Source organism: Vigna unguiculata, chromosome 8 (genome assembly GCF_037176805.1).
Source record: "Vigna unguiculata cultivar grain cowpea cultivar isolate G323 ecotype 2 chromosome 8, ASM3717680v1, whole genome shotgun sequence".
NCBI lineage: Eukaryota > Viridiplantae > Streptophyta > Magnoliopsida > Fabales > Fabaceae > Vigna > Vigna unguiculata.
The window spans coordinates 39,690,313-39,818,986 of NC_140799.1; the positions used below are offsets into that span (position 1 = coordinate 39,690,313).

The 128,674-nt window shown below is 31.7% G+C and overlaps 15 protein-coding genes across 20 annotated transcripts; 10 read left to right on the plus strand and 5 right to left on the minus strand.

Moving 5' to 3' along the window:
• Window positions 1-254: 254 nt before the first annotated feature.
• LOC114194020 (transcription factor PIF4-like) lies at window positions 255-5,183 on the minus strand. The gene is made up of 9 exons (XM_028084049.2): window positions 4,814-5,183; window positions 4,369-4,478; window positions 3,463-4,282; window positions 3,053-3,145; window positions 2,882-2,947; window positions 2,545-2,610; window positions 2,189-2,440; window positions 1,883-2,012; window positions 255-559 (listed from the first exon to the last, which is right to left on the minus strand). The coding sequence occupies exons 2-9, from the start codon at window positions 4,437-4,439 to the stop codon at window positions 540-542; spliced, it is 1,518 nt and encodes a 505-aa protein (XP_027939850.1). The 5' UTR covers window positions 4,440-4,478; window positions 4,814-5,183; the 3' UTR covers window positions 255-539.
• A 5,654-nt stretch (window positions 5,184-10,837) lies between these two features.
• On the minus strand, window positions 10,838-14,320 carry LOC114193527 (Reticulon family protein). Of its 2 annotated transcripts, none has more exons than XM_028083360.2 (6): window positions 14,197-14,320; window positions 12,961-13,143; window positions 12,691-12,871; window positions 12,446-12,587; window positions 11,620-11,689; window positions 10,838-11,199 (listed from the first exon to the last, which is right to left on the minus strand). In XM_028083360.2, exons 2-6 carry the CDS (start codon window positions 13,136-13,138, stop codon window positions 11,030-11,032), a joined length of 741 nt encoding a protein of 246 aa, XP_027939161.1. In that variant the 5' UTR covers window positions 13,139-13,143; window positions 14,197-14,320; the 3' UTR covers window positions 10,838-11,029. The 2 variants fall into 2 exon arrangements, with proteins under 2 accessions (XP_027939161.1, XP_027939162.1); XM_028083361.2 differs by having other exon boundaries at window positions 12,961-13,148.
• Window positions 14,321-18,287: 3,967 nt separating this feature from the next.
• Window positions 18,288-19,910, plus strand: LOC114195246 (oxygen-evolving enhancer protein 2, chloroplastic-like). Its single transcript, XM_028085647.2, has 4 exons — window positions 18,288-18,647; window positions 19,036-19,268; window positions 19,365-19,415; window positions 19,506-19,910. The coding sequence occupies exons 1-4, from the start codon at window positions 18,410-18,412 to the stop codon at window positions 19,764-19,766; spliced, it is 783 nt and encodes a 260-aa protein (XP_027941448.1). The 5' UTR covers window positions 18,288-18,409; the 3' UTR covers window positions 19,767-19,910.
• Window positions 19,911-21,967: 2,057 nt separating this feature from the next.
• Window positions 21,968-26,974, plus strand: LOC114194152 (WD repeat-containing protein 26 homolog). Of its 3 annotated transcripts, XM_028084241.2 has the most exons (6): window positions 21,984-22,226; window positions 22,674-22,733; window positions 22,867-23,722; window positions 24,997-25,098; window positions 25,354-25,983; window positions 26,583-26,974. In XM_028084241.2, the coding sequence occupies exons 3-6, from the start codon at window positions 22,946-22,948 to the stop codon at window positions 26,799-26,801; spliced, it is 1,728 nt and encodes a 575-aa protein (XP_027940042.1). In that variant the 5' UTR covers window positions 21,984-22,226; window positions 22,674-22,733; window positions 22,867-22,945; the 3' UTR covers window positions 26,802-26,974. The 3 variants fall into 3 exon arrangements, with proteins under 3 accessions (XP_027940040.1, XP_027940042.1, XP_027940041.1); XM_028084239.2 differs by lacking the exon at window positions 22,674-22,733 and having other exon boundaries at window positions 21,968-22,226; XM_028084240.2 differs by lacking the exon at window positions 22,674-22,733 and having other exon boundaries at window positions 22,841-23,722.
• Window positions 26,975-28,309: 1,335 nt separating this feature from the next.
• Window positions 28,310-37,500, plus strand: LOC114194434 (DExH-box ATP-dependent RNA helicase DExH6). Of its 2 annotated transcripts, XM_028084630.2 has the most exons (14): window positions 28,310-28,588; window positions 28,876-28,966; window positions 29,124-29,436; window positions 30,628-30,702; window positions 30,944-30,988; window positions 31,379-31,469; window positions 31,563-31,621; window positions 32,061-32,210; window positions 33,195-33,247; window positions 33,584-33,617; window positions 33,742-33,831; window positions 33,914-34,918; window positions 35,642-36,724; window positions 36,814-37,500. In XM_028084630.2, the coding sequence occupies exons 1-14, from the start codon at window positions 28,468-28,470 to the stop codon at window positions 37,063-37,065; spliced, it is 3,462 nt and encodes a 1,153-aa protein (XP_027940431.2). In that variant the 5' UTR covers window positions 28,310-28,467; the 3' UTR covers window positions 37,066-37,500. The 2 variants fall into 2 exon arrangements, with proteins under 2 accessions (XP_027940431.2, XP_027940432.1); XM_028084631.2 differs by lacking the exons at window positions 28,310-28,588; window positions 28,876-28,966; window positions 29,124-29,436 and having other exon boundaries at window positions 30,632-30,702; window positions 30,944-31,019.
• Window positions 37,501-45,037: 7,537 nt separating this feature from the next.
• Window positions 45,038-48,383, plus strand: LOC114193110 (uncharacterized). The gene is made up of 5 exons (XM_028082811.2): window positions 45,038-45,264; window positions 45,689-45,765; window positions 46,617-46,717; window positions 47,557-47,644; window positions 47,992-48,383. The coding sequence occupies exons 1-5, from the start codon at window positions 45,144-45,146 to the stop codon at window positions 48,223-48,225; spliced, it is 621 nt and encodes a 206-aa protein (XP_027938612.2). The 5' UTR covers window positions 45,038-45,143; the 3' UTR covers window positions 48,226-48,383.
• Window positions 48,384-49,059: 676 nt separating this feature from the next.
• On the minus strand, window positions 49,060-59,315 carry LOC114193298 (TRAM, LAG1 and CLN8 (TLC) lipid-sensing domain containing protein). Of its 2 annotated transcripts, none has more exons than XM_085665819.1 (9): window positions 59,176-59,315; window positions 52,319-52,522; window positions 52,110-52,198; window positions 51,881-52,019; window positions 51,000-51,074; window positions 50,687-50,808; window positions 50,536-50,611; window positions 50,331-50,390; window positions 49,060-49,336 (listed from the first exon to the last, which is right to left on the minus strand). In XM_085665819.1, exons 2-9 carry the CDS (start codon window positions 52,451-52,453, stop codon window positions 49,208-49,210), a joined length of 825 nt encoding a protein of 274 aa, XP_085521945.1. In that variant the 5' UTR covers window positions 52,454-52,522; window positions 59,176-59,315; the 3' UTR covers window positions 49,060-49,207. The 2 variants fall into 2 exon arrangements, with proteins under 2 accessions (XP_085521945.1, XP_027938832.1); XM_028083031.2 differs by lacking the exon at window positions 59,176-59,315 and adding an exon at window positions 53,711-53,981.
• LOC146884481 (uncharacterized) lies at window positions 59,246-60,041 on the plus strand. Its single transcript, XM_085665820.1, has one exon. It carries the CDS (start codon window positions 59,246-59,248, stop codon window positions 59,822-59,824), a length of 579 nt encoding a protein of 192 aa, XP_085521946.1. The 3' UTR covers window positions 59,825-60,041.
• Window positions 60,042-63,160: 3,119 nt separating this feature from the next.
• On the plus strand, window positions 63,161-67,061 carry LOC114194390 (BTB/POZ domain and ankyrin repeat-containing protein NPR1-like). Its single transcript, XM_028084575.2, has 4 exons — window positions 63,161-64,351; window positions 64,836-65,589; window positions 65,991-66,188; window positions 66,455-67,061. Exons 1-4 carry the CDS (start codon window positions 63,791-63,793, stop codon window positions 66,724-66,726), a joined length of 1,785 nt encoding a protein of 594 aa, XP_027940376.1. The 5' UTR covers window positions 63,161-63,790; the 3' UTR covers window positions 66,727-67,061.
• Window positions 67,062-68,879: 1,818 nt separating this feature from the next.
• Window positions 68,880-70,954, minus strand: LOC114193518 (phytoene synthase 2, chloroplastic-like). Its single transcript, XM_028083348.2, has 5 exons — window positions 70,448-70,954; window positions 70,279-70,329; window positions 70,014-70,186; window positions 69,542-69,777; window positions 68,880-69,345 (listed from the first exon to the last, which is right to left on the minus strand). Exons 1-5 carry the CDS (start codon window positions 70,812-70,814, stop codon window positions 69,003-69,005), a joined length of 1,170 nt encoding a protein of 389 aa, XP_027939149.1. The 5' UTR covers window positions 70,815-70,954; the 3' UTR covers window positions 68,880-69,002.
• A 13,444-nt stretch (window positions 70,955-84,398) lies between these two features.
• On the plus strand, window positions 84,399-87,613 carry LOC114193913 (protein JASON-like). The gene is made up of 7 exons (XM_028083899.2): window positions 84,399-84,659; window positions 84,766-84,811; window positions 84,897-84,967; window positions 85,576-85,823; window positions 86,204-86,828; window positions 86,902-86,981; window positions 87,378-87,613. Exons 1-7 carry the CDS (start codon window positions 84,513-84,515, stop codon window positions 87,451-87,453), a joined length of 1,293 nt encoding a protein of 430 aa, XP_027939700.1. The 5' UTR covers window positions 84,399-84,512; the 3' UTR covers window positions 87,454-87,613.
• Window positions 87,614-91,480: 3,867 nt separating this feature from the next.
• On the plus strand, window positions 91,481-92,664 carry LOC114193101 (glutathione S-transferase F9-like). Its single transcript, XM_028082800.2, has 3 exons — window positions 91,481-91,788; window positions 91,867-91,915; window positions 92,032-92,664. The coding sequence occupies exons 1-3, from the start codon at window positions 91,645-91,647 to the stop codon at window positions 92,484-92,486; spliced, it is 648 nt and encodes a 215-aa protein (XP_027938601.1). The 5' UTR covers window positions 91,481-91,644; the 3' UTR covers window positions 92,487-92,664.
• A 2,989-nt stretch (window positions 92,665-95,653) lies between these two features.
• On the plus strand, window positions 95,654-102,171 carry LOC114193909 (TMV resistance protein N-like). The gene is made up of 5 exons (XM_028083896.2): window positions 95,654-96,393; window positions 97,235-98,342; window positions 98,450-98,722; window positions 98,864-99,727; window positions 100,201-102,171. The coding sequence occupies exons 1-5, from the start codon at window positions 95,897-95,899 to the stop codon at window positions 101,956-101,958; spliced, it is 4,500 nt and encodes a 1,499-aa protein (XP_027939697.1). The 5' UTR covers window positions 95,654-95,896; the 3' UTR covers window positions 101,959-102,171.
• A 4,708-nt stretch (window positions 102,172-106,879) lies between these two features.
• LOC114193910 (TMV resistance protein N-like) lies at window positions 106,880-113,142 on the plus strand. The gene is made up of 5 exons (XM_028083897.2): window positions 106,880-107,528; window positions 108,863-109,970; window positions 110,077-110,349; window positions 110,444-111,307; window positions 111,555-113,142. The coding sequence occupies exons 1-5, from the start codon at window positions 107,068-107,070 to the stop codon at window positions 112,953-112,955; spliced, it is 4,107 nt and encodes a 1,368-aa protein (XP_027939698.2). The 5' UTR covers window positions 106,880-107,067; the 3' UTR covers window positions 112,956-113,142.
• A 3,248-nt stretch (window positions 113,143-116,390) lies between these two features.
• On the minus strand, window positions 116,391-124,063 carry LOC114194626 (TMV resistance protein N-like). Its single transcript, XM_028084971.2, has 5 exons — window positions 123,536-124,063; window positions 120,268-121,363; window positions 119,888-120,160; window positions 118,883-119,746; window positions 116,391-118,443 (listed from the first exon to the last, which is right to left on the minus strand). The coding sequence occupies exons 1-5, from the start codon at window positions 124,018-124,020 to the stop codon at window positions 116,686-116,688; spliced, it is 4,476 nt and encodes a 1,491-aa protein (XP_027940772.1). The 5' UTR covers window positions 124,021-124,063; the 3' UTR covers window positions 116,391-116,685.
• Between the last annotated feature and the right edge of the window lie 4,611 nt (window positions 124,064-128,674).

Below are 128,674 nucleotides of genomic sequence, written 5' to 3' on the forward strand. Positions count from 1 at the left end.
ATATTTTCATATGCATTTTTTTTTTTAATTTTCAGACACATTCTATAAAATTATAATAATGCATTGATGTTTAAAACTTTAAAAAACTATTGTAATTAATAAAATTATGTTTTAATAATGATTAGCAAACTTTCTAACATATTTAATGTTGATTAAAAAAAGAAAATATTTACTAATGAATATAAATTAACAATATTATATCATTGATATATTATAAACTAATAATTGTTAAGGTAAAAGTTGAGATAGAAGTATTAGCACACTAATTTAAATAATTTACTTTAATCTCAATCTTCAAACAATAGAAAATTACAGAAGCTGATGGATCCTAACCCTAGGAGCTAATTTCATACCTAGCTAGCCCACAATAAAATGATATAATTTATCAGAATTTAAACATGGCTAATTAATTAACTTTAAATTCCTGCATCATCTTCAAACTACATAAAATGGGAACACATTTTGGTGCTTCTAGGATTCATGTACTCCATTAGTTAATTCCCCCAATTGGGTAATTTTTAGGTATTGTTCTTCACTATTCAGTTAAAGGTGGAAGAACCTGGAAAGTGATAAAAAAATAAGTAACGAGGAATGGGAAAGGAAAACAACACAAAGACAATAATTAAATTTGAATTAACTATGAAATGTAATAAGAATATGTTTAAATGAAATTTCCATAATTTTTTATAAAAAAATATTAAAAAAGCATTTTACTATTAAAATTAACTTTGCACTATGTTTTTATAATTTTTTATTTAATTTTTTAAAATTTATAAGAAATATAATTAATTTTAGTGTATATGAAATATGTTAAGGCATTTTATTTAATTGAAAATAATACTAAATTCGGTGTTAGTTTTACATTTTTAATTTTAGTTTTCGTGAATTTTAAAAATGATTTGTCATTGTGCATCAATAGTGATTTGTCATGTATTTTGATTATGTCAAGACAATGACTACCATGAGATGTCATGTAACATGACATTTTATTTGAGATAAAGATATTTCACAATATTATAACTAAACTTATGAAAAATAAAGTTTTTTTTTTATGTTAAAAAAGGTTTTAGAAAGTATGAAGAATAAATATTTTCTAAAATACTAAAATTAAATTTAACTTCATGCGTTTGGTCCATTAATTTTTAAATTCATTAAGCTTAAAATAGGAAATCTAAACTGAATCATAAGGCATTCATTTTTTTTTCTTTTTAATTTAAATGAAAGGAAAACCAACCAACAAAATAAATCATAAAGTAGAAAAAAAACTACTTTTCATATAAAGATTTAATAAATTTTTAATAATATTTGTCGTACGATGATGAATATAGATGTGAAATGTGAGCATAATTAATATTTTAAAAGACATACGTTATAACATCATATTTTTGATAAAAGAAACGTTTCTTCAGGGTTAAATATATTTTTATTCTTCAATTTTAAATGAAAATTAGAATTGATCTTTGTTAGTAATAAAAAAATTATTTTCTTTTCTGAAAATATTAAATCAATTTAGTTTGTCAATTCTGTAAATGCGTGAATTTAGTTATTCTAATCAAATTTTATTAAATTTATTTAAAATTTCAAACAAATATTATAATAAAATTTGTTTGGGATGTCAAATAAATTTAAAAAAATTAGTTTAAAAGACTAAATTCTCGCATTTTGATAGATAAGAAACTTAATTAGTTTAAGGTTTTCAAGACGACTAATTTCAATTTTCATTAAAAGATTAAAGAATCAAAAATATATTTAACCTTGTTATTTATTTTTTAAAAATTAATTTACATAATTTTGTAAGAATTGATAAAATAAAATTTATTAAATTTGTTTGAAGAAGGAATGTGCAAAGATCCAAAAAAGTTAGGTGCATGTAGTGCCTTACCAGTTTTGCCACTAACAGCATCATCGACATTAGCTGTTCCACTCATGGGTCCGCTGCTATTATTGCTTCCTGCAATCATTGTTTCACTGTGTTGCATTGCTTCAGAACCATGTCTCAACGCGTTCATTGGCTGCAATAAAAACCCATAAAAAAATAACTACAACCACGAAAACATGTGCAGAAATAGTCTTAAACTGCTATGAATTTATGCAGTTTTGACAAGACATCACGTAGTATATGTATGTATTAAAAAACCAGATGATGACTTTTACAACGAACCAAGTAAAAAATGGAATTTTGATTCACCTGAGAGGCACTGTGCATGAGATGGTAGCCCATGTAACGTGCATATTGTTCTGAAAGGCATGGCTTTTGCATCAGATTTTGGTAATTGAAGGCACCCAGAAGTGGATTTTGGCACAGTAAATGATTCTGGTTTGGCATCTGAGGTTGAGTCAGAGACATGGCTTCACCCACTTTTGGTAATTGCATCTGTGACATATAGTGCTGAATTCCTGGAAACATAACTGGTGTCATTCCAGCCCCCATGCACATTACCTGTCACCAACAACAACTTTTGTTACACATTAATATTCTACACACAGTAACATCACTAACTTTAATCTTAGATAACATGTTTTAAATGGTTCTTTATGTTATACCTGAAGCTGAAACTGAAGTGATTTCAAGTATTCGATTGCCTCTTCTAACATTGATGCTTTGTCTGTCTGCAGGTACAACCGTTACTTGTTTCACCATCCATCATTGAATCTTATATGAAAAGTATAATTATTCGAAGCAAACAGTGTGTGCAGTGTGTACTGTAGTGTGCCTTGTTGTATTTATTGTTTTCTTTATTACATTTTCTTTGTGCTGACTATCTTTTTCAGGTGTCTGGTTGCACATCAATGATCGTGTATCATTTCTCGAGGAGATGCATGCATCTCTACAAAAAGTTAAAATAGTGACAAGTCAATAACAAGCATTATGATAACGAACCTTGTTACTGTTTGGTATCAGTTGCTGCAATGCTTTCATCTTGTCGTTAATCCTATCTCTTCTTCTCTGTATAAAGACATAAAAAAGCTGTGTTAATAATAAGAGTTAAGTTGACACAACACAAGTTTCAACTTCGAAAATTAGAAGAAAAATATTCATGCTCTCACTCACCCTTTCGGATAGATTATGCACTTCAGCTGCACGGTTTCTTCTGGAACGCTGAGATGATATCTTGTTTCCATCTGCTGATTTAAGTTCTGTGGCCTATTGCACACGGAGACACAACATAACTCATCAATTTTCTTAGTAATAAAGTCAGTTATATGAATCACACACGTCGTTTAGTTCAATTATGGACTAAGTGTGTGTTTTACATGCTAATCAGTGATTTACGTTTCACCAAATATTTACGTCAAAACGTAGTAAAAGCAACCAAGTAACAGTTGTTTCTGATATGCATGTGTGTGTGGATCATAATCAAACACAGAATCAAAAGGAAAAAAAAATATTAAGGAAGAAAGCAAGCATGCATTATGAAGGAAAATATGGAAAGAGAAAGAGGAAGAGGAAGAGTATATGACCTCACTTTGCTCCTCTAGTGCTTCTTCTTCTGTCCCTTTTCTCTTTCGGCCATGTTCTCTTGTTGATAAAGAACAAGTTCTTCCAATACCAGTATTGCCACAGCCACCGGAAGATGAAGTCACAGTTGGTTCAATCATCTCTGATTTTCCTCTCTCATTTCTAGGAGCTGGTCTCTGGATACAATCTACAGCATCAGGCTCAGCAGATAAAGTAGTGTTATTAGTGGTGGTGGCCCAAACACCACTGCTTGAAACCCTGTTTACACCTTGGTCCTGAGGGATGTGGTTGCTGCTACAGTGACTTGAACCAACCGTGATCACCGAGTGTTCTCTAGCTACACTTTGTGAGAGGTTAACCGCAGTTTTTTGAGATGGTGAAGAAACATTGCGGGGTGCTGAAAAGTGAGGAAAATTTAGCACCTTCCGTGATGCACCAAAGTCATTGATTTTCTGAGATGAATCAGGAACATGTAATCCTGGAGCAGACATAAGATTCTCTTGTGAAGGTGAAGGGGAGAAAATATTGGCAAACTTTTCCTCTTCCAGTTCCCTGATTGGCTTGTAATAAGATTCAACTTCACAAGGTGGTGGTAGCTCAGATAAAAGGTTTGAACAAAGTCCTTGTTCTAAAGGGTCATCAAGAGGGTATTGGATCCATGGAGCTGCCTCTTCTTGATCCAAGTTCGGCTCACTGGTTCTTAAAGTAGTTTTCTGCATCTGTCTCAAGTTAGATGAATTCCCTGGTAGCTTCCTATTTGCTTGGCTGTGCATAACTACTTGGCCATTTTGCCATAGGAGTTCTACAAGTTCATGGTCCAGCCTGTGTAAATTGACCAAATAGAGAATAATAATCAAGGAAAAGTTAACAGGGACAGTATCATGGTTTGACAGAGATAGGTAACACACCCTGTGGGTTTTCTCTGGTTGGTGAAACATGTATCACTCTCAAAATCCCAACCTGGAATAGTGTTGTTCATGGTTCACCAAACTTTACAAGAAAGGTAAAATGAGATGATCTGCATAGTTCAGCCAACTCAGTAATCAAAACTCTAAAGTGAAAGAAAATAAAACAATACTAAAAAGGAAAGAAAGCCAAAGTGTGGAACTTGACATGCCAAGAGGAGAAAAACCAATGAAATGGAAAAATTACTTTCCCATTACAGTTGAAAGTACACGCACACAAGAACAGAAAAAAGAACAAAACAATCAAATACAGTCAAGAACTAGAAAAATTTCACCAAAATGGGAAAAACCTGAGACTGTCAGTTAGAAAGGTACTAGATTATTTAAGCACATACACGTAAACAAAGAGACACAGATTACAGAAACTAAGAAAAGGGAAGAACCCCACCTGAGCTAAGGTAAAAAGACTTGTTTTTTTTTGTCTTTTGGTTAAGGCAAAAGCTGGTTTTTGTAACTGGTTGAATATATAGAAGCTATAAGTAGATGGTAGTTGGAAAGTGATGAAACTCCGTGTTGTGCTTAAGAAATTTGGCCACAGAGGTTGTAACTTGTAGCACAGTTTCTAGCAAGAAGAGGGACAGTGACATGTGGAAGTAGAAAGAGAGAAAGCAAATAACCGATGAGAAAAACATGGTTGCATATCTGTCATGGAGTGAATGAAAACGGGACCAGTTGAAGAGGGTGTGGAAGTTAAGGTTGTTTTTGGTGTTGAATATGTGAAACTGGAACAAGGAAATCCAATACTCCATGCACACGGTGGATGCTATCAGAGAGATGATTGTGGTGGCGACACGTGGCAGGGACAAGGTGTATATAATTGGAGACTGATAAGGCTCTGCATTGTCCCGAAAAGAAAGGAAAAAGATGTGGCACTGGTTTCATGCTCATCTTGACAGCTACTCATGAAAGCCATCACTTCTCTTACTTCATTTTTATTTTTTCACTTACTTTTTGGTTGCAAATTTGGTCCATGAACAATACCTCCCAACTCATAAATTTTCATGACTTGAGACGAGTGAAAGGATAATGTAGAATCTGAGTCTCTCACTTCATCTTGGCCGACATGAAATAGTCAGAGAAGGAGTTCTGAAATTATTATCACTTCATGAATCTGTTAATCACACATTCATGAATTTGTATTTTGTAAAATGAACTCAGGTGTACTTATTTGGGTTTTTCTCTTAACATTTTGAAAGTACTGAAACTCATTTAAAGTATTAGTTCATCTAAACATATACTCAGTTTTTATGACTTATTATATGTACAATAATTTTATTTTATGTGAGAATAGGTTTACATCTATATTATTATATTGGATTTTCTCTTTTATTTACCCATTTTATAAACACATTTTTAAATTAAAGTAATAACTTTACTGAATTTTTTTTTAAATTGATTATAATTTTATCTCATTATTTTTGTTGTAGATCTCGTATCAAATAGAAATAAGATAATTTTATAATAATATATAAATAAAATGTAAATCTCACTTTATTATTTTGTAAAATTGAATTATGTTTAAAATTCACTTTTTAATATTTTTTTAAAATTTATCTTTTATTTATTTTTTAAAATTAAAAACTATTTATAATAAAGTTATTTATATTTATTTATATAATTAATAATAATAATTTTATTATTTTTTATTATCATAAAAAAAAGTGGACATATCAGACAAGTTTGCACTGGTAAAAATAGAATGTATCGGTCTTTAGAAATTTTGAGTCCAATATTAAGTATTTCTAAAAAATGATTTGGTATGCTAGAAATTACTCCAACCCACAAAATAACCGTATATTCAACTTATAATCATAATCAACTTATAAAGAATTTGAACTTCTTATTTTTCAATATAATTGTTTCATATCTTTAAATTATATATATATATATATATATATATATATATATATATATTATTTAAAATTTTATATCAACTAAAAATAAAGTTAATTTACGATATTTATTAATTTAGGATATCGGTGTAACTTGATCCTCCATCTATTAATATATGTTAATTTATGACATGTCATTTCAAATTTATCACTTAGTTGTCTTGGTTTACAGTAGAAGAGATTTTTAAAAGGGGGAATATGATGATTTGATCCTCATATTAACAAAAACATTGGAGTTGTGTTGTTAAGTTTGAGTTATTTGAGAGTAAAAATTTGACTTCATTTAGGTATTATCATTTCTTGTTGAGACAATGTTAAGAAAAATAATAAGCGCTCATACAATAAAATATTTAAATGACTCGTTTATTTATTCAATTATTTTTTTATTGAATATGTCATTAATCTGTAATATTGTTTTATAACCAAATTTTGAGATTCTCAATGATAAAGAATAGGAAGAAATTGAAACAATAATAAAAAAAATCTTCTATTAAAGAAAGAACGGAAACATAACTGAAGTCTAAAGTCTACATTTTTTTACCTCGTCTAAATGTATTACGGTTAAACTGTAGATTTCAGTTATTTAAAGAACTAGTGGAAGAGTGATATAGTGGTGCAAATGGAAAATCATTGGTGGGGATGTAAAATATTAACCCAAGTAGAAGATCAGGTCTCAATTATTTAAATAATTGAATCATATATCAATATAGGCTCCGGTTATTCTAGAACCGAAGCCTATAGTTATGCAATTTCGAAAATGTTTTTTTACCGGTGAAGCTGGAGCTAATGTTGATGATTAAGTGTTTAGTTTTTTTTTTTTTAATTTGATTATACTCAAAATAATTATAAAAATAAATAGATAATTTAGTTTCTTAATGTGTATTTTGTTGACAATTTCATCATTAAATAAAGAAAAAAAAGTTAACAAATTCATTGTTTGTATAAGTTAAATTTGGGATGTTGAGACAAAGATGTAATAAAGTTTGAAACCTAAATTGAAATTGGTATGGGAAGATGTGTGTGAAACCTTGAGGTCCCAATAATGGTAAAGATACATCATAACAAAGCCCACCAACCAACTTCTTCACCTAACCAAATCCAAATTGGATAGAAATTTCTCATTACCCACTTGTGTTTGCAAATCACACACCAATTTAATGCTCACATTTAATGCTTTTTCTCCATACTTGCAAATCACTCCCTTAATCCTTCACACTTATACTAACTAGTAATCATTCAATTTTTAGATAAATGTTCATTTATACACTTTTTTTTTTAAAAATATTAGCAAAAATAAAGTATCACTTATTATATAAATTTGATTAAATAGATTGAACTGTGTACAATCATTGACCAGCTTCGATCAAATCTCAAAACTTTGATTTTTTGTTGAGTAACTGAGCTGAGATTGCTGTAGACACTTGGCCCAAAATTGGGCAGAACCAATTGGGCTGGTTTAGAAGTTATTTTCTTTTAAGTATATATATATATATATATATATATATATATATATATATATATATATATATATATATATATATATATATATATATATATATTCTAACTTCTTTATGAATTGAGAAAAGTTCAGTAAAAATATACATAAAAAGAACATTATATATCAGTGCTTATTTTATGCTTTCTAAACACTGTTTTGCTTCTGCTATATATAATTCTTTCAGTCCTTTTCTGAAACGCAGGATTTATATATACACCAAATAAATCTGTAATGTCTCTTTGACTTTTTCTCTTATCAGAACATTTTTAAACAATAAAAAGCTTTTGGTGTATGTGCTGAGAAGTAAAGCAGAAAACAATGAAAAAAAAATCATATTTTTACACAATTAAAAAGGAATAAAAGATGAGGATTTGAAAATGTTCTTCATTGGAGATAAGGAAGCTAAAGCAATTCTCATAAACCTGATCAGTTTCTTCTTCACTTAAAAACCTTGATTTATGTTTCCTGAATATGAATCTGTAAGCCATAGTACTAAAAAAGAGAACTTGAAGAAGGTATATTCATAGAACATTTTGTGTGTGTGTGTGTGTTTACTCACTCATGATCATATATAAAGTGAAAGACATGAAAAAATTAGATATAACTAAAATTGAATCAGAGAAAGATAGAGAGAGAGGAACTGAATGAATACAAATGAAACATATATATATATATATTATATCAGTTGCAAGCATAAACACTACCTAGTACTTCCAACACAAATTCTCAGCAAAAACAAACTAAGTACATAAAGCTATATCTGCATTATTCCTCAGTACCTCCTACTCATCTACTGATATATATCATCATGCAGCTGGAGCCACATCAATGACACCATTATCATCATCATCATCACCCTCATTGTGGAAGTCATGAGTTGCAGGCCAGTCATTGCTCAAAGCCTTGCCATATTCATTAGAAACAAAGAACACCATTGTTGCAGAGATGACAGATATTTCACAGTGAAATAAAGACTACCTCGGTTGTGACCTAGGTTGTTGTTGACTCAATGAGCTAACGAGTCTTCACATATTTATACAGTAGAAAATTGCGTTTTAAAAATAAAAAAAAAAAAGAAGAAAAAGTAATTAATATGTGGGGTGGCTTTTAACATATTCCAAAATGGATAGTGCTACACTTACAGCACATTTTCAAAACACCCCCTTACGATATACTTTGTTTTTTCTTATCTTTTTTCTGTCACATTGTTCATTTTATGCCAGAAACAGTCAATGAACATTTCTGTGTTCTTACTTTTCTTATCTCTCTTTTTATCACATTATGCAGTTTAATATATTATATTTAGGGCTCTTTTTCTTTATTGTATCATTTAAAAGTAATTACTTTTTGTTTTATTCTTAAATGGTGAGAGTTGTTTTGAAAAGAATGTGTGAGGAACTGTAGCATTTTTCTTTCTCTGCCAGATTTTCTGATAGATAAGTTTGCTTTCTTTGTTCTTTCTCTTGTACCAACAAGGCACTTTTGGTTTTGTTTTGTTGTTGGAATGCAACGTTGTTAAAGAGATGAAGGTGAGGTGGTGAAGCTTGTGACCATAGAAATTTCCATGGTGGACAGTGAGGGCCCAAAACACGAGCCAAGCTCATGGCTAATGCTGCAGAACGCATTCAACATGTGTGGAGTGAAGAGCTTCACACACGCTTCAGCTTCATGGTCACGTGCATTTGGATGACTTGGATATGCCAAAAACATCTCACAAAAAAAAAAAAATGAATGCAAATGCCAAAGGGTTAAAAACCTTTACAACATTGAATTAGGTAAAAAAAAAAAAGATTGGAACTTTTCACATACATGTGTGCTGCATTATTTGTCCAGTAGGTCACTTTTCAAATGTATCACTTTTGTGGTTTAATAGAATGATTATAGACAGGGTTTTTTAATAATTATGCTTGAAATAAGTTTTCTTTTTTTTGGAAAAATAATTTATTTATCTAAAAATGGATTCAACTTATTTATTAAATTAAATGTAATTTAGTTATTTTATAAAATAAGCTGATTAAATAAATACATAGGAAAATATAACTTATTCTATCAAATGAGTATTATTTTTTAATTAAACACAAAGAGATTTGTCCCATATTTAATAGGGTTAAGATGATTAGAAATCTATGAAAATATACAACAATTTTTGAAAAAAATACTTTTTATTATTTTTCCTATATTTTTTTAAATTACATTTTGATTCTCAAATATCTGAAAACATATGATTTTAGTCCTTTGTACTTAAATTTAATGCTTAGTAACGATTTTTATCAATACAAAATTAATATAAAGACTAAATTCATGTATTTAGTAAGTGATTTTAGTTCTTTGTACTTAAATTTAAAGTTTTGTTATTATTATAATGTTGATATATATATTCAATTTTGAATTGCTTGGGTTTAAAGAATTGAAATTAAGTTGAGTTATTGTTTGAAAGAACCTAGGTTTCGAAACCCATTTTATGAGTTTCCATGTTTTCCTCATTCTGTGGATCGAATAAAATATTCCGACTTCATTTTCTTTTATCAGATTTGTATTTTTTGTATCTGGTTTTAAACTGGGCTTGAATCAAAGCCCTTGTGAGTGTCTTGTCCAATAGTTCTTAGTGAATTTCTTGTTACACCTCCAGAATTTCAACCTGCACTTCATTGGTGGTGAAATGAATAGTTTGTCCTTATCTTTTTTTACTTACACCCATGCACCCCCTTTTCAAGTTCCTGAACGGAGTTTTATTACCTGCAGTGGTTTTTACAAGTTCTTGAACGGAATTTTATTACGTATAGTGGTTTTTTCTTCAGTAAATGTTAATTCCTCTCAGGCCAACAAATCCTTCCTTCAAACACTACTCTTTCAAAATTGTATAATTTAAAATATATCTTTTGTTTTGTATTTCAAAATATACAATTTAAAATACAAATTTGATTACAGATTATACGTTTCATAATACAAATTTGCATCAAAATGCAAATGTATCATATTCTATAACATAGATCAGATCGTCTTCAAATTACACAATTTAGAATTAAAATGAAAATCCTAAATCATAAGATAAATTCGAAATCAAGTCTTAATCTCAGGTCAAATATTAAGCAGACCAAATTTAAAGACCCCCCCAACATAGAACTGTTCCCTAGTTACATTATCCAGTCTTTTCCAATTCCAACACAAGTGAGAAAAGGATATTTAAAATCAAACCATTTACATAAGGAAAAACCTATTCATACTTCTTTCCTTTGAGCTTTCCCTTAGGGATTTTGCTTAGCAAACCAGAATCCAGCTTCTGGTAGTGATTTTGCATCTGATCAAAGACCTTGTACATGAAGTTATCAACTTGATCCTCATACCTTTCATAAAGAACTGGGAGTGTATGTGCAGCAACAAAACCTTAGACATAACACAGCATAAATTTTAGCAACAAAACCTTAGAAATTGAACAACTTATACGAGTTATTTGTCAAAGAAAATAATTCTTAACATATGCATTTGAACTTCAAGCATCCCACAAAACAATACACATTCATCATAGACTTAAATTACACTTGCTTCCAAATAAGATTGGGTAACATTTGCGTGTGTGGATTGTTTTTACACCATCCAAACTCCTTATTCTAGCATCTTAGCAGTCAAAAAATTGCGGAAAAATAAAAGAAATTTGAATATATTTTAGGAATCATTCAAAAGAAACAATTTGGATTAGTTGAAATTAGTTCTTTTTTCAAACATTGTCCAACTATTAAATTCAAGCAGATGCTTTATCAGAATATTCTAATCTATATCAATAGAGGGAAAGAAAGCAGGACTCACCAATATACATGACAGTCAAAAAATTGCACCAGCTCCCAATCACAGCACCAGCCCATAAGCTTAATACAGCCTGAGGATGTAATAACCATTATTACAAATTCCACACAAAACCCATACATTTTCCTTTGCACTAAAAATAAATATAATTTATAATATATAAATAGTTAAAAACAAGTTATAAAATAATGGATGGCAAAGTAGAAAGTGCATCATCATGGCTGTGCACTTAAAGATACTAAATACAACCATCCATATTGATTATTTTGTCATACAATACTACTCCAAATCTTGTAAAACAGCCTATATTGACCCATGAAGTTTCCCAATTCAATTATATCATACGAACTCCTTATACTCTTTGCACAGTAATATGCAAATCTTTAGCAACAACAAAGTAATAAAAATCAAGCATAACCACACAATTGACTAATTATGTCATACCAAACAGCTTAAGACCAAAACACTCTTTAGAAGATACTATCACATACAGCAAAGTTGATTTGACAAGCTTCCACTAAAGGAAACTTATCCCTGTCAGCATAATACCAATTTAATATAGAATCTATCATATTGGCAGACATTTGAGTGGAAAAACAAACAGTTGATCATTTTTATGTAAATATCAATAACATGTCACAGGCAGAAGATGCTGCAGCAAACAAAAATAGATGGCATTGATCAATTGATTGAATAACAAGTGTTATAGAAAATACTGATGCATAAAAGTGAAGAACTGTTTAACCTGGAAACTATGTTCTAACTTCTAATCATGAACCTGGACTGTAAATAACAACTACAAAGAAAACAAAGGTAAGAGTATACTTACAATTAAAAATTGTTTTAGGTTTCCTCCACATGAAACATCTTGGAGAAACCTCAGTCCACGGTTAACCTCTGCACCAACTGCAGTTGCAATATTCACGAAGAAATCATCTGGGAGGACAAAACGGGGAACTTTAGACGGCTTCCTGTCACCCCACATAGAAAAAACAAGTTTAAGATGTAAAGTAGCATAATATATTTACATAAAGTCAGAGATCAAAAGAAGGGAAGAAAGGATGCTTGGATAACCTGCTAAACAAGCCAGAAGCGTTTGTCCAAAGAAACTGTCCAAGCATGCCGAGTGCCAGGACAAAGAATAGAAGACTTAGGAAATTGTAATTAAGCCATTCAAAAAGCACCCATATGGCTGTTGCTGCAGATAAAACACTAGCAGAAATCTTCTTGTTCCTCCATAACAACACATCAGCAGCTACATCATTCAATGGAAAACCCAAGAAGAAATTTAAAAGTCAAGGTAACATGATAGATTTTATAGCAAATTAACCACAACTACCATACATTTTCCACCCCCTAAAATATGGTGCACAGGTTTCTGGCGTCCAAAGAGTCTATTGAATTGGGAGCTCACTGAGCTTGACTTGTCTTCTTCAAAAAATGATCCAGATTTTTGCTTCTCAGCAGCAATTGTTTCCACAAGGGTGTTTAAAAGGTTTTCCGCCGTCATTTTCTCAGACATTGTTCCTGCACTTTTGTACGAACATAAAGAAAATCAGAAAATGTAGTATGAAATAGCTATCATGCCAAACACTGCAGCATCAATCAGGCAATCACCGTTTATAAGAAACCAACACACATGAAAACAATATATGATACAGTTCTCTTTTTTCCTGAATCATGAACAAAAGAGAAGAACATACTACCGACACCAAGTCACATATTCAAAAGGACAAAAATGTTATCTGACCTACAATAAAATAAATCCTGTTGGTCTAAAGCCACAAAAGAAACATCTCTAACAAGTAATTAACTTAGCCTCTCCGTAATTAAGCTTCATCAAGTTTACTACTTCAACAGTATTAAGTCTTTTTAAGTGTGTGTTGTTGTAATTGTTGCAACTTGATAGTGTCTTAAGTGAGCTACAAGCTTTCTCAATCCTTTTAATTATTTTTCTACGCTCTCTTCCATAAGTGTCACACATTAAGTCGTTCCCAGGCTGAACAGAGGGTTTATTTGTTTCTTGAAATGAAAAGGATCAAATGCAAAAGTGAAATGGAGAGCAGAGCGAGTGAATGCAGCATAAATTTGTTCTTCTGCCAAGACTGAGTAATCGTGACACAAAAAGTAGACTAACATCTCCATTCACTGCAATGCTATGTTTGGTAGAGGAAAAAAACTACCTAAGACAGAGCTATTTTAATTCTTAATCAAAGAGAAAAGAAAAAGGGAAAAAATATTATTTTTTCACCAAAATTCAACTTTTCTTTAAAAAATATAAACTGGGAAAGCAGAAAAGAAAAAGAAGTACCAAGTTTTTTCATCTACCCGAAGCATTAAAAAGACCCACATTTTGACCCACAACAAACAAAGCAAACCATGAACGTTCAATAAAATTCAAACTTTAAACATACGTGCAAATCCCTAACCAGAGAATTGATGGGTGAATTGAACAAGACAGTAGGAAAAAAAAAAAGCACAAGAAAATAGAAAAAAGGCAGCAGCATCAAGCAAGAAACATGAACTAGTAAATTGCATCATCCAAAACAGAAAAAAGAAAAATTGGTTTTTCGCACAAACCAGAGAGAAATGCAGTGTAGAAGAAACCAAGTAGCGAACACAGAGTGTGAGAAGAGAGAGAGAGAGAGAAAGAGATGCTTAATGAGTGAATTGCAGAAAGAGAAGGGACAAAGCTATGCAAAAGTTAGCAACATATAAATAAAGAATATTATTGGAAAGAGTTTAATTTCGTTTATTAATTAATTAATTAATAATGAAATGTTATGAGAAAAGAAATAAAGAAAGTATGATTTAAGATGATAATAAATAATCATGAGTGTCAGTGGCAGGAATAAAGACAAGATATTTATTGAATACTTTATGCTAATTAATAAATAGTAGTACTTTTTTATTTATTGAGAAGAAACGATTTTTGTGTGCATGAAGATGAAATGTACTATGGTATTTTAATATAATAAATAAGCAGTGATAATTGAGGAGAAAGAAATAAAGTGAAAATGAAAACAAAAAACACGTGAAAATCCACGTCATCTTCCAATTTGGATTATTGGAAGCCGAGCCTGGCGTAAACAACAATGTAGTAGTTGCTATCTCTGACACTAATTCGTATGTATTAATTACACTAATCTCTAAATAACGTTTTGTTTATAAACTAAAAAAAAAGGAAAATACAGTATTAATTTAAGGTAGGTTAAAAAAACATTATTAAATAAAATAAGAGTAATTTAAAAAGAACTTTATACTTTAAAAATGCATTTTGCATTGCTTACAATCATAAAGATGACTACATTAAAGATTTTTCTTTTAGGTTTTTAAGCTATTTTTTCAATAATACTCCTTCGTGTAATTATTAAAAGTAATTAATGTAGTGTTTCTTAAGAAAATAATAGAAGAGTTAAGATTAAAAAATGATCAAATTCAGTATAACCAGTTTTATTATATTTTATTTTTAATTTTATCAAATAAATTTATAATTTTAAATTTGTTTAAATATTTACATCTTTATTAATAATTAATAAAGATGGAAGTTGTTTCTCTAATAATTATTTTTTCTATAAATTTATGAATACGACCTACTTTGGAATAACTTTTGGTATGCCGCAAAGATTGTGCTAAAAATATTGTTAACATTTATTTAGTTTGACTCATTGAGTGGGTTTTATAAAAAGAAAAAGTGAAATTAGTATACAGTTTGTTTTATGGAAAAACTCGTATAATTTCTTTCAAAAAATTAATTTGCGCATGGATTAATTATAACTTTTAAAAGTATCCTTAAATTTTTAGTTTTCTAAACAAACTATAAAGAAGTTGGCCAAACAATACTTTTATTGTTTGATTAAAATACACATTTAATATTTTAAAAGATATTTTTGTTAGGATTTATGTATATAAACATAAAAGTGTTTAAAAGATGTTTTTGTCAGGATTTATATATATAAAAATAAAAGTGCGATCTTTTGTAAGGCTAGAATTTATAGGGAATATATAATACAAAAAATGAGACCTAAGTTTATTTTATAGGAGGATCGACACAATTTAAAAAAAAAAAATAAGACCTAAATTTATATATTTTTTACTTTATAAGGTGTTTAATTTTCTTATATCAAAATTTTTATTCAAAAATTAGTATTGTAAGGAGATAATTCATTGAGATACACATTACTTCCAACCCAAACATTTTAAGATAATAAATTACAAATATTTAATTTTATAAAGTATTTAATTAATAAAATGTTTGTTCAAATACTACTTTTTTTCTAAAAATGATACAAACCATATTTAAAATTATAGTTTCAATTTAACTTTAACTTTAACAAATGCTTAAAGACGTTATTTAAATTATAAATTCAACTTTTTTTTTTCTTTTCATTCCAAGTTAATATTTGAACAAGAACTTCGGCCACTTTTGTCTAGAAGTTAAAAATTATTTTGAACATGATTTTTACCATCTTAAAAATAAAAAATTTAAATCATGTTTTAAAATATGATATTTTTTGTTGAAGATCTATTTAATTGAAATTTAAAAGAAAAAATATTTATATTAAGAAAGTAATGTAGATAACGTGTGAAAGAGTGATGATATATGTTAATTCATTTATTATTTTCATCACAAGTAAAATAAAAAAAAAAAAAACTATGGGTTGTTATACACATGAATTTATATCAAATTGTGATAGGTGCTTTAAAAAAATTTATTGCAAAGATACATTAATAATAAAATACGAGCTTAATTCGCATAAATAATTGATTATCTTTATTTGAAAAATTTAAAATAATAGATTTAGGATTTTTTTTTATTTTTCATTTAATATACAATTTTGGTTCACATTTAAATTTCAACATTATGATACATTCTCCTTGTTATGTATCACATTTTTTTTTTTTAATTTAGAATGTCTATTAGGTCATAAATCTTTTTACACATGTGTGTATATGTCACAATTTATTATGAAAATTTTATACTGATGCACTTGTTTTTTTATTACCTATACCAAGAATATATCACGAAGAATTTTAAAGTAATAGATATTCTCACCCAATCTACAACATTTAAAAGTTATCGTATCAAAAGACACTAAGGAATTTTTTTTATGTGAAATATGTTATTAGTTATTCAAATTTAAAATAAAATTAAAATTTATTTATATTCAAAATTTTAATACTTCTTGTTCTTAAATTTTAAATATTAATAAATACAATTTTTCAATCCAATCAAATTAAACAATTTTTAAATAATATATAATATTTTAAATTAATATTTAAACTATTTATATTATTTGACATATTTCGTTTGAAATGTGAGTTTAAAATATTATTTAACATACAAAAAATGATACGAAGTTAAAATGATTATATTTTTTTGTTTTTTAAATATTAAAACTATAATGCATTAAAATTTAAAATATGAAAAAAATTTAGATCTAAATTTAAGCACTGCATATTTAGTTTTTTTTTTTATTACAAACATGGAATAGTAATAAAGAAGAAACATAGGAATTTATAATTTATAATTTATATTAAAAATAATGGGTCAAAAAACTAGTAACTCTACAAAGAAACCACATACACAACAATTAGTGTTAAAAGGACAGAAAACCAAAAAGTTTTTTACATTGTAGTTTTTTAAGGTTTATTATTTTATTCAATTTCCAAATTACATTAATGAATATTAATTTTATTATTTTAAAATGTATTAAAATCTTTTTTAATGTATTAACATCATTATATTTAAAGACTCAATATAGAAATAATACAAAAAATTGAATAAAAAGTTTGAATTATCAAAAATTGAGTTTTTATGATTAAAAAGTCCATAATATATATATATATATATATATATATATATATATTTTAAATATTGAGAATCAAAATGATAAAAATGAGAAAGTTAAATATATAAAGTGAAAATTTATAAATGAAAATTTATATTTGAAAATTATATAATTTATTGTGTGTTGTTTAGATCTTTAGTTAGTATTGTTAGTTTATTCATGATACCTTAATCCACTTAATTAAAAAAAAACTATAAATATTGCGAACAAAAAAAAATTATTTTAAAGTATATTTTAAAATATATTTTAAAATATACAAATATTTTCCTACAAACCCTAAATATTTAGGCATTCTATTAGATATAAAAGAAACAGTTTATTACAGCAATAATAAAAAAAATCAATTTTTACATGAACACATTTTAAGTTTTTTGAAATTTTTAACCTCAGGCAAGTTTGGGAAAAATGGTCTAGAATAAATAATAAGAAAGAATTACAGAGATAAATCCTTTAAACTAAAGAAGGATCAGCTAAAGTAATTGTTCAGATATTACAAAAAGTAAACATTAGAAATCAAATTCGCGTTGAGAGAGAGTAATATTCCAATATTTTAAATTTGATTTTATGTATGAGTGATCACAATTTTAATTTAAATTGAGATTACTTGAATTTAAATAATAATAATAATATTGGAAGAGAAGTAGTATAAATATCCAAAATAATGATTTGCAGATAAATTTTAAGAAAAACATGAAAAAAAAAAATAGTACATGAGTATATCTGCAGACATAAAATGAGAATGACGTGGCACCAATCGGAGCCTCTATTACCTTATCCCACATCGAAAATCTAATCCATTAGTCCCAATCATCCTCTTCCAAATCCAGTATCCATTGCCACATAACAAACTCCAAAGTTCAAACTCAACCATCTCCACAAGTTCCTACCACCATAGTCTCATCACAGAGCCAGAAACAGTAAGAGAAAAAGATCAGAGCTCAATGGCTTCTACCCAATGTTTCTTGCACCACCATGCCCTCACCACCCCAGCCAGATCCCCATCACAACGCACCATGGTTAGCACCAAGCCCAACCATCTCGTGTGCAAGGCTCAGAAACAGACACCCCAAGAGGATGATGCTGCTCCTATCTCTCGCCGTTTAGCTCTCACTGTGCTCATTGGTGCTGCTGCTGTTGGCTCCAAAGTCCAACCTGCAGATGCAGCCTATGGTGAAGCTGGTATATCACTTTCTCTTTTTCTCATCGTGCAATTAGTCGAATTTGAATTGGATTTTCTATGTCATGTTCTTCTGTTCCGAAAAACTCAATAGAAAATCTGAACTCTGGTCAGATAGAGTTTCTACTAGAATTGAAGTTTCATGTCCATAGTTTGCTGAAGAAATATTTGAATTAAAGATTAGTACAGATTATTACTGATGTAGAACTCTGATTCTGATTGATTGAAGAATACCAAGACTAGACTCTTAGTTAAATTATGCATTTGGCCATAAAGTCTCTAATACCATTGAGTTGAAGTTGTTAGGGTGGGCACATAAATGGATTTGATCCCTGTAGTAATGGGGATTCCATGATTTATTTGAGCAACTTTTGGTTGTTTTTCTTGCAGCCAATGTGTTTGGAAAGCCAAAGTCAAACACAGATTTCTTGCCATACAATGGAAATGGATTCAAACTATCGATTCCCTCAAAATGGAACCCTAGCAAAGAGGTTGAGTACACAGGCCAGGTTCTTAGATACGAGGATAACTTTGACACAACCAGCAATGTCGTTGTCACAGTGACTCCAACTGATAAGAAGTCCATCACTGACTATGGTTCACCCGAAGAATTCCTCTCAAAGGTAAAAAGAAAGATTTCATTCTTAAATTTGTTTCAGGTGTCTCAAACCTTTGAACTGCTGATATTCAATTCAAAAGTTGGTTTTTTGTAATTGCAGGTGGATTATTTACTAGGAAAACAGGCCTTCTTTGGTGAAACTCAAGCTGAGGTAAGTGATTGATGATGATGAAAAACAAATGCACTGAATAATAATGGCATAGCATGTTCTAACTGAGTTTGAACATGAAATGTTGCACAGGGTGGTTTTGATCCAAATGCTGTGGCCACAGCTAACATCTTAGAGAGTGCTACACCAGTGGTTGATGGGAAGCAGTACTATGTTTTGACTGTGTTGACAAGAACAGCTGATGGAGATGAAGGTGGGAAGCACCAACTGATCAGAGCAACTGTAAAGGATGGAAAACTGTACATTTGCAAGGCTCAAGCTGGAGACAAGAGGTGGTTTAAGGGAGCAAGAAAATTTGTGGAGAGCACAGCAAGTTCTTTCAGTGTTGCTTGAAAAACTTGAATAGCAGGTTATATATATAAATGCTATGTGTAAATGAACCTTAAGTGCATGCTATCTATGTTTTTGAGTTGTCTAACCTCCCTTTTGTCCAAGAGTTTCATAATTTAAGGGACTTGGTTGGATTAAGTATCTCAATACTTCTTTTTTCTTGCCCTTGTAAAGACACCCACCATCCCCTTTTTCTTTTTGTGTTTAAGCATTTTAATTTGCAGCACCCATCGTATTAAAGCTAATACACTGCAAACATGAAACTAGATATCAAATATGAGATTGGATATAAGTGGTGGTTCAATAAGAATCTAATGTCGAATGACACGATACATTCAACAGATAAAAAATCTCAATAAATTATGCAAAACCAGAGAGATTTATATCCAATTGTCGATCTTGATCAATAAAATAAGTTTAAGAGTACAAAATAAACTATCAAATCTAATTAAATATTGATTGACATAATTTTTAAAATCAAGTCGCAATTTAAAAATGAATTATGATAAAAAGTTAAATTTTCCTTTTATGTTAATAAAATAATTACTATAAAAAAAATTTATGAGACAAATATTTCATTATCAATCATGACAAGAGAGTTAATTTTTTATCTTTTAAAATAAAATAGAGCATGTGAAAAAGACCGAAATAAACACAAGCAATAAATAACTTAAAAAAATAAGAAAAGATAAAATAGATAAAATATTTTTTTTCCATATTTTAATTTTATATTTTACTATTTACTAACGACATACTTTATAAAATAAATATCTAACTTAATTATCATAAATTCTTATTATATACTGATAATTTATTTTAATCTAAATGATATGAAATCTTCCGCGATAACTATTCCATAAAATTTTAATAAAGTTATCGTCGTAAATTTTAATATTGTTTTAAAAGAAGAAAATTGATATGTTCTTTTTTTTTTTAAATACACGAATAAAGTTTAAATAATGATTTTGTACAAATGGTTCAAAGCCACCACCCCTATAAAATCTACACAGAACCACAATGTATGATTGTTATCTATAAACATAATTTTAGAAAAAGAATTAAACCTAGTTACATGTATCTTAAAAATGTTCAAATCACAACTTAATTGAAACATGAGTTTAATATTGTTTTTCCAAGCATTCCCTGTTTCTTTTTTCTTATAGATCCTGTATGTCGGTAGGTACATGTATTATATAATCTTAGAACATTTGTTTTGAAAATTAACAAAAAGAAAAAAGTGAATGAAAGTTAAATGATCTAGTTATCCATTTTATTATATTTGGAGTGAGTGGAAATCTCTGACACGAACATGACTCAATAATTTAAAATGTCCACGCTTCTCATCCTCTCTATCCAATGTGCACACATACATCTACCACCAAACGTGCCTTACTTAATTAATGTACCATTATTTATTAATATTTTTATGAAAATTACTAATTTTTATTTTCATTTAATAAATGATAAAATGGTAATATTATAAAGGTTAAATATATTTTTATTCTTAAATTTATAGGAAAAATTGTGATTAGTCATTTTTTAATCTTTGATAAATTTAATCTTTTAAACTTTTTAAGTTGTGTTAATTTAATATTTTTAGTTAAATTTTGTTAAATTTAGTTGATATTTCAAACGCATCTTATGATAATTTTTTATTTAATATTAAAGCAACAATATATCAAACGGTATAAATAGCTGAAAGACTATCGTAAAATATGTTTTAAACATTATATAAACTTAACAAAATTTGGTTGAAAGACTAAATTCACACAATTATGACTAAATTAAAACAAAACTTTAAGAAAAATTAAATTTTATTTTTATTTAAATTGAGGTACTAATATATTTAATCATATTATAAAAAAGTGTAACATTTATATAATATAAATGTTTGAAAACCATTGAAGTTTCGTGTGAAATCATGAAAGTAATGGCGTGATGGTTTAAGAAACAAGGAAGGCATATACCAAACCAAAGAAAGTGTTTGTTTGTAGTTAAGGGTGCTCGTTGTCATTTCACAACTTCACAGAAAAAGTTATATGGAAGAAAATACTAGAAAGATAAAATAAGAACAGATAGCAATTAAAATTTATCTAATAATTTATTCATATGAAATTTAAACGTTATTAATTATTTTTAATAAAGTTTTTATTTCGTTTCATGATTCAAACCGTTTATATATAGTTGCACCTTTTTGATAATTTACCATATACTACAGAATTCATAAATTAGAAATACAAAAAATTCATCGTTATAATTGAAGATATATTATATTACACGTATATATATGTTATCATTGTTTGCAGGCATAAGCAGAAAGAAGGTTTGGGATTTTCAGCGTGTGTGTGGTTTTGGTAACTGAAGAGTGTGTGAAGCAGCAGCAGCAGAAGAAGAAGGAATCGGCGGTTTTCAACTCACGATCGCGTCTCAGACTTTGATTCCGATCGTTGCTTTGCTTGTTCGGTAAGTCGGTGGATCATCACCGTCGTAATCTTCTTCTCATGTTATTGGATCTGCGACTTCTGATGCCGATTCTTCTACCTTATCCTGTTTCTGTTACTCTTCCGATTTGCTCGACGTGTCTCTGTTTATTTCATAGGGAAATGCATATTATAATTTGTTTATTTATTATATATTATTTATTTATTTTGCAATTTTTGAGTTCGGTTTCGCTTTCGAGATGATATTTTTGAGTTTGCCAGGCATCGTGGGGTCTTATTGATTTGGTAGATGAAAATAAAATTGGTTTAAACATTGTGCTTTGAAGTAACTAAGCTCGGATTCTTGCATTATTCTTTTTTATTGTTGTTGATGATGTTTGAATTTGAGGAATCAGTTTGCTGTTTTAGCTTGTTTTTCTATGGACTCGGTTCTATTGTGCTTACTGTTGTTGTTTGTGTTTCTGTGCAGACATTTTTTTTTTTGGAGTTTGCTCGTGTTAATTTCTACGTGGACATTTTCGAAATTTTTGTTAGTTTGCCGTTTCAGTTTGAGGATTTTGTTTACTGGTTTAGCTTCTGTTATTTCAGGACTTGGTTTTATTGCACTTACTGTTGTCATTGCTGTTTTTCATGCAGACATTTTTTTCCTTGTGGTTTTTCAGTGGCATTTTGTAGGTGTATGGTCGTATGCGTTCTTTTCTCGCGCTGCTGAAATTATATATGGGCTGAGGGGCACTTTTCATGGGAGGTGTGGAAGATGAAGAACCAGCCTTGAAGCGGATGAAGTTATCCTCAAAAGGATTAGTTGCCTTGTCTAACGGTTCTTCTTCTAAAGAGCCTGTTGGAGGCTTGTCCAGGGACTTCATGGCTCGGGCCCTACCGTCTAAAGGGGACGAACAAGTTGTTGGTTCCAAAGGGGTTATAAAGAAAGAGGAATTTGTCAGGATAATTGCAAAGGCTTTATATTCTCTTGGTTACGGAAAGAGTGGGGCACATCTAGAGGAGGAGTCTGGAATAGCTTTACACTCTCCTGGGGTGAATCTATTTATGCAGCAAATACTTGATGGGAATTGGGATGACAGTGTAGCCACATTACGTAAAATTGCTCTGGCAGATGAAAGCGTGGTCAGGTCAGCCTCATTTTTAATATGGGAGCAGAAATTCTTTGAGCTTCTAAATGGTGAAAAGGTCATGGAAGCATTGAAGACCTTGAGGACGGAGATTACTCCACTTTGCATTAATAGTAGTAGAATTCGAGAACTTTCCTCCTGCATAGTTTCACCTTCTCCTAGACTAGATATTGTAAGGGTGAGGTCTCGGTCAAAGCTTCTGGAGGAATTGCAGAAACTGCTTCCCCCTACAGTAATGATACCTGAAAAAAGGTTGGAGCATCTAGTTGAACAAGCGCTCATCTTACAACGAGAGACATGCCCATTTCATAATTCATTGGATAAGGAGATGTCATTATATTCAGATCATCATTGTGGGAAAGATCAGATTCCTTCCAGTACATTACAGGTTAGAAAATGATATGTTTAGTAGATATTTTTGACTTGTTAATTAGTAGTGATAGCAGAAGCAGCTTCCTCTATGTTGTTTGCCTGTTCCTAATTAGATCTCTGTTTGTTAGTCTTTCTTTTGTCTGTATTATTTCATGATTACAAATAAATGTTCTCTACATTTGTGAAAATTTGAATGCTAAATGGTGGCATCTTGTTAATGGATATGGCGATTGTTGAGGTCCTGTGAATTTTCTTTTTAATTTTCTCAGTGCGTACAAGTAAAAGAAAGGTTAATGGGTAGAAAGTGATAAGGACTTGGGTATTATGGGGTGTTGAGTCCTATATTGTATTGTGATACTCAGTGGAGTACTTAAGTGTTTGATTATCGTCCTAACAAATTACTTTTTAAGGGAGGGTTCCTAAGTGCTTATTAGAACAGTTTGATAAACAATTAAATACATGTTGGCGATGTCCAATTATCATAGCTTTTGAAAAGACTTAGTCATGTTAGTTTGTCGTTTGAGTTGAGAAAATAATGTCCTGGATGAAATTTTGCATCTTTTTTTCCTACAAGCATATTTTTCAGTCAAAACAAGGTCATATGTTGTTAATGCCTTGGCTTGGTAGTTTGCTTTTGCCCTTTACCTTTCGATAATCCTGCTTCCTACTCTGAGAGTACCAAGTTGTTTCCAATTAGAAGACATTAATCTTAAAGTAGAATGTCTTTTTGATGTAAACCCATCCATCCCCATTTTTACATGTGCATGCCCTTTATATTTCATATAGAAGTCCATGGTCAGTGCTTCTAATAATATTGAAAAATCTAAATTAAAATATCCTGACAACTGATGCACAGCTTGTAGGAACTTAATGACCAAATTTACATAATTACAGCTATCTGGGCAAGGCACCATTTCTATGGGTGTCATGCATTTCTCTATATATATGCAATTACACTATTTAGAACTGCAATATCTACCTAAGATGCCTTCATCACTTTTTACTTATTAAAATACTCTTCATGTCTTGTAAATGAGATGCATGAATAATCTAATTTATTTCAAAAAACAATCCCCAATTTTTTACATAGGTTTGATATTTATAATCTAATTTCCTTAAAAGGCCAATCCCCAAAACCAGGGAGGAGAAATGAGACAAGGTACAGAATTTGTCTTGTGGTTTCATCCTTTTGTCATCTATTTACAATGATCGTCCTGTCTTCACTTTGTATATTGCATGGATAGTATCTACCTTCTAATACTATTTTCTTTCTTGCTAATATTGCAACAGATATTAGAGGCACATGATGATGAAGTCTGGTTTGTACAATTTTCACATAATGGGAAATATTTAGCTTCAGCATCAAATGATCGAACTGCAATAATTTGGGAGGTAATATTTGATATTGATCTCATAATTTACACTTTCTGTTTTCTGCTCTTCCATTCTTTTTTTTACTTTCTGCTAAATTTGTCTTCAATACTTGTGTTTGATTTAGCCATCATACTGCAAATTCAAATCCCAGTTATAATGTTTTCCATCATATTTCAGACCCCCTGTGGATCAAGACACAAAAATTGCATTCTAACACGTAAAATAGTTTAATGCTATGAAATCAGGTGTCACTTTTTAAATTTTTTTAAATAGGTTGGCATAAATGGTGGACTGACTGTAAAGCATAGATTGACTGGTCACCAGAAACCTGTTTCTTCAGTTTCATGGAGTCCTAATGACCAAGAGCTCCTCACATGTGGAGTGGAGGAGGCTATTAGGCGTTGGGATGTTTCCACTGGCAAATGCATCCAAATTTATGAAAAAGCTGGTACTGGCCTAGTTTCCTGTACGTGGTTCCCGTGTGGGAAATATATACTTTGTGGTTTCAGTGACAAGAGCATTTGCATGTGGGAATTGGATGGGAGAGAAGTGGAGTCTTGGAAAGGACAAAAAACCCTTAAGATATCTGATTTGGAAATCATGGATAACGGGGAAGAGATTCTAAGTATTTGTAAACCCAATTCTGTACTGTTGTTCAATAGAGAAACAAAGAATGAGAGGTTTATTGAAGAGTATCAACCAATAACGGCTTTTTCCTTATCGAAGGATAACAAATTCTTGTTGGTTAATCTTTTGAATCAAGAAATACATCTATGGAACATTGAAGGCGATCCTAGGCTTGTTGGCAAGTACAAAGGTCATAGACGTGCCCGATTTATTATCAGGTCTTGCTTTGGTGGCCTTAAGCAAGCTTTCATTGCTAGTGGAAGTGAGGATTCACAGGTATGAATCCTTGATCATTTATCAAAACTAACGTATACTTCTCCCATTTGCAAATTGAAAGGCTTTGATGCTTGTATGTTTCTTATATAGTCAAAGATAATTGTTTTTAAATTTTAATTCTGTGTTTTATTATAAGAATTTGGTGCATGTCTAGTGTAACTTAAATTCTAGGAAATAATCACATAGTTTTCAAAAGTGCACTAAAAGAATTGTTAAAATAAATCGTTGTTTCTTCAGATCAAGTTTAAGATGCACTTGGTGTGCCTGGAAAGACTCATTAAAATATTGGCATAAAAGACCCATGGAATGGTGCTTTTTGTTCGATTGATATACTGAACATCTTTATAATATTAGTTGAAGAATGAATTCAACTACTATTATTGTAATGATCAGGAACTGCTGTCTTGGCCTTCTTGGTTTTCAGTTTGTCATATTTACTAGTTTTTAGCTGCGGTGTTTATTCAGTTTGTGTTTCTTTTTGGATGTGAAACAATTTTATGCAGCATATAGGATCCCTGCAATGTTATTAAACCTCTTATGATAGTGAGTTGTATTGGATAAATTTGGACAAGCATTAAAGTTGAAGTGTATGTTTGTAGGTTTACATATGGCACAGAAGCTCAGGGGAGCTAATAGAAGCATTGGCTGGTCATTCAGGATCTGTAAATTGTGTGAGCTGGAACCCAGCAAACCCCCACATGTTAGCCTCAGCTAGTGATGACCGGACAATTCGGATATGGGGCCTAAATTCTCTGCACAACAACTACCAAAATGTTCCCACCAATGGCGTCCACCATTACTGCAATGGGGGATCTTAGATCACCAACTCATTCCAATTGATTTCTCTCTCTCTCTCTCTCTCTCTTTCTCATCATTGCAATCGTGTAAATACCAATTTCTATTACCACAAGTGGACCATTCATGTTAAAAAATGCATGTTACTTCTCATTATCTCATAATTTCTATTCATTGCACACTTATACCTTCACAATGATTCTTATATCTAATGTTTGAGGTTTTAAGTTTGTTGATGAAAATGTAAAATTTGTTTCCTGAATTTCGTTACGATTTTATGTTTATTTAAAGAAATTAAAAGGGAATATTAAATAATGCTAGACGATCAAATATACTAAAATTTAATTAATGTAAATTCAGTCAACGTTCAACTTTCCAAGTCTCTTTTATATCAAATAATTTTAACCATATGTAAAAATATTGTTGAATAAAAATAGCTTAAAATATTTTTGTTATTTTTTCCATATATGATTTATTTTCACATAGTGTAATTAATTTTAGAATAACTTAAAAGGAAAAAAAATTGTATTAAAAAAATGAGATTGTCATTAATTCTTTTGTGCTTATTCACTTCATCTTCTTCTCGCTTACCCCTGGCTAACACAGATTTTCTGCTTCTAAATCGAGAGGATGGTAGATTACATTTTTTGAGTGTTTTTAACTGATCGGTGTTAATACCTTTTGACTGTAATAAAGTAGAAGCCTATGATATAATTTTGGGAATAAAATGAATATGTTTTTGCCCATAAGAGCGATTTCAAGACTATAAATGATACTTGCAATATCAGTATATCTTTATTTTTCTTATATATGCTTATATGAATCTGACTTGTTGCATTGTTGTTTTTTTATATCAATAATTATACTGTGCTCACTGGTTATGTTTATAAGTTCTTTTTTAAAAAAAAAAAAACTACATGCCAAAGAAAGTAATATTAGACATTGGTATGTCTCAGCAGTAATCAAATACTAACAAGAAATTTTTATATATATAAAACAGTTAAAAGTAAATTGATTCTTTTGGAAGGATTTTAGGATTGGGTCATTATAAATGAAAAATTAATTTATAAGAGATTTATTTTCATATGCAAATCCACAGAAACGAATTTCAATGAATTGAAACTAAGGGATAAAGGAACATAGTTAAGAAACTTTAAAATATAATTTCTTGTCAATCGTCAAAATCAAAATCTGAAATTACCTTTTCGTAATACCATAGGTTAAGTAAAGCAGTTCTGTCAATTTAAAACATTTTACTCGATTATTTCCGATAAAGAATAAAATAGTTGAGAAATGAACAAATATAAAATATTTACCTAAATGGAACAACATAAAACGAAACAATAGACGTAGGAGGTAATGTTCTGAATGCTAAGATTTTGAATCTAGGGCACCGGGCACATTATTTGAAAATTAAATATTAATCTATCGAAATATTACAATTTCTTTTAAAAGATAATATCCCTTTAACATAGAATATTCTATTTATACGACCTAAAAATAAAATTCGTAAACATTGTTTATTTTATACAAATAGGTTTAGAGATCGAACCCTCGCATGCAAGACATTTAAGCCGTAACAATTTAAATTTTGAGAAAATCAGCAACAGAAACTGAGACACAAAACGCATATACAATAGGAGCTGCGCTTGCGACAACTTCTTCACTTGGATTCTTTCGTCGGAAACGATGGCCAAAAACAGAGAGAAGAAAGGAGAGGCACTTCACCGCCAAACCCCCAAAGTTGATGAAGTCACCAGGATTCGCATTTCCCAGATTCTGGAACAGTTCCGAGCTTCCAAAGATGAAGGTTACCCTCCAACATTCAATGCTTCCCCTTTATTTTTCTGCCACTGTTTCACCCTTTGATGCAGAGGAATGTCACGCCACCGTTGTCTTGTTCATTTCTCTTTCGGGAATGTTGCTTCTGAGTGATTGGGTGTTTTGTTTGGATTGGATATTTGCACGTTTTTGTTGTTGTGAAGTTTGAGTTGGGTAGTTCGTGACCCACTTGAAATCTGTGTTGGAAGGATGATGATTGCATGGGTGTGTCCACTGATGAAATCCGGGTTTGTTTTTGTTTTTGTTTTTCTGCAGTGTACAAGTTTGATGCTGGTTTGTCCAACCAAGAGCGTGCTTTGGTGCATCAAATGTCCCAGAAAATGGGGTTTAGATCTAAAAGTTCTGGGTGAGTGTTAAAGGCAGCTCACTTCAATTGCAATTTTAAATCTGTAAGACTTACGGTCACAGTTGTTGAATGGAATAGTTGGTAATGGAATGCTTTTTTATTGGGTGTTTGCTGTTTGCATATTGTATTGTTGATATTGGACCTGTGTTTTGCTTAGGCTTGGGAATGACAGGAGAGTGTCCGTTCAGAAAATAAAAAAGAAGTCTGACACTGATAATGGGTTTCGAAATCTTCCTCATTTCACATTTTCTGAAGAGGCAAAATGGGTGCTGGGGGATTTATTTGCCCATTATCCTCCTGGTGATGGAGACTTGTGGGAGATGGTTGGAGAAAATAGTGACAGTACTGCTGAAAAAACAAAACAGAAGCAGGATGATATTTTCAGCAGGCCTTCGATGAGCAAAAATGAAATTGCTAAGAGATTGGAAGCTCTTTCTTCTAGAATTAACAAAGTCCCTAACTTGAAACTGGTTAATTTTCTCTCCGTCTCCTTTCAGCTTCAGAAACCTACATGAATGAATTTTGTTGGAAAACCTATATGAATTTTATTGTTTAGAGTTTACTTTGAGCTATCAGGACTGAATATTATTTCGATAGTAATAAAATGGTGGAACAGGTTGCAATGAGTGGGTTTACATGTTCTTTGGATTTGGACTTAGGAACTGACTTAGTTTTACAAAATTGCATTGTAAGGCGAGAACTACCCAAGCCTTACAAGCATTACTCATGTGATATCTGTAGCCAATGTCAGATTTTAACCCAATAAGAGTCAACATTTTGGTAGCTCTACGCTATGATGCTTCTTTCAGTCATTTTGGGTCAGCTTTATTGTTGGCAGTCCTTTCTGAGACACTGAAAAAAGAAGCGAGCCAATGCAGGTGGCCTAACAATGGATTTATGATAGTCTTTGACATCATCTTAAAATTTGAGCATAGGATCTAACTGAACACATGTAAAGTCGGTGAGAATTTGTCTTAATTAGAGGTATCACCTGTTAAACTTATTTCACGACATAGGATCTAACTGAATACATATCATTCACAATTTGCTAGTAAGATCTTAAATGACTCTGTTGGATAAATATTGGTTAATAGATGAGTCAATAGAAACCCTAAAGGGACTTATGCTATAGCTACAAGACTGCAATCCAGCTTCTTCTTGATTAATGTTGGTCCTTCTCTACGTGTTGTGTCCTGTCATGAAGAATTATGTTGTGTGCCATACTAATGCTGATTTAGTGTCACAAAATGGCTTCATAGGTGTTTCATTTTTTCCTGAGTTCTAATGGTACAAATTTTCATCCATAATAGCTCACAATAAAAAATTTAATGTAAAATAATGATATTTATGAAAAAAATAATATTTACATGTACTTAAATAGGTTGACCTATTCCCATAAAAGACTTTTGAATGACATAAAGTCTGAACTTTTGAACTCAATAGTCTTTTAGGAAAGCCTTGGCCTCAACTTGCCTGATGTCTCAATAGGAACTTGACCTATTTTCTCCCCTTTTTTGAGAAAAAGGTGAAAGAAAATCATTTGTTTATCTTGCAACCCAACAGAATGATGTTTTTCTATTATTCCTCTCGCAATGTATGTATAATATTTGAAAAGGAATAGTCTTGTTATCAATTCATTTGTTTGGTTTCCGTTCTTGCAGATCATTGAAGATAGATCTAAGCTTCCAATTGCATCTTTCAAGGATGCAATTACGTCAACTGTTGAATCTCACCAGGTTAATTTAAAAATTTTCTTTGTAAACTTGCCTTTGGATATGCATCTACTTGGTAGCTTGGGTGCTGATTGCACTATGATTGAGCTTTATGATTCACATTGACATGTTGAATATACCAAATAACATAGTTGAGTTAGATTTTAGTTTTACTGCATTTCTACACATTAATTGAATTTAATTTGGATCTTATATTTTTGCATGTGTTTTGATTTTAATATTCCTTCCATGTGTTTCGAAGCAGGTAGTTCTCATATCTGGTGAAACTGGTTGTGGAAAGACTACGCAGGTTACCAACTCTTTGCCTTGTCTTTATTATGGTACAGCTACATTTACATGTAATTTGTTTGCGCCTGTTCTAGATAATAAATTTTTGGTCATGTATTGATGTTTTTATGATTGGTCCTTTTAGTGTGTATGCTTGTGAATTGTGATACAAATTTGCACCCATATTTCCATTTTTGCACTAATGCAGTTGCTTTTCTATTTTAAATTTCAACTAATTGGCTTTGATAATTGTGGACACACTGATAATTACATGATGCTTTGTGATTTTGGGTTTCACCATCTGTAATTCCATCATTGTATATGGACCAAGGTCTTTTAACAATCTGTGCTTTGTATTTATCGTTCTCTTTTTTTGTTGTCCTGTTTTAACTTTCTATTAAACATTATTCAGGTTCCACAGTTTATTTTGGATCATATGTGGGGTAAGGGAGAGGTATGTAAAATAGTTTGTACTCAGCCTCGGCGAATCTCTGCAACTTCAGGTGTGCAACTCTTCTGGATTTTGGACCTAATTTTTAATATTTATTTTTATGTCTCACTTGAAATTTGTTTCCTTCTGCTGTTTCTATGTATAGTTTCTGAGAGAATCTCCGCTGAGAGAGGAGAGACTATTGGAGAAAATGTGGGATATAAGGTAATTTTATTGATGTATCTTTGGTGTAGTAATGGTACTGTGATCCTTTATTTGGATTTATTTTGTATAGAAATATTTATACGAACGCCTCTGTTATCATAATCAAACCAGTTTTTTGCATTTGTGTATTACACATATGATGCACCTTGTTTTATCGGTACTGAGTAGGAAATCTACAGGATGTCATCAGTAGGGAAGTATGAGTTTTCTTGTTACTGTCTCAATCAACAATCTTTTCTGTTTCCAATACCTCTGTCTTTCTTACATAGAATTATACCTTTTTCCCCATTCAACATTCTCTATCCTATGTTGGTTATGCGAGTCCCTTTTAAAGTTATGGGCTGCCTTCCTTCTTAGCAAACTTTACTAGCTTTTCTAGTGGTTTACACATCTCATGAACATCGAGTTCTATCTTACATTTTCAACAAAAAAAATCCAGATTCGGTTAGAAAGCAGAGGGGGAAGACAATCATCAATTGTGCTATGTACCACTGGAGTGCTACTAAGGGTGTTGGTTTCCAAAGGTTCCCGTTCGTCTAAGATAGGGCACATGAAGGATGACATTTCTGGAATCACTCACATAATTATGGTACTTCCTTTAAATTACTTTCTATCTTCAGCAAGAGCATAAACGTGTGGTACTTAACTTTGGTAAATACTTCACGTTTTTATTCTTCCATATCACTTTTTCATTTACTGAATTATTTGCATGGTCAAAAACTTGGTTATTAGGCATGACAGGTAAGTTCTTAGATAAATGGTTTAATTGAAAATTTGAACTGACTGGGAAAATCTGTTAAAATATGAAAAATTGTTTTTGAAATTGTTGTAAAATTAGCTGTTTGGTTGGAGAAATGTATTTTGTTTTGATTTTCGGTTTTCACTTTTAATGAGAAAAATGTCACATTGTTTTCACTTAGTTTTCTGCTTTTTCATAACTTTGTTTAGGTTGGTCAGGGTGATTGGTTAATTTGGACTGGTTGGTCAAGTCACCTGTTAGGCCACATTGATTTTATAACATCTCCAATCCAATAATTAATATACTTCGGTTATATCACCACTTCCCTGTTGGATTTTGAACGACCTGCCCAAACCCATTTTTATTGAAACATTGGGTGAAAGTATTAAAACTTGATGTTGTTTAATTACTTTAAAACTAGAAAAGTTATCACTGGTTTAATGATTGCATATTGCTAGAAGTTTAATGTGAAAAATTATAAAGCAGTTACTAAATAGTGACTGTAACTACATAAACTAGATCAGACTTAAAATAAATGGTTTTCAGACAGTCTCTTCAGCAATGGGTATCCGCAACTATGCCGTGATAGATATTGTACTCTGAGGGGAAATGAACTTTGAAACTTTCATGTTATTCTCTTATTGACTTTGAGAGGAGTCGGAAGTGAATTCAAATGTCTTCATAGATTATATCTTCTAAATCCCAGCATGCGATTCATGTTCTGCACATACTTTCTTTGGAAAGTATGCCTTGGCATATATATAAAGCATATCCTGTGTATACTATCCTTGCAAAGTAGGCATTGCGAACTAAGTGATTTTCATTTTTGTTCAGGATGAAATTCATGAAAGGGATCGATACTCTGACTTCATGTTGGCAATCATCAGGTATATCATTAAGAAGAACTTATTGCCCTCTACTCTCTAGTGTGATGTGGTTAATACAAATGTATAAATGCATGTTGCATAAGTGAGGGGGAAATTGGGCTGTATGGGTTAAGCTTGTTTTAGATATTTTGCACCTAATAGCATTAGTTTTTTTGGGTAGAGTTGAGTTGGTCCTTAATGAGCAAAAAAGCCTTTTTCTAAAAGGTATGTGGCAAGAACTTCCCTGTTATGTTTAATCTTCCCTCAGAGAAGAAAGATAACGAAGAAGATTACTTGCCTAAGAGGTCTGTCTTGTTTTTGAACTGATACCTCTGATTTTTGTTAACCTAAATGCAGAGACATGCTCCCTTCATATCCTCACCTACGTCTGGTCAGTTCAAATTTATTACATCTAATCATATTTTTATCTCTATTGTTCACCTCCGGTCAAGTACTTATTTAGTTAATAATTATTTATTTTCCATTTTTAACCTTCTGGTGCTCTAATATTACAGATATTAATGAGTGCCACCATTGATGCTGTGAGATTTTCTCAATATTTTGGGGGCTGCCCAGTCATCAGTGTTCCGGGATTCACTTATCCGGTAGTTATATTGTAGCAGGCTGTAATTAACTAATACTTTGTCACATGTTACTTACTACAATGTCTACCCAATCTTTCTTCAGGTCAAAACTTTCTATTTGGAGGATGTACTTTCTATTGTAAAATCTAAGAATGATAATCATCTTGATAGTACTACATCTAGTACTTCAATAAACACCAGGGAGCTAAGTGAAGAAGAGAAGCTTTCTATGGATGAAGCTATTAATTTGGCTTGGTCTAATGATGAATGGGACATGCTGTTAGAGTTGGTTTCTTCTGAAGGAACTCCGGAACTCTTTAATTACCAACATTCTTTAACTGGCATTACTCCACTAATGGTGTTTGCTGGGAAGGGTAGAGTGGGTGATATGTGCATGCTCTTATCTTGTGGGGCAGATTGCAATTTAAAGGCCCAGGATGGAATGACTGCACTGGAGATTGCTGAAAGGCAAAAGCAACCAGAAGCAGCTGAAATATTGAAGAAGCACTTAAACAATGATTTTTCCAACTCCACAGAAGAGAATAAGCTACTTGATAAATACCTGTCAACAGTCAACCCAGAACTTGTTGATATTGTTTTGATAGAGCAGCTGATAAGAAAAATATGCATTGATTCCACAGATGGAGGGATCCTTGTTTTTCTTCCAGGCTGGGATGAAATAAATAGAACACGTGAGAAATTGTTTGCATCATATTTTTTCAAGAATTCCTCAAAGTTTATGCTCATATCTCTACATTCAATGGTTCCAAGCATGGAACAAAAGAAGGTTTTTAGGCGCCCACCTCATGGTTGCCGCAAAATTGTACTATCAACAAATATTGCTGAAACTGCTATCACCATTGATGATATTGTGTATGTCATAGACACCGGACGAATGAAGGAAAAAAGTTATGATCCTTATAACAATGTCTCAACTCTTCAGTCATCTTGGATTTCAAAAGCAAGTGCTAAGCAGCGAGAGGGACGTGCTGGCCGCTGTCAACCTGGAATATGTTATCATCTATACTCAAGGACTCGAGCAGCTTCCTTACCAGATTTTCAGATTCCAGAAATTAGGAGAATACCTATTGAGGAGCTTTGTTTGCAGGTATTCCATCTTTCCTGATTGGTGACTCTAAATCTTGGTTCTTGTTACTGAATGATAAAATGGTAAAAATTTCTCTGATAAACATGAAAATTTAGCAAATGGAAAAAATTAGTCAATTCTTAATGCTAAATTCAAACTTATGTTTTATTTTTATGAATTCATTTGTGCAAAATGTGGTTAATTACTGATTTGAGCGAAGGAAACAACTTTCTTCTAAGGTTTTTGGAAGAGAAAATAGTGAAGGGTCTTGTTGCATTCTTTGATGAAATTGGTGTCTATGATATTCTGTGTCTGAGGTTAAGATTGAAAAGATGTCTCTAGTTTTGAAAGCGTGTTAAGGTTGAAAAGATGCCTCAAGTTTTGAAAGTGTTTTGACGCTACATCGTATATGTGATTTGGTTGTTACTTGTGAGATTAGATAAAGCAGCTACACTCATTTACTGAAGGTCAAGTAGTACACCAACTCATTATTTCTGGTTTGAGTATCAGTTTGAAAAAGTTTTAAACCCAACTGAATTTAATTTTGAACAAGTTATATATGTTTGTGTTACCAGATTCATCTTGTATAAATTTAAATTAGTATTGAAAGTACACCAACACCCTCCTAAGGGTATGTTTTTCTTTTTCTTTTGTGGTACTAGCAAGGTATCAATGGCCATATACAAAAATGTAACTAGAAAAAAAATTTGCCCTCACGTTAGATTTGGTTCTCTCTCGTGACAGGTGAAGTTGCTAGATCCAAATTGCAAAGTAGAAGAATTTCTGGGCAAGACGCTTGATCCTCCAGTTTTTGAGTCCATACGCAACGCTATTATAATTCTTCAAGAGATTGGGGCATTTTCAAGTGATGAAAAACTCACCAAACTAGGGGAGAAGCTTGGTTCTCTTCCTGTTCACCCATCAATCTGCAGGATGCTTTTTTTTGCTATATTGATGAACTGTCTTGATCCAGCTTTAACTCTTGCCTGTGCATCCGAGTACAGAGATCCATTTACACTTCCAATGTTACCCGAAGAGAAAAAGAGAGCCACAGCTGCAAAATCTGAGCTTGCTTCTTTGTATGGGGGTTGCGGTGATCAGTTTGCTGTATTGGCTGCATTCGAATGCTGGAATAACTCAAAAAAAATGGGTCTAGAAGCACGGTTTTGTTCTCAGTATTTTGTGTCTTCAAGTGCCATGCACATGTTATCTGGCATGCGCAGGCAACTTCAAACGGAACTAATTCGAAATGGGTTTATCAATGAAGATGCTTCAAGTTACAGTGTGAATGCATATGACCCTGGTGTGCTCCATGCTGTTTTGGTAGCTGGACTATATCCAATGGTTGGGAGATTTATACCAAATAAAATGGGGAAAAGGTTTATAGTTGAAACAGCAAATGGTGATAAAGTTCGGTTGCACAATCATTCTACAAATTTCAAGTTGTCATTCAGGAAATATTTAGATCACACTTTGATTGTGTACGATGAGATTACTCGTGGTGATGTGGGTATGAACATAAGGAACTGCACAGTTGTTGGACAACTTCCACTTTTGCTGCTTTCAACAGAGATTGCTGTTGCTCCGGCCGACGAAAATGACGACGACGAGGATGATGCCGGAGGGAGTGAAGATGAAGTTGGAAGTGAAGATGGGATGGAAGTTGATGCTAAATCTAGTGGAGGCCGTGAGGATAAGTTGATGTCTTCTCCTGATAACATGGTTAAAGTAATCATGGACCGTTGGCTTTATTTTCGTTCAACAGCCATCGATGTTGCTCAGCTATACTGCTTGAGAGAGAGATTATCAGCAGCAATTTTATACAAAGTAAATAACCAAATCGTTTTTCTCTTCTGTGATTTATCTGTCATTTCTTTTCAAATAACATTCTTGACAAACTAATTTACATTCTTTAGGTGACATATCCAAGGAATGATCTTCCTCCTATCATGGCGGCTTCTATGCATGCTATAGCTTGTATTTTGTCTTGTGATGGTTGCATTGGTATGCCAGCAATTTCAGAAGGTGTGGACACACTAACCACTATGGTAAATGCAGCAACTTTAGGCAAACCAGGATCTAGGCGATTTGGTAAGAGACCAAAAGGATCACTTGCAGAGCTTATTAATTATGAGGGTCGCCAAAACTCTGGGCCTTCTAAAGCCTAGGAAACACACAAGTTGATACAATGTTCAGTGTTGGCAGAAGCTTATATCGAATACAAAATCCTAACTGAAAATTGAAACTACGTTCAGCTTATATAGAGAGCAAATCCTGATGATGAACGTAACGAAAAATCTTGGTTCGCATGTGTTTGTGTTGGGTTCCTGACACAGTTGAGGTGTCATTCAAGGTTGAAGTTTGGGTGGTTCACTAGTTCCATCGTTTTGTATAACCAGTCAAATTTTGTAAATACTAGCCATCCTCAACGCTAGTTAAATTCTAGTGCGAACCTTTAGCATGAGTAGAACCTTTAGTATGAGTAGAATTTAGAAATAGCTGATGAAATTATTTATTACAAAATCAAATGAGGAATGAAATTTGTGTACTGTATGCTTTACAATTGGCAATTCTAGCCCAAATATATAGAGCATCTTTCTGCAGGTCTGTTCAACTTTTCTGCACAATGCATTATGTTGTTACATCTTCTCAATTTCACTGTCAAGCATACATTATAGATTATATGCATTGCAATTTGACTACAAATCTCGTACATCAAAAATCTTGTTTAAAAAATTTGGATCACTCACGTAACGTGCGTCAGCATCACGGCATGCAAATTATTTGCTAATAGTGTGTTTTAGAAACGGAAATGTGAATGAATTTGACGACGTTCATGAAGTTTTTCCAGAGATCGCGTTCGGATTTGGCGGCGATGTCGTTGTTGACGGCAAATGAAAGTCGGAGGAGGACTGCTCCGATTGCTCCACGCGCTCTACGCCGTCGCGTGTCTTCGACAATAGTTTCTTCGCATGTTGGAAAATCTCCGATAACGTTCCTCCGTCTCATTCATTCCGTGGCGGTTGGTGTAGAAAGAAACCGGGATGCCAAAATTTGGAGACGTTAAAGGCTAAAAACCGCAGCAACCCGGAAATAAACCGGGTACGGGTCGGAAAGTTCAGTTGATTGTGGGAATTATTTTGAATTAGTTAACTTCGATTTAAAATTTAAACTAAACTAATTATCATCATTTTATTTATTGGATTTATTTTTCTCTCGATCCAATAATTATTTTTTTCAATTTTACTTCAATATTTGTGTACTTATTATGATCTTATATAACGCCATCAAATCTCTTCCAAGATATATTATGTGAATTTTTTTATAATTGAATTTAATATTTTTTTTGACATCGAATTGATTGAAACGATATTATTAAGATTAATCATCAAATGAATCCGAAATATTATTTTCTTTATACCTTGGAACTCCTTTACCATCTTATCTCTAAAATATGTATTTAAAGATTAGACGAGAAAAATATATTTCTAAATAACTAAAACTATTATACGTACCAAAATAAATATATTATAAGAATTACGTACTATAAATCATCAATTATTAAAATATAAAAAATCATTTTACCAAACATTAATACAGAATTAAATGTTATATTAATAATTAAAATAAAGATAAACTATTTTTTTATTGTTAAAGTGTAACACAATTTTATTTTTCGTCCTTGGATCAAATTTTACTTATGTTAAGTTTCAATTTTTAAGAAATACATGATTCAATCATTTTCGTCAAACAATGTTAACTGTCTTTTATATGACAAACAATAAATTATGTTAGATGCAGTTCATAAATTTCTCTCTTATTAACGTATTTTAATATGTAAGCATCACTCATTTGTCATGAATAAATTGGATGAGAAGGATGATCTTCATACCTATTTTATAAAGGTAACATAACATAATTAAAATTTAAAATAAAAATAAAAACCAAAATCGCATTATAATTTAAAGATAAAAAACATAATTAATCTTAAAATAAAATTTAAATATAATATTTTTTTTAATATGATAATTTGAACCAAACCAATCTTATTAAAGGTAATTCATAAGGAGCTACCTAATTATTAGAGAATTTTGATTTTGTTGAAGAGGATTGAACTTTATGATTAGAATAGGTGTGAGAAATGCTTAACCAAGTCAAATAATTACAACAAATGTGCCTTAGTTGTCCATCAATTTTAAGTGAGCAAAAATGAGTATCATGAAATCATTGGTTTCAGCATCTTCGCTAATAACCAAATTAATATACTTAACATATGTATACATATATTATCGTCGTCGTTAATATAATAAAAAGTAATTATATAATTTAATATAAGCATAATTATAAAAACATCATAAATATTTTAAAATGGTATTCTTTATTTCTTCACATTCTTAAATTTATCAATAGTTGAATTAAAATTAAAATAAAAAAGAAACATAATTATCGAAAAAGAAAACTTATAGTAAATAAATCATAATGAAAAAATGATTAAAAAAATATACCAATTAATATTATTTTTTTACTTTATAAACAGAACTTCGATACAAAAATATTATAAAAATTGAGAACAATTAAATAGTTTTTGCAAGAACTTAAAAGATATAAGACACTTTTCGTATATATAAAATAATTTAATTACTCGAAAAAGAGTAAAAGTTTACCTATTGTGAAAGTAATATTTCAACATAAAATGAGTAAAAAAAATACTTTTTCTTTTACTTCTTTGTTTTCGTTAGAAATGAATGAAACAGAGATGAGAAATGAAAAAAAAAATCATGAACTTATATTTTACCATTAAAAAAAGAATGAACTTAACACTTGAGAAAAGAAATATAAGAAAAAAAATATCAATTTTCTTTTTATATACATTTCACATTTATTTATTTTTTATTATAATTAATATAATAGTTATTTAATTCTCATTGTTATAGTATTATATATATACAAGTAACTCTAAAAAAAATTAGAAGCAACCACACACTACCCTGTAATCCCATGCACTAATTCATAACATATATTATTTATAACTTGATTATGTCTTAACTTTTATTAACTATAAACTATATTTCACTATAAGGAAAACGGATATTATGATGGATAATTTTCGACGGATATAAATTCGTCTTTAAAAAGAATAACCCTATCAAATAACAGATATTGAATGTAAAATGTAATAAAAATAGTTTAAGATAAGCGTGAAGAGTGCATTAAAAAGCTTGAATTAAAAGTTGAGGTAGCTTATTGCTTGCTGGATTGAAAGTGATGGATGGTAGAAATATTATCTGCAATATGCAATGATTCAGTGCATGCCTTCATAAATGTCAAACACTTTATTAATTCACTATCACCCATTATTTCTCTTTACATCTTATACCTATTTCTCATACTAACTAAACATTCCCACAAAATTAATTATTTTTTCTTGTCATCTAGTGAATATATATTCTTCTTTTCTTACATTATAATTTGTCAAAATAGAAAGAATATATAATTTATTATTGAACCCAAGTTGATGCGTGCAAGCTTCGGATATTCAACTAGATGAATAACGATGCACATTTCTAGTCCACAAGGTAAATTAAAAATAGGCAAAGTAAAATTAGTGGAACCCAAAAGTCTTTACAATGTTTACATACCATGCTTTTGGACAATTAACTCGGAAGACATCGTATAAATATCTTCCTGAATGTTATCAGGAATATTATTATGAGATTTCAGATCGATTAAAGATAAAATAATTTGATAGTATATAAGTAAATTAAAACATCACTTTACAAAAGAAAGTAAGTTTATTTAACGTTTCAAACACATTTAATTTTAGTACTGTAGTTGGTTTATACTATTTGACATAAATTCACTTCAATGTTGATAAATAACTAAATTGGTTCAAGATTTTCAAAAGGGATTAATTTCAATTTTCACTAAAAGTTAAAGGATAAAAAACATATTTAACCCTAAAATTTATCAACTACTACTTTACTAGTGAATTTTTTATTATCAATAAACTCAAATTATTAATGAATTTTTGTCATTACTAATGGATAAAATCCATAAATAATTTCAAATTTTCTTGTGTGTCAATAAGTTAATAATATAATTGAATATTAATGAAACAACCATAAAAACATTATATATTTGCATTTATAATATATTAATCAGGAAAATTATACTATGCCTCCCACTTTTTTACTCTCATTCTTTACTCCTTGACGTGGCTTAGTATGACTTATTGATTCTTTCAAAGGAAAAAATAGTAGTATATTAATCAATAAGTTACAGTAAACGTCAGAGAGTCAAAAAATGAGAGTTATAGTATCATTATTCTATATAGAAAGATCTTTATCTTAGCTGATAGTTTTAGGACAATCTTCTTTCTTACTTGTATTTTCTTCTTTTACAAAACTAGAATTCAAAAAGACAAAACCGGATCCAACCTTCAACTTTTTGCTTCACATAATTATTTCATTAATTGATAAAATGAATAATCTTATTTGTTGATGAAAATCAACCGTTAATATTTCTAAGCATACATGATTTCAACGATAAAAATTAGTTATTTTATTCTCTAAAATGTATTGTTGAGTAGATGAGTTAGATCCATATACCATAATGTAGAAGTTGAAAAATGGTTTGGTTGTAGCCCATGTAGGGACCAACAAAATGCATACGCGGAAACACAAAATTCAGTAATAGTTTTTGAAATTTAAGAACTAAAATTCCATTTGACTAAGTTGCAAAGGAAAAAAAAGGTTGTGATGGTACATTACACGCATCAATTATCAACATAGTAGTTTAACAAATTCATACAAAACCATAAATCGATAATATTCCCAAACATTATATTCAACGCAAGTGATGGGAATGAAGAAATTAAAGCTTACTCTTTCTTGCATGCATTCTTTTCTCGATTTACGTGCATGGAATCTTTCAACTCCGATTATTACCTTTTCATTAATCAAAGGCTACCATGGAAATTTACATAACGTGCTTCAAGTTTCTAAATATAATATAACTTTATTGTATTTCTAGTTAATATTGAATTTATAATATATTTATATTATTTATATTGAACAAAATCATATTTTTTGTAAATAAAAATCCCATATCAAATATTGATAAACAAAAAATGTTAATTTATCATACACAAACTAAATATTAGTTATGCAATTAGTGTAATCAATCCGTTTATAAAAGATACACGCAAGGAGTACATAAAATTAAATACAGAAAAAGAGTTATTCTTAATAAAATCATAAGGTTCTGTTATTGTCAAACATTTCAAATATAAAATTGAATATGTATATATAATTTGGAAACAATAACTTGATAAAAAATAACACGATAAAATTAATAATCATTATAACGATAATAATAATAAACATAATTTTTTTTTAATTTTATTATGCAAGATTAACTTATAAAATAACATTCATAGTTTTTTATATACTCTAATATAATCGTATCTTTAATAGGTATGAAATTTAAAACATGGCGGACTGAGATTAAGTGGAACCTAGTTCCACATGGAATGGTTTAATTAACGTAAGTTTTTAAAAAAAGTTGGGAATTTAAAAGTTTTAAGATTCTCTTTCCATGATGTTTGAATTTAGAGGGAATAGTGGTGTTAAACACGGCATATGAAAGGGCAATAGATGGGCCCAAAAGTAGGCACCGTCAATAATTGACATCAAATTCATTGCCTCATGGACAATTCAACACATCTTTTTCTTCCTCTATTAACAACTATAATTTATTTATACTTTCTCTTCTTCAAAAAAAAAAAAAATCTATTTAAAAAATCATTTACATTATATTAATAGACTATAGTAACTATTATACATAAAAAAAAATTATTCCAGTCTCGGATCAAGCCATCTTGGATCGATCATGACCAAAGATCATAAGTCGGGTCAAAAGGTGGAGACGGGACAAATAAGACCCACGACCGAACGTGACAACCCGGACAAATTGGTTCGAACAAACAACTTAAATATGTCCACTCGGTCCGACAACTCAAAGCTAGACCAATGACCTGAATGGGCTGATCAGACATATGATCCAGACGGATAGTCCAGCTCGATGACCTGGACAAACCAACCTAAGTCGACGACCAAACCGATCAGTCCAAATCGATAATCTAAACAAACCAATATAAACCGACAACCTAAACGGACCAATCCAGTCTTACGAGCTGAACATACCGATGACACAAACAGATTACTCAAACTGAAGATCTAAACGGACTAACGACCTAAACATACCGGTCCGCCCGGACGAGCAGACTTGCCTGCCTACTGTTAACGTGAAATAGTGAATAAAGAATATACAATTTGCTTTACATGTAATTGTATTTTGATAAAAACTTGACTGCGACTAACTTGGAAGTGAATAGCAGTCATATGCTTTATTTGTCTGAACACATGCACGACCTATTCATTATTGACGTGAAAAGTTTGTGATGATTTTCATTTCTTCAACACGATAATATATCGAATTATTAGCTGTTTTTTTAGATTTTTGTTTGGCACGTGTTGAAAGTAGAAAGCAAAATGAATGGAAAAGGAATTTTTGAGATTTTTTTATATATATCCATTTTAATTATTAATTTTGATGGAGACAATATATAGAAAAAACATTGTAAATATCCTACACGAACATCACATTTTCCATTTGGGAATAAAATGATGTACCTTTCTTTATTTTATTTGAAGTCTGTTTGTTAGAAAAGAGGATTCAACAAACATAAAAAAAAAAAAGTAAAACAAAAAAAAATTTAATATAATTAATGTCACACGGTATATATCACATATATTGTCAAATTTTAGATACTGAAATAACTAAACATTAACTATAATAAAATATTTGTATGTCATTATTAAAATAAAATTGTTTAATTATATTTTATGTTCCAAACTTTAAAACTATATGTTTATATTTTATTTTATTTTTTTATTGTTAGTCAAGTATTTTTAAAATTTATATTTTCATAAATGAGATACTTAATAATACTTCATTATTCTTTCGGTAAACGATAAAAATACAGAAACAGAGAACATGATAGCATCTAGGGTTTTTTTTCTTTTTCTGTACATATATAGCCTTTAACCCCTACACAAAATCATCAATTTAGATGAAAAAAAAAATAGCAACTCACATTTAAAATTAGGAATTAATATTGAGTTAAGCAAAAAAAATTAGAATTAATTAACAAGTAATTCAACAATGTTAGAGGTATTTCCTAATTTAAATAAAATTTATAAACTAAAATCATTTCAAAATAGAATATATATATATATATATATATATATATATATATATTATAATTTGAGGAAGATTTAAAAATTACTTCTTCATTATATATGAAAACAAGAATATTAGATAAACTTAACTATTATATATTATTAGTTAATGAACAAATAATTTATTTTGCTTATATTGATTGCAAAATGTCTTAACTAATATGTTATATATGTGGATATTTAGATCATAAGATATTCATATGCTTAATTTTATTTTTCTACATAATTGGATTTTTTTTCAAGTCGTGTTTTGAAAAAACTAATAAAGAAAACGTGAAAGGGACAAGTGGTGTCGGTAAATGTTTCTATTTCGAACAATAAATGCATTTCATTTATGTATACCATGTAAAGAAACGTATTAACGCATATTTTGTTGATACTAAAAATATGGAACGAATAAATTTAATTAAAAATAACATAGAGTTAATACATTTTTAGTTTATATTTAATAAATACTATTTTAGGTAAAATTTTAAAGTAATTATATTACAAAATAAAGTCAATATTTTTTTTTACTACTTGACAATTCATTAGATTGTTAGTACATTATATTTAATATTTTCTATTAAAAAAAAACCCACTTGTTAATTCTTCAATGAATGCTTTGAGGAATATTTAGTAGTGAGTTAAATAGGAATGTGAAAGGGTGGTGGAATCTAACAAATATCATCTTCTTAAAACACGTTTCATGAATTCTCTGGTTTTTGTCAATTTGAAATGAATGGAGTGATGCAAAAACGACAAAATTTTATTTGAAAATTAGACAAAAAGAATTTGAGTGCAAATATTGTTATATAGGTTTTAAGAATTCATTTAATTAAATTTCATGAAAAGTCATTGGGCATAGACTTTTGGAGGTTTCTACCTGCAGCATTCATATTGAAATGTTGCAGCATTCTTATTTATAATTATCTCATATATTCAAAAGCCCGAAACACAGAAAAATGAAAAATTGTGAGAGAAGTGTGAGGCAATACAACAAATCTGAACTTCCACGCCTTCGTTGGACTCCTGAACTTCATCAACACTTTGTTCAAGCTATTCAAAGTCTTGGTGGAAAACACAGTTAAGTTCAATTTCCTTCATTAGGGTTTATGTTTAGGGCTTCCAAAACCTGTTGATGAAAAAGCATGAGATTATTGGGATACAAAAATCACCGTTTCATCAAACTTTTTTGTTTATTTTTATTTCTTCTGATCCAACCTTGGAACCTTCCTTCACCCCTTAACTTTTGTGCTTTGTTGACTCACTTTTCTGCATGTCTGATAGTTTCATTTTGCTTTTTCTTCTGATATTATTTTCTCATACTTGGAGAAGATAGTTTGTGACAGAAATATATGTTATTTATCAGAAAATTTTATGTATCAAAATATATATAAGTTCGTTACAGTGAAACATATGAAAATAAATAAAAAAGAAACTATCTTCAAATTGAAATATGCTCAATTAAACTGCAAATAGAAATAACAGAAGCAGCATGGTTTTGCAGAAGCAACTCCAAAGAGAATTCTGCAGCAGATGCGTGTGAGAGGACTGAGGATCGCTCACATCAAAAGCCATCTTCAGGTATCTGTATATACATACATATACATATACATATACATATACATATATACATATATATTATGTATGTATGTTTGTTAACTGAAAAGCAGAATAGTTTGTGGAACGTGAAGAGATATCTATGAAAAACATTAATTCCTGATATGATATATTGTTCTAGGGTTTTTTTTTCTAGTCCTCAATTAATTAGGTCATCACACATCTCTGTCATCTCTTTTCCTTTTACATTAAATGGCTCAATAAATAGCTTAGACCAAATAGTTTGAAAGTTAGTTCAATTATTGCACAAAAACAAAATCAGAAAGCATACAGGGCCTTCTTTCAAATAATGACCATATTTGATGGAAAACTTCATAAGGCACTGCACAGTGTAGCTGTTCATAAATAACTTGAGTTTATCAGAAATTCCCCTTTATGTATAGATAACTCAAATTTTCAGTATCCATCTTTTTACAGTGAAGACTGTTAGTGCAATTTTTAAACTCGTTATGTTATGTGAAAATGATGAAAGATTTAAACAAAGCACAACAATTTGTGTACAATGTGATAAATTTTGCTACTACTTGTTTTCAAACGAATTATGAGAGTTTAGAGTCACTTTATGGTGTAATATTTTCTTGGCTATAGTATTATGTTCTCCATACTTAAGCTAGAATTGATGTTAAAAATTTTAAAAATATTAGTATTTTCTGGAAAAAAAAAATATCAGTACGTTAAACTTTGAAAATCTGGTCATGCTTATTATTTTCTTAACTATGAATTAATAACATATTAAATTTAATAGTCTGATATATATGCCATGTATATTTGAATTACTATAATTGATGATGATGAAGTTTTCTGGGTTTTGTTAGATGTACAGAAACATTAAAGGCTATGCCAAGAATTGTGCAGATGAGATTGTGGAAGGAAATGAAAACGATTTCAAAGTATGTTCCATTTGTCCAACCCAAAGGTAAACGCATCCATAACTCATTTTCAAAACATTTTTTCTTATTAATAATGTCTTTGATTAGCTATGAGTATGTTGAATTTTTCATTTCAAAATTAAGACAAGTTTAATTTCTTCTTGTCAACTACCTTGTAGATATAATTTATATATATCATGTTAATTTATATCCAATCTTAAATATTAGGAGGGATCACTAGTAAACATCTAGAAATATAAATTTTATCTTTTTAGAGAAATTATCGGGCCATTCAATCATATCTTTTACATATTATGTAATTGAGTATTATTAAATTTGTTCCCTAAATTAAAAAAAAAATTGAATATTGATCGAAACCATAATTGAATTACTTAATAATTTCTCGATCCTCTTAACATTGAGAAATAAGAGATTGTAGAGTGTCTTAAACCATAAACAAAAAAATCTACCTATATATAATAAAAATCTAGCAAATGAATTAAAAATTCATAAACATATATGATATTTCAAATGTTATTAATTCTTTATCGTCAATTAAAAAAAGTAAATACATGTCATTTTGAATATTATTGGATCATACATTTAATGTTAAATCATGAATTTTTTTTACACACAAGGAAACACATTTAAATTTAAATGTCACATTAACTACTTATAAAACATAAATAGCAATCTTATACTTCTGGGGAAAAGATTACAACTAAGTCAATAATATATATATATATATATATATATATATATATATATATATATAGTTTATTGATCTTTTAAAAAATGAATTTTATGAAAAAGTTGATTTAATCTTTAATCATATTATGAATTTAATACCATTTTCATATCTTTTTGCAAAAATATGAAAGCACAGAATAATTATGAAGGGGGAACTTCCTCTCTTAGACAACAAAAAGGGGCTTTCACAAAGCAATGAAGAAACTGATTATGATCTAAACCAGGTATTATATCACTTTCCATCTCCCTAATATTTTGCGACTTTTAATTATATGAAGAAAAGAAAAAAAAAAAAAAACATCATGTAATGTTTCGAAAACCTATGTTCTTGTCTTCACAATTAAGTAATCCAACAGGTTCTTCTTCTGCAAGCATTTTTATTTATCGATCGGTATTAAAAGTTTGATTTTAAACATTCCAGCGCCATAATCACTTTTCGTTAGCCTTCTGTTATTAGTGGTTTTATTATTAAATCAATTTTTTTCATGAAAAGAAAAGAAGAGACGTTGATTAAATGAATATCATTCTTATATTTTATATATTTGTAAAAATATATAGTGGAACCTTGCAGGAACCTGAGTCAAGTTCATGGTTGGTTGGAGACGATGATGTTTCAAATGAAGAAGAAAATGTTCCAAATCTATTATTGTCCTTCAGCACACCTCTAATTTCGATGATGAAAAGTGAGAATAAGAAAGACATGATGCATTTTTCCTCATCAACTGCACCTGCTAATCATTCTATTGATTCTACTTCTACATCTTCCTTTGGAAATACTTATATTAACTTAGACCTAGCAATCTGAATATGTCAATTCTAATTTTATTTACTTCATTATACAGATGCAAACACTAGTTAATTACTGTTAACAATTTAGGCACATACTTAGTTGATTATTGTATTCTTTATTATAAGTTAGTTAGTCTTGTTAGCCTTAATAAAAAAAAGTTTATCTTTCTTCTTCTTCTGTATAATAATTATAGTAATGACGGTACACTAATCTAAACCATGATTATTAATTAGCGAAAAAAAATCTAACAGTCTGATTCATCATGCAACTTTCTTCTTCACTTACATCAATCAAGCTTTAGAGTTTAATAAGTTCAAATACTTTATGCATCTTTGTTCTTTAACACCAAGATCATATTACTTAATCAGTGTTCACTCATTTCTTATTCATAGTTCTTTTCTAGGAGTTGCAACACGCAGATTGCGATCAATAAGTACATAAATTTTGAAATCCATTCCATAAAATAAAAATTCATTTGTGAGGAAACATTTCATGAAATCAGGAATTCACCAAAAACAAATTCTTAATGCGTATAAATCCTAATTATGATTATGAAGAAATTAACATGAAACAAAATGTAAAAAATAGTTCACACGGGAAAAGTTTTATAAATTAATTTACACAAATTAATTTTAACTTATTAAAAGATTATTTTATTTTCTTCTTTAAAAATTATAAAAATGTCATCCAAGTACCTGTTTACATAACACGAAAGAATTAATAAAATTTACATGAAGATTGACCGAGATGAGAGAAGTTATAAACACCACATGCTCTCTACCTCCCAAATTAATGGAACGAAATACATTTAACAATATAATTAAAATTAAACCAATAAATGTACATGAATGGGAGAAAAAAGGCAGAATGAACATATTTATACAAGTTCGAATCTCAGGGGACCCAAACACTTTCAACTGTTTCTGTTCTCTTACATCTGTCACTACACATCATTGACCTGTATTCATTTTCCTAAAATATCACTAAGCACAAACTTTCACTGTCTCTTCGCCAAAGTCTTCTTCAATCCTTTGATAATTTTTGAAAACCAAACCAAGTTCATAATTGATAGCACCAGCGGCACAATAATAACTAACACTTGTCCAAACGACTGCATCTGCTCAACCTGTTTTGAATAATTGTATGACGTCAGATCCTAAGCTTTATAAGTAGACTTTGCTTGACCAGAAATTTGAAGGAAAATTTTTTTGATTCCCATGCAAGCAAGACTATAACATTTATTACAAAAAAAAATGAAAAGATTATCCATTCCTCTTGAATATGCAAAGGGGTGTACATAATTAACCAAACTGAACTGTCAACTAACTCTACCATATTATACTAAAAATACTGAACTGAATCATCATTTTGTAGTTTAGTTTTAGAAACTGAATCTCTCAAATTGCAGTTAGTTCAGTGCTCATTAACTAAAAACTATTTTGTTGATGAAACACATATTAGAATATAGGCACATAGGCCAGAGATCGAGACAGACCGTCCCAAACCGAGAATCAAGACAGACCTGTCTGGACCAAAGATTGTGATGGGTTGAGACGGACAGGTCTAGACCGAAGGTTGTGACCGGTCTACTTTTCGGTTCAGTGCAATCTTTAACGGTTCAGTTCGGCAAAGTTCATTTTGCCCACCCCTAACGGTGCATGTAAATGCAAGAGTCATGATTCAGCCTCATCTCACAACAAACCACTCTCTAATCCCTATCTCGTGTAGGTGAATTTCCAACTATCTAATGGGAAGAACATTCATGACTAAGTTGTTCGCATGATGGATCTACAGCCACAAAAATTGGCTTGCCAAACAAGGAGTCAAACTGTAAATTTGCTGGAACAAGTTCTACAAATTCCATCTTATGGAGGTAATGGTATATACGTGCTAGTGTAAACTGAGAGAGACTACCACACTAAATGCTGATCCTTGCACCCAGAAACTCACCTCACCCTCCCAATTAAACACACACGCATACATATTCAGAAAGTGATATTGTAGGGCACCAAAACATTATTAGTCATCTTAAAAGACCAAAAATTCAATATTAAGATCTGATTGCAAAGCAGCACAAATACCAGAAAATTTCTGAAATTCAATACGTCAGTAGTCATTACCTGATCGAAGTGCAAGTAGACATGGTAAAACATGTATACGAACAAAAGTATTCTGGCAACCTGCACAAAGACCATCTCAGCAAGTATGTCCAAGATGCCAGGATGAGATTATATGTACTCAACCTGACAGGCAATTCAGAATGACTCCACAAATACACAAAAAAAGTGACGTAAATATATTTCAAGCTGTAATGACTTGACCCACCATCCAAGCAATGAATATTACAACTCCATTGATGATATAAGCTTTCGACTTCTTCATTCCAGCTGCATCAAGATACCTTCACAAATACAATATGTGCATAATTAAATCAATTACATGACATATATACTGCAACATTTAAGTGGTAGATTACCATCTCAAATTTATCCCAGGAGTTGTTGTCTCAGAGATCAGGACCATGTATGTGTATAGCTGACCCTCTCCACTCAACATTGAATAGGCTACTGCTACTAAAGAAAGCAAATGATGAATCACCTGAATCAATGTCAGTATAAAGTAACGTTAATCCAGACCCACAACCAAAGAAGGTGAAAAAGGAAGGAAACCAAACTCCTGCCATAATCATCTTCAGATGGGTTCCTATCAAGTGGAATATCTTAAAATTGAATAGAGTTCAGAGGAATAAGTTGGTTTAAATCATGCAAGTCAAAGGATATGATCCTTACATACTCATATCCACCAAGAGAAGGAAAAAACCAAAATATCATCCCAAGGTCAGCGATGAAGTAACCAACAGAAACCTGTTACAATAAAATTAAAACAAAAACGCAAATTTCATAACCAGATATAAATAAAAATGTCTTGCAGATCATAATATGATCTATAAACATAATTTTCTGTTTTACCATTGGATGTATCGGGAAAATAAATCCAATAAAAAGTCCAGATTTGATGTAAATTGTTACTAGCAACATATAGAAAGCATTACTAAAAGGGAATTGGCAGAAGATATGTATACTAAAAATATATGGGATGATCTTTCTTTTCTTTATTTAGCAGAAAAATTAATTATGAAAATCAAGCAGCACCTTACATGCAGCAGAAGCAGAAGGCATATATACTTACTCATCAACAATTTACTTAAAATAGTATTTTTCTTTACCCTGGCAGCCTATTCCTCTTGTCTGTCTTGATTTCGTAACAACAACACATGGGTGTCCTCCAAATTTAACTTCCAGTATGTCTAGTGATTCAGACTTAACTTACAGTATGTCTAGGGATTCAGACTCACCTAAAGTATATTATCTCATACTTCTTTTGGAACTCCACTACCACTACATCATGCCATTCATGTTATCAGAAAATGACATTAGGTCACTAAACAAGATGACATAACATGTAACCCTAGTTGGCATGCAATTCAACTCCATAATCCATTCCTTCATCCAATTGATTAGGTGAACTAGATTTGTTGACATGCCCTCAACAGTGAAGTCAGACAATTATAAGTGATTGTTTATCATAGATAATGATGACGGGCAGATATAAATTGCAAAGAGGAAAAGTAAAGGCAAACAAAATTGGTAAGGGTCTACATCATTCTTACCCCCAGAGCAAATGTAGACCATGAAGAGCTTCGAAATGTAACGAGTTCAGAAAACTGGTCGTCAGAATATAGATTGGAGCAAAACACGAAGTACAATGACATAGTTGTTACGAAAATAGCATGAATCGTTGATATAGAACTGCACAGATAATAGGAAAAAAATCGTAAACATATTATCTTCCTCCTAAACTAAATAAGAACATTCCATGAAATGGAAATATCCACTCACCGATTATTCCACTCAACACGTTGGATTCTAGTGAGACTGGAATAGCTCTTAAAGTGAACAGTGCTAAAAAGCTGAGTCAGATCATAGAACTGGAAAAACAGGGAAAATTTAAAGAGAAATGAAAAATAGATAAATAAGTAACCATAAAAGCTCAAGTCAAGTGAAATACTTTAGAAAATAGAATGCGTATATAATTTATTACACCATACCATCTTGCAAGCAAAAATACCACCGATAATAGAAGTATATGGAATCAGAGGGTCTGCTAACAAATATTCCTTCACAAACAAATTAGCCCGGTTCTGATAAGATTTGAATTTCATCATTTCATTAGAAGCCAACATTGCAACACTACTCCTTGAATGGGAAATCTCTTGAAGATCTTATGAGCTTTCTGCCTTTACTCCTATACCCTGTTTTATGGACAAATACAAGTTTGAAGACAAGATGTTACAAAATTTAAAAGCCAATGATGAATCCTAATTTGTTTTGCCTGTGAAAATGACTAGAGAGTTAAGGATAACTATCACATAAGTCACAAATTGAGGGAAAGAGACTTAACAAATTAAGTATTTATATATCGTGTGCCAAAGGGATAACTAATCAAAACTTTCATATGGACAAAAGCTAGAATATAATCACATTAGGAAAGAAGAAATAGGAGGAATGGGCTTCCTCCTTGCAGAAAAGGATAGTCCACATCCAAAATTAAATAAAAGTGTGCTGATATCTCTCGGTGAAAGCAATCTTATACCAAATCAACTCTAACAAGGTAAGCAAATCCAACGTTCAGAATCGGACAGCAAGAAAGTTGTTTGCATATAAAACACATGGCCACAACACTCTTCTTTTACTCCATCCAAAACCTCTGAAATCAATCAAGAAGGCAAGAAATGCTTCATATCATATCCCATGTACATACCCAAATTTCATCCGAAAGACCAAAATGTCAGTTCCAATTTCCAAATGTTTCTATCCAGCAATGTAAATAACAACCAACAACATTATCGCAGATCCACCAACCAAACCAACATGCGTGAAGTTCAATTATTAATATTTACAGGAAATAAATCATCCATCCGGGGAGGGTGGGAGAAAAATGACATATCAGGTATAAACACTCTTCAACCTAAACAACAGTAATAAACTGTTTATTCATTAATACCAAGCCTAACCAGTTACCACTATAAATATCATTCGCAAGAAAATCAAATAAGTTACAATTCTCTGAATGTCAGTAACTTCTAAAATCAATGCAGAGCTGACAGAAGACACTGACAAACAAGAAAAAAGCGAAAAGTCTTAAATCATCCCATAATTGAATTTCAAAAAAACGAAATCCATATAGGGTTCTAATTTCACATAAAAAAACAGCACCCAACGGTTCATATCAATTGTAGGCCACTTGATCAATCAAGTGAGATTTGAAAGCACCAGCTACTGTAAGTTCAACGACGCAAGAAAAAAGAAAAAAAAAAAAAACATTACATAAAACTCCATAGTAAAACCTTTTGAAAAAACTTTAAAAAAACAACGATAACAATAACCGAATCGTTTAAGCTTTAGCAGCATTGGAGAGAGGAGGGAAGGAAGTAAGGTACCGAAGAAGGGGGAACGGGCGTGAATTGGGCGTAGGGGAGAAATGCGATCGGTTGGTTGGTGCGTGCGTTTTGTAGAGGTGAGAGTGGCGAAGGTGGTGGAATCACGTTGCGTGTGCAGTGGTGATTGGAGAAATGGAAGGAAAAATCTGGAACACCGAAAACCCTAACATGTTGAATCGGATTTGGATTGGATTAGATTGCGATTGGAAGAGGTGAGGCCGAGGAAGAAGATGGCAGAGATAGGAAGAAATATTATGGTTGGGTTGGCACCCGCGTCTTTTATACACTTCTCATTTTTTTCTTTTTTTCTATAAGAAATAATTAACAAAAATAAAAAATAAAACACAACAATAGTTTTGACTGGTAACTACTCAGTTTTCAATCCCTTTCATCAATCACTTCAGTTATTACCTGCGTATGCTTCTTCTCTTGTTCTTATAGTTTTATAATAAATCTCATTTATTGTGTTGGGTTCAAATCGCTTCAATAAATAAAAATGTTGATAATATTTAATAATGGTTATTGAAAAGAATTTTGGAAAATATTCCCATTTAAAATTCATTTATTATTTAATTTTGGTACTAAAATGTTTTTTAACTTAAGTGAGATATGTGTGAGTGAGACTAATCAGGAAAACGTGAGTTGTGTTTCTGCATTGGTAACGACATGAGAATATATTGTGTGTTGAGTGCAGAAAACTCATAAAAGGTTGCGGAAAATGAGGAATCTGTTGTTGATGATGTTGGAAGAAAAGTAGGGTTGTGAAGGGACAAAAGTTGTTTCATCGTTCCATGCTTACACAATACGGTGCGCTTAAACAAAGTGTGTGCTATTTTATTGTCTTATATTGTGAATCAAGGAACAGTGGTCGCATTCATTTTATTTTATTTATTTATTTTGTGCACACTAAGTTTTCATGAATAAAGTTTATTCTAAAGTCTCTTCATTCTATATTATATACTGTGTGCCATAAATTAATGTTTTCAAATATGTTACTGCTAACATTGAAATTAATGACATATTTTATGAATTCAGATATGAATACTTCCCGTACAAGAAATTAAACAACACATTTTATTAGCTGGCTGACTTATACCAACAAAAAATTTAAAAAATTATATATGGAATCTGATAAAATATTGGGTAGTAGCACAAAAAAAAAATAAAACTGCATTATATAAACTTAAACGTGTTTTCAAACTATATACGGATGTATACAATTAAATATTTACCTAAAATTAGGTACTAGTTAAATTACACAGAGTTTAGCATCCATCATAGTTATTATATGTTTCTGTTTCTACATGTTATGCAACTTCTGGTATTAACTATTAAGTTATAATAACCTTTTTTTTATTCGGAAAGTATATTTTTTCAAGTAATATGTCTGTTTAATACTACAAGAAACTAGAATGAAGTGATAGCAACTAATCATTTTTAATGACTATTAAATAGAAATCATATAATTTTTTACATATATAGAATTGCACCTGTAAAAGCATAGTTTTTTTTTTTTAGTTTAAGCTTAATAATTAATAAATAGATTGATAGATTGCGTAAGACCAATATTTTAGCATTAACATGATCAAATGTACGTATAATGTGACGGGACGTGAGAGAAGAATGAATCAACACAATTTTAAAACATAATGTCAACTAATTATACATATTTATATTTAATTAAGTTTTCATCCCAAAAAATATCTCAACAAATATTACATTCTTCCATAATATTTATTTTATTAAAGACTATTTAAAAAACAAAATTATTTATACATGGCGTGATTTATTTTATTAATCTAAAATTAAAGAAGCAATTTTATGAAACACGTCTTTCACATAGTTAGACTTGTGAACTTAATTCAGTCTGTAGGATTTGATTCTTAACCTATGAGTTACGATCAAAAAATTCATAAGATAAAAAATACCAAACAAAATATTCATAACTAAAATGCTAACAACAAATTTATGGTAATGGCTAATCATGGATCGGTCTCTATGAATCAATTTAAAATCAAGATAAATAAAATTGGGTCAAATTCAAGTCAAGTACATAGTTTGACTTAAGTCCAACACAGGTCAAGGTTAATAGGGTCTACACTATGTTGAATTTAATTGAGTCCACATTGGAAAGAGACAAGTTGGACCTATGTTTGGTCGAGTCATGTTGGGTGCACCTCAGACCAAAGCGAGTTGAATGCACCTTAGACCGAGTTGGATCGAGTCCATTTGAGCTTTATCAAGTCAAGTTGACCTATATAAGACCAAGTCGAGTTGGGTTATCAGAGTAAGTAAAGTCGGTTTCTTGTTAAATTAAGTCAATTTAAGCTTGGGTCTACATTGATTCAAGTAAGTCAGACCTATCTCGGGTTGAGTTGAGTTAGGCCTTTTTTTAGCTAAGTTAAGTCGAACTCATATTGGACTAAGTTAAGTAGGGCACACCTCGTGTAAAGTTAGATTGGACCCATCTTGGACTAAGTAAGGTCAAACCCATTTTAAGCAAAATCGAGTCACGCCCACCTCGAGCTGAGTCCAATCAAGGCAACCTCAAGGCTAGATAAGTTAGGCCCATGATAAACTTATTAGAGTTATGTTCATGTTAGACAAAGTTGAGTCAGGTCGCGTTGTTAGACCAAACATAGTTAGGCTCACATCATACTAAATTTAGGGGTGGGCATGGATTGGATTTTTAAAGATCCAATCCAAATCCATTTTATATCCAATTAATTTGACCAGATATTGGATCCAAATCATTTGTTCTTTGCATAACTAGTTTGAATTTTTTTTAAACCAAATCTAAATATTTGGATCAAGTTCAAACACCAAAAGTCAAAATTTATTTTTTATAAAAGAAAATAAAATTGAATTTTCTAAAACTTGTGTTGTCGACCCGACCGAACCCGTCTCAATCCTCGACTTGGTCCAACCAGTCTCAACCCTCGGGTTTGACTCGCCCATCTTGACCCGTGACTCTGGCCAACCAATCTTGACCCTTGATAAAGGCCAACCTGTCTCACCTTTCGATCCAAGTCAACCCATCTTGACCTTCGATCTAATCTAACTCATCTTGATCTCATGCCCATGTTAGCTATTATTGACCTTTCAATCGAGGTCGACTCCACCGAATTCGGTTGCGCCATCTTGGCATAATTCAACTAAATTTTGAGTAGGGTCAACTCGGTTGACCTTCAACTTGGACTGACCTTCTCGATCTTCAGCCTGCATAGGTTAGTATCAACCTTCGGCTCAGATAAGCTCATCTCAACCTTCAACCTTGGTCGGTCCGTCTTGACCTTCAACCCAGATCGACTTGGTTTGACCTTGCGTTTGGGTTGATCCGTTTCGACCTTCCGCCCATTTCGACCTTTGAACAAGGTCGGCCTATCTCGATCTTTTGCCTGACCCTGACCATCTCGACCTTCGTTAGGGTTAGTCCGTCTTGACCTTTAGCTCAGGCTGACCCGGCTCGACCTTCAGCCAAAGCGACCTAGTTTGACCTTGCGTCTAGGTTGACTCATCTTGACTTTCGGTTTGGACTGGCCCGTCTTAACCTTCAATTTGGATTGAGTCGTCTTGACTTTCAGTCTGGGCTAACCCATTTCGATCTTCAGCCTTTGGATTGGATATTTAGATTTTTCAAATATTTGAAAATATGGATTCAAAGAATAGATATCCAATCCAAAAAATTTACAAAACATATATTAGATTGAAATCTAGATTTGATAAAATAGATTTTAAATGAATTAAATTTTTAATAAAATAAATTTTAAATTGATTAGATTAAAGAAAAAATTGATCGAATCCTAAAAAGTTGATTTTTGCTCACACTTCTAAACTGATTTGACACCCACCTTGGATTAAGTTGAGTCAGACTAACCTTTGGTTAAATCTAATTGAGCTCACATTTAATCGAGTATAGTCGAATCCCACATTATATAAAGTTAAGTTAAATTGATTGAATTTAAGTCAAATTAGACTTACATCAAGTCGATCCGAATGAAGTTCAAATTATATCATGTTAATTCAAAACGAAATAGAATTATTAAGTTTTGGATCCATGTTGTGTAATGTTGAATTGACCCAAATTCAAATTGAATTAAACTGACCAATCAGGACAAGTTAGTTTAGACCCAAACATACCTATTAAATTAAAAATATTTAAAATTTAATTAAAATTTTATAGTATATATGGTTAGAGATGTCAAAATGGGTTTCAACCCGTGAGCCAACCCGGCTCACCACGGGTTCGAGCCGGGTTGGGTTAAGAAAAATTCAACTTTTTCAAAAGTGGGTTGAACTCAACCCGGCTCACTTAACCCACGGGTTAAATGGGTTCGAGCCGGGTTGAAGGTGGGTTGGCCCACTTAACCCACCAACATTTTTTTACAATTTTTTTTTTAAATTTTCTTTTAATTTTTTAATTATTTACTACTCCAATTATATTTGTTCACAATTTCATATTTTTAAATGCTAAAATGTTGCTTAATTATATTTGAATTATTTGAATGTTTAATTAATTTGATTGTCAAGTTATATATATGTTGATACTTTAATCTTTAACTATAATCTTTATAGTAAATTACTCAAGTAACCGTCTTATAAACAATTTTTTCTAAATTAGCATGAAAAAAATGTATAATTTTTTTTATTTATATTTTGTTGAATAGCATGACAGAAAATTTGTAATATTAGTCATGCTTTCTTAGACTAATGGATACTTTCTTGGAAATAATTCTTCATATATTGGTGATGAGCGTGATCAAAATATTGGTTCTTAATTTTACTATGATTGTCATCTCATGGGTTACTTAAAAATTTATTTAAATATTTGAATAATAAAAAAAAATAATAATTTTTTTAGGTGGATTAGTGAGCCAACCCACTTAACCCACCAACCCGTGGTGGGTTGAGCCGGGTTACAAAATTTCTGGCTCACCAGAAAGTGAGCCGGGTTGGGTTCACTCATTTTGAACCCGGCTCGTGATGAGCCAACCCGTATGAGCCGGGTTGGCTCACTTTGACGTGTCTATATATGGTTAAACCTACTTTACTCTTAACTCTAATCCATTTTAAATAAAAGAAAGACATACAATTTTTCAATCCAACCATTTAATTTTTTTTTTACCAATAAACACCTTATTTGAAAGCGAATTAAAGTTTAGTAATGAATTAAATGGACACTTCCACCCATTACGTTCTGGGCAGCTCTAAGTGAGACAAAAATACTAAGCAAGTAAATCATAGTTATTGACAATTGATAAATTAGATAAATGAACTCTATAGAAGAATAAAAAATGTGTTGAAACAACTAACGTTAGTTGAATGAGTAAATATTACTCAAAACTATATAATTGATGACTTTTCATGAGAATGATGAATGACTTATTATGAATATAACAAATAAATATCTCAAAAAACACCAATATTATTGTTGCCATTTGTGGATATTAAATTGGGAGAGTTACCTGCAAAAAAGCGAAGGTGAAAATAAAAGGATGAGCACTGAATTGAAGAAGTGTGGTTTGGAAGAAGAAAATGGGAAAGTTGAAGTCGAAAGTGATTATAGCGATGAAAGGGCACCCAGGAAGCGGGAAAAGCACGTTAGCGGAATCCATAGCCTCATCGCTCGGAATTCCTGTGTTAGACAAAGATGACGTCAAAGACTGTACCCAACCGTTGCTGCTAACCTCACCCGCCTCACTCCTCAACGACCTCTCATACGACGTCATCTGTCAGATTGCCTCCACGCAGCTCCGCCTCGGCCTCAGCGTCCTCCTCGACTCTCCGCTCTCCCGCCGCGCGCACCTCGACCGCCTCCGCCGCCTTGCCAACGCCCTCTCCGCCCGCCTCCTCATCATCGAGTGCCGCCCCGCCGACCAAAGCGAGTGGCGCCGGAGACTGGAGGCGCGCGGCGGTGGCGCGGGCGGACACAAGCCGGCGACGTGGGAGGAGCTGGAGAAGCTTCTGGAAGGATACGCAGGGTGCACGGAGTATGACGTGGGGGACGTGGCGAGGCTCGTCGTGGATACAACCGCAAATGTCCCTTTCGAAGAGATCTGCGCCACTGCGTTGGAGTTTATCTTCACTCATGCTGCTACGCCACTTGAGATCTAGCCACGTGGCTTTCTAATATCATTCTCACAGTAATATCTTCTCAATACGTACTGTAGGATAGAGCATTGTAAATTATTGTAATAACTAGTTTGCACACAAATATATATATTTATATATACATTCTTTGTTGTATTTATTTGTTTGATTAAGTGTATGTTATTTGATAAAAAAAATCTCTTATTTGGTTATGTAAAAATAAAAGAGAAAATAAAATATGTTGTAATAGTTAAATGTTTTTATTAAAGAATAATAAAAGTAAAACTATTTTAATCATTTGGGTTAAGTTTATCTCTTATTTCTATCCAGAATTGAGGCCATTACAATTTACATAAACGGGCCTCGCATCCTTTACTTCTTCTCACCTAAGGACCAAATAAGAGAGGCCGCTACTTCTTGCACCCTACTTTTATTTTCTTTCTGCACCCCGTAATTAATAAAATATCTGCTCAATCCTTAAGTTAATAGTAAAGTGAACCTAATTTTTCCTCCCTTGCACCCCCTTCTCCAATCCCTTTCCCACCAGCATCGTCACACTTCTATCATACCCGACACTCGATAATATTTGAATTAATATTAAAATAATTCAAATATTTTAATAATAAATAATTTAAATATTATCATGAAATATGCTTCAAACATCAGAAACTTAACAAAATTTGATTAAAAAAATTAAATTCACATATTTTTTAAAAATAAATGATTAAATTGGTCAAAATTTTTGAAAAGATACTAATTTTAAATTTCATTCAAACTTAAAATATTAAAAATATATTTAACTCTATTTTGTAGCAACTTTCCTTTAGCATGAGCAGAAGGCGACGAAAGAGTCACAGTTGATACACTTTCAATTTTATATTCAATATTAGATATTTTAAAAGGTATTTTTAGATTCAAAATGTCAAAAAAAATTCCGTATTTTAAAAGGTATTTCGGAAACTATTTTTGGATCCAGAAAATAACTTTCATAATGCTTGTTCTGAGTTTGGTTTTATATTCTAAAATAACTGTTATGGGAGGTATTTTCAAATCTCAAACTGAAAAAAATATTTTTTGAAATACGAAAAAAAGTTTGTTTCGAAAATTATTTTCATATCCGAAAATTAATTTTGGAATACCCGTTTATCATTTTTGTTTATATTATGCATTGACCGTTCTAGAGGATCTCTTAAATTCAAAAATATCCTACAGAATGATCAAAATATAAAAGGAATTCCAAAACATATATTTCATAATGTATTTTGGGATCCGAAAATATTTTTCAAAACACATATTCCAAATTTTTTTTATATACCTGATTGAGTATTCTGAAATATAAAACATCTAATTTGAATATTCAAGGTACAATATCTTTGAAAATCTAATTTGAATCCACTTCTTATATTGTTTATGGAATTTTCTTTTTACAAATATACAAAATCTAAATAACAAGAAAAAAAAAGGTTATATGTATACTCCTAGATGATATGTATCATTTTGAGTATATGATTTAACATTTTTTATTTTATTTTTAAGTAAAAAATAATATAATAGTCCCTGAAATTATAAGTTATGAGAAAACTTATATTGAAAACACTACTTTTAATAAAAAAATTAAAATAAAAGGCTTTAAAGTTTTTTTTCTCATATATCGCTTTTCTTGTCTATTTTTAGTCATAAAAAAAAATTCATCTCACACTTGATTCCAACAATTTACAAATATAGTGTTCAATACTATGATCAAAATAAAGTCTCTTAGGTGAAGAAAGTCGTGATGATAACAGTACCAAATAAATTAAGAAATTTATAAAGAATTTTCAGTATTGAAAATTGAATGTGATACGACATTGTGCTGTGTAAAGAAAGTGCTGATATATGTACTTATTTAGTAGAGTTATAAAAAAATAAAATTGCTTATAGTAACCACATTAAAATGAACTCTTTTAGGAAAATGATATTAATTTCAAATGATGATTTATGGTTGTTAAGAAAGTAACATCATAGTTACTTCCAACTATCTATAATTTAAGATCTAACGTTGGATCTGGTCAAAAGCATATATGTCTGACACGTGTCTAAATGTCGTAAGATAAGAAATGGTTAAATATTATAATAAAAAAAGATAATGTGAAAACTGAAAGCAGTAGAATCTGATACACCCAAATTCAAACGATTCTATCTGCACAGAATTCGATGTGCTCCTTCTTCATTGGACAATCACAAATCAACATTCTCTTTGAAATTGCTATTTAACACGTTCATTTTTAACATGGTGCACCACTAAAGGACAAATATTTACGTTGGACCACTGTTCCAAGTGATAATAATAATAATAATAAAAAAGTTCAATATGTTTTTTTGATAAAAATTGAAAGTAAAATTAAAATTTGTTTATATTATAAATTTGATATATTTTAATTTTTAAACTTTAAAATAAATAAATATAATAGTTCTAATCGACCGTGTTAATATATATTTTTTAAATAAAAGTTCAAATTAATACTTAATTAAAACGTGTCAGTAACAACTCAATTGTAGTCTAAAATATCAAAATTTAACATAAAAAGAATACGTCAAACTACTTTTGAAAGTTTAAGAATCACACTACAAGACAAAAAATAAATTTTAATTATAAAAAGCCTTCACCACTTTGTCATAAGTAACTCAAATTCTACTTGCCTTTTCTTATAACACTTTCCTTCTTATTTTTGCCAATCCAATATTAAAATATTCTATTGTATCTGTAATTTTGTTTCTATAATTTCACACTCCGTCCGAATATATATATATATACACGCACAGAGAAAGAGCATCAATCACAGAAAAGCGAAAAAGAAAGATAAATGCTGTTAATGTTCTTCCTAATCCTTTGGTTTGTACATTATAACTGAAACTGGTGGAACATACAACTATCATATTTTTTATATTATCAGAGAGAATAAATTTAATTATGACAAAACATATATACACTTTTTAAGATGATTTTTTTCCCCTTAATTGTTCAGGGAAAGTCTGATTAGTATTTTCCTTTTCAATTATAATCTAATTTAATATCCTATGAACTAAAACAGTTATGAAATCTAAATCATCATGTCGTTTGTAGAAGGAACAGAGGCTGTGAGAGATTAACATCAAGAGGAAAAGTCTTTCACTGCTGTGCTTAAATAAACTCCCTAACCACTTTTTCCTTTTCAAATCACATGTTTTACATATGCATTTTGATAAAACACTGTGACAATACTCGGTAATATTTATTTATTGCATTAGGAAAAGAAGAAAAATTGAGAGAGAATAAGAAAAAGAAAAAAAAAAAGAAAGACAGAACAAACCAACGCGGTAGTTCCAGTTTTGTTTCCCTTTGAGGAAAACAGGGATTCTCGGTTACCGAGCATCATCTCTCTCTCTGTTATTTTCCCTATCTTCTCTTTCCATTCATTGGTCAACTTTTTCTTCATTTGTTCACTTTTTCTTTCCCTTCCCAAGTCTTCCCTTCTTAGCTTCAAGGGACTTTTTCAGACCCTTCACTATTCTTCATGTCAAACTAGCCATGTTCTTCACTTTTTGTTTCTTTTCTTCTTTGCAGCGTTTTCAAGCCTCTTCCAACTCTCTCTTGCTCAAGCTTTTTGATTCTGGTTCATTCTCTCAAGCTGCTGTTGTTGAGTTCATCTTCACTCTTAACTCTAAGGGTCACACTCTGTAATGTTTTATCCTTCCTTGCCTCTGGGTTTCTCTTTCCGTACAAGTTAACTGATAAAAGTACAAACTTTATTTGATGGGTCTTCCCCAGATGAAAAATTTATGCTTTCCAGGAATCTGAGTTTTGTTGCTTGACTTGCAAGTGACTTTGGTAACTTTGCTTATAAGAGCTTGGTTTGTTTAGCTGTATAATTTGTTGGGTAGCTTTTCGATTGAGATGGGTACTTGAAGGGGTTTGGTTTCTTCTTCCGGTTCTAAATTAAGTCAACCAGTTGTTTGACTCAATTGGAACCTATGGTGTTTGGGGTCATGGATAACTCAAATGATTCATCGTCATCCTTGAGTTTTGTATCATCTCATCTCTCACATGGTTCTAGTAATCACAACGTGTCTTCCTCTACCAGCAATGAGCATGGGGCAAATATTGAAATTTTGACTCTGAGTAAGCTCAGTGGAAGCCTTGAGAAGTTACTGATTGATGCTGAGTATGATTACAGTGATGCTGAGATTCTCGTTGAAGACATGTGTGTGGGTGTTCATCGCTGTGTATTGGCCTCGCGTAGTCCTTTTTTCCATGAGCTTTTTAAGAAAGGAACGGGTGGATCAGGGAAGGAAGGAAAACCAAGGTATCTCATGTCGGAATTGGTGCCTTATGGCACCGTTGGATATGAAGCTTTCCAAGTTTTCTTGTATTATTTGTACACTGGAAGGTTAAAAGCTTCACCAACAGAAGTAACAACATGTGTTGATGAAACATGTATCCATGATGCATGTCGCCCTGCTATCAATTATGCCTTGGAGCTCATGTATGCTTCTGCAACTTTTCAGATGAAGGAGCTGGTTTTACTTTTTCAGGTATGTTGTGTTTTAGGCTGTGTATTTCCTCATTTCTAGTTCTTTTTCCTTTTCATTGCTAATATTTTCACAGAAGTGTTGAAATGTGACAAATTTGAAGCACTTTCACTAATCATTCTCGGCTGAAAAACTCAAAAAGACCCTGTTAATACCAAGAGTTGGATTCTCTACTGCATTTTTCTATGCTTATCCTCCTCTTCAGTAGAGGACATGACTAGAAAAATCAGTTGAGAATCTGGACTCTATAATACTACTCCCAAAGTTCACCTATTGGCTAAGACGAACAGCATATAAACATTATAGTTTTTGCAGGTTTTGGAAACTGTTTCCAAATTTACATGCTTATCTTTAGGAATTGTTCAACATTTTATCTATTTTTGTAGCAAACATGTTCTGAAACAGATTTACTCCTAGTCTGCATGAAAACACACATGCATACTTTTGATTCCTGCTATATGATGTGAATGTGTCTTAACTGATGCAGCGGCATCTCCTAAACTTTGTTGAGAAGGCTCTTGTGGAGGATGTGATTCCAATTCTTCTGGCTGCTTTCAACTGCCAAATAGACCAGCTTCTCTCTCGGTGCATTCACAGAGTTGCAAGGTCTGATTTTGACATCATATGTTTGGAAAAAGAGCTCCCTCATGAAGTTGTGACTGAAATCAAATCGTGCCGTCTCTCATCTCAGCCAGAATCCGCAGCTGATGCAATGGAAGTGGAGCCTGTGAGTGAGAAGAGTATAAGGAGAATCCATAAAGCATTGGACTCTGATGATGTTGAGCTACTGAAGCTTCTTCTGAATGAGTCTAGGGTCACCCTAGATGATGCATATGCCCTGCACTATGCCTGTGCCTACAGTGATTCCAAGGTTATTCAAGAAGTTCTTGGTCTAGGTATGGCTGATATTCTTCGGAGAAATTCCCGAGGATACACGGTTCTTCATGTGGCTGCAAGGCGAAAGGATCCATCCATTTTGGTGGCACTGCTGAATAAAGGGGCATGTGCAACTGATACCACTCCAGATGGTCAAACTGCTCTTTCGATTTGTCAGAGGTTGACAAGACGCAAGGATTATCATGAGAAGACAGTGCAGTGTAAGGAATCTAACAAGGACAGGCTCTGTGTTGATGTCTTGGAGAGGGAGATGAGAAGAAGTTCTATGACTGTGACTATGTCTGTATCATCACAGTTAACAGCTGATGATTTGCACATGAGACTGGATTACCTTGAAGATAGAGGTATTGCTTTCACTTGTCTAGGTCACTCTGTTTTCATGAATATTGGGTCTGAGTTGGAAGTTTGAAAGGGTAAAACAATCAACTCAACGAACAACAAACTTTGTTCAGTCTGATAGACTATAATCCATGACTTTTATGTTAAGAAGTGAACTTTAAGCTTAACTCAATCTTACAAAATTAGTCTGTAAGATCAAGTTTGTACTCGTTTATATACTGTAAAATGATCTTATTTCTAATTGATTATCTCTGGTTGATATAAGACTTTTAATAATAATAATCAAAAGTTGTCATTGTACTTTAGGTTTATGCATGCATCAGAATCACAGTGAAACAGTATTTTCATGATGCTTTTCGATTTAGAACCATGTGATCATGAAAGTAACATGTTCCATATGTTGCAGTTACATTTGCTCGGTTGTTGTTTCCTGCTGAGGCTAGGGTAGCCATTGAGAATGCTGAGGCAGATTCATCATCACTGTACGCAAACGAATCAGCTTTGAAAGGCACAAATGGAAATCTAAAAGAAGTTGATCTAAATGAATCTCCCTCTGCTCGAACCAGAAAACTTCAGTTAAGACTGCATGCCCTTATGAAAACAGGTATGCCCTTAGACAACTTTGAAATTACATCCTATAATGATTATGCATGATAGTGGAATATGAACAAAACTTGTTATATCAACACCAAATCAAGCTTGCATGACCTTGGTTGAAACCTGATACCGATACGTTAAGAAGTGGACTTTAAACTTAACTCAGTGTTACACTTTATCAGTTCATACCTTGTAGTATTTATGACAAATAACTTTTCTGCAGAATGCCTTTTTCTTTTGTTCTTATGATAAAGTTGAATGAATTTTGTACAGTTGAGAATGGTAGGCGATTCTTTCCCCATTGTTCAGACGTGCTTGATAAGTTTCTGGAAGATGATATGCCAGATGTGTTCTTCCTAGAGAAGGGTAGTGAAGAAGAACAGAGAATGAAGAAAGCACGGTTCATGGAACTTAAAGATGATGTGCAGAAAGCATTTCACAAAGACATGGCTGAAAATAACCACACAGCTTTTTCATCTTCAGTGTCTTCTTCATCATCTTCAACTCGGAGGGAAGGTCTTAACCACAGAGTGAGGAAAAAATGAACTCCATCTTCTGCTAGAGTTGTGCTGCAACTTCCAAGTATCAGAAGAAGCTGTGGAATATTCAGTAAATAAGATGTTGTGTTAAATTAGAGGGTTTTGCTAAAGGAACAAGCACATTTTTTCTAGCTTCATTTTTGTTTCTTACACTTGTTGGACCAAATGAAGAACAAAGGAAGAACTATATTGGCTTGTAGTATATTTTTTATCCTTTTCCAAGAACCAAAACTACTTGTAAAATATCTTACATTGATACCTTATTCAACATCCTAGATTTGACTGAATGTATAAATAGAAATAATTATTTTAAAACTTATATACAAAACTGTTTGATGTCATTTTTTGTTGATTACCTTTTTTAGTTGTAAGATTACTATTTTGAAACTTTGTATTTCTTTTTTTTTTTTATAAGAATTTCTTAATCATTTTCACCAAAACATATTTAATTACTTTATTTCACAAATTGTAGATATTGTGAATTTTCTCTTTCTTGTGAAAATTGAATAGTTTAATTTTATGAACTAAAATTTTACTATTTTGAAAAATAAAATACAAAAATTACAAAAAAAATTTAATGTTAGTAATTAAATTAATATTTTTTTATTGATATGAATTAAAATACTTGTCTTGTATTTAGGTATGGAGAGAAGACTCTTACAATTTTATTTACTAAAAGCATATAAAAACAGAGTAATGGATTTTTCTTAGAAAATAATTAATTTTACAATGATATACCATGAAAAGAGAAATCTAATGTTACATGTCCAATTAGATTTTTGTTTCTTCTTCTTGTGAAGAACACGTGAGAAGAGATTATGTTATGATTGATGTTAGAGACATTTAAACTAATTATATATTAATGGATTCCAGCAAAGCTCACAGTGGATGTCACAAGATTTTTTTTTTTATAAAAAATTCCCCTTATTTTAATCATCTGGGTCAAAGGATCTAAATTTCAAAAGGCCCAACACTTTCTCCATTTTTATTATATTATGGTCCTTTAAAAAAATTGAGTCACACTTTTTCAGAAAGAATGATCGAGAATATAAAAAAAAAAAATACTTTTTTCCAAAATGAAGGGCTTTTATTTATTTATTTTCGTAAAAGGGAATGTCCTTTTATTATTCATATTGCTATTGGGCTATTGAAAGGAATCATGAAGGACTTTTTCTTGTTATACTTCATTATTGTTAACTGCACTCCTATATTAATAAAAGAATAAAATAAACATATATATGAAACAACGTGAAAGAAGAAACACGTATTATATACACTCTGAAAAGCTTTTGAAATTTTGGGTTTGAGATGTATTTCACGTATTCTGAAAAAAATGTTTGAAAATCTTGTTCCAGAAGTTCTATTTCAAAATTTTTATTCTAAAAAAAATTATTTTGGAAATCATGTTTTGAAATTACAGTTTTATAAATTAAGGAAAAAAACTAGTTTTATAAAGCTTGTTTTGAAAAGTATTTGAAAACTTATTTTGAAAAAATAATTTTGACAAGTTTGTTTCAAAAAATTTATGTCCAAAAATATTATATATTTCGGGAAAGTTTGTTCTAGAAATTTTATTTTAAATATCCTATTTAAAAAATTCTGTTCCAAGATTACTGTTTTGAAAATTTCAGAAAACTTATTCTGAATGATTTGGGGAACAAATAATCTAAAAATATTTCAAAATGTAAAATCATCATTTTGTTAATATACAGTTGAAAATTACGAAACTGCACAAAGAAAAAGCCATCATAAAGTTGTTGGTTGAAAGCCCAACATAGCCTAATTGGTGGTAGAAAGCCCAAAAAAAAAAGTGTGTCCGATAATAGAATTGTGGATCGAGCACTCAAAAAACCTTTCATGAAACATCTCTTCTTATCCTAAAAAGAGTATCTCAAATGTAAAATTTAAATTCTAAAGTACCCTTTTCAGAATTAAAAAGAGAAAAGGTGTAACTAACTTTTTCTAAAACTATCTTCTCTGAGAAGTTTTATTGCATATAATAATGTAAAATTATCTCCTGAGAAAAGTAGTTGTGATTTCTATTAAGAAACTATACTTTAATCTCTTCATCAATGAGATTATGAGTCATTTTACTTACCTTGAAATCTTAACATATGTATATAAAAATAACTTCAATGAGAACTTTGAAGAATGGTATCTGATATTTATGATATGGATTTGATTAAATGAATGGATTGCCATTGTTGTTGAATGAACTTCAGATGTATACAATTCTAACTAGGTATCACAGTTTATTTTGTCTTAACCATTTTGGTTAAGTTCTAAGGGCCTAGAAATGAAAGACCATAGGCAAGAGGAAGTGACAAGAGCTTCTTGGCTTTTCCTACATAAGCCCTTTTTGTGAAGTTATTATAGTCATTGGCTTCAATAGAATCTAATATTTGCCTATACAACAACAGTGATGCCCACACTGGCCACCTGCTAGCAGAGTTTAGTTCTGCAACTCCTTTCTCAGCCTCATCAAAAAACATCCTTGCCCTCTTTATCTGTCCCTTCATGAATTTCCTCCATTTCTCTGTAACTTTACCTCGGAAAATGTCATCATCTGAAAGTCCAGCTTTTGCCAATTCATCTTGTGGCAGATACACTCTCCCTCTTCTCGCACTGCAATCATCAAAAACTACACCAAATTAGACAATGCTATCAACAACTAAAACTAGAGTCTAACATAAACAGTGCAAAAGTTTTTCCATTGTCAATCATTAATCTGTCACTAACATCATGTGCAACAAACTTCTACACTATTGGTGCATATAGTATTTAAACATTGTCTGGCATAGAAGTGTTCAAAGAACCTTACTCTTCTCCCACATCTCTGAGTATGTTGGTAAGTTGATTTGCAATGCCTAGAGCCAATGCAGCATTATAAATGCACTCTGTTGAAGCCTTTGAGTCTGGTGCTATCCCCATTACTGGCACACTCATAAGGCCTACTGTTCCAGCAACATAGTAGCAGTAAAGGTACAGTTCATCAAAGTTTTCGTATCTTGATTTCCTAAGGTCCATCCTCATTCCTTCTACCATGTCCTTAAAGGGCTGTTTCAAAGACACAATTCAATGTCATTAGGATCAGTTTCAGTTCAGCACATAAGTTTCACTATTCTGTTTTGTCAGAATCAATGACTCCTCTATATCATTTCATCTGGGTACTCATAAATTACCAAAACAAAGCAATTTTTCACTGAAGAATAACACAAAAAGTAGCTACAAAATAAGTTTAGTCCAAAAATGGTGTAAAGCTGAATCTTTGATTTGGCATGTGAAGTAAGTACCTGAATATCAACTGGGTACTTTGAGACAGTATGTGAGAGAGCAGCATCGTACATATCATAGGGTCGACCTTCAAAAACATCGGTTAATCGTTGCTCCCATCTATCCAAGGCACCAGGGGTGATGTGTGAAGAGTTTGGTCCATCAACAAGTTCATCAGTTCTTCTGCACCACACTGCAATGGACAATGATTAGTCAAATCCAAAACAAATCTCACTGAAGAAGAACCTGAAAGTAGCATTTAGCAGTAAGTAATATGAGAGATACCATAAATTGCCCAAATGGCTTTTCGTCGCTCTGAAGTCATCAACTGTGTGCCTAAAAAGTTTACATTTTTTAACACAATTGGTTAGGTCAATGAACAAACAATGATTCTAATTTCTAAACCACGTAATGTAAGAAAAGGGGAACTAAAATTCATCAGAAGAAGTACTACCTAAGTAAAATGTCTTGGCATACTCAGAACACACTTCACCACACCGATCATAAGCCACATTCAACAGATCCCCATTGGTGAAATCAGCTCCAACCTCTTTCTCAAAATCTACACCAATGTTTGAACCCCTTTTGTTCTCTTTCACTAGAGCTGCTTGCTTCAGCACCACATCATAGACCCTCTCCTCTGAGGATCTTGAAGGGTCACCAGCCACTGCAGTGGAAAAAGCAGAAACCCCACTCGCAAAGCTCAGTCCTGAAAACCTTCTCTGGTTTCTTTCACCACTGCTACTCCTTCCTGCAAAGCCCACCAAGGAGTTGATGTTCTCTTTGGGTCCACAACTCACCCAAACAAGAACACCAGACATCTCAAGAGCAGGGAAAGTTTCTTCCTTTCACTACTTTCAGCTTCAAGAGTAGTGAAGGATGAAAATGAAGAAACCTCTGAGAACAATGCAGTTTGGTTTGTGTATGAGGTTGTTGTTTTTCTGAGGTTGTAACTAATTTCAGAAACAGACCAAGGATATATAGAAAAGGAGATTGTGAATGTAATGAATTCCATAGCCTACACATGTCAAAATGTATGGACAGTGGCCTTGTAATCCTCAATGTGATCAACTTGAGATCATCTTCTTTGTCTTTTAGTCCAACACTGTCTCTCTGCTTTTAAGCCACAATTTTATTTTGTTTTTGTATTTTATAATAATAACCAACAAAAGGGTTACCAAGTATTTTTTTTATAGCATAAAAATGAAAGTTTATTGTTTTGAAAGTTTTGAGTTGAAAATAATATTTTAGTTTATTTTGTAAATTTTTTTCACCACTCATTGCTATGCAATTTTTTTTCTTGTTTATTCCGAGTTTTCATGGATTTCGTGTTTACGTGTGGTCCTGTGATTTGGTTTGCTTGCGTTGTATTCATAAATTTGATGGCTCAAACGTGTTTGAAATTCTTTTCGGGAGCATTACTCTGTCCAAATTCAGAGTGCAAATTTTCTGTACACATTCATTCGGATTATGTCTTCATTCACATTTTGTTGGGTATTGGGATCCCTTCCTATGTGGAGAAAAGGCCCAAAATTTGAGAAGCCCATGTCTCACTTAACCTAGTGGAGAGGAGGCTATAAAAAAAGAGAGAGGCAGAACAATAGAGTCGGAATACACTGAAAGCCCTAACACATAGAGGGAGAGGTAGAGGGAAAATTCTGTTCACGTTTTTCACATAGCTGTCACAATAAATTCGGCGCTGCGGATTCGTTCACCGTTGGATCGGGCTGAAATTTTTACAGCAGGTTCGGAACTCATTGCTCTTCATTCTGACCGGTCAGATCTTTGATACGAGGTCTGAGTTGGGAGATATTAATTTCGCACTGCAGCAGTGATTTGTAGAGGTTTTCCCCTCTTGTTCTTCTCTATTTGAAAACTTTGTTGCTTTGTTATTTGGTTGGGTGTTGGCACTAATTTGTGCTATTGATTGAGACTCTTTTGTACTCTTGTTGATCATAGTGGAGTTATTTCTTTGGTCTGGACGACTCGTGGTTTTTACCCTTGATTTGAGGGGTTTTCCACTTTAAAAATCTTGGTGCCTTTATTTGTGCTTTTGGTGATTTATTATTGCTGCTCTTTGATTATTGCTCCTCATAGATTCTTGCAAGTTAGGGGAAATTATATCCGCTGCATTCTCTGGTATATTGTTTATTGTTGTTTTCCCCATCAGAGTGGTATCAGAGCTCTTGGTTGGGCTATATTTACTTGCTTGAATGATTGAGGCAAATGCAAAGATGGTTGCTTTGAATGGTACAAATTATCATTTGTGGAAGGGCAAGATGAAAGATTTATTATTTGTCAAGAAATTGCATCTTCCGGTCTTTGCTACACAGAAACCAGATTTTATGTCTGAAGAAGAATGGGACTTTGAGCACCAACAGGTATGTGGTTTTATTCGGCAATATGTTGAAGATAATGTTTATAATCATATTGCTAATGAGACACATGCCAGAGCTTTGTGGGAGAAGATTGAGTTTTTGTATGCTTCTAAGTCGGGCAATAATAAATTGTATTTGTTAAATTGCTTGATGAATTTGAGGTACAGGGAGAATTCTTCTATTTCTGATCACTTAAATGAGTTTCAAGGGCTCCTAGATCAATTGTCAGGAATGGGCATAAAGTTTGATGACGAAGTTATGGGGTTATGGTTGCTTAATACTCTACCAGAGTCTTGGGAGGTATTTCAGGTTTCAATTACAAACTCTGCCTCGAATGGTGTTGTTTCTTTTCAGATGGCAAAGAGCGGTGCTCTTAATGAAGAGATGAGAAGGAAGGCACATGGTTCTTCATCTCAGTCTGAGATGCTTGTTACAGAAGCTAGGGGGAGAAGTCAGAAAAAGGAACATAAAGGTGGTAGAGAGAAGAGTAGGAGCAAGTCCAAGTCAAGATACAAGAATTTAGAGTGCCATTTTTGTCATAAAACTGGGCACATTCAGAAATACTGTTTTAAGTGGAAAAAGGAGAACAAAGACAAGAAGGGCAAACAGAGAGAGAATGATCATGATGATGATGATCGTGTCACTACTGCTACAGATGGTGATCTTGTTCTTCTTCGTGACTTTGAGTCCGTTAATCTTGTATCTGATGAGAGCATGTGGATTATTGATAGTGGTGCTACACTGCATGTTACACCTAGGAAGGAGTTCTTCACATCTTACACTTCTGGTGATTTTGGAGTGTTGAAGATGGGTAATGATGGTGAGTCTAAAGTGATTGGTGTTGGTGATGTTTGCCTGCAAACCAACATGGGAGTGCAGTTGTTGCTTAAAGGAGTCAAACATGCTCCAGATGTCCGTTTTAATTTAATCTCTGTGCAGTTGCTTGATGATTGTGGTTATGACAATCACTTTGGTTCTAGTAAATGGAAGCTCACTAAAGGTAACTTGGTTATGGCCAGAGGGGAGAAACAATCTAAATTGTATTGGACTAAAGCTTTGGTTGCTAAAGACAGTGTGAATGCTATGTATATGGAGGCATCTTTGTGGCACCAGAGGCTTGGTCATATAAGTGAGAAAGGGCTTAACTGCTTAGCTAAAAAGGATGTGCTTATGGGATTGAGAAATGCAGAATTGGAGAAATGTTCTCATTGCATGGCTGGTAAACAAACCAGAGTATCTTTTAAGAAGCATCCACCCTCAAGGAAGTTAGAATTGCTTGAATTGGTGCATTCTGACGTTTGTGGCCCATTAAAGGTAAAGTCATTTAGTGGTGCACTTTACTTTGTTACTTTTATTGATGATTGTTCCAGGAAGCTATGGGTCTATGCTCTTCAGCGGAAAGGTCAAGTACTTGAAAAGTTCAAGGAATTTCATGCTATGGTTGAGAGGCAATCAGGCAAGAAGCTGAAATGCATCCGTAGTGATAATGGTGGTGAGTACCGTGGACCTTTTGATGTTTATTGCAGGCAACATGGTATTAGACACGAGAAGACTCCTCCTAAAACTCCTCAGTTGAATGGTCTAGCGGAGAGGATGAACAGGAACTTGGTTGAAAGGGTTACATGTATGCTTTCAGAAGCAAAGTTGCCTAAGCACTTTTGGGGAGAGGCATTGCTTACAGCTGTGCATGTTATTAATCTCAGTCCCGCAGTTGCTTTGAATACTGAGGTGCCAGACAAAATTTGGTTTGGTAAGAATGTTGGCTATGATCATTTGCGTGTCTTTGGTTGTAGGGCATTTGTTCATGTTCCTAAGGATGAAAGATCCAAGTTAGATAAAAAGACAAGACAATGTATCTTTATTGGCTATGGTGAGGATGAATTTGGCTACAGGTTTTATGATCCTGTTGAGAATAAGCTTGTTAGAAGCCGTGATGTACAATTCATGGAAGACCAGACCATTGAAGACATTGATAAGGTGGAGAAGACCACACCCGAGAAAGACAGTAATCTCACTGATGGTAATCCGATGAGGTTGCCCGCTCACAATTTGGAGAATGTTGAAACGGAAGCTCAAGACAATGAGCAACATGGTGATGTTGATGATCAACAGTTTGGAAGTGGAGTAGATGTTCCAATTGATGATGCTCAAGAGGAACATGATGATGATGACGATCTTGGTGATATACCTGAATCACCTCAAGTCCAACTCAGGAGGTCTAATAGACAGAAACAACCTTCTACAAGGTATTCCTGTGATGAGTACATAACCTTGACTGACGGTGGAGAACCTGAGTGTTTTGAAGAGGCTTTGGATAGTGAAGAGAAGAAACAGTGGCTGGATGCAATGCAAGATGAGATGAAATCTTTGCATGATAATCACACTTACGACTTGGTGAAATTGCCTAAGGGCAAAAGGGCATTGGAAACTAGGTGGATTTTCAGGGTGAAACAAGATTCAAATTCTACGCTTCCAAGGTACAAGGCCAGATTAGTGGTGAAAGGTTTCAGACAGAAAAAGGGTGTTGATTTCAATGAGATTTTCTCACCTGTGGTGAAAATGTCATCCATCAGAACTGTGCTAAGTTTAGCTGCTACTCTTGATTTGGAGGTTGAGCAGATGGATGTGAAGACAGCTTTCCTTCATGGTAATTTGGAGGAAGAGATATACATGAAGCAACCTGATGGTTTTCTTGTTAAAGGCAAGGAAGATTATGTGTGTAGACTAAGGAAGAGTCTATACGGTTTGAAGCAGGCTCCAAGGCAGTGGTATAAGAAGTTTGAGTCTTTTATGTGTGAGCAGGGTTACATGAAGACTACTTTTGATCATTGTGTCTTTGTTAAAAGGTTTTCTAATGATGACTTTATTATCCTGTTATTATATGTTGATGACATGCTTATTGTTGGGAAAGATATTTCCAGAATTGACAGGTTAAAGAAGACACTTGGCGAGTCTTTTGCCATGAAAGACTTGGGAGCTGCTAAAAGGATTCTTGGCATACATATCTCACGTGATAGGAGAGAAAAGAAGATTTATCTATCACAAGAGCAATACATTAGGAAGGTGTTGCAGAGATTCCAGATGGAAAATGCTAAAGCTGTGAGTACTCCTCTTGCTACTCATTTTAAACTGAGTGTTAAACAGAGTCCTTCAAATGAAGTTGAGAAGACCAATATGAGTAGAGTTCCTTATGCATCTGCGGTGGGCAGTTTGATGTATGCGATGGTGTGTACAAGACCAGATATTGCACATGCTGTTGGTAAAGTTAGTCGATTTTTGTCAAACCCAGGTAGAGAGCATTGGAATGCTGTGAAATGGATTTTGAGGTATCTTCATGGTACAGTTGATATGAAGCTTTGTTTTGGAGGTGATAAACCTACTTTGATGGGTTACTCAGACTCAGATATGGCTGGGGATATTGATTCCAGAAAGTCCACTTCGGGCTATTTAATAAAGTTTGCAGGGGGAGCTGTGGCTTGGCAATCAAGACTACAGAGGTGTGTAGCGTTGTCTACTACAGAGGCAGAGTTCATTGCTATTACTGAAGCATGCAAGGAGTTGTTATGGTTGAAGAAATTCTTGCAGGAGCTTGGTTTTAGGCAAGATAACTATTCATTGTTTGTTGATAGCCAAAGTGCTATCCATCTTGGTAAGAATCCAACTTTTCATTCGAGATCCAAACATATTGATGTGAGGTATCATTGGATACGTGATGCTTTGGATGCTAAGTTGTTGGAGTTGGAAAAAGTTCATACAGATGATAATGGTGCTGATATGATGACTAAAGCATTGCCAAGAGGAAAGTTTGAAGTTTGTTGTGAGATCGCCGGTTTGACGGTTATCTCCACATAGTTGTGAGGGGGAGATTTGTTGGGTATTGGGATCCCTTCCTATGTGGAGAAAAGGCCCAAAATTTGAGAAGCCCATGTCTCACTTAACCTAGTGGAGAGGAGGCTATAAAAAAGAGAGAGGCAGAACAATAGAGTCGGAATACACTGAAAGCCCTAACACATAGAGGGAGAGGTAGAGGGAAAATTCTGTTCACGTTTTTCACATAGCTGTCACAATAAATTCGGCGCTGCGGATTCGTTCACCGTTGGATCGGGCTGAAATTTTTACAGCAGGTTCGGAACTCATTGCTCTTCATTCTGACCGGTCAGATCTTTGATACGAGGTCTGAGTTGGGAGATATTAATTTCGCACTGCAGCAGTGATTTGTAGAGGTTTTCCCCTCTTGTTCTTCTCTATTTGAAAACTTTGTTGCTTTGTTATTTGGTTGGGTGTTGGCACTAATTTGTGCTATTGATTGAGACTCTTTTGTACTCTTGTTGATCATAGTGGAGTTATTTCTTTGGTCTGGACGACTCGTGGTTTTTACCCTTGATTTGAGGGGTTTTCCACGTTAAAAATCTTGGTGCCTTTATTTGTGCTTTTGGTGATTTATTATTGCTGCTCTTTGATTATTGCTCCTCATAGATTCTTGCAAGTTAGGGGAAATTATATCCGCTGCATTCTCTGGTATATTGTTTATTGTTGTTTTCCCCATCACATTTTGTATTAAAATTTTAAAGCATTATATTTTTATCATTTAATTATAGTTGTATTATGAATTTTATCATTTAATTTTTCATTGATCTGTTAAATATGTAATGATATATGATAACACGTTAGAAAAAAAAATTATCCACTTTTGTGAAATGACATATTATTGAAGGAGATGTTGATAAGTATTTTTTGACAATGATTAAAGTATATTCATCACTTTTATATTTAATATCATAATAATTAACTTTATTAATTAATTATATTATAAATTTTATAAAGACAAATAAATTTAGATTCTCTGTTAAATTTTTTTTACAGTTTTTTTATGCTGCGTTTTCAAAATGATTACTGATTTTTGAAATTTTAAAATATATTAAAAATATTTTTAAAGTACCAATAATATATATTTAATGTTCGACGACAATAAAAAAAATACAATAAAAAGTCTGAACTTGACAAAAACACTTCTGAAAACCAAGAAAAAAATAACATTTTTGACACTCAAAGGATGAGTTCCTAAGTAAAAATTTGAGATGTGAAGATTTGAAACGTTTGAAATATACTATTTTAATTTTTACAAAAAAATAAATAAATCTCTTTAAAATTTCTAACAACGTTAAAATATAACTATTTTATTATTTAATTCATATTTAATTTTATTTTTAACTTTTTATATATTTAACACTATTTTTGTTAATTTTTATGTTTGATTATATTTTAATTTTTAACTATACTAAAATATAGTTATTTTATTATTTTTTTAATATTTTTATTGGTGTACATCAAATAAAAGATTAAACATAATTGTACAATATACTATAAGTAATTTTATCTTTTAAATTAAGTAAAATTACTTTAATGATTATCAAGTCATTTAATATCACATTTAACTCTGAATTTTTATAAGATAATATGTGTATGTATTAATTATTCTCAACCACCCATTATTAAACTATGTTAAATTAAAAAAATCAAGGAAGCATGCATATAAAGAAATAACTAATAAATTCATAATAATAGTTTAATGATAAAATATGTAACTTAACTATTTTTATTTTGTATAAATTATTTTCGTGAAAAGGTATCCAATGAATTCAAAATTAAAAAGATTTGATAGATACATCAGATATTTGCTTAGTGCATATTTGATCTCTCACTTTAAATCCGAACAAACATAAATATGCGATTTATATTTAAGTTCAATTAATCATTTTCGTTTTCATGTTGGAAAAATGAATCTGAAGCTAAACATGTATTTAGATTTTCGATTTAATAATAAAATTGACGCAAAAAGTTGGTGCTGTGTTTATGAGTTCAGGTAAGATGTTTTTAAAATATTTTTCTTGACAAATATTTAAGTGAAATTATACAGAAATAAATAATATCAAAGTCGTAGTTAACAACATACTTGCAAGTATATATAGCAGTTCGGTTTAGTAATAAATCAAAATAAATTTTGCTCTTTCATTGATGTAAATAGAAATATCATATATGGAATTCTAGTAAATTATGGTAGCAAAAGGACATAATTATCACATCTCTTTCCCTCAACTATGATTTTTGATACTTTTGAAAAAAGTTTTGCATCTTCATACGTTTTCATACGTACATTCAACTTTTACACATAAAAACAATCAATTTATCTAAATCAATGAAAATAATTTAAATAATTATTTTGTTAAACTCATTGGTATCACAAAATTTTATATTTTTCTGGTTGATACATTGATAGATTTATCATTTGTGAAATACGTGTTACTTAAATAAAAGCCTTGACATCACCTACAAACAATACATTAATGTTTAATGTTTATGTTTTTTTTTTTTTATATATTCCTCAAATTTTTCATTTTTACTTTATGCAAAACTAAATTCCCGATAAATCAAAGATGTTAGCAGTTTTTCAAATATACACGTGAAAGATTAATAATATCTCTTGGAACTTTCTTTTATTTCTTGCATATTAGAGTTTTTCTTATATAAGTTTTAGCTTATAGTTTTAGGATGTATTACTGAAAAATCTCATATTACATGAGTTTATTTTTTTTGTAAATTTATTAAAAAAATATAAGAAAAGATTTTTTTTATATTTTTATAAATTTTAATTGACAGATAATTTTTTTGTGAGTAATTATTTTTTATAAAATTATAAAATTTGTAAATATTTTTTATAAATTTTGTTGTGAAAAGTGTTTTATATAAAATATTATGTAAAAAAATTGACAATAATTTCCTGTAATTTTTTTTATAACAAAATTTATAAGTATTTAAAAAAAAATTAAAACTAAATTAATGAGTTTTTTTAGTAATGATGTCTATTATCACCTAGTTTATTCCTTTGAGGAGGCTATCTATTATAAGTACATGTATCCTTTGATTATTACTTATACTTATTGCACATTAAATACCATATATTTCGTAATTAACTTCCTTATCATCAAAACTTAAATGTTAGAAAAAGACAAAATTTCATATATTTAAAAATTTTATTTCTATTTGAATTTAACTCACGGTTGCCTTAAACTATTGTTGTGTTTGAGAATAAAAAAACTTTCTGTATGATAATCAGCAATAAAGATAACATTATAGTTTATTCAATCTTTAACCCACCGAATATATATATTTGTCTGCGCATAAGTATCTTGAAGACAAAGTATACCAAATTAACACGGGTTACTTATTTTAAATAATTGGTTAGTATCTGATTAAGAAAATTAATCAGCTATTACTATAAACTTATGCAAAGAAGCAAGTCCTAACATTTTTTTCCCTTTCCGTTGTTTATTATTACACGTGAAGTAGTGTGATTAGAGGCCTCACATATATGTATAAACATTATGACAAGTTTCGAAACACGTAAAGTGCACTTCGTTCTTATACAAAACGATTCTATTAAAATAATTAATATTTTCTAACAAAAATTAGACATATACTTATCCAAAAAATTATAAAATAATGCACTAAGAGCATCAATAAAACAATGATGCTACTTTTCCTACGTACCACAACCTTGATGCCAATTCAGATGCGTGAAAGATTCTGCGGAGGAATATGACAAATTTGGATAATTACCTATTCATTACAACTTTAATTAAAAAAATTATTATGTGTCTTTCTTGATGAATGAGGTATATATATATATATATATATATATATATATATATATATATATATATATATAATAAAAGGTGATTATTGTTAGATTAATATATAACAAGTTTAAATCAGTGATTTAAGTGTTAAAATGGGTTTAACAAGTATTTTGCTTTAGAAATTCAAGTGTCAGTCTAAGTTTCACATTGAGTAGAAAAAGTGAAGCACTATATAAAGATAAAGATCCATAAACCCCATTGTCTTAAGGTTTTGGGTTGAGAGTGGTGTCAATGCCTTATGTGGTTGGGCTCAGGTCTCATTGGTGTTGTACCTCTCCAGTGAAACCCCTTCTATAGACTTAACAAGTGGTATCAGAGCTGATGGTTAAAACCGGTTCAGACATGCTCGGTTAAGAAGAACGACAGTACAGAAAAGGCAGAAAAATAGTACTCGTGATTAGGAATGCTTCCGTTGGAGGGGGAGTGTATGAATGTGGTTGAAGGGACTCACCCTTAAAAGATAAATTGTTAGGAATTCAAGGAGCACTATATAAAATATAAAGATAAAGACTCATAAACTCATTACCTTTTCACTCTCAAAACTACGAAAATGTATGTTACATTATCGTTAACATGAGTCCAATTTCTAATAATTAAAAGAGTACGATGCTTAACTAAATCACGATGTTTATTGCATCATATGGAAAATCAAATCCCAAGTCGGCAATTTGAAGGTTTATTTTTTTCGGGCATCTCACGTAAGTAGGTAGAGTGTTCTGGGAGAAGGTTTGGTATACGTTTTGTTAATGGTTTATTTTTTTTTTTTTTCTGAGTTATAATATGAAAGTATTTTGAAGCATTTATGAGGTATGGAGTTTAGCGTAGTTTAAGATAATGAAGGGTTGGTGTGACAGTAAGTGAAGGATATGCTTTCATGCACTTTTGGAATCTGGAAAGAAGCTTAATTGTCATTTTGTTTGGAAATTGATGATGGTGGATGTATGTGGCCATGTGGGCAACTAGGTACCTTGCTATGCGATCAACAGAAGACCACGATAACCATTCACAGCCAAATAAACTGTTATCATCCTCCAGCAACAATAATACAAGAACTTGGTCACAAAAAACAGTATTAATAATGTTTCAAACGTAATCGTATGTTATTTGGCGTCTAATGTTCATATTCTGAAAACAGTTCGTATGTAATACAGAATTTATGTCCAATTTCTGACAAAAGAAAAAACCTCGTAAAATTAACTGCACCAAATTAGGTTTTACTAAACAAATTCTGACAGATAAAAAAGTAGATATATCATATTTAGTTATTTGTAGAACGATGTATTAAGATATAAAGTCTAATTTTATAGGTTCAATTTTTATTGTTGTTGTTTGTCCTTGATAATAAGGTCATTTTTTAGTGTATTTTCTTTATGTGTTTTTAGTTTTATCTTCTTTTTTTTTTTTTTTAAGTTTGATTTGGATAGGTAGATTTTCTGTCATCGCAAATTCGTTTCCAAAAATAAAAAGATCAACTTTATTCACTTCAAATGATGGATTTGAGAGAAGTTGAATAAATGGATTTGAGAAAATAGAGAAAAAAAAATGTTATTTCTTTTAAAAAATTTAGAAATGAAAATGAAGAGATTTGAAAGTAAATTTTTGTGACTGTTTGTGAATAATGTAATAAACATGTTTTAATAAATTAAAATTTAAGATTATAATTTCACTTTTATGTATAAAATTAACATAAAATTAAATCTAATTAGTTAAAATTGATTTAAAAGAAAATAAAATATAGATTATTAAGTTTTAGACAAAAAGAATGAATAGGAGTAATTATTATTATTATTATTATTATTATTATTATTGTTATAATAATAATGTAGGCTTGCATCCACACATAATAACTTCTACAAAATATGGACAGAAAAAAAGAAAAAGCAAAACTAAATTTGTAAAAACACCATCCATCCCCTCAAATATGTAAAATCACTTAGAAAGAAACAAGTTTCTTCCATCATATTTCCCATTTTCACATGCAATATACCCTTAGGAATTAGGACCCTAAAATTTTGATAGAAATTAACACTGCACCATTGAACTAGGATAGATTCAAAGTCCTAATGTAGAAAAAGATATTTAAAGCATGTATTATCAGGGATGTTACCAGAACAGCTATGGTATGGGTAGTAGCTCTCACGTACCCTATTCGTTAGATAAATATTCGATTCATATCGGTACCTATATTCGTCGGGTATCTATTACGTGGATATCCGCATAATTTTTTAATATCCACGGTTATCCGCAGGTATTTACAAAAAAAATAAAATAAAAATTTAATAACATATTTTAATCATAAATTCAAATAAAATACAATTAATAACATTGATAACTTTTAAACAAAGTTCAAATAACTTATTTAAATAGTGTTGAATGACAGTTTATAAAGAAATAATTTTTTTTAAGAATTAATTGATAAAAAAAATAACTCATTCAAAATCAATATGTTAATATTTTAATCATGTTCTTTTATTTATTTTTTTAATTTAAATTAGAGTATAGCGGATATCAATATCCACGAGTACGGATACTATGATACCATACCCGCCCTGTTAACATGCGGGGTATTAAAAATACCCGTACTCGTTACCCACGGATATCCATTTACAATATTTATTTTTTATATCCGTTACGGATTTTATCCGCTGCGGATACAAATTTTTTTGACATCCATGTATATTGCATTGTCATTGAACTTGTGTTTGAGATAGTTTCGGTACATATTATTATTGTCTTGACAAAACTTTAGGTTGAGCTCATTTTCGTTCACCTTAACATTTTAGGCGAGCTTGTCTCAAACGACACATAATGAAAGCTTGATAACCCTTTTCAATTCAACTATTTTTTGAAAGTCTCGTACTAAATTAGTTGACACTCAAAATTATTGCTAAGCCATACAATTAGCAACATTACATATAAAGCGACATCATGAACCAATTAGAAGATACATGGGGTCTCTCTTAATCATTTATATCGATGATGAAAGATCATTAAAAATAGTATAAATAATTGAACATTCCAAAGTGAAAGATGAGTTTACTTTCTAAACAAGACCGTATATACAATATCAAATCTTGTAGTTCGATTATTAACTTGAGTCAGAGTATCATTGTGGTGATCCAACAAAAACTAATATTTGAGAAGAATAAGGAAAAAAAATTGAAGATAAAAAAACCTAAAACCACAATGTTTAAATTACCAAAATTTCAATACCTAATAATTTTATAAGATGGATCTAACTTTGTAATAACAAAGTATATATACACTAAAAAGGTTGAGAATTGGTTTCTAACATAAACATTGAATAAAAAAGTCTAGAAATTTTCTTAGTATATAAAACTAAAAGATTTAGAAAATTTTCTCCAAATATAACACTAAATAACATATATGCTTAAAGGAGAAATACTCGACTTAAGAGAGGAAATAAAGTTAAAAATAAAAAATGTAAGTAGAAAACCATAAAAATTTGAAATTAATAATCTTCTGATATAAAACGATAAAAATAACTAATTTAAACCTCATAAAACATATATATATATATATATATATATATATATATATATATATATATCGTATTAATGGAGAGGTTTTCAACATGAGGACAGATTGTGAATAATATTCATTAGTATGGAATTATTTATTATCCTTAATTATCTCAACTTTCATAAAAAAGAAATCAATTTATTTTGCTGAGTATAAGTTTTGAAAGGTTGACATAGTATACAATTAAAGGAAAATTTGGGCTGGGCTTGTGCATTGAAGCGAGACATAAAACTTGAGTGCTTCTTCTTGCACCTCTCTTTTTCTTCCTGCAATCATAAATTTTATTCCCCAAATTATCCTTTATTACAAATATAATAAAAATTTCTATACTTTCTTAGTTTTAATAGGTATTCTGAAAAATATTTCCAAATACAGAAAATACCTTCCCAAATAAAAAAATAAAAAAAAATTCCTGAGCATGATCTTCACAAAGAGTTGGACGAGACAGATCTTCTGGTTTCAAAGGTCAACCAAGAAAGAGAAACAAATAAAATTTATTTAATAGCAGAAACAACTAAGAGATTCCATAGTTATCCGATTTAAAATATCATAAAACAATAAATCTATATAATTAATGCTTTTATATTACAAGAGTAGAAATTAAAAACAATTATAAAAACGGTATTTGTTACATAATAAATAATATCTAGTAAATGATAAAACGGTCTAATATAAGAGTATAACAAAAGAACGAACAGTTATAAAAAGAATTCTTCAAAATGATTCTTAAGTTAACAATTTTTTCTTATTAATTAATTAATTAATTAAATTTCCCTCGCTTGTGAGGCACTTCAAAATTCAAATTCGAGACCTGCGCAAGCGCTCACAGTTCACGCCCTTTCTCACACTCCGTTTCGATTTTGAACTGAATTCGAAGTTAGGGTTTCTGAATTTCCATGACATGCTGAGGAGCGTATTCTGGTTCATGATCCGTTTCTTCTTCCGATCCTTCACCAAAGTAATGGGTTGCTTCTTCGCCTGCTTCCGGATCAGAGACACTCCCCGTACGCACACACCACAATTGATTTCAACCACCAATCGTTCCAACGTAAAATTTCACATTTCGCATTTGTCTTTCTTCTTTTCACGTATTATTTTAATTACTTTTTGTTTGTGTGCTTGTAATACTTAGAATTCTTCTGTCTGTGCACCAGGGTGTTGTGATATCTCGGAATAACTCGACTTCTTTATTAACTGAAGGTGTTTTTCGTTTCTTTCTTTCTGCTTTTACGTTTTCTTTTTTGTCTTTTATTGTTCTCACTGATTCTGTGCTCTAACTTTTTAGAAGAGAGAGATGATTCTGTTCGGATCGATGGGGTGGGGTTTCAGGGAGAATTGCAGGGGCTTAAGGACGAGGTATTTTCGTTGTGTTATTAATATTGTTATTGGTATTTCACTATTACTGCAGCTGAAATTGTTTTCGTAATGATTTTTGTCAGGTTGTGTTTGATTGTTACAATTTTTGTTTGAACAAGTTATGGCATCGAGTAAAATAAGATTCATATTTTATCTTGTGAATTCGCTTCAAGCTGGGTGAAATGAATCAGCAAACTGTGACATGGTTTAGGTTTTTGAGTTGTTCTGGCGCAGATGTGAAATGTAAATTTTAAGAACCATCTTGAATGTAGTATACAAACAAAATGTGAAGAACAGGTGATTTAATGAACCTGTTTTGTAAAAGGGCTGGAAACAATTGGAAAAGAAGCACTGTTTGGACCATTAGTTTTTATTCAATTTGGCTTGTTAAAAGTTAGTCATCCATCACCCTTTCTATCATCTGCTGTGTATTTATGTTATACATTTTTTGTACCTAATCCCTAAACTGTATATGGGAACCATGGGGTATATCAAACTTCAAATACTTCCAATTCTCTTTTACAACTTGTTTATTATTTTGTTCTTCTTACATTTCTGCTTTTGTCAATTGAATTTTGATTGTCTCATTACTTAAACTCTTTCTACAGGCTAAGTTTCTTAAAGCTTGTGGAACCATAGCAGGAACACCTATTGAAATTCGTAAAGCATCTGAGAAATTGAAAACATCACCATCTCCTGATCAAGATTCTGACCCCTCAAGATTTCGTTCTTGGCTTCCCAACACGTCTTTGGAGAAACTGAAGCCAGATGTCCAACCATTTGATCCACCAACTCCCATAAAACTTTGCCGTGAGTGGGGAAATAGCATGGATTCATCTGAGCACACATCAAACAGGTTATTGGTGACTTTGGATTTTTTTTGTTAATACTGATATTGAATAATAATGAATTTGAAAGTGATACTTGAGTCAATTTGCATAGAAGGTGAAGCTTTGTACTCAATTTTTATTGTAATCAGCTTTATATACATTCTTAACTGTTCGAGCTCTTGATAGAGAAACTGCATTAGTAACTAATAAAAAATCAGGCAGTCTGTTGTGTTTTTATGAGAAATGTCCTTCAAATGGTTCCTTCACTCTTCCTTTTATATTTTGGATTTTAAATAATTAATAATTGTCGGGATGTTTTGGTTGGAACTTGGAATTTTGTCCACTGACAATTACACAGGAGGGAGAACTAGAACCTGATCATATGTTAGTTTCATTTCTCTTGCAGTTGCATCTCCAAAGCACAAGATACTCAAAATGACTCTGTTGACTATATAGAAAAAAGTTGTGCAGGGAACCCTCATAGGGAAGATAGTTCTGAAAGGAATGCAGCTTTAGTTTCACCTCTGCTACCCTCAAATACTCAGAGAAAGAACAAGTCTGTTCGTTTTGAAAGAGAAACTGACTTGGCATCCTATGGAAGCTCATCAAACGATTGGCATATGAAAGAAAACAAATCACCGAACAATCGAAGTGCAAATAAACAATCTCCTTATCCTACCCCGTTGAAGTTATTCGATGAGATGCAAACACCAGGAACTGTGTATCCTACATCATTAGAAGAGTTACGTACTGGTAAGGCTCGGGTTCGGTCCCAGTTTGTCTATCCAACTAACAATTCAGGTGATAATGTCTTCCGATGCAACATACTAGAGGCTGGGGATTTTAGTCCCAAAGAAGATTCAAGTGATCTGAGTAATTTGGTTGACCAATCTCAAAATGGAACTCCTACCCCAGAACAAGGGTTGAAGAAAATTTCAAATGGATATGACAATGAGGAGAAATCAATTTTGTCCTCTGTCAATCATTGGTATGGCAATGGCATCCCGAATTCAACAACTAAGTACAAGGAGGTATGTCTTGCAATCATTATTTGGTTTTTAGATCTGTATATCCATCTAATGCTCTTTGACTGATTGTCCACAGGACCAGAAAGTAAAATGGCACGCAACCCCGTTTGAAGAGAGGCTGGATAAGGCACTGTCTGAGAATTTTATATCTAAAAGGTATATCAACTTAACAATTGATTGTATTCTGTTTACCTGTTAACAAGGATTAAAGGACCAAAAGAAGGGAAAATCTTTGAACTCATAAAATTTCTGTGAACCGCATGACAAGAGTCACAATTTCATTAAGGGCATGTTAGGTGGAATCCTTAGTAATGGTTTATTTTTGTTGACCATCGAAATTCCACTCGAGTTTAACACATTTCTAATGGTTGAAGGATGTTTGGGCATGCCTTGTTGCCACTAATCCACTGTGTTTTAATCAATTATTTGTTCCATTTTGATTGGGAATTTGCTGTTTTTATTTTGAAATAGCAGTATTATGTTATCTTTTACTCGTTAATTCTTTAAATACGTATTTGTAAATGTCCTTCTAATTTGTTATTTGATTTACAGGAAGCTTGTACGTGGGAAACCGGTGGAATTTGATGACATTGAAGAAAATGATAGTGCATCGTCTCAGCAGCTATAGCCAAAAATGATGTTTTATGTGGTGTCATTTTGGTAACTGTAAATGTCCATCTCATCTCATTGTAGTCTCTTCTTATGCGGGAAGTAATTCAATATTCTGGAAACTAATTACTAATAAGCATCATTCAGTATGTTTATTATAAAAATTTTGCATTACCGTATCTCAGTCTGCGACAATAGTCTCATTCCCCCATATATTTTTAAAACATAAGTTGAAAGATCGAAAGAGCAATTGTCAAGTCTTTGAGCAGCCATCCTATTTTTGCCCTTTCTAATTTCTTTCACAAATCGTGGTGGTGCATCAGTCATCACCTAATTTCAGATTGAGTTACTAGTTTTTTTTTTTTTTTGGACTAACATTTCAACTACAAAGACTATTGTAGTTTTTAGCACTTTATATTTATGGACATATTATATATTGAATTTTGATTCAGAAGGAGATTTGATTTCCTTGATCAAATTCTTGGTTCAAGTTGGGTTTGTATCTATAATTCGGCATATTTATCATACCAATTCAAGTAATGAGTAACATTGTTATAATATAACTCTAGAATTTAGTTCAGAATATCTACTGCACAAATACAATGGATAATAGAGAAATTTACAAGTATTAAATGGTAGAAGGTAAATAGAAGAATGAAAAAAAATTGTTATTATGTTATCGAAGAGTAACTAACACGCACGACAGCTTCCCAATTAAATGTTCTCAGTTCCCAGTAACCTTTCAATATTTCCACAATGCATTTCTTATTTATCAATCCATTAACAAATGTTATCGCGTCCGTGAATATTAAATATTAAAATAAACTACAATAATACTTCTCCATTTAGATAATATTGTACTTGCATTAGTTTTAATTCAGTAAAAACAATTCTCCTAAAATCCATGATATTGCCAGAGATAGATACACTCTTGTTCCTATTAAGGGATTTTTTCCTTCATATAAAGTAGATACGTGCATAAAGAAAACACCTTTCTCGATCTAGATTGTTGAAAGATTTAATTTTAATTAAAATTAGTTGTCTCATCTAATAAAAACGTTCAATGATTATATATTTTAAAGATTTTGTGGAAAACGGAACTTAATTCTTTTTTGTATACAATAAAAAAAGATAACTTTAAAAGAAAATTAATTTTATGAGAAGTTGTCTTAAACAATTTGCAATTATAATCAATTTTTTTAAATATTTCTTCTATTTCTTATTTTTCTTATTCAAAAACTATAGCAAACATATAATAAATTAAAAACTATGTTTTTTCTTAACAAAGTGGTTATTTGATAAAATTATACAGTGTTTAATTTTTTTATTTTTATTTAATGTGAGATTTAAACTTGTATTTAAATTTTTAATTATTTTAATTATTTTTGTAATAAAAAATAAGAACAATTTAAATAAAGATATTTTTATGAATTAAATAAATAAATAAAATATATATATATATATATATATATATATAAATTTAAAATAAAAAGTTAGAAAGAATACACGAGAAAACTTTTATAAATAAGTACAGATTTTATTTTGAATACTTTTAAGATCGAGAATTAAAAAAAAATGATTTTTGTATAAATTAAATCTTAAATTTAATATCTGTTATAATTTATAACCACATGCCTTTAGAAACTCATCCAAATAGAGAAACAAATTTCTACACGGAAAGACATTCACAACACAAAGGCCACAGGACTCTCTTTCGTCTAATGACTCCTTTAAAACACTATAAAAGACTATTTTTTCATAAATTAATATTATCTTACGAATAAATTAAAAAAATGTTTTGTAAAATAAATTTTTAAAAAATAATTTACGAATAATTTTTTACGTCAATATATTCTGAAAATTATGTTATAAAATCATTTTTAAAAATAATTTTAATCAAACAAATAATTTAAAAATATATAAATCAGAGTTAAAATTCAAATTCAAATAAAAAATTAACACAGAACAAATTTTGTTTGAAATTAAATAAATTTATGAGGCCTACTCTTTGTTTGTGTAATAGTTTGAGGCTGAATTTTCAATTGTAGAACATGTAATCAGACTTTATATGTCCCTAATAATTGTTTTAAGGTAAAAAATATTTTAATATATGTAACTACGTATACCCAGGGGTTATGTTTGGATAAAAAGTATTTGAAGGGAAAAAATAAAAAATAAAGAAAATGACAAAAATAAAAACTCCTTAATATCATATGAATTGAAATTTATTTAAGTTAATATGTACTAACTATATGTTTTATATAACTTAGTTTAATGTTTTTATTAGAAACTAAAAAGTAAAATAAATTCTTTAAATTTTAATAAATAGTAATTATAATTCATTGATTTGATATTTTTTGTTTCTTAACTTATAATAGATACATATAAGTAAATGAACTAAAGATTAAATGGAAGAAATATTTAATACTACTTTTCAATTCATAAATAAGATAAAATAAAAATATTTTTGATATCTTAAGAAAGAGGATCGATCCTTAAAAGCCGGATCTATGATCAAGAGTTTATTTAATTCACATGTGAGTAAACTTCCAATGAAAAATATAATTATCATTATATATTCATATATTATACATCAATCAAGTTAAACATATGATTTTATTAAAAAATACATTTTTTATGAGTAAAATAATAAATAATACAACAATATTTGGATAAATGATTTCTTTGACCAATGTCAAAACATAAGACTGTAGTGTTGGATTTTGATAAAGAGATGTCTAAATCACATAAGATTTCAATTTTTTAATTAACTTTCTATTATTTGTTTTATCCTTCCAAATTTTTCATGTTATATCCACATGCATTGACAAAGCACGTTTCATCAGGACACACAAATTATTTACTCGTGTTATTTATATGTTAATTTTTAATTTTTTCAAATAAAATAATTTTTTTAAGGTTAAATATGTTTTTTATCTCTAAGTTTGAATTTTAAAATTAATTTCTCTTTAAAATTTTATATCAATTTAGTCATTTATTTTTAAAATGCGTGGATTTAGTCTTTCTTACTAAATTTTGTGAAGTTTAATTGACATTTTAAACGCATTTTATGATAATATTTAAATTAACATTGAAGTGAAAATGTGTCAAACGATTTAAAAAATTTAAATATTATTATGAACTACATTTAAAATATCAAATAAACTTAACAAAATTTAATTAAAATATTAAATTTACGTATTTTTTAAAATAAATAACTAAATTAATCAAAATTTTTGAAAAGAAACTAATTTCAAATTTGACTTTTTGAAAAAGAAAAATATATTTAATTTTTTTTTAAAAAACATATTTTTCCTCTAATCTTCCATCTTCATTTTCAGAATTGCTCACATCTATTCTTTTCTTCTAATTTTTCATCTCCATTTTCACTCTCATGCTTCTTGCTTCTTCCATCTTCCATACACGATTCTGTCACTAAACATCTCCTCTGGTCATGTCATGGCGGTAATCATGGATTTGCCAAACTACTTGCAAAAGACCAAGACGGAAGGCAACCTCAAAATGGAAAAGGACAACATCATGATATTTCTCAAACAACTAAACTAAATAAAACAATTTTTGTGCTACATCCATGTCTTTTTTCCAAAATAAATAATGTATAATGTGAAAATTAAAATTAACAAGTGATTCTTCTTTTATGAAATACTTTTATTCTTCCATTGCCAAGTGTTGGACATGCACAACAATTCTTTCATTTTAAATTACATAAAAAAATATTATAAATTATCTCCTGTTTTCTCCAAACGTAGTGTCCACGTGAGATCCTGCCATCACCATCACTTCTTTGTTTCTTTGGTGCACACTTTTATTGACCAAGAGCGTCTTCAAGACCAAGAAAAATCAGGAAAAGTTAGAAACAAAAGAAGTTTAAAAAATATTTTCGCATAAATAATTTATAAAAGAAGTATAGAGCAGATATTATTATATAAACAATAATGTATTTTACATAATCAATTATATATTTATTTTTAAAGCCATTCCAAATCCCTTTACAACCAAAATGCGAAAACACGCGCTAGATTTCACGCGCAGAGAAGCGTGACGAACGAATCCAAAGTTGTTACTAGTGTCTGGGTCTGTCACTTCACTCACTATAAGAAGTGTTGGTAAGGAAGAAAAAATTATGTTCGGTGATTTTGCTTCAGTGTTGTTTGTTGAAGAAGGGTATTTCTGAGGAGAGAATCAAAGAATGGTGGTGAAGGTGTACGGTCCCCACTGTGCTTCCACCAAACGGGTTCTGGTTTGTCTCATCGAGAAGGAACTCGAATTTGAGGTTATCCCTGTTGATCTCACCAAGGGGGAGCAAAAAAATCCCGACTTTCTGAAATTGCAGGTTCAAGATTCATTCTTTCTTCAAGATTCATTCTTTCTTCATCTTCTCATTCATGTTCTTTGTTCATCATATTTGCAGCCCTTTGGAGTTGTTCCTGTCATCCAAGATGGAGACTACACCTTATACGGTTACACTTTCAGCTCCAAAACTTCTCCTTTTTCTCTCTTCATATTTTGTTTCTGCAGTATTATTGTTTATTCTCGTAACCTTAAAAGTTGTCTGGTTTTTCATCTGCTTGTGCAGAATCGCGTGCTATAATGAGGTATTATGCAGACAAATACAGATCTCAAGGGGTTGAGTTGTTGGGGAGGACAGCAGAAGAGAGAGGTGTTGTGGAACAGTGGCTTGAAGTTGAAGCACATAACTTTCATCCACCAGCGTATGATTTGTGTGTGCATGTTCTGTTTGGTCCATTACTTGGCATCACTCCAGATCCAAAGGTGGCTGAAGAGAGTGAAGCAAAGCTGGTGAAGGTGTTGGATATTTATGAGCAGAGACTGTCACAGAGCAAGTATCTGGGTGGTGATTTCTTCAGTGTTGCTGATGTAAGTCACCTTCCATTCACAGATTATATTGTGAACAAGATGAAGAAAGGGTATTTGATCAAAGAGAGAAAGCATGTGAGTGGTTGGTGGGATGATATAAGTAGCAGACCATCGTGGAAGAAGGTTATCGAACTCTACCAACCTCCCATCTAGTTCTTCAATGGAGTTTCATAGACTCTGCATTTAGTGTCTTCATCTTTTAACATGCTTCTCATCAATAAATGTACTTTTGCATAACTATGAATCAAGTCTGCAATGTATACCCAAAAGTCTTACTTGACAATAAGTGTTGTCTGAAATTCAATAAGGAAAATGATTTTCTTAAGCATAATTGATATTTTTACTGATAAATTTTGAAAACTTTCTATATCAAACATATAAGATAGATTATTATCCATAATTGGTACAAAACATAAAAGCTTGAAAAAGCATTATTATGGGAGAGAGGAAGTGATGGTGGTAATCATGAATTGGTAAACTACCATTGTCATGCATAAAACAACTTCTCCATAGAAAATATTTAAGAAGCCACCAAATATGTTGCCAAAATAAACAACTTCGTAAAATAAAAGGACAACACTATGTTCTCTTTTGCACCCTGCAATTAATATTCCTATTGGTACGTAAAATACCACTTAATCTAATCATACAAGTTTTTTTTTTTCTTCACATCGTCTGAGGTTGGTGTAAAATTAACAAAATAATAAATGATTGACATTATTTATATATTATTTTTTTCGATTTACATGATTAAATGTTATAAACTAACATATAACTATTTTTTTTATTCATTTTAATTCATTATTATAATCAATTATTTATTTTGATTGATTTGATACGATAATCTAATAATAATTAAAATAATAAATTAAAAGTGAATTGAAAAAATAAATTAAAATATCTTTATCCTATAAAATATCTCCTATCAATATCACTCTTGTTTCTTTGTTGCAGACTTTTGGTTCAGGGCCTAGAAAAACACCAAAGGCATAGTAAAGCACCAAAAGTTCAAAGTTACAATTTACAAAAATAAAGATAAACACATGTATAATATGAAATGATAATAATATATTAATTTTTTTATTCAATTTTAATTTAATGTTTTAATTATCAAAATAAATAATTGACGTATATAATTATTTTGGATGATTATATTAACATTTTATATGGACTATTCTAAATATCTATTTTACTCGATTATGATATAATGTTTTGGTTAGTAACTTAAAAATTATTAAATGAAATGGTACAAAAATATATATCCACCGGTTAAAAATACATGTCAAAGTATATTTTTCAAGGTGACACATGGCTATGAGTTCTTGTTGTAAAGGCATTACGTATTAGCTAGTTTCAAACTAATAAAATAGGTTAATATAAACATTATCACAAAATTTGAAGTAAAAGTAACAATAAAATAAATATACGATTGATATAGTTTCAGAACAACTAAATATATATTACAAAAATTTAGAACAATACATAATTCCAAAATAATGCAGTAAGTATTAAAAAATATTTAGTACGTTTGCTCTAATCTTTGGTTTAAATAAAGATCTTAAGCTCCTATAAGTGTTTTGTCCTCAAAGTTATTCAGATAGTTTTTTACCTCTAAATTTTATTTCTGTCTTACTAAAATTAAAATTTATTATAAATGTTAGACAAGAAATCATAATAAAAACAATAATGTAAATATATTAGTATGTACAACATTATTAAAACAAAATAAAACTATATTAGAAAATTGGGTTAAATATGTTTTTGTCTTAACTTTCAGTAAATTTTGGAATTAGTCCATTTCGAAACTTTTGACCAATTTAGTCCTTCATCTTTCAAAATATGTGAATTTAATTTTTTTAGTTAAATTTTGTTAAATTTATATGACATTTCAATCGCGTTTCATAATCACATTTGACTTAACATTAAAGAAAAAATGTTTCAAACAATATAAATAACTCAAATACAATACTGATATGCGTAAAAAATATTAAATAAACCTAACAAAATTTGATTAAAAGGACTAAATTCATGTATTTCGAAAGATGAAAGACTAAATTAGTCTAAAGTTTCGAAATGAACTATAAAAGTTAATGGATCAAAAATATATTTAATCGTAGAAAATTAAGTATATCTAATTCAATTCTAATAGGATGTTAATAATATTTAATTTGTTTTAATAAAATGTCACAACAAATCATACTTTTATCATTGTATATTTAATAGATCATATTTAATATATTATAATTAAAGTGTATTATCCTTAAATGATAGGATGTAATTATGTCCTGAATTATAGGATCTATAGTTTTACATTTGAATAATAGAAATTCGATTAAATTTTTATTTTAAATGCTGTTATTATATTTTCTAAATTATTTTTCAATATTATATATATATGTGATATACCTATTAATACAATTATTGTATTATAACACTCATCCGAAAATGGAGAAATTCAGAAGGAGGAGACAAGTATAAACCTATATAATGACTGAATATTATATATGTTGGTAGATTAAGATTAAGATTTTGTAACAAATGGATGAATTGGATGTTCATCAACAATCTCAATTTTTATCAATGGTAGTCTCAAGAAAGAATGATCATGTTCTTGGTAGTAGCATATTAAGAGTAATACATGCATACATACATAAATATCATAAACAAAACACTATAAAATAGGTAAAACTCATATTTTTGTGAATTGTTTACACATATTTATGAGTTCTCGGAATAATTTTTGTCAGTATTTTATCATGGTGAATTGTTTATTCTAAGACACTTGAGTGTTGATGAGGTTTGACTGAGTATAACATACTTTTGAATTTTAATTTACGATTATTTTAGTTTTCTATGAAACATACCATTACCGCCACCTTCTCTTGATTGGACTAAAAATTTACTGTGACAGACAGATTTATCAACAAAATCTAACGGTTGGTACTGTAATAATAAAATAGTAACATAAATAATTAGTTAATAATAAAATAATCCACGAGAAGAAATTACGTTGATAATTTTAGTGAAAGCGAAATTTACGGCAGATCCTTTATTCACCGACATAAAAGAAAATAATTTACGTTGAATCTTATAGTATAAATAATATAAACTATACAATTATATTAAAATAATTGATTCTAGAAAAAGGTGATGGTGAGTGCCACCATACTCGAATATAATTAACAAAACGGTGTACAATTATAATTTGAACTCGTATAGGTTAAAAAAACAATGAGATTGTGCGACACAGACCCACCAATAGTACTGTGACACAAGGTGGGTTCCTTCTATTAATTTTCTTATCTATACAATGCTATCATTATTTTGACCGAAGAACAACAGTAGTGAGTAGAGGGGTTCACGAGTTGGTCCTTAGGAAAAAACCAAAGAAACTCGGGAAACTCGCGAACATGTTGTAAAATATTCCTATCCCACCACGGGAATTATGCACCCATGTTCCTTAATTTATAGATCAATGGGGTAAACACTGTTATTTAATCACAACACAACACACTGAACTCAACAAAGCATTCAGCTTAGTCTAGTTTTGGTTTGTTTGTAGAATGGGAAAACACTGTGAGGAAGAAGAGTGTGTTGGTTTCAGCTACGATGTGTTCATCAGTTTTAGACGTGAAGATACTGGGAACAGTTTCATAGGGCATCTCCGAAAAGAGTTGGGTAGGAAGGGAATAAACAGTTTCGTTGATGAGAGCGATGTGAGTACAGGGGAAGGTCCTTCACATGCTCTGTGTGAGGAGGCCATCGAAGAATCTAGGGTTTTCATCGTTGTGTTTTCTGAGAACTATGCGTCTTCCACATGGTGTCTTGACGAACTTGTTAGAATCATGGAACGCATCGACAACATGAACACGAAGCAACTTTTTTTCCCAGTGTTCTACCATGTAAATCCCTCGGATATACGGCACGGCAAAAATAGCTTCCGAGAACACATGAAGACACATGAAGATAAGTTTGGAAAAGAGTCGCAGAGAATCAAGGCTTGGAGTTCTGCTTTGTCTAAAGCAGTTAACTATTCGGGGAAGCATATTACTACTACCGGGTATGTACTACAACAATTCCATTCGATCTTATTTCTATTTCATCCTAAATTTCGGAAAAGAAAAAAAAAAATCTACTTTGATTTTTTACGCTTTTTTTATTTTGAGATACTTTTGACCATAAATTTGTAAAATAGGATCATTTGAAAATTTAATTGTAAAATTGGATTAAGTCGTTATTACGAAAGATGACATTAAATACTAAGTCGTCCTCCATCCAATCAGTTTCTTTTATTTTTTTTAAAAAACAAAGTTGTAATCTTATATAATGTCTTATTTTTTAATTTTTTTGTTAACCTTGCAAATTTTTATTTGTATTTCAAATTTCTCACTTTTCAATTTCTTTAACCTTGGAGTTTTAATTTTTTTTTACAAAATTTTGTTAATAGTAGATTAATGTTTATTTTTATTTTTATTCCAATTTATTTTTACCACTTGTTTCAATAAAAAAAACCTAAAAATGAATAGTCATCTATGACGACTTCATTGTTCATATAAATAAAAATCGAATTTTTATATGATGATTTTGTTTTTTGAAAAAAAAAAAGAAGAAATGGTTAATGTTGTCCTCCACTTGATCTGTTTTGCAAAAAAAAGATTAGAATGACATTTTTTACAAATTCGACTTAAAATCTACCACAAATACAAAAAAGGCCGATTCTGTAATATATAATGTTTCTATTTTAACGCTAGGAAATTTTGTGTATTCATAACGTGTAATCGTTATTGTTTTGTGCTATTTGTTATCTGCCTATTATCTACTACAATAAATACAATGCTTATTATTTAACAAAAGAAATCCTGATATCAAGCAAATAATTAATGCATTTTTGCTCCTATTAGGTACGAAAACAAATTTATTGAAAAAATTGTGAAGAAGGTTCGTAAAAGTATAGCTCCTAAACCTTTATCTACCGGTGAAAATCTTGTTGGACTTGAGCCCCACATAGAAGAGGTTATGTCACTTTTGGACATGAAGCCTAAGGATAAAACTGTAAGAATGTTGGGCATATATGGATTTGGTGGGATTGGAAAAACGGAACTTGCCAAAGCTTTGTATGACAACATTGTTCAACACTTTGATGCTGCAAGTTTTCTTGGCGGTGTCGGAGAAAAATCAAACACAATCAATGGCATGGAAGATCTACAGAAGACACTTTTATCTGAGATGTTAGAGGAGTTGGAAACTAAGTTGGGAAGCACCGAGAAAGGAATATACGAAATAAAACGAAAGCTTCACCAAAAGAAAGTTCTTTTAGTTCTTGACGACGTTGATGATAAAGAGGAGTTAGAAAAGCTGGCAGGAGGGTGTGATTGGTTTGGTCCTGGAAGTAGGATCATTATAACGACAAGGGAAAAAGATGTGCTAATTGCTCACCATGTTGGAAATATTTATGAAATGAAAGAACTTGATGAACAACATTCTTTAGAGCTCTTTTGTTGGAATGCATTCGGACAAGGTTGTCCTAAACCAGGTTTTCAAGATGTGTCCGTGCGTGCTGTGCATTACGCCAAAGGTCTTCCACTGGCTTTAAAAGTGATAGGCTCTGACTTAGCTACTCTTCATGAAGAAAGTTTAGAAGCTTGGGAAGATGCATTGGAAGAATATGAGAACACTCCTCCAAAGAAAGATATTCAAGATGTGCTCAAAATAAGCTACGATAGATTGGATAATGATGCCAAACAAGTTTTCTTGGACATAGCTTGTTTCTTTAAAGGGGAGAGAGTAGAATACGTGAACAAGATACTTGACGAATTTGGTTCAGCATCCAAAATAAAACTACTTGCTAATAAATCTCTCGTAGCTGTCGATAAGGGTTGCCTGAAGATGCATGATCTAATACAGGAAATGGGTAGAGAGATTGTCAGGAATGAAGCACCAAATAATCCTGGTGAACGTAGCAGAGTATGGGATTATGAAGATGTTCTTGAAATACTAAACGAAGATTATGTAATCATCTACTCTTTTACTCTATTTCTTTTCAATTTAAACATTATAGTTTTTATATTAATTAGAATATATGAAGTTGATGTTGCTTCTTTGTACTTGTGATAAAGGGAAGTGACAAGATTCAAGGGATTGTGCTTGATCCCCCTCAGGAAGAAAAGGTAAATTGGAGTGGTACCGAGTTTGAGAAGATGAAATGGCTCAGAATTCTCATCGTTCGAAACACATCCTTTTCATCTGAACTTCAACATTTACCAAATCATCTAAGACTGCTTCACTGGGAGAACTATCCTTCAAAGTCTTTCCCACCAAAATTTCATCCAAAGAAAATCGTTGTCTTCAATTTGCCTAGAAGTCGTCTAACATTCCAAGAACCATTCAAGGTACAATTCTACATCATATTTTTCCCATTTCTTACGTTTCACTTTTTCATTGAACAAAATCTTCCATATTTACTCACATTAATAAGTTACTAACTCAACGTGCTGCAAATGATATTTTTATTGACCTTTTCTATTTGGCAGAAATTTCCGTGCTTGACTAATATGGACTTTTCATATAACCAACGTCTCATTGAAATACCTGATGTGTCCGAACTTGAGAATCTAAGAGAACTGAGACTTGATCATTGTAGAAACCTAATTGCGGTCCATGAATCTGTTGGATTTCTGAAAAGGCTTGCTCATTTAAGTGTTTATGCATGCACAGAACTTCAAAATTTCGTGTCTAAAATGTTTCTACCATCTTTAAAAGTGTTTGACATTAATTTATGTGAAAGCCTTGGTTACTTCCCAGAGATAATGCAAGAAATGACTAAGCCATTGAAGATTTCTATGATAAATACGGGCATTCAAGTGCTTCCAGAATCCATCGGTAAACTTATTGGGCTTGTTTCCATAGACATATCGAATAACAGGAAACTTAAATACCTACCAACCAGCTTATTCATGTTGCCAAATGTTGATTCCTTCAAAATCGAATCATGTTCCAAACTCGGAGAATCCTTCAGAAGTTTGGTGCAACACCCTTCAGAAGCCAATGTTCGTCCAAAATTACGATCACTGAATTTCGAAAATGGAAACTTGTCTGATGAAGATCTTCTTGCAATTCTTTGCTACTTTCCAAAATTAGAAGAATTGATTGTTGCAGAGAACAATTTTGTATTCATCCCTTCATGCATCAAGGAATGTGGTGACTTGACTAGTCTCGATTTGCATGGATGTAAAAAGCTTAAAAAAATTCCTGAACTCACCGGCTTGAGAATTCTTGATGTTCATCATTGTTTCTACCTTGAAGAAATTTCAGAGTTGCCGTCTACCGTTCAGAAAGTAGATGCAAGATTTTGTTTTAAGTTAACAAGAGAGACATCAGATATGCTATGGTGTCAGGTATCATGACTTATATTATGTTAAATCTTGTACATTTTATTTTAGGAAAATAATATTTACACATTTTCTAAAATAATATTTGTGGTCACTTTTAAAACATTATTATTTTTTCATACCTTTTTCTTTAGTTTTAAAATATGTGATTTTAGATATTTTACGTACTAATATTTTTAATTTTAAACCTTTTAAAAGAGATCTATTTGTCTACATTTTTATAAGTAAAATGCAACTTATACATTGTAAAATACAACTTGCATTTTTATAATTGTAAGATTTTGTTTAGAATGGTTTAAAATTACAAATATTATTAAATACGAACTTTATATATACTTAGATATTAATTACCCTTGTCCTCTCTTACAACTTCCAACGTCTTTGTATTTAGAATAGCTTGTATTTAAACTATTTGCAGTGATAGTTGTATATAAAATGCATATAGAAGTGAGAATTGAAACTGTTCAATAATATGACAGGTGAAGAAAAGGGCTGGTGGAATAGAAATGGTGATGCCATTTATAACTGAGATTCCAGAATGGTTTAACTTTGTTGGGGTCGAAAGGATTCCTCATTTCTGGGTTCGTGGCAAGTTTCCGAACATTGTTCTAGCCATGATCTTCCACTTCGAAAATGAGAGTGATAGGGAAAAGTTGGTTCGCCATCGCCTTGTTGATCTGCGTATACTAATCAACGGTCGATATGCTCCTGGGAAAGGGTACCGCAGCTATGAAATTGAAGCAGAACACATCTTAATCTGTGATCTAGGAGTTTTTCTGAGTGAGAAGGAGTGGTTAGGGCTTGATGTTGAGAATGAGTGGAATCTTGTGCAGGTTGAGTACGAAGCCAGTTCGTCCTTGATGATAAGTGGTTGGGGAGCGTTTGTGTATGAAGAAAAAGAAGGAAGCAACATGGAAGATATCCTCTTCACTTGTCCCAATCCCATGTATTCAGACAAGATAGCAGCGGCAACAATTCCTGAGAAAGATCCTATGGAGAAGTATAAAAAGAGGATACGAGAGCTACGTCTGGACCAGTTATTTAAGAAGACGTTGACGGAATGGCAGGAGAACAGAGAAAGAGGAGGGGACAGGAGCCATGATGATTGCATGCGTAGGGCATTGGGACAAATAAAGAAGATATCAGAGGATGCTGAGGATGCGTTGAATTCAAAAGGGTCAGCTTTAGAAGATCCAAACTCCTACCTTAGGTGGCTTCTAGATACGTCAGAAAATGATGATGGAGAGCCTAAGGAGATTATCAAAGGTGAATTGGCGTTGATAGTACAAAAGAATTCACCGACAGGGAAGAAGAAGGATAATGTAGGACATGCTTCTTGCTCAAGGCATCAGTGTAGAATGGAGGAGGAAGAAGGGTACGATCCTGTGGTGGAAGCCCCAAGTATGCCTTTTTATACTCGCGTAATGAGAAAACGAAGAGGAAATGATTCAGTAGAGGAAGATCTGCCGGAGGACATAGTGGTGGAATTATTCTTAGAAGGAATGAGGGATGGACTTGTTGAGGCACAGAATAAATTTCCATGTCTAGATATTGCTGAAACCAGTAACGCTGTGATGGAGAAGGGTTGTAATGTAAGATGGCCACCTGAAGTAGAAGCGCAAATGTCGGTTCAAAGTAGGATATACACCATTGGAATTTACTCTGGACTCTCAGAAGCAATGCAGAGGTTTCCTGATTTGGACATGTGGGCAACGATAAATACTGTGGCTAAAAGGAAAGGGATGGAAGGAATTTTTGTATCAGCCTCTCAAGCAAACCTAGGGTTTCCACATTTGGATTGGAGTACAGTGACATTTTCTCCTTCTCAGGACCCTCTGATGCAAACATTCATGAGGATGAAGCAACAAAGTAATTTTGAAGCCGAGGTGATGAGTAAACTCTTGTGGAAGTTGAAGGAGGAACACCAAGCTCTGCGCAACAAACTTGCAGAACTTGATGATGGAAATGAAAATGGTGGTGGGAAAATTGGATATGATGAGTTTGTTGAGAAGAGAGAAGACAACCTTGATGGTGTGGCAAAGTATAAGGAGGTTAGTGTTGTTTTGAGAGGAAGAGGTGAAGAAATAGAGAGGTTGTACGAAGATGGTGTTGAAGGGTTGAAGAGATCAGAGGAGTTTGAAGATTTGATGGGTGCAATATACTTGAATGGACTGAGGGCAGGACTTCTAGAAGCACATGCTCTGTTACTTAATCTACTTGCTAGACACAGAAACTGAGCAACGTCTCACTGCAGAGGCTGCTGATAATAAAAACATTCGCTACAATATTTATTTAAGAGCATATGTAACATGATGTCGTTTCTTTGGATTGTACTCTTTGTGCGTGAACTTTCTTCTTTTTTTTTTTTTTTTTTTTAAATGTTCTTTCTTTGCTAATGATGTGTGATCACCAATTAAATGTTTAAAAGGTGGGTTTTTTTACGGAGTCAATTACATTCCAAAATTACGGGCCTCGTTCTAAAAAATCTACGAAGAGGGCTAAGTCCTTACTAGACAGACATGACTTTGTTTTAAACAAGTCGTCATCTGGATGGACAACTTCTGTCCTTTAGAGCTCAAGTCGTGCAACAATAAAAATGTTGAAATCGTAAGGTTCAAGGCGATATAAACTTAATTAATTAGGCTTAATCAAAGTCATACAAGAAATATACAACTTACAAAAAAATATGGTATAGAAGTATGGTATAGAAGTGTAAGGCCCATTAAAATATGTTTTCTCTTTTCTGTCCTAATGTTTAAGGACTGACCTTAATCTATTGGGCCTAAGGGCTGACCCATAGGGTGCAAAGGCCCTAAAGCTGTTAGGGTTCCCTTTCAGCCTCACATTCCAAGCTGAACCTAAACACTGCCACCCTTTTCATTTCAGAGCTCTGCTAGGGTTAGTCGTCAACCCCTCCAAGTGAACTCCAACTGGACCTCCACTTCACTTAAGTATGTTCTAACCTGTACTTTAGTTCCTTACTCGTGGTTCCAACTAGAGTCAGTCGAGGGAGCTCGTTTTTAATCTAGTTCCATTGTTTCCAGCTCACTAATCCACTCTCGGAGCTGTTACGTTCGCTGTTGGTACCCAAGGATCCAGTTGCTAGCTTGTTTTCCAGGTAAGGGAAGCTAGAACCCTCCTGTTTGTTTGGTACGAGTCTGTTATTCTATGTTGTTTATGATTGTTTGAGTTTGTCTGTTGTTATGAATGTTTGCTATGGTGGGATTGTTGTTCGGAGTATGTTTTCGAGTCTGCTGCAGGTGAAAACAGTGGCGAGCACTAATAAACTTGCCCAAGCGAGCTGGCCTCGCCTAGGCGAGATTAACAGAGGCTCGCCTAAGCCTTTTCCACGAATGGTCGCCCAGGCGACCCGCTATCTTTTTGAGCGAGCGAACGTCTCGCTTAGGCGAGGAGGGTCTCGCCTGAGCGAGAACGCGTGCAAGGCCACTACACTGGAAGTCGAGCTCTCGCCTAGGCGAGGGAAGCTCGCCTGAGCGAGGATCCTTCTCGCCTGGGCGAGACCCTACTGCCTGAGCAAGAAGCTAGGCGAGAGGGTGGCTGGCCTTGGAGTTTTTCTTGATCTCAAATGTTGATAATGTGCTTGTATGGGTGTTACCTTTAAGTTTATGAACTGAATGACCTTTATGAATGAGATGGTGTATGAGTTGTGATTGTGAGTTTTAAAATGATGTGAGCATGATAATTGTATGAGATGATATATGAGATTGAAATGATGAGTTTGGTATGAGTTCGACATGAGACATGAAAGAGTTGGTATCAATGTGGCATGGTAATGTTATGAGACAGAGTTCCATATTCCGAGTTCAAGAATAATGAGTTGGTATGGCTTGGTTGGGAATACGAAAGAGGTGAATTATGAGCAACTGTATATGATGTATATGTTTATATCCGTGTGTATGCATGCTGAATCTGTTTGATTGATTAAGAAAGTTTGGTCCGTGTCAGTGCGTAATTCCTTGGGATCTCTAGGTGAGATTCTTAGGGTCGTGCTTCAGTGGTCGAGACGTAATTCCATGGCCCCTATTAGTGGGTGTCCATGGTGGTGCCCCATCTGTATAACTAGGTAAGGATTCAAGATAAGGTTGCATCCTGACACTTTAAGGAATCAGTTAGTCTCACCTAGAGCGGACTGACTCCTGTGGTGAGAGTAGCAGGAGGCCTGAAATTCATTAAGGGCTAACCTTGTGGTGATGGAAAATTGATCCATCGTAACATTTGTAATACATAGCTCGGGGGTGAGTAGCTAGGGGGTGAGCAGAGGTATCCACCACAAGTGCAAGCATTCGTTGAATCCGACCAGGTTATACGTATCTGGATGAGTCGAGTCGTAGTGTATTGATTGAAAAGTCATAACATGCTTGGTTGTTGTATGGATATTGGACAGTGAAAGTATATTTGACTGTATAATGAAAATGTTGTTGGCTCTAGCTTACCCTGTTTGTTGTATGATTGTCTTGTATGTGGCTCTTCTTTCTTGCGATGATCATCAATTTAATTGATGGCAAGTTTCTTCATGGGTTTTGTTTAGGGCTACGGCCCATGTATTGCTCTATGTCTTACTATTCTACTCTCATTTTGTTAGACTTTTATCTGGTTTTTGTTGGTATCGTGGTGTGCCCAGTTTGTAGGGGTTGTGTTAAGGACCCTAGGACTACTCTACATTATTATTTTGTGTGACGTGTCTTTTAATTTCGCTTAATAATTAAATGGAACGTTACACGAAGTCATTGAGGTTAAGACGACTTCTTCAAAATTCAGAAATTAACGCACTTAGGTGACGACTTTAATGTAATTGTTGTTGAAGTGAAATCGTGTTTTCTAACGACGATTTAAGTTTGGTGATTTCTGAATTAAACTCATGCTCACCTATGACACAAAACACCACAAGTACTGAGCTCCAAAGTAACATGTTTCGGTACATCCAATAAGTTTCACATCGCTTAGGAGTCAAAGTCAAGTGCAGTTAAATACTCCTCCTCAATCCACTTTTCGAGACACTTTTAAGACAAAACCGTGACAGAAATGCACAACAAATATGGGAACAAAATGCAACTAAAAACAAACATCACTAAACATCACCCTAAGAGTTACACAAATAAGAGACTTATGAAAATCCTTTACCAATCGAAAGTTATGATTGAGAGATGCGAAGAGCAAAATTCACTACAAAAATAGACTTAGAGAAACCCTTTACTCTTATGAATACAAAAATTATAATTGGTCTTTAACATTAGCTACTTAAGTTTTGGCTACCATAATCAATTAGTTTCTAAATTAGTCTCTAATTAATTAGTGGTTACCAAAATCAATTATAAATTTTTCTTTATAATAGTGACTATTTAGTATCTGATAATTTTTAACTTTTTAAATTGGTATCTAAATTGGTCACTATAATGACTAACTATTTTGAATTTTTGAAATAGATTTCTAATTTAGGATTTTTTTTGTAGTGATTGTTTTCTGTGATTAAGAGATAAAGATATGAAGATGTTAGGTTTGGCTTGCACCAGAGAGGGAAAGTGAATAAATGAAAAATAGAAAAGGGAGAAAATAGAAAAATGAGGTGGAACGTGAAAATTTATTGCGGTTCATTAAATATTTATTAAATAACCATTAAGACTTATCAAAGGGTTTGGTAAACCTCCTATACGTGTTTATCTTATCAGGGGTTAATGTAACCTCTATTAATAAACCTTTTTCAAAATTAAGTTTTATTGTAGTAATTATTGGGTGTCAAAACCCAATTGTTGTGTTGCATATTTTTTTTTTAAGGGAATAAAGACACCACGAGAACAAAGAAACTAAGAGTCTTGATATATTGTAATAAAAAAATTAAATTAAAAATTTTTATTTAAAATAAATAAATACAACTTCAAACCTATTATTATTTTAAAAAGAAACATATAATTAAGAAGATTTAAATATTAACTTATATAAACTTTTATTATATTAATGACAATAATTAAATATATAAAATTTAAATATATTATATTGGTCTTTTCAAAATAAAATTTTAACATCTGTCACTACTTTGTAGTGCTAATTTATATGTTATGAATATTTGTGTTTTCATGACAACAAATATAAAATCTAAATAATTTTTAATCTAAATGTCTAGATTTAAAAAGAATAAATTTGGTCAATCGCAATTTTCTTCTTTCACTTCTATATAAATCTTTTTGCACTCACAAACAAATATTTTCGCATTCATTTCTTTCATTTACACGCGTATTCTTTACTCATAATCTTTTCATTTATTCACACTCATTTTTTTCACCGACACATCATTTTCTTCTTTTATACATATATCCACTCTTCTTCTCATCTCCTTCGTTCACAAATTTGTCATTATTTTCTCATTCATATCCATCTCCAACCATATTGTATCTCTTTCATCCATTATAATTTTTTTTCTTCTATTTATTTCTTAATTACTCTCATGCATCGGTCAAATTGTGACACCGAGAAAAATAAATATTAAGAAATATATTTAATTCAGCATTAGTTTAACTTATCTAAATATGGTTTTTTTTTCAAACTAGTTTCAAAAAATGTTTCATCCCTCGATTAAACTATATATATCTTTGTATTAAAATATTATCTTTAGTAAAAGACACATAAATATTATATTATAATTAACTGATGATGTTATATTATAATACATTTAAATACTTTTTAACATATAAAAATAGAGAAAATTATATCATTATTTTAAAATGGTACAGCGACCATACCCATACATAATTAACAATACAGTGTACAATTACAATAGGAATTAGGTAAAAAAAAAAATGAGATTGCCGACATACGCAGATTATTGCGCCCCAGCCTAAAGAATATACTAAATTTAAGCTTAAGAAAAGGATTATATAAATATGAAAGAACGTGTGGGGACCCCGCATGCAATTAAGGTGACGGGAATAGTGCAGAAATGAATGCACCATAGCATAGAATTAATTTAACTCCAGATGTGCGCTGCACAGAGACCCAAATTGAATCACAAATGGGGTACTAATGATGCAGAAGGTCCCAGGTAAAAGATAAGGTCTCACATTAACATATTCCTTCTATTAATTTTCTTATTTATATATATATATAATGGTATGATTATCTTGACCTAGAACAGTAGTGAGTGAGTAGGGGTTCACGAGTTGGTCCTTGGGAAAAAACAAAAACTAGGGAAACTCGACAAACATGTTCTAAAATATTCTATCCCTCCGCGTGAATTACGTACCCATGCTTCTTAACTTAACCTATCCATCACTGGGGTAAGACACTGTATATTTAATCACAACAACACACTGATTGAGCATCCTTAGTCTAGTATGGGGTGTGTCGGTTTCAGGTACGATGTGTTCATTAGTTTCAGAGGCGCAGATACCAGAAGCAATTTTGTAGGGCATCTCCGAAAAGAGTTGGGTAGGAAGGGAATTAAGAGTTTCAATGATGACAGGGATATGGCGATAGGGGAAAGTCTTTCACCTGCTCTGAAAAAGGCCATTGAAGAATCTAGGGTTTTCATTGTTGTGTTTTCTGAGAACTATGCATCTTCCACATGGTGTCTGGATGAACTTGTTAGGATCATGGAACTGAAGGAGAAGAAGCAGAAGCAAGTTGTTTTGCCAGTGTTCTACCATGTAGATCCATCAGATATAGTGCAAGAGAGAAATAGCTTCGGAAAACACATGACGAAACACGAAAATAGGTTTGGAAAAGAGGAAATGAAGGCTTGGAGGTCTGCTTTGTCTCAAGTACTTAATTTGCCATCGAAGCATATCACCACCGGGTATGTACAACAACAATTCCTTCAATTTGAATTTTTTGTTGTGTTTTTTGTGTTGTTCGTATTTTGATGATATATTAATTTTGACATTTTAAAATATATTAAAAGAATATTTAAAATATTAATTTAGTATATTTTTAATATTCAGTGGACGACAGTAAAAAAAAATTAATAAAAAATCTAGACTCTGATCCATTTCATCCATGTAATTACGATAATAAATACAAATTAAATTAATATTAAAAGTAGATTTCATTAAGACAATGCTAAATTAAAAAAGACACTACATTTCTTTGATTAATTAATGGTGAATAACCGAGGATTTAGTCCACCATAGTACTTAGAGTCAACTTTCAAACAGCAACGCTAATCAATTAGGGTCCACACTTTTAGAACTGTAGCATGTGCCCCACAAATCCGACTTTATTGACTAAGTAGTGTTGACTTTTACTCCGTATCAAACACTGTTTCCATGTGAAGACACTACAAAACTTTTAGTAACTAATTCATCTAAGAAAGTAAAAAGTAAAGCATCTTTATATCTTCTATCTCTCTGAATTTTTATTTCTAAAATTTTGTTTATTAGATTCAAGTCATTCGTATTAAATTTTCTAACCAATTATCCCTTTAATTCTTATATTTAAGCTTTATTAATAATGTCATCCACATATAAGAATAAGATATATAATTTACTTTTTTTTAAAATAAAAAATTACAATCGGTAAGGAAACTTTGAAAGAAAATAATATTTTTCCTCCCTTATTTTTTATTCTCATGCACCATATAATAAAGAAAAAAAAGGTAAGTTTAGGGTGTTTTAATAAAAAATATTACACTCAAGTCCCGGTTATCTAGGAATTATTGAAAAAATATTGCACCTAAGTTCAACTTATGTTGAAATTTACTTCTCAAAACACAACAATGACTTGGGTTACCTTATGGGATGATAATATTGTTTTTATCGTTTTATATATTAAATGGTTAACTGTGAATTCAAATTTTAGATGATTTCGGTGTTTGAATGGATTTTTAGTCATGAAATTATAATTCCGAACATTATACAAAAAATAATTCAAAAGAAAATACATTTTAAATTATATTTAGGTATTTCTCTTTATAAATTATCGATTGTTTTTTTCAACAAAATTTCTCTATTTTTCATTAGTAAATTTCGTGTATTCATAACGTGTAATGATTTTTTTTTTTTGTGCTAGTGATTATTAATATCTATATGCTTATATTATCTAGTACAATAATCACAATGCCTGTTACTTAGTACAATAATAAAAATGAAATCCTGATATCAAACAAATAATTAATACATTCTACTCCTATAGGTGTGAAAACAGTTTTATTGAAGAAATTGTTGGGGAGGTCTATAAGAATATAGCTCCTAAACCTTTATATACCGGTCAGAACCCTGTCGGACTTGAGCCCCACATCGAAGAGGTTATGTCACTTTTGGACATGAATCCTGATGACAACACTGTAAGAATGTTGGGCATATATGGACTCGGTGGAATTGGAAAGACGGAACTTGCCAAAGCTTTGTATGACAACATTGTACAACACTTTGATGCTGCAAGTTTTCTTGCCGGTGTCAGAGAAAAATCAAACACAATCAATGGCATGGAAGATCTACAGAAGACACTTTTATCTGAGATGTTAGAGGAGTCAGAAACTAAGTTGGGAAGTAGCAGTAAAGGAATATATCAAATAAAACAAAAGCTTCGCCGAAAGAAAGTTCTTTTGGTTCTTGACGACGTTGATGATAAAAAGGAGTTAGAAAAGCTGGCAGGAGGGTGTGATTGGTTTGGTCCTGGTAGTAGGATCGTTATAACGACAAGGGAAAAGGATGTGCTAATTGCTCACCATGTTGAAAATATTTATGAAATGAAAGAACTCGATGAACAACATTCTTTGAAGCTCTTTTGTTGGAATGCATTCGGACAAGGATATCCTAAACCAGGTTTTCAAGATGTGTCTGTGAGAGCTGTAGATTACGCCAAAGGTCTTCCACTGGCTTTAAAAGTGATCGGCTCTGATTTAGCTACTCTTTATGGAGCAAGTTTAGAAGCTTGGGAAGATGCATTGGAAGAATATGAGAAGACTCCTCCAAATAAAAAGATTCAAGATGTGCTTAAAATAAGCTACGATAGATTGGATAACGATGCCAAACAAGTTTTCTTGGACATAGCTTGCTTCTTTAAAGGGGAGAGAGTGGAATACGTGAACAAGATACTTGAGGAATTTCGTTCAGCTCACAAAATGAAAGAGCTTGTTAATAAATCTCTCATAACTATCGAGAATGGATGCCTGAAGATGCATGATCTAATACAAGATATGGGTAGAGAGATTGTTAGGCAGGAAGCACCAAATAATCCTGGTGAACGTAGCAGAATATGGGATTATGAAGATGTTCTTGAAATACTGAACGAAGATTATGTAATCATCTACTCTTTTACTCTATTTCTTTTCAATTTATACATTATAGTTTTTATGTTAATGAGAATATATGGAGTTGATGTTGCTTCTTGTACTTGTGTTAAAGGGAAGTGAAAAGATTCAAGGGATTATGCTTGATCCCCCTCAGGAAGAAAAGGTAAATTGGAGTGGTACTGAGTTTGAGAAGATGAAATGGCTCAGAATTCTCATCGTTCGAAACACATCCTTTTCATCTGAACTTCAACATTTACCGAATCATTTGAAACTGCTTGACTGGGAGAACTATCCTTCAAAGTCTTTCCCACCAAAATTTCATCCAAAGAAAATCGTTGTTTTCAATTTGCCTAGAAGTTGTCTAACATTCCAAGACCCATTCAAGGTACAGTCTACATCATATTTTCTTATTTTTTACTTTCAATTTTTACTCTACGTGCAGCAAATGATCACTTTTATTGACTTTTTCTTTTTGGCAGAAATTTCCATGCTTGACCAATATGGACTTTTCGTATAACCAATGTATCACTGAAATACCTGATGTGTCCGAACTTCAGAATCTAAGAGAAATGAGACTTGATCATTGTAGAAACCTAATTGCAGTCCATGAATCTGTTGGAGTTCTGAAAAGGCTTGCGCACTTAAATCTTTCAGAATGCAGAAAACTTCAAAATTTTATGTCCAGAATGTTTCTACCATCTCTAGAGATCTTTAACCTTAACTTTTGTGAAAGCCTTGGTCACTTTCCAGAGATAATGAAAGAAATGACTAAGCCATTGAAGATTTATATGACAAATACGGGTATTCAAGAGCTTCCAGAATCCGTTAGTAAACTTACCGGGCTTGTTTCCTTAGACATATCGAATAACAGGGAACTTAAATATCTACCAAGCAGCTTATTCATGTTGCCAAATGTTGATTCATTCATAATCAAAGCATGTTCCAAACTTGGAGAATCCTTCAGAAGTTTGGTGCAACACCCATCAAAAGCTAATGTTCATCCAAAATTACGAATACTGAATCTGGAAAATGGTAACTTGTCTGATGAAGATCTTCTAGCAATTCTTTGCCATTTTCGAAAATTAGAAGAATTGATTGTTTCAGAGAACAATTTTGTATGTATCCCTTCATGCATCAAGGAATGTGGTGACTTGACAAGTCTCGATTTGAATGGATGTAAAAAGCTTAAGAAAATTCCTGAACTCACTGGCTTGAGAATTCTAGATGTTCATGATTGTATATACCTTGAAGAAATTTCAGAGTTGCCGTCTACTGTTCAGAAAGTAGACGCAAGATTTTGTTTCAACTTAACAAGAGAAACATCAGACATGCTATGGTCTCAGGTATCATGACTTTACTGCTTAAGTTACATATTTTACCTTTATTTAGGGAAAATAATATTTACTCATTTTCTAAAATAAATATTTGTGGCCAGTTTTAAAATATTATTATTTTTTCATATTTTTTTATACTTTGGTTTTAAATTACCTAATATTAGATTTTGCTTAGAATAATTTGTATTTAAACTATTTTTAGTGTTATAAAATGCATATAGAATTGAGAATTGAAACTGTTACAATAATATTATAGGTGAAGAAAGCTGAAGGAGGAATAGAAATGGTGATGCCGTTTATAAGTGAGATTCCAGAATGGTTTAACTATGTGGGAGTGGAAAGGATTCCTCGTTTCTGGGTTCGAGGCAAGTTCCCTAACATTGTGGTAGCCATGATCTTCCACTTCAAAAACGAGAGAGAAAGGTACATATTTGGTGGGCGTGGGCTTGTTGATCTGCGTTTACTGATCAACGGTCGATATGCTCCTCGAAAAGGGTACCAGAACTTTCAGATTGAGGAGGAACACATCTTGGTGTGTGACGTAGGAGCTTTGTGCAGTGAGAAGGAGTGGGTTGGCGATGCGGTGATGGAGCATGAGTGGAATCTGGTGCAGGTTGCGTATGATGCGACTTCGTCGTTGATGATAAGTGGTTGGGGAGCGTTTGTGTATGAAGAAAAAGAAGGAAGAAGCATGGAAGATATCCTATTCGCTTGTCCCAATAACCTGATTGTGAACGGAGATTCAACCTGTGTGGTTAAGGGAAGTGTGGAGGAGGACGAAAACTACGTTCCTGTTCCGGAAGGAGTAGCGTGGGAGTTGTTGTTTGAAGGAATAAAGGATGGAATTGTTGAGGCATGGAAGATGTTTCCTTCTCTGGATATTGCTGAAGTCTTTGGCGCTGTGATGAAGAAGAATGGTAGGATTGAATGGACAGCTGAAGGAATGGAGGGAATACCCTCAGCTGAAAATAGGACTTATTTTACTGGACTTTACGGTGCACTCTTGGAAGCAAATCGGAGATTTCCTGATTTGGACGTGGGGGCAACACTGAGTACTGTAGCAAATAGGAAAGGGATTAAAGGAGATTTTAAAACACCCTTACAAGAAAAAATGAGGATTCCTCATTTGGATTGGACTACAGTGACACTTCCTCCCTCTCACGACCCTCTCATGCAAATATACATGATGATGATGAAGCAGCAGAGTTCTTCGGAATCCGAGCTCAAAACTAAAACCCTGTGGAAGTTGAAGGAGAGCCACCAAGTTCTGCGCAACGGACTTGCACTACGTGAAAATGCTGCTCAGAACGCACCCAGCTGTTCCAAAAATCGATATGATGAACTGATTCAGAAATTCCACATCCAATATGATGCGTTGGTTGGGAAGAGAGTAGACAGGGTTTATGGTGTGGCAAAGTACGAAAATGATAGTGTTGTTTTGAAAGAAAGAGTGAAAGAAATAGAGAGGGTATTCAATGGTGTGGTTGAGAGGCTCCAGAATTCAGAGGAGTTTGAAGATGTAATGACTGCAATGTTCTTGAATGGACTCAGGGATGGAGTCCTTGAAGCACGGGCCATTTTACTTGCTCTCTGCACCCACACACAAGCTCATGAAAGTGTCACTGATGAGGCTACTAATAATCAAAACATTTCCTAGAACATTTGTTTTATAGCAGGTGTAGAATGATGTCTGTTAAATTGTATTCTGTGTGTGTAAACTATTTTTCGGACATGTTATTTGTTTCTGTTAAAGTGATGTTCTTGATCTGCGGATTTCAAGAGAAGGCAGGAAGGTGGATAATGATACATCTCTTTGGGTATATATATGAAGTTTTTGTGTTGCATTTTGTTTTATGCAGTAGTATGTATGATTTATGCAAGGACTTCAGCTTTGCAGAATTAGTTTCACCTGGTTGCGTTCAAATACATAGTTTGCTTAAATAATCATCTTTTAATTGTTTAGTGGTATAAGGTTAGTACTTTTCCTATTGTGTATTCTTTCCTTAAATAATCATCTTTTAACTGTTTAGTGGTATGGGGTACTAGTGACCAATTGGAGAATGGAAAAATATATCTATTTTTGTTAATCATGTAGTATTAGTATATAATTTGCTGAAGTAGAAAGAATTAATACCTAATTTGGTTCTTTAATTTTATTTAATTTTTGTAAAAACAATTAATTTTTCATTTGTTTAATTTAGTGTGCTGTATCTCTACAGTGTCACGTGTCATGTTATTATCACTTGACGGTGTTTGTTTCCAATTTTGTCCTCTTATTTATAATTTTGATCCAATTTGATTCCTCTCAAATTTGATACTAAATTAGTAATTAAAACTAATTAAAACTTATATATACATGTTAAATTTTTTAAAAAAAATTATATATCAAATCACTCCATCTAAATATTCAAATTATTTTATTTTTACATTCTTACATAAAATTAATTCCTATTTAAACATAATATTTTAAAAATATTAAAAAATGTAAAGATAAGGTGACATTTGTCACATTAAAAATATTTGTCACATTGAACATCTAAAAATTACAAGTGTCACTCTATATTTACATTTTTAATATTTACAATATATTATAAGTTTATAGGGATTTTTTTATGTAAAAATGTAAAAAAAATAATTTGAATACTTAGGTGGAATAATTTGATATATAAATGTTTAAAATATATTTTAACATGTTTATATAAGTTGTAATTAAGTTTAATTACTAATTTGGTTTCAAAGTAGAGATGGACCAAATTGTTTCATTTAAAAAAAAAAATAGAGGAGCAAATTGTATCAAAATTATAAATAAGGGGATTAAATTGAAAACAAACAGACAATAACATGATACGACACAATGTTAACAGGTCAGGTGCGATATCTTATTATCCATAACCCGCAAAAAAATAAAAATAAAATAAAATTTATATTTAATTTAATTTTTATTTTATTTCATATATTTTTGTAATTTTATTTAAATTTTATTTTAAAAAATTACAATTTTATTTTTTCAATATTTGTGGTTATATACGAAAACCCTTGGATATTCTTTTAATGAATACCCAACAGGTAAACGGACGGGTAACGGGTAGATTTTTTTGTTGTAGGTTGAGTTGCGAGTAAGAAATATCCATAGTCAATCCGACCCATTGTCATTCCTACAAGTCAACATTGTGCCAAGTGACAGTTTCAATGTGACTGTTAAGTCAGTATCATTGTCGGTGTAAAAGTCAACTTGGTTTGAACATATGCTTTTCTTATTGTTATAGTTGAGTAAATTGATTTAATGTATTTTATAAAGCATTTTAAATAGAACCACTTTGTTTACATTTGGTAAGATATTTTTTAATAGAATTTAGTTTATTTTAACTTTACTCAAATGAAAATTATATTTTACCGCCTTATTTTTTAAATTAGAAAATCATAATATGTTTAAATACACTAGTGGATCTTCAACTAATATGTTTGGGTATCAAAATTTGAGTTGAATTACTTTTTTTGTCAATTTTCTGTCTAAAAGTGTCAAAAGTTGGTCTTTTAGTTTTTTTTCTTTTTAATTTCAAATTTGTCTTGATTTTGTAAAAATCAATGCAATTTAGTCATTCTTATTAAATTTTTCGAAGCAGAACAAGAATTTTTCATTAAAATTGACACTAAGATTATGTCAATTACACTAACAAGTAAACCATCTTTATTCACAACTTCAATTTTGATGAAAAAAACTTGACCCGATTCATGAAATTTAACAAAAAATGACCAAATTGCATTATTCTTTTAAAAAATCGAGACTAAAAAAATGAAGGATCAACTTAATAGTTTTAAATGAAAATAAAGACCAAAAGAATAATCCCAAAAATTTTATATAAACTAGTAAAAAATTATATTTACTTTTGTTGTGATAATAAAATTATTATTATTATTATTACAATTATAAAATTAAATATAAATAATTTTTATAATTTTACTATATTTAATTTTCATTTATAATAATCAAGTTTAAAAAAATCGACAAATTAGAAAAATATTAAATTAAACAAATAGATAATATTAATAAAATAATTATTTTAATTTAAAAAAGTATTTAAAAGATAAAATAAAAAAATAAATGCTGATAAAAGAAAGAAGACTTTTCCTCTGTACATAGATATAGATGTACATAGATATAGATGTATAAAAAAAATTTAAATAACAACTATATATAAAATATATTAAAAATTTTAAATTTAAAAAAAATATTTAAAATTGTATATTAAATTATATAAGTATAAAACAAATTGGGGACCATGCCCTTTTGTCACTACAAAAGTCCTCCAATGTTTAAACAGTATTTATGTTTATTGATAAATGATATTTGTTCTAAATTACAATGAAAATATTTTCTTAATAAATATTAGTTAAAACTTTTAATTTATATAAAAAAAACTAGATTGTAAAAAATTTTAATGAAATTAAAATATAAACTTAAAATAGGGTTAAACTTGGTTAAAAAATTAGGGTTAGAGTTAGTATAAAATTAGAAAGGAAATTCTTCATTATTTTAAAACCAATTCTAATCTTATATTTTATATGCAGAAAAACGTGAATTGAGTAATGAAGAAAGTAGTAGCAAAAGTATGTTGTTTGTGTTGGCTTGGTTGTAATATTGTGAGAAACGTGAAGGAGAATTACAATGCAGGAAAGTTATTGAAAGTGAGGAAGTGAAACTTTATTGGGAGAGCATCAGAATCATATGTATATTTAGCACAGACTCTATTATGATAATTTATAAACAAAAATAATTTTGTTGACAAAATTATTAAATAGAATAATTTTTTATTTTTTTATGAAAGTTATAAGAATAAAGTAATAAAATTTTAGAATATTTTTTACCAAAAGAAATTATTTATCAAAATTTGTTAAATAAAATTTTGTCAAAATATCACTTTTCATTTAAAAATTAAGAAAGATAAGAGATAAAGTTCTGATAGCACTTTTCATAATTACATGCTACTACTGTAATTTCCGCAGCACACATCTTTATATATAAAAAAAAAACAAGTAACATGGGTTTATTTTCTAAGTTAATTCATAAAAATAAAAAATAACTGTACACATGTTGGTATAATTTGATTATTTGAATTAAATCGGCACACATCTTTATAAAACAGTCTGAGCAACTGACAAAGGAAAACTGAACCATTCACTCCCAAAAAACAAATTTCCAAGCAAGTTTGTTTGCATATGAAAAACAGCAAAGAAAGCAAATTACATTGGTGACCACACATTATTAGCAAAAAAAAGTTCACGCACAAAGACTACAATCCATCGAACGACATCATTTTACACGTGCTCTTAAATAAATATTGTAGCCAATGTTGTTATTATCAGCAGCCTCTGCAGTGAGACATTGCTCAGTTTCTGTGTCCAGCAAGGAGATTACGTAAGAGAGCATGAGCTTCCAGGAGTCCTGCCCTCAGTCCATTCAAGTACATTGCACCCATCAAATCTTCAAACTCCTCTGATCTCTTCAACCCTTCAACACCATCATCGTACAACCTCTCTATTTCTTCACCTCTTCCTCTCAATACAACACTAACCTCCTCATACTTTGCCACACCATCAAGGTTGTCTTGTCTCATCTCAACAAACTCATCATATCCAATTTTCCCACCACCATTTTCATTTCCCTCATCAAGTTCTGCAAGTTTGTTGCGCAGAGCTTGGTGTTCCTCCTTCAACTTCCACAAGAGTTTACTCATCACCTCGGCTTCAAAATTACTTTGTTGCTTCATCCTCATGAATGTTTGCATCAGAGGGTCCTGAGAAGGAGGAAGTGTCACTGTACTCCAATCCAAATGTGGAAACCCTAGGTTTGCTTGAGAGGCTGATACAAAAATTCCTTCCATCCCTTTCCTTTTTGCCACAGTATTTATTGTTGCCCACATGTCCAAATCAGGAAACCTCAGCTTTGCTTCTAAGAGTCCAGAGTAAATTCCACTCATGTATATCCTACTTTGAACCGATATTTGCGCTTCTCCTTCAGGTGCCCATCTTACATTACCACCCTTCTCCATCACAGCGTTACTGGTTTCAGCAATATCTAGAGATGGAAATTTAATCTGTGCCTCAACAAGTCCATCCCTCATTCCTTCTAAGAATAATTCCACCACTATGTCCTCCGGCAGATCTTCCTCTACCGAATCATTTACTTTTCGTTTTCTCATTACGTGAGTATAAAAAGGGATAGTTGGGTCTTCTACCACAGGATCGTACCCTTCTTCCTCCTCATTACTTCCCCGATGGCCAGAGCATGAAGCTTCTCCTACATTGTCCTTCTTCTTCCATGTCAATGGTTTCTCTAGTGTTATCAACGCCAAATCACCTTTGATAATCTCTTTAGGCTTTCCATCATCATTTTCTAACGTATCTAGAAGCCACCTCAGGTAGGAGTTTGGATCTTCTAAAGCTGACCCTTTTGAATTCAATGCATCCTCAGCATCCTCCGATATCTTCTTTAGTTGTCCCAATTGAATACGCATGCAATCATCATGGCTCCTATCCCCTCCTCTTTCTCTGTTCTCCTGCCATTCCGTCAACGTCTTCTGAAATAAATCGACCAGTCCTAGCTGTCGAATCATCTTTTTATACTTCTCCATAGGATCTTTCTCAGGAATTGTTGCCGCTGGTATCTTTTCTGAATTCATGGGATTGGGACAAATGAAGAAGATATCTTCCATGTTGCTTCCTTCTTTTTCTTCATACACAAACGCTCCCCAACCACTTATCATCAAGGACGAACTGGCTTCGTACTCAACCTGCACAAGATTCCACTCATTCTCCACATCAAGCCCTAACCACTCTTTCTCACTCAGAAAAACTCCTAGATCACAGATTAAGATGTGTTCTGCTTCAATTTCATAGTTGTGGTACCCTTTCCCAGGAGCATATCGACCGTTGATTAGTAAACGCAGATCAACATGGCGACCGCGAACAAATTCGTCCCTTTGACTCTCAATTTCGAAGTGGAAGATCATGGCTAGAACAATCTTAGGGAACTTGCCACGGACCCAGAAACGAGGAATCCTTTCCACTCCCACATAGTTAAACCATTCTGGAATCACACTTATAAACGGCATCACCATTTCTATTCCTCCTTCAGCTTTCTTCACCTATCATATTATTGTAACAGTTTCAATTCTCACTTCTATATGCATTTTAATAAATCTTATCCATTTATGCGTATGACTCAACATAGTTTAGATATAAGTTATTTTAAAAAAAATGCAGCAATTTGCAAGAAATATGCAATTATAAAGTTTGTATTTAATATTTTAATTTTAACCCATTATAAAAAAAATATTTTACTAATGTGTGTGTTGTATTTGACGCATAAAAGTTTGAACAAATAGATCTCTTTTTAAAGGTTTCAAATTAAAAATATTAACACGTAAAAGATCTAAAGTCGCATATTTTAAAACTAAAGAAAAAGGTATGAAAATATAATAATGTTTTACAACTGACCACAGATATTATTTTAGAAAATGTGTAAATATTATTTTCGTAAAATAAAATGTACAAGATTTAACTTAAGCAGTAAAGTCTTGATACCTGACACCATAGCATGTCTGATGTCTCTTTTGTTAACTTGAAACAAAATCTTGCATCTACTTTCTGAACAGTAGATGGCAACTCTGAAATTTCTTCAAGGTAGAAACAATGATGAACATCAAGAATTCTCAAGCCGGTGAGTTCAGGAATTTTTTTCAGCTTTTTACATCCATGCAAATCGAGACTAGTCAAGTCACCACATTCCTTGATGCATGAAGGGATGAATACAAAATTGTTTTCTGCAACAATCAATTCTTCTAATTTTGGAAAGTAGCAAAGAATTGCAAGAAGATCTTCATCAGACAAGTTTCCATTTTCGAAATTCAGTGATCGTAATTTTGGACGAACATTGGCTTCTGAAGGGTGTTGCACCAAACTTCTGAAGGATTCTCCGAGTTTGGAACATGATTCGATTTTGAAGGAATCAACATTTGGCAACATGAATAAGCTGGTTGGTAGGTATTTAAGTTTCCTGTTATTCGATATGTCTATGGAAACAAGCCCAATAAGTTTACCGATGGATTCTGGAAGCACTTGAATGCCCGTATTTATCATAGAAATCTTCAATGGCTTAGTCATTTCTTGCATTATCTCTGGGAAGTAACCAAGGCTTTCACATAAATTAATGTCAAACACTTTTAAAGACGGTAGAAACATTTTGGACACGAAATTTTGAAGTTTTGTGCATCCATAAACACTTAAATGAGCAAGCCTTTTCAGAAATCCAACAGATTCATGGACCGCAATTAGGTTTCTACAATGATCAAGTCTCAGTTCTCTTAGATTCTCAAGTTCGGACACATCAGGTATTTCAATGAGACGTTGGTTATATGAAAAGTCCATATTGGTCAAGCACGGAAATTTCTGCCAAATAGAAAAGGTCAATAAAAACAATCATTTGCAGCATGTTGAGTTGTTAACTTATTAATGTGAGTAAATATGGAAGATTTTGTTCAATGAAAAAGTGAAACGTAAGAAATAGGAAAATATGATGTAGAATTGTACCTTGAATGGTTCTTGGAATGTTAGACAACTTCTAGGTAAATTGAAGACAACGATTTTCTTTGGATGAAATTTTGGTGGGAAAGACTTTGAAGGATAGTTCTCCCAGTGAAGCAGTCTTAGATGATTTGGTAAATGTTGAAGTTCAGATGAAAAGGATGTGTTTCGGACGATAAGAATTCTGAGCCATTTCATCTTCTCAAACTCAGTACCACTCCAATTTACCTTTTCTTCCTGAGGGGGATCAAGCACAATCCCTTGAATCTTGTCACTTCCCTTTAACACAAGCAGAAAGAAGCAACATGAACTCCATATATTCTCATTAACATAAAAACTATAATGTATAAATTGAAAAGAAATAGAGTAAAAGAGTAGATGATTACATAATCTTCGTTTAGAATTTCAAGAACATCTTCATAATCCCATACTCTGCTACGTTCACCAGGATAATTTGGTGCTTCATTCCTAACAATCTCTCTACCCATATCTTGTATTAGATCATGCATCTTCAGGCATCCATTCTCGATAGTTATGAGAGATTTATTAACAAGTATTTTCATATTGGATGTTGAACGAAATTCCTTAAGTATGTTGTTCACATATTCCATTATCTCCCCTTTAAAGAAGCAAGCTATGTCCAAGAAAACTTGTTTGGCATAATCATGCAATCTATCATAGCTTATTTTGAGCACATCTTGAATCGTATTTGGAGGAGTCTTCTTATATTCTTCCAATGCATCTTTCCAAGCATCTAAACTTTCATGAAGAATAGCTAAATCAGAGCCAATCACTTTCAAAGCCAATGGAAGACCTTTGGCATAATCTACAGCATGCGCAGACACACCGTGAAAACCTGTTTTAGGACAACTTTGTCCGAAGGCATTCAAACAGAAGAGCTCTAAAGAATGTTGTGCATCAAGGCCCTTCATTTCATAAATATTTTCAACATGGTGAGCAATTAGCACATCTTTTCCCCTTGTCGTTATAATGATCCTACTACCTGGACCAAACCAATCACACCCTCCTGCCAACTTTTCTAACTCCTCTTTATCATCAACGTCGTCAAGAACCAAAAGAACTTTCTTCTGGTGAAGCTTTCGTTTTATTTCGTATATACCTTTATATGCACTTCCCAGTTCAGTTTCCAACTCCTCTAACATCTCAGATAAAAGTGCCTTTTGTAGATCTTCCATGCCATTGATTCTGTTTGATTTTTCTCTAACATCAGCAAGAAAACTTGCAGCATCAAAGTGCTGCACAATTTTGTCGTACAAAGCTTTTGCAAGTTCCGTTTTTCCAATTCCCCCGAGTCCATATATGCCCAACATCCTTACAGTGTTATCTTTCATGTCCAGAAGGGAGATAACCTCTTCTATGCACCGCTCAAGTCCAACAGCTTTGTCACCGGTACATAAAGGTTTAGGAGCTATATTTTTACGAACCTTCTCAACAATTTCTTGGATAATATCGTTTTCATACCTATAGGAGTACAATGTATTAATTCGTTGATATCATGATTTCCTTTTTATTATTATACTAAATAATAAGCACTGTGATTATTACTACCTGATAAGCATTCATATTAATAACTAGTAGCACAATAGAATAATGATTAGACTTAATACACAAAATTCACAACAAAAATTCTGTAGTTTTTAAGAAAAAAATACGAAAATATAATATCAAATTCAAAGGTTGTTTTTTTTAATCTTTTAAATTAATTTCTACAATGTTCCTAATTATTATTTCATGACTAAAAAAATCAATTAAAAGACCAAAGAATCTAAAATTTGAACTCATAGTAACCATTTAACATTTTATATACATTATTATAATTATAATGTAGAATAGTACATAAAAAAGACACATGATGATAAAAAACATGTTAAGGTTGAATATTATATTTTTTTTAATAAAACACACAAAATTTACCTTTTTGTTTATTTTGGTGCAAGAGAAAAAAAAAATTAGTGGAGTAAAAATATTTTTTTTCTTTTGAGTTTCCTTATCAATTGTATTTTCTTTCAAGAAAATATGTTACTCTTATACGCGGACGATATATTAATGTCTGTTAGCTTTAGTTCCTAATAAAATTCAAATATACGAATTGGAGTCATAATTGGTTAGGAAGTTTAATATGAATAAGATTTTAGAAATGAAAATTCAGAAACATATAAAAGATAAGGATCAGAGACGGAGCATCATAAGCAGGGAGGGACGGCCTAGGCCCACAAATATTTTTGATTTTTTTTCAAAATTATATATCTATTTTTAAAATTTTTAAAATCTTAAAAATTTTAAAATTATAAATAATATATTTTAAAAATTAATGATAATTAAATTGTGTCTATTTGTTTTTTTGTTAAAATATAATATTTAATGTTAATAAATAATAAAACATAAAATCTAATATAATAAAATCCTAAACCCTAAAAAAATACCAAAATATAACTAAAAAATTAAGACTAAAATGAAACTAAGAAACTAAAAAAAATTGAAAACCAATTTATATTTTTTGAAAACAATAACTAAAAGAGTAATTAAACTAAATATTTATTAAAATAATTTTTATTTTTTTCTGTCATTGTTTTTTTAATTTTTGACAAAATTATATTCTTCTCTCACTATCATTTGTTTTTTTCTTTAAAAAAAATCAAGTTAGATACATACTTATTATGTTTGTTCTCATTTCTCATTTGTTTCCTTATTTTTCGAAGAAAAAAAATGTAACTTTCTCTTGTCTTATCTGATAATAAAATATTAGTTTAATAGTTATTAAAATTATTTTTATCTCATGAGTTTTTTGTATACTTATTTTTTATGATTATATAGAAGAAAAAAATAATGTATTGTGTTTTTTTATAACCGATTTTTAATTGTGACTTGATTAGAATATATTTTTCTCCTAATATTTATCTCTCTCAATATTTTATTAGATTATGATAAATTATTTTTTAATATATTTTAAAAAAGCATATCGATGAAAAGTTAAATAATAAATTCGTTTTGTAGAAGTGATAAAAAAAAATTACACGTGATGATGAAATCAAATTAAATTATACTTCTTCATATCTTCTTTTAAAGTATTTAAAGTATTATACTAATAATTAAATCTAACCATTTATAAGAAAATTATTTTTTAAAGATCCGTCATCAATAAGGATGTTACTTCCTTAGCAGAATTACTAATAATTTTGAGATATTTTAAGATAAAAGATTGTAAACATATTTTTACCCCACTTGCTATTAATTATAAGTTTACAACAAAATAGACATTTAGCATCGACACGATACTGATAAATAAAAGCCAAGCCTAATTAGGTAATAACCTGAATTGGCATCACATATAGACTCTAAGATTATGAACGTGATTCATGGATTATCATCGAACTTAACTCTGGTATTACTCATTTTTAAGTTAATTTTTAATTAAAGTAATTTAATGTGAGCTAACCGATGCCGATGATTTTTGTTCTAAAATTTATGTAATTTAATATTGACTAAATGAAATATACTTTTAGTATTCACAATTGATGCGATGTAACTGATCCTACTGATAATAATTTCAAACACAAATGTTTCATATTTAGTGTCCCTATTGTCATCTTGAAAAAGAAAAATAAAACAAAAAAAAATTGTTGATGTACATACCCGGTGGTAATATGCTTCCCTGGAAAGTTAACTGCTTCAGACAAAGCAGACCTCCAAGCCTTCATTTTCTCTTTTCCAAACTTATTTTGGTGTGACTTCATGTGTTTTCCGAAGCTATTTTTCTCTTTCCGTATATCAGAGGGATCTACATGGTAAAACACTGGGAAAACAACTTGCTTCCTGCTCATGTCGGTTTGTTCCATGATGCTAACAAGTTCATCCAGACACCATGTGGAAGATGCATAGTTCTCAGAAAACACAACGATGAAAACCCTAGATTCTTCAATGGCCTCCGACCGACCAGCTGAAACACCTTCCCCAATCCTCAGATCACTGTCGTCGTCTTTGAAAGTTTCCACTCCCTTCCTACCCAACTCTCTACGGAGATGCCCTATAAAATTGTGCCCAGTATCTTTACCTATAAAACTAATGAACACATCGTAGCTGAAACCAACACACTCTTCTTCCTCACAATGTTTTCCCATTCTACAGTTCAATAAAGATGCTCAACTGCTTGCTTTCTTCAATTCAGTGTGTTGTGATTAAATACAGTGTCTTCACGCGCATATACACGCTAGAAGATGCTATCGTACATGTCCATTTATGACACTGCTCACATGTCACATCTCGTACGACCATGTATATAAAATAATGATGGATTCCTGAAATATTTTTGAACGCGTTGTTCACATGTCACATCTTAATGGTGTCTTTGGGGAAACTACTTACAAGAGAGAGTGAGTGAGAAGATGTTACGATCCGACATAATTTATTTTTCATATTTTAAAATTTATTTTGATTGATTAAAATATCGGTTAAGTATGAATACGTGTTTGTTTGGATGGGTTCTAAAATTAAAAGATCGGATTCAAGTTCAACCTGTCTGATCCGACATAATCCATTTTTCATATTTTAAAATTCATTTCGACCGATTAAAATGTCGGTTAAGTATGAATACGGGTTTGTTCGGGTGGGTTCATTCGGGTTCTAAAATTAAAGGATCGGATTCAGGTCCAACCTGTCCGATCCGACATAATCTATTTTTTATATTTTAAAATCCATTTCGACTGATTAAAATGTCGGTTAAGTATGAATACAGGTTCGTTCAGGTGGGTTCATTCGGGTTCTAAAATTAAAGGATCGGATTCGGGTCCAACCTATCCGATCCGACATAATCCATTTTTCATATTTTAAAATCCATTTCGACCGATTAAAATGTCGGTTAAGTATGAATACGGGTTTGTTCGGGTGGGTTCATTCGGGTTCTAAAATTAAAGAGATGAAATTTATCTAGCAAAAACAGAATAATTATTTTCAAAAAATGATTACAAGAAACCATGAAACATCCAGAAGAAAAAAATAAAATGAAACTTGAAACTCCCAGCATAATCGGACAACAAGAACAGCAAATCTACATATACTTCAAAACAGAAAACACTCTGAGAGGACTAAAATTGATTCCCAGTAATAAAGTTGAGAACTTTTTATGATCAGGTTCAGATTAATCACAAAGAAAAAGAAAAAACCAAAGAATACCATAGTTACGCTACAAATGACACAAACAAGATTATAAAAGTGATTGCTTTTGGTGGGTGCATGAAGCTGCGGTGACTCACGGTGAATGTCATTTTGTGTTTACGTTGCTGTTCATGGTGGATTTACTTCAGTGGAGCTCCAGTGAACACCTGTAGCTGACGCGATGGTTATGGTTCGTCGTGCGTCCTGGTGACCGTCACAGCAGTTGTAGAGTTGCTCGTGGTGCTGCAGGGAGATGGCAGCGGGAGACGAAGTAGTGGAAGAGAAACAGTCCCAGAGGAAATCGCTGGAGAGAGAATCTAGAATTTTTTAATCTGATAGAAGACAAAAGGGTGACGGCAAAACCTAAATTTTAGACTTTATGTTCTTTTACGGATCGGGTCGGATATCCACAGGTTTTTAAATTAAAATTTGTACCCGACCGTTTACAACCATATTAACCTGTAAATTTTTATCTAACTAACCCGTATTCATTTAACCCGACCCGCAAGCACAACTTTTCAATCGGATAAGATGGTTTTGGACGGGTTAAGCTTTTTTGCTCACCCCTAGTTACGGGTGAGAAAAAAACTCAACCACCCATCGGAAATCATCTATGATTGAAAAATTATATTTGCGGATCGGGTTAAATGAATACGAGTTAATTAAATAAAAACAAACGGGTTAATGTGGGTTTAAACAATTAGATATGAATTTTAATTTAAAAATTCGTGAATATTCGACTCGATCCATAAAAGAAATAAAATTTGAAGTTTAGGTTTTTGTTGTGACCTTTTTGTCTTTTATCAGACCAAAAAACCTTAAGTTATCTCTTTTTAACGGCTTTCTCTGTGACTATTTCCTCTTCGACTATTTTGTTTCCCGCTGCCATCTCTTTACACCACCATTAGCAAACTGTGCAACCACTCCGACGATCACCGAGACGCGCAACGAAACATAACCATCGTGTAAGCTACGGGTGTTCACTGGAGCTCCACCGTACAACCCAAACAACAAGCGCGACTTTACTGGAGCAGATCCACCATGAACAACAACGTAAACACAAAACAACATTCACCACTAGCCACCGCGAGTGCAGATCTAATAAACACTAGTGCAGAATTCTCATTTTACCTCGCCTTATATGCCTCGGTTGACCAGAAACCGAAGCATATAATGGCGCGGTGGCATTTTTGTTATTAGAGTCAAGTTTTAGGCCTCGGTTCTCCAAATACCCGAAGCCAAAGAGGGGTATAGGCCTCGGTTCGCTCAAAACCGGTGCCAAAGAGGGATATAGGCCTCGGTCCAGTAGGACCTGAAGCCAAAAAGTTGCTGGAAGTCAGGGGTATAGGCCTCGGTCCAAGGAGACCCGGTGCCAAAAGAGGGTCAATGGCTTCGATTCCTCTAACAACCGAAGCCATACCCTTTATTTAGGGTTCAAAATTCACAAACCATTCTTCCGCCCCGCACCACCAGCGCCTCTCTCTCTCTCTGCGAGCACGAGCCTCCCCCACAATCTTCCACACGCTGTCACCGGCGCCCGAGCCCCGCCGCCGCGAATCCTCCCTCGTCGACGCCTCCGATGGCCCCAACTATGGCCCCGCACCACCAGCGCCTCTCTCTCTCTCTCTCTGCGAGCACGAGCCTCCCCCACAATCTTCCACACGCTGTCACCGGCGCCCGAGCCCCGCCGCCGCGAATCCTTCCGCGTCGGCGACTTCCAACGCGATGGCGCACACGCCGAGGCCGAGTTTGGCGGCGAAGGAGAGGCAGGCGGCAGCATCGCAGGTTGGAATGGCGGCACCCGCGGAGATGGAGGGAGAGAAAGTCGCGGAGACCTCCAACGGCACCGGCGGAGATGGAGGGAGAGAAAGTCGCGGAGATGGAGTGATCTTGGGTTGTTCTACTCTCCTGCAGTTTGTGTTTTGGTTTGAATGCAGGATGATCAAGCACGCGGGGTGAATGCAGTTTGTGTTTTGGTTTGAATGCAGTCTGCAGTAGCCATGAGCGAGCAAAAGGGTGAATTAAAAAAAACAATTTATTACCTATGGCCTCGGTCCTAACTGACCCGAGGCATAAAACTGGGTCTATGGCTTCGGGTGATAACCGAGGCCAAAAGGTAAACTTTTTGGCTTCGCCCCAATATGCCTCGGTTCCAGACCCGAGGCAGAATGCGGAAATTAACCGGGGCAGAAAGCCCTTACTGCACTGGTGAAACAGTCATTGCTAGAAACTATGAGCCACCACAGCTTCATGCACCCACCAAAAGCAATCACCTTTATTATCTTGTTGGTGTCATTTTTTTTCAAATGTAGTGTAACTATGGTATTTTTTAGTTTTTTCTTTTTTCTTTTCACTAATATGACCATCTAATCATAAAAAGTTCTCTACTATATTATTGAGAATCAATTTTAGGCTTCTAAAAATGCTTTCTGTTCTGGAGGAGATGTAAATTTGTTGTTCTTGCGGTCCGAACCCGTATTCATACTTACTCGACATTTTAATGGGTCATAATGAATTTTAAAATATAAAAAATGGATTATGTCGAATCGGATATATTGCACCCGAATCCGGTTCAACCTATCCGTTGCTCATCTCTAATATATGGATATTTGAGAGAATACTTAATAATGTTGTCGTATTTAACTATATATATATATATATATATATATATATATATATATATATATATATATAGATTATGATTCTTTAACAAACTTTTTTTTAATAAAATTTGACAAAATTTGCTTTTTAATACATATTAAATATTTTTTTTCTCTTTTCAAGTTATATCAAACCTTTATTTCATCTATTAAAATATTATTACGTGTACTTTATCAAAAATTTGTTAAGAAAATTTTGTCAAAACATAATTTACCATATATATATATTTCTCTCTTTCAAACGTAGTATTTTTTTATTTGGAGTTTTTTAAAAAAATTATGAAAATAAATTTATTTATACAAATATCAATTTATACTACATATTAAAATAAGGGCAAAATAGTAATTTCATTAATAATTTATTAAAATATATTTTTTAATTTATCACCTCAATCAAATTTCTCACAAATTTTTACAAAAATTTCCTCTAAATTTAATTATAATTACCTCTAAATCCCTTAAAAAAAGGTTAAATATTTTTTTGTCTCTCAAGTTTCATTGAATTTTGGAATTAATCCTTCCTCGAAACTTTATATCAATTTAGTTCTTCATCTTTATATCAATTAAAGCAAAAATGTGTTAAACGGTGTAAACAATTCAAATATTATTATGAAATACGTCTTAAACGTCGAATAAATTTAATAAAATTTGGTTAAAAGAACTAAATTCATGCATTTTTAAATATAAATGACTAAATTAATTACAAGTTTTGATGAATGACTAATTCCAAATTCCATATTGTTTATGATGAGTCTCAATGTCCCATTTTCTGACAATTCAATGGTCAAAGAAACTTTCCCTCTTCCCACACTTCCAGTACAATTTTACTCTAATGTTTTCAATGAATCCGTAAATGTAATTAACCAATTTTATTTTTATAAAAAATTAAAAATCTAAAGTCATGTTGATTTTAATTTACTAACGTCGTGTTTTCGATTCGGAAAAATAATTGAAAGTCGTT

What these genes read in the sequence shown, in the direction of transcription:
- LOC114194020 (XM_028084049.2), bottom strand. Translation starts at nt 4,439, where the DNA reads ATGAACAACACTATTCCAGGTTGGGATTTTGAGAGTGATACATGTTTC. An exon ending in AACCAGAGAAAACCCACAGG is followed by an intron (nt 4,283 to 4,368) that starts GTGTGTTACCTA and finishes CAATTTACACAG; the next exon opens with GCTGGACCATGAACTTGTAG. An exon ending in CACTAGAGGAGCAAAGTGAG is followed by an intron (nt 3,146 to 3,462) that starts GTCATATACTCT and finishes CGTGTGCAATAG; the next exon opens with GCCACAGAACTTAAATCAGC.
- LOC114193527 (XM_028083360.2), bottom strand. Translation starts at nt 13,138, where the DNA reads ATGTCTGAGAAAATGACGGCGGAAAACCTTTTAAACACCCTTGTGGAA. An exon ending in TATTTTAGGGGGTGGAAAAT is followed by an intron (nt 12,872 to 12,960) that starts GTATGGTAGTTG and finishes TGAATGATGTAG; the next exon opens with CTGCTGATGTGTTGTTATGG. An exon ending in GCTTCTGGCTTGTTTAGCAG is followed by an intron (nt 12,588 to 12,690) that starts GTTATCCAAGCA and finishes GTGGGGTGACAG; the next exon opens with GAAGCCGTCTAAAGTTCCCC.
- LOC114195246 (XM_028085647.2), top strand. Translation starts at nt 18,410, where the DNA reads ATGGCTTCTACCCAATGTTTCTTGCACCACCATGCCCTCACCACCCCA. An exon ending in TGCAGCCTATGGTGAAGCTG is followed by an intron (nt 18,648 to 19,035) that starts GTATATCACTTT and finishes TTTTTCTTGCAG; the next exon opens with CCAATGTGTTTGGAAAGCCA. An exon ending in CCGAAGAATTCCTCTCAAAG is followed by an intron (nt 19,269 to 19,364) that starts GTAAAAAGAAAG and finishes TTGTAATTGCAG; the next exon opens with GTGGATTATTTACTAGGAAA.
- LOC114194152 (XM_028084239.2), top strand. Translation starts at nt 22,946, where the DNA reads ATGGGAGGTGTGGAAGATGAAGAACCAGCCTTGAAGCGGATGAAGTTA. An exon ending in TTCCTTCCAGTACATTACAG is followed by an intron (nt 23,723 to 24,996) that starts GTTAGAAAATGA and finishes ATATTGCAACAG; the next exon opens with ATATTAGAGGCACATGATGA. An exon ending in GAACTGCAATAATTTGGGAG is followed by an intron (nt 25,099 to 25,353) that starts GTAATATTTGAT and finishes TTTTTTAAATAG; the next exon opens with GTTGGCATAAATGGTGGACT.
- LOC114194434 (XM_028084630.2), top strand. Translation starts at nt 28,468, where the DNA reads ATGGCCAAAAACAGAGAGAAGAAAGGAGAGGCACTTCACCGCCAAACC. An exon ending in AAGTCCCTAACTTGAAACTG is followed by an intron (nt 29,437 to 30,627) that starts GTTAATTTTCTC and finishes CCGTTCTTGCAG; the next exon opens with ATCATTGAAGATAGATCTAA. An exon ending in TTCCGGGATTCACTTATCCG is followed by an intron (nt 33,832 to 33,913) that starts GTAGTTATATTG and finishes ATCTTTCTTCAG; the next exon opens with GTCAAAACTTTCTATTTGGA.
- LOC114193110 (XM_028082811.2), top strand. Translation starts at nt 45,144, where the DNA reads ATGAAAAATTGTGAGAGAAGTGTGAGGCAATACAACAAATCTGAACTT. An exon ending in AAGTCTTGGTGGAAAACACA is followed by an intron (nt 45,265 to 45,688) that starts GTTAAGTTCAAT and finishes ATGGTTTTGCAG; the next exon opens with AAGCAACTCCAAAGAGAATT. An exon ending in ACATCAAAAGCCATCTTCAG is followed by an intron (nt 45,766 to 46,616) that starts GTATCTGTATAT and finishes GGGTTTTGTTAG; the next exon opens with ATGTACAGAAACATTAAAGG.
- LOC114193298 (XM_085665819.1), bottom strand. Translation starts at nt 52,453, where the DNA reads ATGTTGGCTTCTAATGAAATGATGAAATTCAAATCTTATCAGAACCGG. An exon ending in GTATTTTTGCTTGCAAGATG is followed by an intron (nt 52,199 to 52,318) that starts GTATGGTGTAAT and finishes CTGTTTTTCCAG; the next exon opens with TTCTATGATCTGACTCAGCT. An exon ending in CTCTTGGTGGATATGAGTAT is followed by an intron (nt 50,809 to 50,999) that starts GTAAGGATCATA and finishes ACATTGATTCAG; the next exon opens with GTGATTCATCATTTGCTTTC.
- LOC146884481 (XM_085665820.1), top strand. Translation starts at nt 59,246, where the DNA reads ATGGGAAAGTTGAAGTCGAAAGTGATTATAGCGATGAAAGGGCACCCA.
- LOC114194390 (XM_028084575.2), top strand. Translation starts at nt 63,791, where the DNA reads ATGGTGTTTGGGGTCATGGATAACTCAAATGATTCATCGTCATCCTTG. An exon ending in AGCTGGTTTTACTTTTTCAG is followed by an intron (nt 64,352 to 64,835) that starts GTATGTTGTGTT and finishes TAACTGATGCAG; the next exon opens with CGGCATCTCCTAAACTTTGT. An exon ending in GCATGCCCTTATGAAAACAG is followed by an intron (nt 66,189 to 66,454) that starts GTATGCCCTTAG and finishes AATTTTGTACAG; the next exon opens with TTGAGAATGGTAGGCGATTC.
- LOC114193518 (XM_028083348.2), bottom strand. Translation starts at nt 70,814, where the DNA reads ATGTCTGGTGTTCTTGTTTGGGTGAGTTGTGGACCCAAAGAGAACATC. An exon ending in TGCCAAGACATTTTACTTAG is followed by an intron (nt 70,330 to 70,447) that starts GTAGTACTTCTT and finishes TAAACTTTTTAG; the next exon opens with GCACACAGTTGATGACTTCA. An exon ending in AGTACCCAGTTGATATTCAG is followed by an intron (nt 69,778 to 70,013) that starts GTACTTACTTCA and finishes TCTTTGAAACAG; the next exon opens with CCCTTTAAGGACATGGTAGA.
- LOC114193913 (XM_028083899.2), top strand. Translation starts at nt 84,513, where the DNA reads ATGCTGAGGAGCGTATTCTGGTTCATGATCCGTTTCTTCTTCCGATCC. An exon ending in TCTGAGCACACATCAAACAG is followed by an intron (nt 85,824 to 86,203) that starts GTTATTGGTGAC and finishes TTTCTCTTGCAG; the next exon opens with TTGCATCTCCAAAGCACAAG. An exon ending in CAACAACTAAGTACAAGGAG is followed by an intron (nt 86,829 to 86,901) that starts GTATGTCTTGCA and finishes GATTGTCCACAG; the next exon opens with GACCAGAAAGTAAAATGGCA.
- LOC114193101 (XM_028082800.2), top strand. Translation starts at nt 91,645, where the DNA reads ATGGTGGTGAAGGTGTACGGTCCCCACTGTGCTTCCACCAAACGGGTT. An exon ending in CCGACTTTCTGAAATTGCAG is followed by an intron (nt 91,789 to 91,866) that starts GTTCAAGATTCA and finishes TCATATTTGCAG; the next exon opens with CCCTTTGGAGTTGTTCCTGT. An exon ending in TGGAGACTACACCTTATACG is followed by an intron (nt 91,916 to 92,031) that starts GTTACACTTTCA and finishes CTGCTTGTGCAG; the next exon opens with AATCGCGTGCTATAATGAGG.
- LOC114193909 (XM_028083896.2), top strand. Translation starts at nt 95,897, where the DNA reads ATGGGAAAACACTGTGAGGAAGAAGAGTGTGTTGGTTTCAGCTACGAT. An exon ending in AAATACTAAACGAAGATTAT is followed by an intron (nt 98,343 to 98,449) that starts GTAATCATCTAC and finishes CTTGTGATAAAG; the next exon opens with GGAAGTGACAAGATTCAAGG. An exon ending in CATTCCAAGAACCATTCAAG is followed by an intron (nt 98,723 to 98,863) that starts GTACAATTCTAC and finishes TCTATTTGGCAG; the next exon opens with AAATTTCCGTGCTTGACTAA.
- LOC114193910 (XM_028083897.2), top strand. Translation starts at nt 107,068, where the DNA reads ATGGGGTGTGTCGGTTTCAGGTACGATGTGTTCATTAGTTTCAGAGGC. An exon ending in TCGAAGCATATCACCACCGG is followed by an intron (nt 107,529 to 108,862) that starts GTATGTACAACA and finishes CTACTCCTATAG; the next exon opens with GTGTGAAAACAGTTTTATTG. An exon ending in AAATACTGAACGAAGATTAT is followed by an intron (nt 109,971 to 110,076) that starts GTAATCATCTAC and finishes CTTGTGTTAAAG; the next exon opens with GGAAGTGAAAAGATTCAAGG.
- LOC114194626 (XM_028084971.2), bottom strand. Translation starts at nt 124,020, where the DNA reads ATGGGAAAACATTGTGAGGAAGAAGAGTGTGTTGGTTTCAGCTACGAT. An exon ending in GGGAAGCATATTACCACCGG is followed by an intron (nt 121,364 to 123,535) that starts GTATGTACATCA and finishes GTACTCCTATAG; the next exon opens with GTATGAAAACGATATTATCC. An exon ending in AAATTCTAAACGAAGATTAT is followed by an intron (nt 120,161 to 120,267) that starts GTAATCATCTAC and finishes CTTGTGTTAAAG; the next exon opens with GGAAGTGACAAGATTCAAGG.